The 121896-nt window shown below is 39.7% G+C and overlaps 6 protein-coding genes, 1 non-coding gene and 1 pseudogene across 18 annotated transcripts; 3 read left to right on the forward strand and 5 right to left on the reverse strand.

Annotated features, from left to right (window-relative positions):
* The first annotated feature begins 4425 nt into the window (after nt 1-4425).
* Nucleotides 4426-9514, forward strand: WNT8A (Wnt family member 8A). The gene is made up of 6 exons (XM_061423607.1): nt 4426-4493; nt 4590-4623; nt 4854-4992; nt 6116-6241; nt 7509-7651; nt 8831-9514. The coding sequence occupies exons 1-6, from the start codon at nt 4426-4428 to the stop codon at nt 9374-9376; spliced, it is 1056 nt and encodes a 351-aa protein (XP_061279591.1). The 3' UTR covers nt 9377-9514.
* A 12905-nt stretch (nt 9515-22419) lies between these two features.
* On the forward strand, nt 22420-31091 carry LOC133252137 (high mobility group protein B1-like; annotated as a pseudogene).
* A 441-nt stretch (nt 31092-31532) lies between these two features.
* On the reverse strand, nt 31533-60707 carry NME5 (NME/NM23 family member 5). Of its 3 annotated transcripts, none has more exons than XM_061423623.1 (6): nt 60619-60707; nt 60013-60184; nt 53856-54061; nt 53082-53182; nt 46125-46217; nt 31533-31638 (listed from the first exon to the last, which is right to left on the reverse strand). In XM_061423623.1, the coding sequence occupies exons 2-6, from the start codon at nt 60139-60141 to the stop codon at nt 31625-31627; spliced, it is 543 nt and encodes a 180-aa protein (XP_061279607.1). In that variant the 5' UTR covers nt 60142-60184; nt 60619-60707; the 3' UTR covers nt 31533-31624. The 3 variants fall into 3 exon arrangements, with proteins under 3 accessions (XP_061279607.1, XP_061279605.1, XP_061279606.1); XM_061423621.1 differs by having other exon boundaries at nt 46099-46217; XM_061423622.1 differs by lacking the exon at nt 60619-60707 and adding an exon at nt 60484-60607 and having other exon boundaries at nt 46099-46217.
* Nucleotides 60708-60885: 178 nt separating this feature from the next.
* On the reverse strand, nt 60886-70728 carry LOC133251319 (bromodomain-containing protein 8-like). Its single transcript, XM_061423620.1, has 8 exons — nt 68684-70728; nt 67975-68250; nt 66919-67185; nt 66139-66296; nt 63654-63743; nt 63490-63558; nt 62113-62290; nt 60886-61434 (listed from the first exon to the last, which is right to left on the reverse strand). The coding sequence occupies exons 1-8, from the start codon at nt 68690-68692 to the stop codon at nt 61384-61386; spliced, it is 1098 nt and encodes a 365-aa protein (XP_061279604.1). The 5' UTR covers nt 68693-70728; the 3' UTR covers nt 60886-61383.
* An 88-nt stretch (nt 70729-70816) lies between these two features.
* On the reverse strand, nt 70817-91540 carry BRD8 (bromodomain containing 8). 9 transcript variants are annotated; one of them, XR_009737580.1, is made up of 23 exons: nt 91202-91534; nt 89923-90019; nt 85888-85957; nt 83962-84011; nt 83610-83732; nt 83414-83494; nt 82914-82978; nt 82137-82273; nt 81381-81599; nt 80842-80986; nt 79780-79989; nt 79113-79393; nt 78332-78784; nt 77924-78020; nt 77672-77718; nt 76678-76892; nt 76408-76500; nt 76152-76220; nt 75586-75763; nt 73323-73427; nt 72803-72847; nt 71554-71728; nt 70817-71194 (listed from the first exon to the last, which is right to left on the reverse strand). XR_009737580.1 is itself a non-coding variant. In XM_061423610.1 (22 exons), exons 1-22 carry the CDS (start codon nt 91218-91220, stop codon nt 71135-71137), a joined length of 2859 nt encoding a protein of 952 aa, XP_061279594.1. In that variant the 5' UTR covers nt 91221-91532; the 3' UTR covers nt 70817-71134. The 9 variants fall into 9 exon arrangements, 8 of the variants coding, with proteins under 8 accessions (XP_061279594.1, XP_061279595.1, XP_061279598.1 ...); XM_061423610.1 differs by lacking the exon at nt 71554-71728 and having other exon boundaries at nt 91202-91532; XM_061423611.1 differs by lacking the exons at nt 71554-71728; nt 72803-72847 and having other exon boundaries at nt 91202-91533.
* On the reverse strand, nt 91292-120743 carry CDC23 (cell division cycle 23). Of its 2 annotated transcripts, none has more exons than XM_061423619.1 (16): nt 120548-120743; nt 120390-120462; nt 118488-118625; nt 117064-117106; nt 116434-116539; nt 116206-116338; nt 114256-114433; nt 114075-114172; nt 113854-113935; nt 104932-105085; nt 104558-104677; nt 103893-103968; nt 103514-103575; nt 102037-102115; nt 101840-101959; nt 91292-92421 (listed from the first exon to the last, which is right to left on the reverse strand). In XM_061423619.1, exons 1-16 carry the CDS (start codon nt 120736-120738, stop codon nt 92395-92397), a joined length of 1680 nt encoding a protein of 559 aa, XP_061279603.1. In that variant the 5' UTR covers nt 120739-120743; the 3' UTR covers nt 91292-92394. The 2 variants fall into 2 exon arrangements, with proteins under 2 accessions (XP_061279603.1, XP_061279602.1); XM_061423618.1 differs by lacking the exon at nt 91292-92421 and adding an exon at nt 100652-101638.
* Nucleotides 92275-100125, forward strand: KIF20A (kinesin family member 20A). Its single transcript, XM_061423617.1, has 18 exons — nt 92275-92436; nt 93769-93858; nt 93960-94079; nt 94927-95065; nt 95166-95353; nt 95439-95568; nt 95749-95943; nt 96047-96158; nt 96263-96331; nt 96551-96694; nt 96838-97003; nt 97114-97278; nt 97408-97547; nt 97683-97785; nt 98054-98249; nt 98486-98577; nt 98803-98940; nt 99567-100125. The coding sequence occupies exons 1-18, from the start codon at nt 92275-92277 to the stop codon at nt 99882-99884; spliced, it is 2667 nt and encodes an 888-aa protein (XP_061279601.1). The 3' UTR covers nt 99885-100125.
* On the reverse strand, nt 118088-118214 carry LOC133252232 (small nucleolar RNA ACA64). The gene has a single exon (XR_009737855.1). It is a non-coding gene; the product is annotated as a small nucleolar RNA ACA64 (small nucleolar RNA).
* Nucleotides 120744-121896: the final 1153 nt, after the last annotated feature.

The following is a 121896-nucleotide window of genomic DNA, read 5'->3' on the forward strand; positions in this document are numbered from 1 at the left end:
TACCAGCACACCACTAGTTCAGAGATACCACTATCATGTTTGTCTGGTCATTGTTGTTCAGTCACTAAGTTGTGTCGGACTCTTTGAGACCCCATGGACTGCAGCACACCAGGCTTCCCTGTCCTTCACTATCTTCCAGACTTTGCTCAAACTCATGTCCATTGAGTCAGTGATGCCATCCGATCATCTCATCCTCTGTCACCTCTTCTTCTCTTGCCCTCAATTTTCCCCAGCCTCCGGGTGTTTTCCAATGAGTTGGCTCTTTGCATCAGGTGGCCAAAGTATTAGAGCTTCAGCATCAGTCCTGCTATTGAATGTTCAGGGTTGATTTCCTTTAAGATTGACTGGTTTGATCTTCTTGCTGTCCAAGGGACTCTCAAGGGTCTTCTCCAACACGTCAGTTTAAAAACATCAATTCTTTGGAACCTAGCCTTCTTTATGGTCAAACTCCCACATCTGTACATGACTACTGGAAAAACCACAGCTTTGACTATATGGACCTTTTTTGGCAAAGTGATGTTTCTGCTTTTTAATACACTGTCTAGGTTTGTCAGAGTTTTCCTTCCAAGGAGCAAGTTTCTTTTAATTTCGTAGCTGCTGTCACCATCCACAGTGATTTTGGAGCCCAAGAAAATAAAATCTGTCACTTTTTCCACTTTTTCAGTTCCTGATTTCCATTCCTAAGAGAGAAACCAAGAATTGAATCATCATTTAAAAGCTAATGAGGGTACTTCCCTGGTGGCTCAGGAGGTAAGAATTCACCTGCCAGTGCAAGGGATACAGGTTTGATCCTGGGTCCAGGAAGATTCCACATGCCACAGAGCAACTAAGCTCGTGTGCCACAACTACTGAGCCCAAGAGCTACAACTGCTGAAGCTTGAGTGCCTAGAGCCTGTGCTCCACAACAAGAGAAGCCACTGCAATGGGAAGCCCATGTGCTGCAACAGAGAGTAGCCCCCACTCCCTGCAACTAGAGGAAAGCCCATGCAAAGCAACAAAGACCCAGCGCAGGCAAAAATACATAAATAAAATATTAAAAAAGGGAGAAAAAAAAAAAAAAAACTAATGAGGGACTTCCCTGATGGTCCAGTGGTTAAGACTTTGCCTTTCAATGCACGGGGTATGGGTTTAATCCCTGGTAGGGGAAGTAGAAGCAATGTTGTAACAAGTTCAATAAAGATTTTTTAAATGGTTCACATAAAAAAAAAAAGAAACACCAAAAGCCTAATGAGATAATAAAGCTGAGTTTAAGGAAATGGATGCACAGGTTGGCTGTAAGTAGACTTGGCTGCAAGTAGACTTCAGTGTGGAGTATCTACCTCTGGCTTTCTCTCCTTCCAGGAGACCTTCTACCACAGTGAATGACTATTGCTCAGTCTAGCACAGAGGTCTTATGTAGACAGGGTCCCAAAGGACTCTGAAGAAGACATTGGTTGCCCTCTAGGTATCTATCTTACAGTGTTATCTAGCTGGCCAACTGAAGGATTTAAAGATGTATAAGAGTACCATGTTGACACAGAAGACAAGACTTTCCCATCTCTGGCGTAAAATCACCTCCAAGATTAATAAATCTCGTAAATCTTAAAACTAGGATAATAGCATGGAAGAGAGCTGGTAAAATCCTTAGAGGTCATTCAACATTCAACATCTTCCCAACTGCCCCATTTTACAGACGAAGTAACTAAGTTCACGTGATAGTAAATGGCTTGCCCAAGGTCACATAACAAGTTAGTGGCCAATGTCCAAAGTTCCTAATACCTGAAGGAAAGACCTTTCTTTAACCTTTCTGAAACATTCCATTTAGGAATTCCACTTAGAGAAATCATACGATCTTCAGAAAATGTGAGCAGGGACAAGCACAAAGTTTACACACAAAAGGCTCACCACCACCTTCCTTCCTAGAAAATTAAAGAATATCCTTATAGAGTACCAACGAAATGCCAAGTGCTATGGGGAGCACAGAAGAATAAGATTCAGTTACTCATACGCAGGAAGTGAATGTGGAATCACTCCTAAAACTCTTTCAAGGGGAATGTGGGATTCCTCAGGTCTAATGTGACCCCTGTTCTGACCACATAGACAGTGGCATGGAAACCAACCTCACTGTCTTAAGTGACAGTTACACAATAGATTTTTTTTTTTTTAAGTATCATTGACTTACAATATTATATCAGTGTCAGGTATGAACATTAGATTCTTGATTGGGAAAGGTAAAAAACAGAGAAGAGCCCACTGAGGCAAATTTGGTGAGCTTTTCCCAAGTGACCCAGTGTGGGACATCTCTTTTCCCCAAGGAGAGAATCCTACAAGCAAGCAAAAGAACAGAACATGCTGGGTTAAGAGCCAGAGCTTTAGTGCATTAAGGACATTTTGCATTTGAGATATTCACACTCATCCTCCTAGAGAAATGAAATAGAAAAAAAGACAGAATAGAAGCCCAAATTTCTTATTATTAGATTTCAACATATATAAAATCACTCTGTCGAATTGCTACAAAAATCTCTAAACATTCTCATTTCTGTACTTATCTTGTCAGTTTGCAGGCTGACGCTAATCCCAGTTCATACTTCGAGTACACCGCACTAAAAAGGCTCTGGGACGTCTTGGCCCCCGGAACTCCTTTGATGGGGGATCTTTCTATTTTTGGTGGGTGATTTCTGACCTCCCTTTCTCATCCAAATCCAGTCCAGGGTGCGGTGAAGTGATTTGGATTATGGTCACAGAGTACTGAGTCAGGACAGTAACTTCCTGTTCGTACTTCTCTGCATCCCTTTAGCCTGCCTTCCTCAGCCTCAGGAAAGAGTTTCACCAAGCAAGGAAGATCTCCATCCCTTCACTGCAGTACCCAGCCCTACCTAATAATGCCTCGGGTTCTCCTAGGGGTCACAAGTTCTTTCATTCATTTATTTCTTCACTCATTTATTCATTCATCAAGGCATCTTCTTTAGTACTAAGAATGCAAAGTGAATCTTAAAGACAGATTCCTGCCTAAGGCTGAGCTTATGAAGGCAACAAAGTGGTATCAGAAAGAAAGGCATCTGTCTTTTCAAATATAGCCCTGGGTGGCCCAAAGGTTGATTCTTACATATACAGGCAGTTAACAAACTGGAAGACTCTTGTGCCCTTGGACTGCAAAGAGATCACACCAGTCAATCCTAAAGGAAGTGAAGTGAGTGAGAGTCACTCAGTCGTGCCCGACTCTTTGTGAGCCCATGGACTATACTGGAATTCTCCAGGCCAGAATACTGGAGTGGGTAGCCGTTCCCGTCTAAAGAAATCAACACTGAATATCCATTGGAAGGACTGATGCTAAAGCTGAAAGTGCAATACTTTGGCCACAAGATGGGAAGAGTCAACTCATTAGAAAAGACCCTGATGCTGGGAAAGACTGAAGGCAGGAGGAGAAGGGGACAACAGAGGATGAGATGGTTGGATGGCATCACTGACTCAATGGACATGAGTTTGAGGAAGCTCCAGGAGATGGTGAAGGACAGGGAAGTCTGGTGAACTGCAGTCCATGGGGTCTCAAAGAGTTGGACACAACTTAGTGACTGAACAACAATAACAAACTGGAGTTCTAACAAATACAAAATTGCAGACCTACTGCTGCTGCTAAGTCACTTCAGTCGTGTCTGACTCTGTGTGACCACATAGACGGCAGCCCACCAGGCTCCTCTATCCCTGTGATTCTCCAGGCAAGAACACTGGAGTGGGTAGCAGACCTACTAGGAATGAAGGAAATTTACTTGCACTTATTCTGGTAGAATATGGTAAAAGGGACTGTTGCAGAGGTGTCTGCTCCTGGGTCCCACACCACTTAACAGTCACCAAGGGAGGAGGCAAGAATGGTACACTTGATTACTTGGGTAGAACAAGTGGGAGAGAGCTCCAGATAGAGTTCCTCTATAATTGTTAACACCCTGAGGAGGGAGGCAAGGTAAGGAGTGGGGTCTCATTAATGAGTGAGAACCCCATAACTTTGAGGGAGAGGTGACCTGTCTTCAGAATTAGCAGAGTTAATTCTGCAGAGACAAGGAAACTTGTCTTCTCTGGGCTACAAAATTCCAATTAATGAGCCCTCAAGCAGGAAGAGAAAGAAGTCTGACTTATAGAGGGTAGAAACCTCCTGAGTAGGGAAAGGTTTCAGCTCCTCTGTCAGCCTGGGAGGGAAGAAGAGTTGGCAGGGCGGGGCAGGGCGGGGTTTCCCTTGCAAGCTTTGGGCTGAATCCCTCCTCCCTGGCCCCTCATTGGGTTAGTGGCTCCTGCAGCCCTGCCAGTGAGGGACAAATGAGAAGAGCTGTTGATTTTTCACCCCTTGGCCATGCAGCATTTCCCTACATAAATACTGAGAAAGACCCTGCCCTCTCCTCACTTCTCTGGACTTGGCCCTGGGCTAGACTTGGTCTTCTGGGGGTGGGAAGGGCCATGGGGGACCTACTTATTCTCAGAGTGGCTGTGGGCATATGCTATGTAACCTTCAGTGCCTCTGCTTGGTAAGTCCTTCCCTCCCACTGTTCACTCCTCACCAAGGAAGCTTCTACTATCTCATCCCCATTCACCAACTGCCTCACTTTTTCTCTTTTTGGTAGGTCAGTGAACAATTTCCTGATAACAGGGCCCAAGGTAGGATGGTCTCCTGCTCCTGTTTTTACCCATTCATGTTCCTGAGGGAACTCTTCTGGGGAAAGAAAAGACGGGAGGGGAGACAGTGTCAGAAGTCAGACACACAGAGGAACCTATGACCAATCATTCCCTAATGGAGAGCTAACGCATTTGATTCCTGTCTGTACCTTTTGACCCAGACGACCTGATGAGAGGCAGGGCTGAAGCTCGCACCCTTTTCCCTTTGCCAGGCCTATCTGACCTATACCACCAGTGTGGCCCTGGGCGCCCAGAGTGGCATCGAGGAGTGCAAATTCCAATTTGCTTGGGAACGTTGGAACTGCCCTGAAAATGCTCTCCAGCTCTCCACTCACAACAGGCTAAGAAGTGGTAAGTTTGTGCAACCTGTACAAGGGTGTATACGTCCATGAAGTTGGGCGTGCAGTATGTATGTATGTGTAACATGTATGTGTGCAGTGAAATGAAAAAGTTATCGGTGATCTGCCACTTCCTTGTTGTGGGTTATTTCCCCTTCTCTGAACCTCAGTGTTATCCCTGGGGTCAATAAGGTCAGCTGTTTAGTTCACCAGGAGTGTCGTAAGGGTTGAATGAGGTGAATACAAAAGTATTTATATACAAGTGTAATTACTCTGTTTTCCAATTCATGTTGTATTTGTGTTTGTACACACTTATATTTGCATGAAATAAAAATGAGGGAAAGAGTCAGTGTTCGTAGCCCCTGAGGGAATTTCAGCTGTCATAAAATCCCAACGACAGAGAAGCTGAGAGATCACACTGAGCTATGCCTCATGTGAAGTGTGTGTGTGTGTGTGGAGTGTGTGTGTGTGTGCATGATGTACCTGTGCAGCTGTTTATAACTATGTATAGTAGTTTGCAAGAAAGTCATTTATGTAGAAATGATTAATGAAGAGTTTCCTGAGGAAAGTTGAGAGGAATGGGGTAAAGAAAATGAGGGGGAAAGTATCTTCCTGTGGCGTATACAACAAATAGGGTGAGAAAAACATGGGACAATGTTTATAAGGCCTTAGTCAGATACAAGCCCAGTAAGTGGTAGGTACTATCATTATAATTATTACATGGCTCCAGCTCCACCTCAGAAAGAAGAAAAATGCCCTTCTCTCTTTCATAAGCCAGCCTCATAGCCCTGAATCCTTACTGCCTGAGGACCAGAAGCAATGGCTAATGAACAGAGGCCTAGGCTGGATTATCAGGGGAACTGGGTCCTGGTCCCAATGCCATAACTGGTGAGGACAGTGGCCTCAGTTTCATCACTTTCTCTCTGGGTTTTACTTTCCCCATCTGTAGCATGGGGATGCTCATTCCTGCCTGTATGAAGTAAGGATGCTGGGAAATCATGTACTGTTCTCTCAAGCAGAGTAACATCCTCTTAATAAACCCATAGAGGGAGGGGGATAGGAGAGAGACATGAAATGGCATTGCCTGCTTTGGGTCATCAGGGTCCTAGTTTCTAGTTCCCTCTTTCTTTTCAAAGCTACCAGGGAGACTTCTTTCATTCACGCTATCAGCTCTGCTGGAGTCATGTACACCATTACCAAGAACTGTAGCATGGGTGACTTTGAAAACTGTGGCTGTGATGAGTCAAAAAATGGTAAAACAGGTAAGTTGTGCCCTCTGATGGGTGTGGGAAAAGGTAAGGGGTTTAGAGCTGAGCATAAGCTAAAGTCTTCCAGAGAAAGCCTGAGAGACACAGCTTCTTCAAACCCCTAAACCCCAGCAGAAATTTCCATGGTGGCCACTCCTAGATCAAGACTCTGCTAAGATGATTAGAGGATAAGCAAGTAGCACCAAGCTCTAAAATCAACAAGGCATCTAGGAAGGAGGAAGCCAAAGAGAGTTTAAAGCTAACCCTCGTATTTCAGGCTTAGAATGGCTTGTCCATAATCCATAGATATCAAATTATTTGCAGATAGCCTAAGAGACTTATAGGCCTTCCCTGATGGCTCAGACAGTAAAGAGTCTGCATGCAATGTGGGAGACCTGGGTTTGATCCCTGGGTTGGGAAGATCCTCTAAAGAAGGAAATGGAAACCCACTCCAGGATTCTTGCCTGGAAAATCCTTATTCAGATTTGTCACTAATGAGGGAGGCTGCTGCTAAGTCACTTCAGTCATGTCCGACTCTGTGCGACCCCATAGACGGCAGCCCACCAGGCTCCCCCGTCCCTGGGATTCTCCAGGCAAGAACACTGGAGTGGATTGCCATTTCCTTCTCCAATACATGAAAGTGAAACGTGAAAGTGAAGTCGCTCAGTCGTGTCCGACTCTTAGCGACCCCATGGACTGCAGCCTACCAGGCTCCTCCGTCTATGGAATTTTCCAGGCAAGAGTACTGGAGTGGGGTGCCATTGCCTTCTCCGAATGAGGGAGGAGATAGTCTAATAAGACTACTGTACAGTAATGGTACAGAATTCTAAAATGAACAGCAATGAACCTTTGAGATCATCTGGGCCAGCCCCAGCATCTTAATTTTACTTTGGGTATGGAGTTGAATTGTCTAGAGCTGGGGAGTACCTGGAGGGTGGGCAGTTGACTTTAGAAATAGGACTGCCCCCTACCCCCATTCCCACCCTAAATACCTCCATTTCCCTGTCCTACTTTTTTTTGTCTTTTTTTGACCATACTGCACAGTTTGTGGGATCCTAATTCCCTGACCAGGGATTGAACCCAGGCCATGGCAGTGATAGCACGGAATCCTAATCACTGGACTAGCCAGGGAATTCCCTCCCTGTCTCACTTTTAGCTATAGCTTTACACACTTCTACAACTCTTGGGGATGGTTTGGCTATGTCAGCTAAAATGACCGTGAGTCTTCTTCTAGGACTCAGCTGGAAGCTACACACAGAACTTACTCTTTCCTTATGTGCAGGAGGCCATGGCTGGATCTGGGGAGGTTGTAGTGACAATGTTGAATTTGGGGAAAGAATCTCCAAACTCTTTGTGGACAGCCTGGAGAAAGGGAAGGATGCCAGAGCCCTGATGAATCTTCATAACAACAGAGCAGGCAGGCTGGTACGTATAAGAGTTGACCAGTGAGCCAACAGGCTGAGCATTTACAACAGTCTCACATCTGTACAGACCTTCACAACTTATCAAGAGCTGTCTCAAACATGTTTCATCCCTTACCACCCAGCAGGACTAGGATAGCTAGTCCTGTTCTCTGGATGACAAAACCAGTTAAGGCAGAGCTATCACTTGGCCAAGGCAATACAACCAATTAGCATCAGAACCAGGCAATGAACACAGATCTTCCAGTCTAGTCCTTTTATCACTAAACCTTATATGCTAACTCCTTCTACAGGCAGGTTTCTGAGAACATATAACAATACAGATCCAAGGCCCTGCTTCCATGGCTTAAAATTTTAACCATTTCAGCTGGAAACTAACAAGGGTTTATCATACAACTTATGTCCTAATGTCTTTCTGGGTCTGGAGAGGTTGGGACTGATCTAAGCTTCTCTGGAAGATCAACTGCCCCAAAGACTTCTGGGGTGCATGGAAATCCTTGGAGTGTTCTGAACTCAAATCTGGATTCTAGTTGTATTTGGAGCTAAGAGCATAAAAATTTTGCTTTGAACCTATACCTAGATGCCCTGGCTGCCCAGTGTAGAGAAGAGGTTTTCAAAGCGACAATAATGTAATCACCTTGGGGATAGGGCTTCAGACTTCAGGTTTCCTTCCCTCTGGAAGAGAGCCCAAAAGACAAATCCAAACACACACAAACACTCAAGCCCCCAGCTATAACACTTAGTACCAATTATCATATTTTTCATTTTTAGTTTACAGAGTACTTTCTTCTTCATCTTCTTTTTAACAAAGTACTTTCTTGATCATTCTTAATCTTATGGGCAGAAAGAGAAACAAGCTCACAAGCGATATAGTTGGGCCTTAAGCCTAGGTTTCCTCTCTCCAGTCACCTTCTCAACGCTTGCCTGGCTTTTTCCATAAGAATCACGCAGAAGAGCATTAAAATCACCAATATCAAAGCCTTTAAACCCCTGAACTTCCTAATTGAGAAGATCTGAGGTAGGGCCCAGGAATAAGTATTTTTCACAGGCCTCCCTCATAATTCTGATGTACTCTAAAGTTAAGAAATACAACTCTAAAATATTCCATTAATTGCTAGCCTTTGATCTTCTCTACCCAGAGCCAATCTCCTTTTGTCCTCCCTCTCTCTTTCTTTCTCTGAAGGCAGTGAGAGCCACCATGAAGAGAACTTGCAAATGTCACGGCATCTCAGGCAGCTGTAGCATCCAGACATGCTGGCTACAGCTAGCTAACTTCAGGGAGTTGGGCAACTACCTAAAGGCCAAGTACGAACGGGCACTGAAAATTGAGATGGATAAACAGCAGCTAAGGGCTGGGAACAGTGCCGAGGGCCACTGGATACCCACCGAGGCCTTCCTTCCTAGTGCAGAAGCTGAGCTGATCTTTTTAGAGGAATCACCTGATTACTGTACCCGCAATTCCAGCTTGGGCATCTATGGCACAGAAGGTCGGGAGTGTCTGCAGAACAGCCGCAACACATCCAGATGGGAGCAATGCAGCTGTGGGCGCCTGTGCACAGAATGTGGCCTGCAGGTGGAAGAGAGAAGAACCGAGGCTATCAGCAGCTGTAACTGCAAATTCCAGTGGTGCTGCACTGTCAAGTGTGAGCAGTGTCGGCATGTGGTGAACAAGTACTACTGCACGCGCTCCCCAGGCAGTGCTCAGTCCCGGGGCAAGGGCAGTGCCTGACAGCACCCACCAGGAACTTACTGCTCAGTTGTATGACAGTGGAGGGGGCACAGCTTCTCTCCTGGAGAGAAGAGGTAAGGAAAACAATTGGAAAACCACAGGGTTGATCTGTTGTCCTCTTGATATCTGCTGTACATGGGATAGTGGAGGCCTGAGATGATACAGCAATCTGGGCCTCCTAATTTGGGTAGACCCCATTTCATCTTTTCTGCAAGTTACTTCCTGGTCTTCCTGCCTATAATTCTATAGCTTGCTAAAGGGGAAGCTTGATTTGGGGTCTGTATCCAGAAAGACCTTCAAAATACTTGCCCCTGGAGTTTCAGACCACATCTAACCCAGCTGTATGGCTAAGAATCAGAGGGAATGGAAGCCAAAAATGGAAGAGTTCTGTCCAGACTCCTGAAGGAGTAACCTTCCCCTACTCTAGCTAGCTCCGGAAAGATCAACTATAAGTTCACAGAGATAAGTGAGGCAGAGACTACACACCTGCCTATAGCGATGTATTTTTGGTATTGGGTTTTTTAACTCAATGCACATTTTTGAAAAGTTCTCCCTACCCATTCCTGGGGAAACCAGTCCATATAACCTGACAACTTTTCCAACTCAGAAACCATTTCTGGAGCCATGGAGAAGGGATTGGCACAGTAAGTGGACAGGTGACTACAACTTATCCAGTCAAAGCCTCCCAAGAGGGATTTTTCCCAAAAGAGCTGTAGAACAACTCTCTTTTGTTATTTTCCCAAATTGGGAACTCAACTTCATTTTGCAATAAATCCTTCTAGTATACATATTTGAGACTTTTTGTTTCTCTCCTTGGAAACCTTAGGATCAGAAATGGAATGAGAAACCCCACTTCTATATTCCAATGATGTACAAGTCTAAAAGAGAAACTGGAAATACCAACCCCTTGATATTAGTGTTAGATACCAGATAATAAAATTCAGACGCAAGCACTGGCCTATAGGAAAATAACCCAGATTTCTCTATTTAGAAGGTATTATTTTAATGCAACCTAAGCAACTTGAGGAACAAGCAAGCCCTTTGAACTTGAACCATATTCAAAGTGTGTTTGCTCTCTCAACTTAGGCTTCCTGGGGTGTCTGTACACGGAGGAGCTGGGCTCCAAGGCAAGAGACTGGGAAAGTTGTGGATTCTCCCTTCCTCATTTGCACTTCTACATCTTCCACTGGTAATCTGTGGGGGGAGAGCCCTAGGGGCTCAGCCACTGGTCTCCTAAATCTGAGCATCTCAGCCTTTAGAGTCTTCCCTCTCTGCAAAGGCCAAACACCCCACAGGGAAGAGATATTCAGCTATGTTAAATAAATAAGTAAAGTGGCTGATCACCAAGAGTAGGGAAACATTCTTAATGTTTTAAATTAAAAAAAAAAACAATTTAAATGTTCAACATCGGGGCACACTAATTAACTCATGGCTGCACAATGGAATATTAGCCATTAAAATAATATTCTGGAAAAATATTTGGTAACATGAAAAACATGCATGATACAATTAAGCAAATAAAGTTACAAAACAACATGTTCAGAATGAATTCAATTTTGTTTTAAAAAGAGAAAAATATTAGCTGTCATGTAATACCAAAATAGAGTGGTTTGTTTTCCTTTTTGTGTTTTTCTGTATTTTTATATTTGTCCAAAATAAACAAATTTTTTGTCTTCAAAAAGAATTAATAGAACATTAATTTTTAATGCCAACAGGGAATAACCAATCCATTGTTTTTGTTTAAGTGAAAAAGAAGGTAAAATATTTATTAAGGAAGTTGGCATCTCAAGAAAAACCATAAGCAGGTGCTTTGCAAGTCTACACTTATCTCTATTTTGTTGTTGTTGTTTAGTTGCTAAGTCATGTCCGACTCTTTCTGACTCCATGGACTGTAGCACACCAGTCTTCCCGTCCTTACTGTCTCCCGGAGTTTGCTCAAATTCATGTCCATTGAGTTGGTGATCCTATCCAACCATCTCATCCTCAGTCATCCCCTTCTCCTGCCCTCAATCATTTGTGCACTTAAAACTACCAACTATCACAGATGTCAGACACCAGAGACAAGAAGAAATCCATAAAAGTAGCCTATGTCAAGGAAATGGAAGATTTCCTCTACCTCACTTCAAGGAAGGTAAACACACACACACACACACACACACACACACACACTACAGTTAGCAACAAAGAAGTGTGTGTGTGAGAGAGAGAGAGAGAGGTGGTAGTAGAAGGGGGGATGTAAGAGATATCATCTAAGTACAAAAATTGTGGTGAAGTAATAGGCAACCAAAAGAAAAGATTATTTTCCTGGGGCTCAGAGGGAAAACAGTTATCTGACTTTGAGGTTAAACCCTCAATATAGATGCCAAATTACTCATCATGAAACCTGAGTTATGAAACTGCTAAGGAATTGAACAAACTAGACTTTTCTCTTTATCCATAACTGAATCTCCATCCAAAGACCCCAGGTATCTGATGCTTTGACATTTTCTCCAGGACCTTGTTGACATTCCCAAATGACCTTAGGGGAGATTTTCAGAAATAAAACCATTCCTGATGCCTGGTGAAGTGAAAGTCAGTCATGTCCGACTCTTTGCAACCCCATGGATCATACACTCTGTGGAAATTCTCCAGGCCAGAATACTGGAGTGGATAGCCTTTCTCTTCTCCAGGGGATCTTCCCAACCCAGGGATCAAACCGAGGTCTCCTACGTTGCAGGCGGATTCTTTACCATCTGAGCCACAAGGAAAGCCCAAGAATACTGAAGTGGGTAGCTTATCCCTTCTCCAGCAGATCTTCCCAACCCAACTATCAATCATGGAGAACATGCCTTATGTTTTCTAGGGGTTTATATTTGAGATTTTCACTAATGAAACTGAGAATTCCATGAACAGTTTGCCTACTTCCCCTCAAAGCTCATAGTCCCAATCCTTCCAAGCTTCTTCCAACCTCATTCATTTTACCCTCATGGCAATCAACCAATCTTCCCACATGGACCCTGGGCTACAAACTAAAGGAATTTGGATTTCTCTGCATCCATCACCTTCCTGTCAGGGGGTCATTTCTAGGCATTACAGTGGCATTCAGATTCAATAGTTACAACCCTACACTCCTACCCTTTTGGCTCATCCTTAACAAGCTGGCTATCATTAAGGTGACAGAACAGTAAAAACTCATGTTTGATAGGTTCAGGGCCCAAGACAGGCAGGTTGGCAGTCACAATCTGATAGTGGATCTTGAAAAACTGCTGAAAAAGGAATCAACTCGATGAGGGAAACCTGTCCATGAGCCAAGTCCCATATTTCAGTAAATTCAGGCACTGCTCCACATTGCCTGGAGAATAGAAGCTTCTGTTTTCTCAGTCTAGGCTTGCCAGGCCCTTACAAAGCTTTTTCTCCTCCTCTTCCTCCTTCACCTCTTCTTCCTTCTCCCTCTTCTCCCCATCTTTGCCATGAGCAGAATTAATGACTCCTAAGAACTCAATGGACATGAGCTTGAGCAAACTCTGGGAGATAGTGAAGGACAGAGAAGCCTGACATGCTGCAGTCCACAGGGTAGCAAAGAGTCGGACACGATTTAGCAACTGAACAACAACAAGAAAACCCTAAGGCCTATTCCCAGAGTTTCCCATGGTCTCCTGCCAATCTCCTTAGGGCTTGCTGGTGTGTGGTCGTAAGGGCGGAAAGGAAGTAATTGGGCATCTACTAAGTGTCAGATGCTTAATATGTATCTCCAATCCTCAGAACAATCCAGTTAGAGTTACAATTATTTCCCTTACTACTGAGGAAAGTGTGGCTCAGAGAAGTTAAGCAACCAACCTTAAACATAAGGAGGTAGATTTGAATTCAGACTTCCTACCATATGACTTTATATTCTTCCTTTACACCACTTACACTCTGGGACCCCAGGGATCCCTGGCAACATTCTTAACTGTCATGACAGCTTTGTAGAAGGACTCCATTTATATGCAGTGAAAGGTGTCCTTTTCCTCCCTCTTCTACGAGTAGGAGAGTCACATTTCTCAGCCCTTCTCCAGAGAGAAGAAACCTAACTTTTGACTTGCAAAGGCCTTCCTTGGAATGATAAAGCAGATAGCCTGGCTCCCGCTGACTTGGGAGGGCAGAATCCTGGTTCTCCAGGGGGTACTCAAAGAAAGAGGCTAACCAGTGTGGTCTACAGTAGAGGTCAAAGTTTCAAAGGAAAAGTCAAAAGAGGGGTGTTTACTTTAGAGGCTAGAGGGAAAAAATACAGGCTCCAGAGAAAGACAAATTTCTAGCCCCAGATCACAAAGTACTCATATAACTGATCTCAAAATAGTGATCAAGGGCCTAGATAAAGATGTTTGGGTGGGTGGGAGGGGGATGAAAACAAAGATCAGAGCAAAGACTTCTAGAAGAAGTTAAAGACCTCTGGGTGAGACTAGTGCTCTACATCCTTCTAATTCTACTGCATTCCCTACCACAGGAGATAGGGACTCCCAGGTGACACAGTGGTAAAGAACCTGCCTGCCAAAGTGGAGATGCAAGAAACCCGGGTTCGATCCTTGCGTCAGGAAGATCCCCTGGAGAAGGAAATGGAAACCTGCTCCAGTATTCTTGCCTGCAAAATCCCATGGACAGAGAAGCCTGTCAGGCTGCAGTCTGTGGAGTCACAAAGAGTCGATACAACCGAGCGAGCACACTCACACCACAGGAGGAAAGTTAGGTTTGGAGGAGGAAAGTTCCCCCTGCTTCCCAACCCCCAGTATCACCAAGTGAGATAGCTGAACATTAGATTCCAAGGCCCTGAACACTCTCCATGGCTGGTGTTCTGCCCACCCTGCCAGGCTGCCCTTTTTTATCAAAAAATGAATGTATGATGACCAATGAAAGCATTGAGGAAATTAGGCCAAGGCTCTGGGAAGCCTCAGACTGCATTTGGTCAGGGAGGGAGGAGGTAGGCAGTGGGTAAGTGAGGTGGAATATGGTAGGGGATGGGTGGGATGTGGGTAAGGGAAAGGTGGTACACATTCCCCTCAGATTCCCAGGTACCAGCGTATACCTATGACAGGTCTAGGGGATGGTGAGATGGTCCCTTGACATTTCTTGGCAATCTATAAGAGATCACTTGATTCAGCTATCTGCTTCTTAACAAGAGAGCTCCCAATCAAAGGCCTAGTGAAGAGGAGCACATCTTCTACTCTGTTTTCAAAGACTATCAGGGATAGAGGGAGAAGCTAATACTTCCTTACTAGGATAAAGTGCCTATCAGGACATTTGCCGCATGCCTAACCTGAATCAGCACTGCTGTGTTTTAAGTCTACCAAATCTTCTAGGACCCCTAATCATGGATTCTGGCCTTCAAGCATTCCTTTTATCCAACCTGAATAACTGAATTACTTCAGTTTTTCACTAGTTCTCTCTTACACTATTTTTTCCTTGACCTTATTCAAATGCACCAGCTTTGGGTTTTGGTGAGGAGGTAGGTAGGGTGTAAGCCAGATACACTTCTTAAACCCCAACTGTGTTCACCTTTGCCCTCAAGTATCTGAAGAATCTACCTATTCTTGGCTGTCACAGAACTTTGATTGTCCCATCAGGCCCCACTTGCGTTTCTCCATGGCTCAAGTTCATTTCTAACCCCTCCACTTCAGCCAGAACCTCAATCAACAAGATCCTCCTGTCCTAGGGGCCTGCAGGCAGCGCAGGGACAAGAACATGAAGCTGACAGTCAGGACACGCTTCCTTCTCTGTTCTCACCTGTGAAGCATTTAGCTACTTTAAAATCCCAGTTTTATTTCTGTGCTGATGATTCCAAAATCTCTGTTTCTGTGCAAGCTCCAGGCACCACAGCTCTAATATTCCACAAGCCATTTCTATTTGAGTGACAGAAATGAGTCCTCTACTTCTATCAGTAACCTAATGACACTTTGAGTGACGAAGGCTTAACTAACGCATCATCCTCAACTTCTCCCTCTGCTCAGCTTGTCATATTGCACCTGAATTTTGTGCTAACTCAATAACTGATACTGTGCTCAACTCTCTACCCAACACAATGCTATCATACTTTCTTACTAAGACACTATCTTCATCATAACCTGACTTAAAAAGAAAACCACCAGTGTCCTAGAGCAGAGGTCTCCAGCCTCTAGGCTAATGCTTGATGATCTCAGGTGGGGCTGATGTAATAATAATAAAGTACACAATAAAGGTAATGTACTTGAATCACCCTGAAACCATCCACCACACCTACAATCCATGGAAAAACTCTTCCACAAAACCAGTCCTTGTTGCCAGAAAGGTTGGGGACCACTATCCTAGTGAATATAGTCCCAATTCTCTGGCTTGACATCTCAAGTCTCCTAAATTTGACACAATCTTATTGTAAATATTGAAAAAAAAAATTCCCATGAACATAATCTCATGAAAACCCAAAAAATTTAGAAATACACAGACCAAAAAGTGAGTAATAGTAATACCTACACTCCCTTCTCCTGCCAGCTTACCACCCTTCCCAGAGGTAACGCCTATTTTGCTTTTTCAATTTTATCCCTTGTTTCCTCAGTTTCAGCTAGACTAGGTTATGACAATTCTTGTATACACCATTTCCATGCAACTTCCATATCTCAGTTAAAACCATTTTCTTCTTTAAGGTCTATCTGCTCTTTGAAATTGCCTGCCTTGTATTTGATACAAACTAAATTTTACCACCTATGATATCTAGACATTATGTACTTTTCTATGCCTCAGTGATAGAGCTGTCAAGTCTCCTCTTTGGAAGTAGGGCCTTGTTACCCCTCTTGGTGGCTCTGCCATCCTCTCATGACACTCTGCCTTTGCTGGGTGATTTGTACAGGACATGGAATTTCAGAGACGAAAGAGACCTTAGCAGTCATCTCCTGTAAACCTCTCACTTCACAGAAGAGGCAAGAAATTCGCCCAAGGTCATTTGCCTAGTTAAATGTCAAGCTGAGGATAGACCTCAGGTCTTCTAATTTCAAATGTAATCAATTTCTAGGTCCTCTGCTCTTGGAGTTGGGGTTAGTGGTCCAAACTACTCTCAGGACCAATCAGCGGGGCAGTAACTTTAGACTGGTTAACTGATGGGGGGAGGGCTTGCATATGGTATGTGTGTGCTCAGTCACTCAGTCATGTATGACTCTTGGCAGTTTTATGGAATACCCTGCCAGGCTCCTCTGTACATTATCCAGGCAAGAATACTGGAGTGTGTTGCCTCTACTCCAGAGGATCTTCCCGACCCAGGGATTGAACTTGTGCCTCTTGTATCTCCTGCTTTGGCAGGCAGATTATCATTAGTACCACCTGGGAAGCCCCTGTATATGGTATGTGATATTTAAAAAGAAAATGTTAAGTCTAAAGAGAATGAAAGAGAACATTTGAGGTTCTCAAACATACCGTTATCACTTGAGCCCAAGACAAAGGAAAAGGTCAGCCTATTCTCCCAGCTACATTAAGCTTCATGGTACGTACCCCTTCTCCTCTCCTTCATATTCACCTTAAATTGGCTTCACCTAAATAAAAATGTTGAAGGACACAAAATCAGAGTCACCTTGAATGCTGACATCTCTAGAAATCCAGTGCTCTTTCTATTGTCTCATAGTTTATACATGCTATTCCAAGTATAATTGTAATTGTGCCTCCTTTCATTCCAGAAAGTGTACTGTTTGATGGCAATTATATAGTGCTCTTATTTATAACTCACTTCATGCATTCAATAAACATTTCTTGGTCACATACTCTGTTATAGGCATAGCACTAATGCGAGGGATAAAGAAGTTCATGACACTGACAAAGTCTCTGCCTTCATGGAACTAGCATTTTCATGGATGACACATACAATGAATAAGTTTAAAAAAAATAGGCTATCACAGATTGAGATAAGTGTCATGATGGAAATTGTAGGGCTCTTACAATAAGGCAGCAACATTTTAAGAAAAACTGGTCAGAGCTCTGTGAAGTTGACATTTAAACTCATACCCAAAGGAATTAATTGTAAGAGCTTTAAGAAAACATATTTCAGAGAGAAGCATTAACAAGCAGCAAGGCCCAAAGCAGAAAAGAGCTTGGGAAATTCTGAGAACTGATAAAAAGTTTGATATAACTGGAGAATGCTTTGCATGTGGTGACATGAGATGAACTTAGAAAAGTAAGCAGGGTCCAGATCATCCAAGACCCAGCTGGTCACAGTAAAATGTTTGAATTTTGTTCCAGAGAAATTGAAAGCCATTGAAAGATTTTAAGTTAGGGTGTGATAGGCTCCTATTTACCTTGTAAGAAAACTCATGCTGGCTACTGTATGGAAAATGAACCAGAGATGGTCAAGGGTGGAAGCCTGAAGACAAGGAGGCAGTTGTATTAAGCCAGGCAAGAGCTGATAGTGAAGTAGACTAAGGCAGGGATAAAGTGAACAGAGGCAAGAAGAAACATGGACAGTACAGATAAAAGAGGTAGCACCAATAAAGTTGCTGATGGACTGGATGTGATGGGTGAGAGAAGAAGGATCTAGGATGACCTTCAGTTTCCTAGCTTTAGTAACTGAGTGGCAGGTGGTGCCATTTACAGATACAGGCAAAATGAGGACCAGGTTAGGGATAATGGGAAGATGCAGATCAAGAGTTCCATTTCAAACACATTAACTTTACATTTTTTCTGAGACATTCAAGTGGAAATATTAAGCAGGCAATTGGCTATTAAGTCTGGGGAAAATGGCTAAATAAACTAGAGAAGAACTCTGAGAAGGAGATCCAAATTCTGGAGTCACCAATACTGAAGCCATGGGAGTAAATGAGATTTCCTAAAAGGAGTAGGAAGTGAAGGGAAGAGGGCACAGGCCCAAGTCCAAAGAACCACCACACCTCTCCCATTGTTGTCTACACGTGCCCAGTGAGTAACCTGAGCAACTGAACCTCTTTTTGATTTTGGGAATAGATAGGTACAGGTTTGCTGGCAGGTAGAGAAATAGATGACCTAATCTTTGTGGGGAGCCTCCATCCATCTGTTCATTCAGTGAACGTCTTCTATGGACTGTGCCAGGTGCCTGTCTAGGAGGTACACAAGAAGGGACACAGTTCTTCCTGATCAAAAAGGAAAGCACACCTGTGCCTATAATAATGTGGTGTGATAAACAGGCAAATAAAAGTGTATACTTTTATTTGGGACAGTAGGAACATAGAGATGAAAGCAAGCCATCTCTGCCTGGCCCAGAACTGAAGAGAGCTCATCCTAGTGAGAGGAACTGAACATTATAAAGGTACTCTTAAGCCAGATAGACTTCCCCCCACCCTGGTTGTTGGCTTGTTTCTGTTTTGCCTTAAAACATATCTTGTACTTCCTAGAATCAAGATAAAATCGTGACAGGTTGGTAGGGTTAAGAAAGGATGTTTGGGTTGTCTGTCCTTTGACAACAGAGAGCAGTCCTTTCCAATGAGCCTCAGTCAGGTGTGTTGTTGGGGGCAGGGGTTAGAGGAAAAAGTGGAAGGAGAGAGTGGTTTATGGCTGTTCGCGGGGGAAAAAAAAAAGCAATAAAATACTTAACCCTGAGCTGCATAAGGGTCATAATCGGTATGATAAGCTATCATTTAACATGAGGAGGAAATTGAAGTTTCATTTCCTTGCTTTTGTGGCACCCCTTGAATTGGGCTGATGACACCATTCAGTCAGTCAGCGTGAGGCCTGCCTTACCAATTTTGTTTTGCAAAACAAAGCCAGTCACGGTCAAACTCAGTTGGTCAATTTCATAGATTAAGATGAGAGACCCCAGGAAAGCAAAACAGCTGGATTAGCTCTGGCTGGGAAACCACGGGTTAATCCTAGGCCAGCTTGGCAGGGAGCTCCATATGATCTTTCAGGCCCCTGGCACCCTCCCACCTCTTGCCCCTCAAGAGCTTCCCACATTCACCAGTGTCCTGGGGTTGACTCTAAACAATCTCCAGAATTTGAAGGGTAGGTCTGAGCTGAGGGTATGGATGCATTTCCCCCTTGTGTCATATGCTGACTGTCATCTTCTCATCCTGATTTCTCATATCCAGACTGGGTGGCATGGTGTGAGAGGGGAAAAAAAAAACCAGGCAGGAATCTATAGGAGCATAAACTGGGAAGAATGAAATTTTATTTAAAAATTAACAATAATACAAAATTTCTCTCAAATTCTGGGCTCTGATAGGTATACCTACTCACTCCACAACCTAAAGAAAATAGCAAGGATGAAATTTTTGTTAATGTTCTAATGAATAGCCAGACATTTTTGTTGTCTCTAGGGCTAAGATGTTAGAAAAGAACTATTGATTCTCTTAGAGATGATTCCCATTCTGATTCCTCTCCATGTTCAGAAGTTGCTGAAAAATTGAGGCCACTTTGGAATACATCACATCAGGAAATTTTCAAAGTTCTTGTTTAGCTGAAATAATTCCATTTTCTCTTTTTCTGAATTCTGATATTTCTGGTGAAAAATCAATTCTACCAGTAATACATAAGGACTATCAAAAAGCCAAGAAAATCTGCACTTGCAATGAAGTTGCCTGAATAATAATGGGGTTTGTGTTCCAAAAGAGATTAAGGTAATGTTTAATTTTAGTTGCATGAAGGTTGTCTTACATTTTTCCAAAAGGATTTATTCCTGCAATTTTCTATGACAATCAACACAATTTAATTTTGAGGTAACCAAGAGAGGTAATTCAGTATTGTGAGAAAAGTGATGCTAATTTTGCCACAGATTTTACTGTAAAGCTATGCCACTTTCTCTGTTTCAAAATCTTTACTATAAAAAAGAAGGGAATTTGATTAGATTTTCATGAATTTTTTTTTCAAATTCTAAAATTTTATTTCTAGCCTCTAAATTTCTCTATTCTGACAGTTCTGGTCTTCATAAGATGTCCCATACCAATTGCCATACAGAATAAATTAGAATACCTTCTGGTTTCTAGAAACAGATAGCCTATAAAATAGCAACAGTCAAATGTTCTTCATGTACATAGAGTCTTATGATTAGATTTTACTAATTTGAATTCTGTGCAGACGGAAGCTTCTTTGTACATTATATTTTACAGGGATTTACTATTAAATTACTACCACAAATAAGACAGCAAGTGGAGGTTTTTAACTGCTTATGATGATAATATTTTCAAGTGGTTCTTCTCCAGAGGCTCTTGGTATAATGAATAGCACTCTGGGTATGAGCCAGGAACCTGGATCACCAGCCATTAGCTTCATGTGTCACCTTGGGCAGGTCTCTTAGCTATTCTGAGCCTTGTTTGCTTTGATTATAAATAAAGGGATTGGATTAGGAGGTTTAAAATTAATTAGCAAAGGTTTTTGTTTTAAGCAGATAAACAAGAGCATGCAGTGATTAAGTATAAATAAAGGTACTGGTGCCTTAAGTATTAGAGAGAATGAAAAGGAATTTGGAAGCACTTTCTGAATGAAGGAGGAAGAGAACATATGACTGTTGGCCACAAAAAGCGATAGCATAAATGGAGTAAAACCCCAAGTTCCATTTCATTTATTTATACACAATAAATCCATTAAATGAATGAACTTGGTTTGTACACACACTTGGTTCACCCTATGAGAAAAATAAGAAGTTTCCCTTGTCTATGAAAAAGCACCATTAAATAATAAAAAGGTTTTAGAGGCAAATATAATTAAGTTCAAAACCCTGGCTCTAATAATTCCCAGATATGGCCTATATATCAAATCACTTTAACCTCAAGATTGTTGTAAAAATTAAATAGGATAATATAAGTGAAAAGTGCTTAGCACAATGCTTGGCACATAATAGGTAACAATAGATAGTAATCCTTCCATTAATGATGGGAACATAGTCCATACATAAGTTTAAAAAAAAAAAGACAAGGTAAAAAATAATAGCTAACTTTAACTGAGTGCTTACTCGGCGTCACGAGGCACTGTTAGGTAATTTTACATATATTATCACATTTAATCCTTAAAACAATCCTGGTAAGGTAGGTACTGCATGCAGGAGACCCAGGTTCGATCCCTGGATCAGGAAGATCCTCTGGAGAAGGAAATGGCAACCCCCTCCAGTATTCTTGCCTGGAGAATCCCGTGGACAGAGGAGCCTGGCAGGCTATAGTCCATGTGATCGCAAAGAGTCACACACGACTGAGCAACTAACACTTTCACTTTCAATGTAGGTATTATCATTAGCCCCAGTAGAGAGATGAGGAAGCAGACTCAGAGAGGTTAAGTAATTTTTCCCACAGTCACAGAACTAGGAAGTCATGATGGAGTTATGATATAAAACTGCTTTGCTGTTTATAAAGGCCAAATGCTAAATTATTTCACCATTATGTCCAGCACATTATATCAAAGTATATTATTACATGCCAGATAAGTCAGCAATTAAGCATGAGTAGTTTGTATGCACATGAGATAAGCACGCATTAGAGCAAAATTACAGGAAATTGTCTCCTAGGCTAGGAATCGTACAAGCCTAAAAGAACAGGAGAATCTCCAGTATCGTGATATAGGAGAGCAGAGTAAAGGAAGAGAATGGCTTTAGCAAATGAACAAAGTGAGTAATGAGCAATGTGAGCAAACAGATGACTGTAGCTACAGCAGCAACCATAAGGCAGGTTCTGGGGAGACATGTTTTGAAAGATAAACTCTGACCAGTCTGTGGGAGTCCTGAATGCCAGATTAACAACTATAAAATACTTTTATAGCATATTATATACACACAAGATACTCAGTATTTTCTGTCACAACGCAGTGAAATTTAATTTCAAACAACTACTCATGGAGTAGGAAACCTGTTTTCTATATGGGCAATGTGTACATTCAACTCAGGTTCCCCTGATCAGTTAGAATAGGAAGAAAACATGCTGGCACACTGATTTTAACTCTTACTCTGCAATGTGTTTCAGAATTTCAAAATCTTTTAAAAATTCATATTAAGATATAACTGGCATATCAAAATCTTTATAGCGGCTTATGTAGAAGTCAGGAATACCAAACTCACTGATAAAGGTAAACGATCAAAAGGCTAGTTAAAAAGGAAGAAAAGTATTCTAAGAAGATACAAGGGCATGGAATCCAGCGAAAAGGCCAGCTCAGATGGCATAGGAGATCCCAGAGTCAGGCCTCAGACCCAGGTAACCACTGAAGAGCCAAGGACAGGTTGAGGGCATCCAGACCCACAGGAAGCTAAACAGAGGGTCTGGCTTCCTACATATAATACAGTGTTCAGATTGGGACCTACAATATGCATAACAGAAAGAGGAATATAACAATGTGATTTCATTAATGTGCCTAACGGCATCACATTTTGATTTAATTTAGCATATTATGTTTCTCACCACAAAGACTACAGTGGCTTCAAAGATTCCATTTTCTCAAACCACCCCTGAGAGGCATAAAGGAACTCATAATGGTGTGCTACTTATGTGTAGCACGTAAGTGCTGATCTTGTATCTCTGAAAGGTGCAAACAAGTTATAGACGAGAACTTGGGGGTCCTAGTAGATATAGTATTTTATTTTAATTGAAACTTTGAAAAGAAAGACTAAAGCTTTAAAATCTAAAAATTTTCATCGGGGATGTTTATTCTGTAGCTAGTCATCGGATGGTTAGAAGTTTGGCATGACTAATTCTTCACAGTCCATTTGCTAAATGACACTATAAAAGCAAGTACCACTGAAAAGGATGTGATGTTTCCAAAGCTTCAACCTCATTGTAGACTGACTGTTTTATATGGGTCCGTGGCTAACCATTTTATGGTGCAAGAGGCTCTAATCACATATATATGTTAAAGACACCTTGAAATGTTCTCACATTGTCAAGGACTAGGAAAAACTATATAAAGACCAGTGAGGTTGTCATCCTGGCTCTAACATAAAGGCCACCCAGAAGGATCAGAATTTTATAATCCTGATTAAAATAAGATTTATTAACCCCTGAGATGCTTATTCTTATAAAATAAGCTTTACCCTCTCTCGCCTTGACATGTTCTCACATTGTTAAGGACTAGGAACACTATATAAAGACCAGCAAGGTTGTCATTCTGGCCCTAACATAAAGGCCACCCAGAAGGATCAGAATTTTATAATCCTGATTAAAATAAGATTAATCCCTGAGATGTTCTTATAAAATTTTAAAAATTTTATTCTAATAAAATAGCTTTACCCTCTCTATCCCCAAAATAGAAAACTTGTGGTGAAAAACAACTGGATCTTAGTAGAACAGTTGAGAATGCTTATTAAGTTCAGTAGGGCTTCTTCTAAACTAAAGTTGAACACTGAGAGATCCAAACAATGACAGAAAGTTTAAAGAAGGATCCAGAAATTCTCATTTAGATTGAGACACTGTTGGTAGCTGTGTCTTTTAAGGACTTTATCTAATTTGTCAATCTCATTGGCACCAAGTTGTTTCTACTATTCCCTTATTGTTCTTTTACTACCTGTAAGGTCTGTAGTGATTTGACAACACTAGGCTAACTAAGCAGAATTGTTTGAGAAAGAAAAAAGGGGGGAAATTTGAGGTTGCTTGATAGACCATGTGAAACCATAACTTTCCCAAGGAGCATTCCATCGCCACCTCAGCCAAGAAATGCAGATGAGGCAAGTGGGGGAAAAAAGGAATTTTTTTATGGTTCTAGTGATGGGCTGTTGGTCGGATTAGCTGCCCATTTGTCTGCAAGCTGCTTTCTCCTCCCATTCCGAGCTCCCTGCCATCACAGTGCAGCTGCTGGCCAGGAAGCCTGAGGAAGGGGCTCCCTCTGGAGCTGATGGCAGTGGCACTTTGGAAAGTGCTGGCAGGGGGTGAGCTATAAAAAACAATTTGGTCTGGGAACAAAAGGCATCAATCTCAGCAGTGTCATCAACCCTTGAATGAGGAGAGAGAACTTTCTGGGTCACTTTGGATGCAGGAATGGAACAGACATCATATTACTTAGTCATCTCCCCTTTCCAATGGACTAAAGAATCTAGTTAATAGGAAAGCTATGCAGAACTGCTCTACAATGATTTTTTTTTTCCTTTAGTCACATCCTTCAGTGAGGTGAAAGTTATCTTCCTTACAGTCTTTATCTGAAATTGCCAGAAATCACTGGACTCTACCTTTAGAAGTAAATTTCTCTATTAAAGGCTCTCATAAGTCTGGGGATTTCTAAGATTTAATTAACTTTTATAAAGCAATTATAGATCTTAAATGAAAGGCACAGAGTTAATATCAATTTAGTTGCTCAGTCATGTCCGACTCTTTGTGACCCCATGGGCTACAGCACGCCAGGCTTCCCTGTCCTTCACCAACTCCCAGAGCTTGCTCAAACTCAAGTCCATCAAATCAGTGATGCCATCCAACCATCTCGTCCTCTGTCGTCCCCTTCTCCTGCCTTCAATCTTTCCCATCATCAGGGTCTTTTCCAATGAGTCAGTTCTTCACATCAGGTGGCCAAAGTATTAGAGCTTCAGCTTCAGCATCAGTCCTTCCAAAGGTTAGTATAGTGAATGTTAGCACAATTAGTACAGTGAATGTTATTAGAAAGCGGACTAACAAAAATAAAATGAAGTCACTCAGACGTGTCCAACTCTTTGTGACCCTGTGGACTGTAGCCTACCAGGCTCCTCCGTCCATGGGATTTTCCAGGCAAGAGTACTGGAGTGGGTTGCCATTTCCTTCTCCAGGGGATCTTCCCGACTCAGGGACCAAACCTGGGTCTCCTTCATTGTAGGCAGATGCTTTACCATCTGAGCCACCAGGGAAACTTAACAAAAATAAGGAACTCAAGAAAAAGCACTTGAAGTCAAAGTAGCAGCAAACAAGGAAGAATTGAGCCATCTCTGAATGAAAACTCAAAGCTTAATCTAAACACTTTTATATAGAGTTAACTACAAGAAAGAAGGGGCAGTATTTCTGAGTTGGGAAAGTACTTCTTGAGAGTAACTGTTCACAGTTCACAGACTTCCCTGGTGGTACAGTGGATAAGAATCTCTCTGCCAATGCAGGGAATGTGGGTTTGATCCTTGGTCCCAGAAGATTCCATATGCCTCGCCACAACTACTGAGCCAGCATGCTACAACTACTGAAGCCTGTGCGCCTAGAGCCTGTCCTCCGTAACAAGAGGAACCACCACAAAGAGAAGCCTTTGCACCACAATGAAGAGTAGCCCCCACTGACTGCAGAGAGAAAGCCCAAGCAAAGCAATAAAGACCCAGCACAGCCATAAAGAAAGAAAGAAAATTATATATGAAAAGTGAAAATGTTGCGCCTAACTCTTTGCGACCCCATGGACTGTGTAGCCCACCAGGCTCCTCTGTCCATGCAATTCTCCAGGCAAGAATACCTGAATGGATAGCCAGTCCCTTCTCCAGGGATCTTCCTGACCTAGGGATCAAAACTGGGTCTCCCGCACTGCAAGCAGCTTCCTAACTAGCTGAGCCACCAGGGAAGCCCAAAATTTTATTTATATATATATATATATATATATATATACACACACACACACATACATACACACACACATATATATATACAAGTAACCGTGACACTTTCCAATCAAGTTGAACTGTGTCACCCTTAAGCTACGGCAGATAAACTATTGCCCTGGGTTTTCCAAGCACTAGTTTACTTTTCAAAACCCTTCACATAGAAGCTGAGGTAGGTACACCCAGGTTAGACATGTACCATATTTCTCAGCAAAGTTTAAGAAGACCGTGAAGGGTGTGTATGTGTTGGCAGCAGGGGTTGCGTAGGGTAAGGGGAGGCACTTCTACTGCTATTTAATCTCAAGTCATAAGAGAACTGCATACTTGCTTGCTTGCTTTTATGGTCTTTTTGAGTCCTAGAGAAAGGAACTAAATGAAGTTGTGTACCTTGATTAATAAGAATATCACACTATCATTCAAGATAAATGCATTAAATTACTTAAATTACCATTACTTAGTAACAAATGTGTACACAGGACTTTGGTATTACCTTGCAGGTTATGTCAGAAGGCAGTCTTCTCATTTTTCTTATTCACTCTATGTTACACTTTCTAGTTCTGATCTATGAAATAATGACCTCAAACATGTCCAAAATTTTAAAATCCTATGGCTAACTACATTGTTTTCCATCTATATGTATTTGTTTTTTCCCAAAACATGTCTCAAATTAAGTTTCTCTATTTTTTTCTTCCACTTAAAAAACAAAATAAATGGCAGGTCTGGGGACTGAAGATGGCTTCCAGTATAGAATTTTTCTGCCATATACAATGCAGCCACTTTTTTGCACAAGAGGAGGCTCTTGTGGGGGAAATAACCTCCTGAAGCTGGAATCTCATTGTAACAAATTATTTGCTTTTTCCTATATGCTCTTGGCCATTGTTCAAAATATAGCCATCCACTATTTATCTGTATTTTTAAGATTTTTAGCTTGTCTTTCCAACATGAGTGTTAAAGGTATTTTGAAATACAGTGTACATACCAGTTCCAGGAGGAATACGTCCCAAAACTCATATAAACATCAGGACCGAAACTTGTAAAGCATCTTGGTCATACATATACCTTGAAGATAGTCTATTAATAAGGAAGTGTTGCTAACCCTATTAATGTTGCAACCAGTAAGGCACCTATCTTTCCAAACCTTTTTTAAAAATGACAAAAGCAGTAATATGAACATTGTAGAAAATTTTAAATATAGCTAAACAAAAATAAGAAAAAAAAACACAACATTATATTACCACCATCCAGAGATTATACAGTAACATTTGAATGGGCATCCTTCTACAACTTAATCCACACATATGCACATATATGTATTTCTTTATCAAAGTGAGACTACTCTGTACATATTGCTTTGCAATATGTTTCTTCAGTTAACAATCTTTACCTTTTGAACACATTTTCATCTAATACTTAATCTAGATTCAAATCTTCCAGTTGTCTCAAAAATGTCCTTTGCCCCTTGTCTGCCTAAATGAGGGTTCAATCTAGAAACAAGTGTTGATTCTGATTATGGATCTTACATCTCTGTTAATCTAAAAAAGTCCCATTTGTCCTAACACCAATTTGTTGAAAGACCGGGGCCTCTGTCCTACAGAACATCCCATCTTGTAAATTTTTGCTTCTTTATGGTATTCTTTAGATGACCACATTATTTCCTACTACTGTAAGAAGGTTGGTTGACCTAAAGGCTAGATAATTTTAAGGTACACATGTCTGGCTAGAACATATCATAAATGATTAGTATGTTTCATGTGTGTATCTAATCAAGAGCTATATAGGATCTGAATGTTTCCCTATCAAGAATGTGAAAAACAGACCACTAGATTTTGATGATAATAGATCTTTCCCCCTCAACTTCATTTGTGAATAGTTTTAAAGCACGGAAAAATGAAAATAATACTAGGATGCCCACCAACTATACTGAATAATTGTTAATATTTTGCTAACTTTATCTTTACATGTATAAAAATAACTCTTGCTGAATCATGTGAAAATAAGTTGCAAATATAAAACAATTTACCCCTAAATATTTCAGAATGCATTCACCTAAAGATAATGACATACTCTTTTCATGCTCATATAATTTTGACTCTTTGAAATTTGGCAATTATTTCCTAACATCACCTATCATTTCCAAACCTAAACCTCCTTAATTGTCCCCTAAAGGTCTTTTATTGATTTTTAAAACCAGTATCCAGCCAAGATCTACTCACTGCTTTTGGTTAAGGTATCTCTTTGGTCGCCCTCATTTCCATCTTCAGAAGATGTGATGGAATTCCAGTTGAGCTATTTCAAATCCTGAAAGATGATGCTGTGAAAGTGCTGCACTCAATTTGTCAGCAAATTTGGAAAAGTCAGCAGTGGCCACAGGCCTGGAAAAGGTCAGTTTTCATTCCAATCCCAAAGAAAGGCAATGCCAAAGAATGCCCAAACTACTGCACAACTGCACTCATCTCACACGTTAGTAAAGTAATGCTCAAAATTCTCCAAGCCAGGCTTCAGCAATACATGAACCGTGAACTTCCTGATGTTCAAGCTGGTTTTAGAAAAGGCAGAGGAACCAGAGATCAAATTGCCAACATTCGCTGGATCATCGAAAAAGCAAGAGAGTTCCAGAAAAACATCTATTTCTGCTTTATTGACTATGCCAAAGCCTTTGACTGTGAGGATCACCACAGACTGTGGAAAATTCTTCAAGAGATGGGAATACCAGACCACCTGATCTGCCTCTTGAGAAATCTGTATGCTCGTCAGGAAGCAACAGTTAGAACTGGACATAGAACAACAGACTGGTTCTAAATAGGGAAAGGAGTACGTCAAGGCTGTATATTGTCACCCTGCTTATTTAACTTATCTGCAGAGTACATCATGAGAAACGCTGGGCTGGATGAAGCAAAAGCTGAAATCAAAACTGCTGGGAGAAACATCAATAACCTCAGATATGCAGATGACACCACCCTGATGGCAAATAGTGAAGAAGAACTAAAAGGCCTCTTGATGAAAGTGAAAGAGGAGAGTGAAAAAGTTGGCTTAAAGCTCAACATTCAGAAAACTAAGATCATGGCATTTGGTCCCATCATTTCATGGCAAATAGAGGGAGAAACAGTGGAAACAGTAGGTGACTTTATTTTGGGGGGCTCCAAAGCCACTGCAGATGGTGACTGCAGCCATGAAATTAAAAGACGCTTACTCCTTGGAAGGAAAGTTATGATCAATCTAGACAGCATATTAAAAAGCAGAGACATTACTTTGTCAACAAAGGTCAGTCTAGTCAAGGTTATGTTTTCCAGTAGTCACGTATGGATGTGAGAGTTGGACTATAAAGAAAGCTGAGTGCCGAAAATTGATGCTTTTGAACTGTGGTGTTGGAGAAGACTCTTGAGAGTCCCTTAGACTGCAAGGAGATCAACCAGTCCATCCTAAAGGAGATCAGTCCTGGGTGTTCATTGGAAGGACTGATATTGAAGCTGAAACTTCAATACTTTGGCCACCTGATGCAAAGAGCCGACTCATTTGAAAAGACACTGATACTGGGAAAGACTGAGGGCAGGAGAAAGGGACGACAGAGAATGAGATGGTTGGATGGCATCACTGACTCAATGGACATGGGTTTGGGTAGACTCCAGCAGTTGGTGATGGACAGGGAGGCCTGGTGTGCTGTGGTTCATGGGGTCACAAAGAGTCGGACACAACTGAGTGACTGAACTGAACTGAACTGAGTTCAGCAGTGTGCACACTGAGCAACAAGAGGAGCACCACCAAGTTCCTTCCTAAGGAACTACACTAGCATCCCAGCATCAAGCCAGCATAGCTTTTAACTGTCAGTGAGCATCTGGGCTTTATCTCAGTTTACTTTGTGCTTCAGTTAACAAGATGTGAACAAACTAAGGTAACTGAGTCTTCTATCTACATTCTTTCTGCTTATGAGAGATTTCATAGGAACACTCTACTATTGGATAGTAGAAAGTGAAAGTTGCTCAGTTGTGTCTGACTCTGCAACCCCATGGTCTGTAGAGTCTATGGAATTCTCCAGGCCAGAATACTGGAGTGGGTAGCTTTTCCCTTCTCCAGGGGATCTTCCCAACCCAGGGATCAAACCCAGGTCTCCCGCATTGCAGGCAGATTCTTCACCAGCTGAGCCACCAGGGAGGCCCACGAATACTGGAGTGGGTAGCCTATCCGTTCTCTAGTGGATCTTCCCAACCCAGGAATAAAACTTGGGTCTCCTGCATTGCAGGTGGATTCTTTACCAACTGAGCTATCAGGCACGCCCATAGGATAGCAAAAGAAAACTGTAATTACTTATATACTTAACATTTTTTAAACTAATCTTTCTGAACTATGCATTAATTATGCATGTAAATACAGAATATAGGCTAGGGAAAATATAACTAAAATGCCACATTTTCTCAAAATTAAAAAATAATAAGCAATATCTTACATCAGCCTTCTATTACTTAATACTACGTCACTGTTAAAATCATATCTTAAATTGAAAGCCATTGCAAGAAAATGACCTCCATAAAGACAGCATGAGGGGAAGGGAGAGCCAGACGGGCATTGGATGACTTTGAGACTCAGGGAGGAAAAATTACTAAACATGGGAAAGGATGCCCTAAGAGACCACAAAGCACCATCATAAGCATTCTTTGGGCAAACTTGCCAGAAGGAGCACAAGTACCCAGTCACCTTCTCAGAGTTTTCCAAAAAGTGCTCAGAGAGATGGAAGACCAAGTCAGTTGAAAAAGAAAATTTTGAAGGCATAGTAAAGGTAGACAAGGCCTTTATAAATGAGAACCTACATTCCTCCTAAAGGAGAAACAAAAAAAGAAGCTCAAGGATCCCAATGCATACAAGAGGCTGCCTTCAGTTTTTCTCCTGTTCTTCCAAATCAAAAGAGAATATCCCAGCATACCCATTGGCAATGTCGCAAAGGAACTGGCAGAAACATGGAACAGCATTTCAGCAGATGACAAGAAGCTTTATGAAAAGAAGGCTGCTAAGATAGAGAAAAAACATGGAGCAAAAAAGATAGTCATCAAGGCGGAAAAGAAGGATTAGAAAGAGAAGGAAGTTGAAGATGATAATAATAAGTAAGTTGATTCTAGTTTCCTGCTTGTCTAAAAGCATTTAACCTCCCTGTGCACAACTCACTCTTTCTAAAGAAAAAAGAACTGTAAAGCTGTACAAGACTTGGTTTTAAACTGTATAGTGCCTTTTTCTATATAGTTAACATACTACCAAATGTGTCTTTAGCTAGCCCTGCCCTGGTGGTATTTTCAATAGATACTAATTTTGCCTCATGTATTATGCGAGTTGTATTAATAAATTGGCAAAGAAATGTAAAGTAGGTTCTTGTTGGTGCACAAAAAATACCAATTTTACATAGGGATGGTAGTTTTACCATCTTCAATTGTCTCTGATGCATCCTATATGAATTATTGTTCTCTTAACTGAACACCACTTTGTAACTGCAAAAATAAAAAGTTGCAATTGTTTTATTGACATTCTAAGTGCTTCTCATATTAATACCATTTTCATATTAGAAAAAGATAATACCCCAAACTAATGTTTTATCTGAGATAATGTTACCTGCTGCACAAAATAGATTTTTTTTTTAATTTATTTTTAAGAAATAATTTCACATGTAGTTACATAAACCCTTAGGAGTTACTTTTTTAAGTAGAAGCATGACTTTTATAGTAAGACAGCTCATGATTTGTTCTTTGAGGGTTTTATTTTAATAAGATTATTCTGCAACTGGATGATGACACAGTTTAGGTTTGTTGGGATTATTTTTCAGCAGCCAATCAGCTAGCCAAATCTATGGAAAAGAAAAAAAAATCTTTATGTTAATTAATGTTCACATACTTTCTTCAATATATACTCTATCAATTTAAAACAGTTTCCAAAATCACTTTAGGAATAATAAGAAAATGACCACTAAAAATTGAAACAATAAGTATTACATTAGGCAATACTGTCAAGCATAGATCCAAATTGGAAAGGAAGGTAAAACTATGTTCACAGATAACATGACCCTTGTATATACAGGTATAATATTCCTCCACCAGTTTATTGTACTTTGCAGATACAGCTTTTTTCTTTACAAATTGAAGGTTTTTGAGCCCTCTGCATTGAGCAAGATTAGCAGCACCATTTTTCCAAGAGCAACTGCTCACTTTATGTCTCCATGTCTTTCTGTGTCTGCTAATTCTCATAATATTTCAAACATTTTCATTATTGTTAGATTTGTTATAATGGTCTAGGGCTTCCCAAGTAGAGTGGTGGTAAAGAACACACCTGCCAATGCAGGAGACATAAGAGACGTGGGTTCCATCCCTGGGTCAGGAAGATCCCCCAGAGGAGGAAATGGCAACCCACTCTAGTATTCTTGCCTGGAGAATCCCATGGGCAAGAGGACAAAAGGAGCCTGGTGGGCTACAGTCCATAGAGTCACAAAGAGTCAGACACAACAGAAGTGACTTAACACACATGTAGTGGTCTATGATCAGTGATCTTACTGCAAAATAATCATGACTCACTGAAGGCTAGGATGATGGTTAACATTTTTTTAGATTAAGTTATACACATTGTCTTTTTTAAGATATAATATTATTGCACACTTAATAGACTACAGAATAGTGTAACCCTTTTATATATGCATGGGGAAACCAAAAAACTTGTATGACTTGCTTTACTGCAATACTTGCTTAACTGTCGTGGTCTGGAACCTAACTGGCAACATCTCCATGGTATGCCTGTATAAAAAATTCCAAAGAATCTAAGAAAGCTACTAGAGCCAATAAATGAATATGGCAAAGTTGCAGGTTACAAGATCAATACACAAAATCAGTTGTGTTTCTACATATCAACAATGAATGATTCAAAAAGGAAATTAAGAAATCACTTTCATTTATAATAGCCTTGAAAAAATATCTAGGATAAATTAACCAACCTGTGTCCTGAAAATCATAAAACATTGCTGAAAGAAACTGAAAAGATCTAAATAAATGATAAGACATCTCATGTTCATGGATAGAAAGATTTAATAATGTTAAGATGCTAAGATGTCAATGCTACTCATAGTGATCTACAGATTCAACACAATTCGCATCAAATTTCCAACTGCTGTTTTTGCAGAAATGGAAAAATCAATCCTTAAATTCATATAGAATTTCAAGGAGCTCCAAATAGCTAAAAAAGTCATGAAAGAAATCCAATTGAAGAATTTTCCAATTTTGTTCTTCCCAATTTTAAAATCTTCTATAAAGGTACAGTGATCAAGACAATGAGGTATATAGATATACATATAGATCAATGGAATAGAATTGAGAGTCAGAAATAAACCCATATATATAATCAACAGATTTTTGACAATGGTTCCAAGCCCATTCAATGGAGAAGATACAGTCTCCTCAACATATGGTACTTAGAAACTGGATTTCCATAGGCAAAAAATGAAGTTGACCCCTATCTCACTTAATATAAAAAATTAACTCAAAGTTTAAAGTTTATCAATAACATAAATATAAGAGTTAAACTCATTAAAATCTTAGAAGAAAATAAAGGAATAAATCTTTATGACCTTGAATTTGGCAATAGATTCTTAGATATGACACCATAAGCATAAGCAAAAAAAAAAAGGTAAATTACAGTTTATCAAATATTCACAACTTTCATGTATCAAAGGACATTATCAACAAAGTGAAAGGACATGGGGCTTCCCCTAGTGGCTCAAAGTGAAGAATCAGCCTGCCAGTGCAGGAGACATGGGTTCGATCCCTGATCTGGGATGATGCCACATGCTATGAAACAACTAAGCCTGTGTGCCACAACTATTGAGCCTGTGCTCCAGAGCCTGGGAACTGCAATTACTAAGTCCACGTGCCACGACTACTGAAGCCCGAGCACCCTAGGGCATGGTGCCTAGACAAGATAAGCCACCGCAATGAGAAGCCCTTGTACTGAAACTAGAGAGTAGCCCCCTCTTGCTACTAGAAAAAAGCCCACACAGCAAAGAAGATCCAAAAATAATAAATAAAATTATTATTTTTTAAAGTGAAAGGACAACCTATAGAAAGGGAACATATATTTGCAAATCATATAAATATTTAAAATCTATAACATATAAAGAACTCCTGCAACTCAACCACAAAAACAATTAAAAATGAGCAAAGATTATGAATATGAACAGACATTTCTCTGAAGAAAATATACAAATGGCCAGTAAACACTTGAAAAGAGGGTCAACATCATTTGTCATTAGGGAAATGCAAACCAAAGCCACAATGACAGGCCATTTCACATCTAATAAGATGGTTACAATTATTAAAAAAAAAAAAAAAGGAAAAAAACAAGTGTTGGCCAGGACATGGAGAAACTGGAACACTCATGCATTGCTAGTGGGAATGTAAACGGGTGCAGCTGCTGTGAGAAATAACTTAGTGGTTACTCAATAAGTTAAACTCAGAATGATCATATGACCCAGAAAATTCACTCTTAAGTACATACTTCAAAGAAATGAAAACAGGTACTCAAACAGATACACCAGTGTTCACTGCAACATTATGTACAATAGCCAGAAGGGAGAAACAATCTAAGTATCTATCAACAGATGAATGGATAAATAATATATATATATCATCAAATATTATTCAACTATAAAAGGGATAAAATTCTAGTACATGCTACTACATGAACTTCAAAAGCATTATGACAAGTGACGTAAGTCAGACACACAAAAAAACAAATATAATTCTTATATGTAACTTAGGTAAAATATCTAGAATAGACAAATTCATGGAGACAGAAAGAATAGAGGTTACTAAAGGGTAGCAGAAGGAGATAATGGGGAGCTATCGCTTAATGGTTACAGAGTTTCTGTTTAGGGTGATGAAAAAGTTTTGGAAATAGGTAGTCATGATGGCTATACACAACTGTGATTATAATTAATGCCACTGAACTGTACACTTGAAAATGGTTAAAATGACAAAGTTTATCTTATATTTACCACCAAAAAAACAAAAAAATTGTTAAGTATATATAGAAGTATTGAAAATAATGTTAAAAACAATTGTTTATTGTGGTACTGTTATCAGAACATACAGCTCAACATAATGGAATACATGCTCACAAAGAGAATTTTATGTGTGACAAATGTGGCCTTATAAATCAATGTACAAGAACAACTGATCAGAAAAAAAATCAATTTAGATCTTCATTTTGTGATATATATAAAAGTAAATTCCAGAGACATAGCAAAGTTAAAAATGAAAAAAACTATTAATAGAAGAAAATGAAAGTGAATATTTAGCAAAACCTTCAATGGAATAGAACTTTCTAAACTTAGATGATAAAGTAAAACTCACAATAAGAAAAAAAATTAAGGTTTGACTTACTGAATATTATGTAAAAGTCAAAATTAGAAGTTAAACAAAAAGGGAAATATTTTTGCAGCTAATAGAACAAGCTTGATATAACCAATACATAAAGAATTCTTACACCTATCCTTCTCAAACTATTCCAAAAAACTGAAGAGGAAAAAAATGCTTCCAAGCTCATTCTATGAGGCCAAGATTACCCTGACACCAAAACTAGACAAAACAACACCAGAAAAGAAAATTACAGGTCAGTATCACTGATAAGCATAGCAGCAAAAATCCTCAAAGAAAACTGAATTCTATACATTAAAAGAATCATACACCGTGATCAAGTGGGACTTATTCCAAGGCTGCAAGGATGGTTCAATTTCTGCAAATCAATATAATACATCACATTCTGAAGTATAAAAATCATACAGTCATCTTAACAGATGAAGAAAAAGCTTTTGACAAAATGCAACATCCATTTACAATAAAAATTCTCAGCAAAGTGAGTATAAAGGGACGATACCTCAACATAATAAAGATCATATATGACTAGCCCACAGTAACATCATGTCCACTTTTTCCACTTTTATTCAGCATAGTGTTAAAAGTCCTAGCCACAGCAATCAGAAAAAATTAATTAATTAAAAAAATAAAAGAAATCTGAACAGGAAAGGAAGAAGTAAAACTGTCACAATTTGAAGATGACATGATATACAGAGAAAACCTTAAAGACAGCACCAAAAAACTGTTAGAACTAATAAACTCAGTGAAGTTGCACAGAACAAATTTAATACAGAAATGTGTTGTTTCTATACACTATCAACAAAAAGAGAAATTAAGAAATCAATCACATTTACAATTGCATTAAAAAATACCTAAGAATAAATCTAACTAAGGAGGTAAAAGACCTGTACTAAGAAAACTGTTATTACACTGATGAAACTGAAAAACAAACAAATGGAAAAATATGTTACATTCATGAATTAGAAGAATTACTATTGTTAAAATAACCATACTAACCACAAGATATAATGCAATCCCTATCAAAATAACCATAGCACTTTCCACAGAACTAGAACAAATAATTCCAAAACTTGTATGGAAACACAAAAGATATTCAATAGCCAAAATGATCTTGAGAAACAAGAACAAAGCTAGGGGTATCACACGCCCTGATTTTAAACTATACTACAGAGCTATAGTAACCAAAGCAGTATGCTACTGGCATAAAAACGGACACATAGATCAACAGAATAGAGAACCAGAAATGAAACCACATTTATATGGTCAATTAACTTATGCCAAAGAAGACAGGAAATACAGTGGGGAAAAGACAATCTCTTCAATAAATGGTTTTAGGAAAATTAAATAGCTACATGCAAAAGAATTAAACTGAACTACTCTCTCACACTATATACAAAAACAAGTGAAAGATGGATAAAGACTTAACTGCAGAGAGGAAACCATAAAATTCCTAGAAGAAAACACATGCAGTATGCAATTTTGAAATCAGTCTTAGTAATATATTTTTTAAAATAGTCCTTGAAATATAGTTAACTCACAATATTGTATTATTAGCAATATATTTTTGGATGTATTTTTCCTCAGGCAAGACTTCCCTGGTGGCTCAGACGGTTAAGCATCTGTCTACAATGTGGGAGACCAGGGTTCGATCCCTGGGTCAGGAAGATCCCCTGGAGAAGGAAATGACAATCCACTCCAGTACTATTGCCTGGAAAATCCCATGGACAGAGGAGCCTGTTAGGCTACAGTCCATGGGGTTGCAGAGAGTCAGACACGACTGAGCAACTTAACTAACTAACTAACTTCCTCAGGCAAGGGAAGCAAAAGCAAAAAAATCCAAATGAGATCACATAAAATAAAAAGCTTTTGCACAGCGAAGGAAACTATCAATGAAATGAAAAGGCAGCCTACTGAATGGGAGAAGATATCTGCAAACAATATATCTGATAAGAAATTAATATTCAGTATATACAAAGAACTCATACACCTCAACATCATAAAAACAAAAACTGAATTTAAAAATGGGCAGAGAACCTGAAAAGATATTCTTCCAAAGAAGACAAACAGATGGCCAACAGACACAACATCACTAACCATCAGGGAAATGCAAATTAAAACCACAATGAGTTATCACTTCACATCAATCAGAATGGCTATCATCAAAAAGAACACAAATAGGACTTGCCTGGTGGTCCAGTGGTTAAGAATTCACCTGCTATCAGGGTTTCATACATAGCACCAGCTCCCTCGCTGCTATCTATCGAAAATCAGCCCTTGACACAAGGGTTTGAAAAAAATTAATAAAAAAGATTTTTTAAAAAAATGAGAAAAACAAAACAGAAAAAATAACAGTTAAAAAAAAAAAAAGAAAGAAACAAAACAAACAAAAAAAATGGAGGAAAAAAAGAATTCACCTGCCAATGTAGGGGACACCCATTCAATTCCTGGTCTAGGAAGATTACACATGTCCTGGAGCAACTGAACCCATGAATCACAACTACTGAACCCATTCTCTAGGGCCCACATGCTGCAACTATTGAGGCCCTGAGCTACTGAGCTCCCTAGAGTCCATGCTCTAAAGCAAAAGAAGCCACTGCCACGAGAAGCCTGCGTAGTGCAATGAAGAGTAGCCCTCATTCACTGCAACTAGAGAAAGCCCACGAACAGCAATGAAGACCAAAAAAATTAATTAATTTTAAAAAAAACACAAATAACAAATGTTGGCAAGGATGTGAAAAAAGGTAACCTCATGCACTGCTGGTTGTAATTTAAGTTGATATGGCCAGCAAAGAAAGTAATAGGCTCCTCAAAAAATTAAAATCAGGAGAAGGAAATGGTAACCCACTCCAGTATTCTTGCCTGGAAAAGTCCATGGACAGAGGAGCTTGGCAGGCTGCAGTCCATGGGGTTACATGACTGAGCACATGTGCATGAGGGTGGAGGGTGATGGGTTGTAGCAATAACCTGGTAGAACTGGAAAAAAAAAAAACAATTAAAATCAGAACTACCATATGATCCAGCAAGTCTGCTTCCTGGTCTTTTTCTGAAGAAAACAAATACACTAATTTGAAAAGATATATGCACCCTTATGTTCACTGAGCATTTTTACAATAGCCAAGATATGGAAGCAACCTAAGTCAACAGATGACCAGGTTAAAAAGATGTGACATATACATACACATACACATACATACTGGAATATTACTCAATAGAAAAGAAAATTCTCCATTTGCAACAACATGGATAAATCTAGAAGGTATTGTGCTGTGTGAAATAAGTCAGAGAAAGATAAATACCATATAATTTCACTTATAAGTGGAATATAAATACTAAAACAAATGAATAAACAAAACAGAAACAGAGTCACAGATACAGAAAACAAATAGGCAGTTGCCACAGGGAAGGCAGGTTGGGAATGAGTAAAAGCGGTAAGGGATATTAAGAGGTACAAACTTCCAGGTACAAAATAAACAAGTCACAGGAATTAAATGTACAAGAGAATGGGGAATATAGTAAATAATAATAACAATACAATACATTTTATGGTGACAAATGACAACTAGATTTATCATATTGATCATTTTGCAATATAAAGAAGTATCAAATTACTATGTCATGCACCTGGAACTAACACAGTATTGTAGATTAGTTATAATTCAGTAATGGAAAAAGGAATTCTTACAAAACTCCAACAGATAAGTGGATCTAAAGAAAAATAGATAATTCACAAAGGAGGAAATACAATTAAACATAGGAGAAAATGTTTAACTTTACCAGTATATATATATATATATATATATATATATATATATAAAGTTAAAGCAATTGAATTCTCATCTTTCATTTATTTTGTCTCTTATTAAGTCAGTCCGATCCCCACCCCAGTGTTTTTAACTTACATCTAAGACTTATATGGATGAAGTGAAACGAAAATTATACATTGGTAATCACAGTGTACCTTGGGATTGCCCTTTAAGGAAGCAATATGACAGTATGTATTGTGACTGAAAATATTTGTATTAGAAATAATAATGCAAAAAAATCAATAAAATTCTGAAAAAGAAGAGTAATAGAAAGGTTTAGAACTATCTGATTTTGAAATATATTACAAACCTATAATACTTAAAGCAGTATGGTACTTACAAATGAACAGACATATATAAATGAAATAAACCAACTCACCAAAATAGAAATAAACCCACAAAATGCATACAAGAACTTAGTATATATTAACAGCAGATTCTTAAATCTACAAGAAAAAAAATCTACAATAAAAACAACAAACTATCTTAAATCTACAATAAAAACAAACCATCAATAAATGGTTTGGGTCAACTGAGAAACCAAATGGAAAATTAAATAAAATGTGGCATCTACCTTACTTCCTGTAACAACAACAACAAAAAAATTCCAGACGATCAAAGACATATCCATGGGGGGTGGGAGGAAATATAATATTACAGTGTATTAGAAGGGGACTTTCCTGGCAGTCCCCTGGTTAAGACTTTGCCTTTCAGTGCAAGGGATGTGAGTTCAATCTCTGGTCAGGGAGCTAAGATCCCATATGACACGTGGACAAAAAGAAAACAAACATAAAAAACAGAAGTGGGCTTCCCTGGTGGCTCAGTAGTAAAGAATATGCTCCTGCCAATGCAGGAGACACGGGTTTGATCCCTGGTCCAGGAAGAAGTGTGTCACAACTATTGAACCTGTGCTCTAGAGCCCGGGAACCACAACTACTGAAGGTCATGCGCCCTAGAGCCTGTGCTCTGCAACAAGAGAAGCCACTGCAATAAGAAGCCTATGCACCGCAACTAGAGAGTAGCCCCTGGCCACCACAACTAAAGAAAGCCCTTGTGCATCAATGAAGAACAAGTACAGCCAAAAATAAGTAAATAAATAAAATTATTTTTAAGAAAGCTTTCCCTTAAAGAAGCAACATTATAACAAATTCAATAAAGACTTTAAAAACTGGTCCACATAAAAAAAATTCTTCATGAAAAATGTACTACAAGGCAGCATGAGAGAATGTTATTTATGATCTTGAACAGAAAACCTTCAAATATGACAGAAACCCAAGCCATAAAAGAGCTCAATAAATACAGCTACATAAAAATTAAAATATATCATGAAAATAGTCAAAAAAGACAGTGATAAACTACAGAAATCTATTAAAATCTACTAATCAACAAAAGGTTGATTTTTTTAAACATATAGAGTACCCATACAATAAAGAAAATACTAGACAACTGAGCCCTGGCAAATGGATTAAGGGTATGAGGAATTTCATAGAAAAGGAAATGCAAATGGCTCTAAGCAGCGTATATAAAAGATACTCAAACTCACTCATAACAAAAGAAATATAAATTAAGTTACGAGATACATTTTTCACCTATTACATTGGTAAAAAAAAAACCCACCAAGCTTGAAAAAACATCAGGCACTCTCATTCAATTTTCATCGGAGTATAAAATGGTACAACTATGGTGGCTTAGGCTGTAAAGAATCCACTTACAATGCAGGAGACCTGCGTTTGATCCCCGGGTTGAGAAGATCCCCTGGAGAAGGGAATGGCTACCTACTCCAGTATTCTTGCCTAGAGAATTCCATGGACAAAGGAGATTGACAGGCTACAGCCCATGGGATCGCAAAGAGTCGGACACAACTGAGCCACTAACACTTTCACACTTTGACTGTGCTGTGCTGTGCTAAGCTGCTAAAGATGTGTCCAACTCTGTGTGACCCTATGGACCGTAGCCTACAAGGCACCTATATCCATGGGATTCTCCAGACCAAGAATACTAGAGTGGGTTGCCATGCCCTCCTCCAGGGGATCTGCCCCACCCAGGGATCAATCCCACATCATTTATGTCTCCTGCATCAGCACACGGGTTCTTAACCTCTAATGCTACCTAGGAAGTTCCCATACTTTCACTACAAAAGGCAATTTGCCAATATTTATCCAAAGTAAAAATGCACATATCAAAAACATCAAAATAACATTCTTTTTTACTCAGTATTTCATTTGTAGAAATTTATTCTATAGATATATGGTATGCTGATGAATAAAGATATTCACTGGAGCAGTTTATAATAAGCAAGGAGTGGAAGCAAACTAAACAACCATCTATATGTGACTAATTAATAAATTGTAGAGAATCCCCTGGTAGTCCAGGGGTTAGCACCCTGCCTTTCTACTGCAGGGGGCAAGGGTTCGATTCCTGGTTGGAGAATGAAGATACCACAAGTCACATGCCCCGCCCCGCCCCCCAAAAAATTGTACAAATCCATAATACAGATTGCCATAAACTGTTCTTTCAAAATGGGGCAATTTCGTTTATAATGCTATTTAATAATTTACAATATAAAGTAAATAAGGTAAAAAGTTATCAAAAACTATTTTTAGTAACTAGCATTTGTATCTGTGTTTTTAAGTACATCTAAAATGATATGTTTATATACATATATAGATTTTCACTGAAAGGATATACTAAAGGCTGGTAACAATGATCAACTCCAAGGAACAACTGGGTGGCTGAGGAAGAGGAATGTAAAGGAGAGTATATATTTCACTATATATCCTTTTGGAACTTTTAAACTTTATACCATATTCAGACATTGCTTATTAAAAAATTAAACAGTTTAAAAATGTAAGTTCTTTAAGGGTCAAAAAATTTTTTTTAATTTCATGTTTCAAATTATAATTTAACTTTTTGATCTCTTTCCAAAGAGATCAAATAATGAAATAATCTCAATGTGTGAAAAGCTTTATACTCGAAAGATGTTTACTGTTACAATATTTACAACAGCAAACAAACAGCAGAAGAATGGTAAAGATAACAAAAGAAATATGTAACTATTAAAATAAACTCTATAAAGCATACACTTAAAAAAATTAAAAAAACAAAACAAAAAAACAACAACAAATAAAAACATACACTTAAATACAGCAATATTTATGGGATATGTTTACATATAGTGATATAAAAAAACAAAACCTGAGCAAAGAAAAAAGAGAGAACTGAATTAGTTTCTATAGAAATACAGACTTTTTTTAAAAAGTCCAAAAACAAAACCAGTAATAGCAGCAGCTAACATTTGAGCACCTACATACATGACATGTGAAGAATTTTACATGCACTAATACATTTAATCCTAATAATATCCATGCTAGCTAGGTAGGTACTAATATATTTATATCCTGTTCTTGTTGTTCAGGTGCCAAATCATGTCTGATTCTTTGCGACGCCATGGACTGCAGCACACCAGCTTTCCCTGTCCTTCACCATCTCCTGGAGTTTGCTCAAACTCATGTCCATTGAGTCAGTGATACCATCCAACCATCTCATCCTCTGTCACCTCCTTCTCCTGCTTTAGTCTTTCCCAGCATCAGGGTCTTTTCCAATGAGTCAGCTCTTCCCATCAGGTGGCCAAAGTTTTGGAGCTTCAGCTTCAGCATCAGTCCTTCCAATGAATATTCAGGGTTGATTTCCTTTAGGATTGACTGGTTTGATTTATTTGCTGTCCAAGGGACTCTCAAGAGTCTTCTCCAGCATTACAATTCAGAAGCATCAATTCTTCGGTACTCAGCCTTTTTTACTGTCCAGCTCTCACATCTATTCACGACCACTGGAAAAACCATAGCTTTGACTATACAGACCTTTGTTGGCAAAGTGATGTCTATGCTTTTTAATAGGCTGTCTAGGTTTGTCATATCTGAGGTTAATGATATTTCTCCCAGGAATCTTGATTCCAGCTTGTGCTTCATTCAGCCCAGCATTTTGCATGATGCACTCTGCATATAAGTTAAATAAGCATGGTGACAATATACAGCCTTGACATTCTCCTTTCCCAATTTGGAACCAGTCCGTTGTTCCATGTCTGGTTCTAACTGTTGCTTCTTGACCTGCATACAGGTTTCGCAGGAGGCAGGTAAGGTGGTCTAGTATTCCCATCTCTTTAAGAATTTTCCACAGTCTACACAGTCAAAGGCTTTAGCATAGTGAATGAAGCAGATGTTTTTCTGGAATTCTCTAGCTTTTTCTATGATTTTGGCACTCTGGTTCCTCTGCCTTTTCTAAATCTAGCTTGTACATCTGGAAGTTCTCAGTTCACATACTGTTGAAGCCTAGCTTGAAGGATTTTGAGCATTACTCTGCTAGCATGTGAAATGAGTGCAATTTTGTGGTAGTTTGAACATTCTTTGGCCCTTCTTTGGGATTTGGATGAAAACTGACCTGTTCCAGAAATATCAATAACCTCAGATATGCAGATGATACCCACCCTTATCACAGAAAGCAAAGAAGAATTAAAGAGCCTCTTGATAAAGGTGAAAGAGGTGAATGAAAAAGCTGGCTTAAAACTCAACATTCAAAAAAATGAAGATCATGGCATCTGGTCCCGTCACTTCATGGCAAATAGATGGGGAATCAATGGAAACAGTGACAGGCTTTATTTTGGGGGGCTCCAAAATCACTGCAGATGGTGACTGCAGTCATGAAATTAAAGGCCGCTTGCTCCTTAGAAGAAAAGCAATGACAAACCTAGATAGCATATTAAAAAGCAGAGACATCACTTTGCCAACAAAAGTCCTTATAGTCAAAGCTATGGTTTTTCCCTTGGATACTGTCTTGGATACTGTTTTTCCCTTGGATACTCCTTACTAGGAGATCCAACCAGTCATTCCTAAAGGAAATCAGTCCTGAATATTCATTTGAAGGACTGATGCTGAAGCTGAAGCTCCAATACTTTGGCCACCTGATGTGAAGAGCTGATTCAATGGAAAAGACCCTGATGCTGGGGAAGATTGAAGGCAGGAGGAGAAGGGGACGAGAGAGGATGAGATGGTTGGATGGCATCACTGACATGAGTTCGAGCAAGCTCTGGGAGATAGTGAAGAACACGGAAGCCTGGCATGCTGCAGTTCATTGGACTGCAAACAGACATAACTGAGTGACTGAAAAACAAAAGGATCTGTCATAGCTCTTCTTCCAAGGAGCATCTTTTAATTGCAAGATTGCACTTAAGATCTACAGTGATTTTGGAGCCCAATAAAATAAAAATCCCCTGTTCCCACTTTTTCCCATCTATTTGCCATGAAGTGATGGCACCAGATGCCATGATCTTCATTTTTTGGATGTTGAGTTTTAAGCGAGCTCTTTCACTCTCCTCTTTCATCTATATCTTACTAATGTGAATAAAGAGACTCAGGGAGAGGTTCAGTTCAGTTCAGTCGCTCAGTCCTGTCTAACTCTTTGCGACCCCATGAATCGCAGCACGCCAGGCCTCCCTGTCCATCGCCATCTCCCAGAGTTCACTCAAACTCACGTCCGTCGAGTCGGTGATGCCATCCAGCCATCTCATTCTCTGTCGTCCCCTTTTCCTCCTGCCCCCAATCCCTCCCAGCATCAGAGTCTTTTCCAATGAGTCAACTCTTCCCATGAGGTGGCCAAAGTACTGGAGTTTCAGCTTTAGTATCATTCCTTCCAAAGAACATCCAGGGCTGATCTCCTTCAGAATGGACTGGTTGGATCTCCTTGCAGTCCAAGGGACCCTCAAGAGTCTTCTCCAGCACCACAGTTCAAAAGCATCAATTCTTCGGTGCTCAGCTTTCTTCACAGTCCAACTCTCACATCCATACATGACCACTGGAAAAACCATAGCCTTAACTAGACGGACCTTTGTTGGTAAAGTAATGTCTCTGCTTTTCAATATGCTATCTAGGTTGGTCATAACTTTTCTTCCAAGGAGTAAGCGTCTTTTAATTTAGGTGTCTGGAATCAGAGTTGAGTCCAGGCAAGATGACTTCAAGACCATGTTTAGGAAATGGAACCATGAGTATCTTTTTCTTCCTTCTTTATGTTTTTCAGTAGTTTCAGGTTTCTTACTAAATTTAAAAAAGTACTATTTTCACAATGAAAGAGAATTATTAGAGAAATAACGTGTCAATGTTTTTTTTTTTTGGTAAAAGTGGTAATGTTAACATGTGGGAAAGATTAAATCTTTTGTCTTCCAAAAAGGATTCCTTTTGAGAATTCTAACAAAGGCCAGACATATTATTTTGGTAGGGCTGATATTAAAATAACCTTCCCTGATTATCTCTAAGACTCTTCAGATGGGCGGGAGTATCTATAAGGAAGGATCCAGGCTGACAGTTGGCCCTGGATGATCATCCTACGTCCTCATACTCAACAGTTCTTCCACCTGAATGAGCAATGTTGAGGCATCGAGTATGTGAATAAATACAAATCTTCTATTTAGAAAATTTAGATATCATGAGAAATAAAAATGATTAACAAAATTCAAGTATATATCTAATTTTATCATTTGATTATATAAATTATACACAAAAACAATGCTGAGCAATTAAAGGATGCAATGATTGAAAATGTACTTAGAATGTTTTTTTTAAGAGTCAAAACACAGCAAGAAAATAAGCACAGTTGACCCTGGAGCAACAGAGATTTGAACTGTGGGGGTCCACTTACGTGGAGACTTTTTTCAATAGTAAATATGACAGTATTACACAATCCACAACTGGCTGACCACAGGATGCAGAAATCACAGATACAGAGGAACTGAGGATACGAGGGCCTACTATAAATTATATGCCAGATTTTTTTAAGTATTTATTTATTTTGGCTGCACTGGGTCTTAGTTGTTGCACATGGGAGCTCTTAGTATGCCAGACTTTTGACTGTGCAAAGGGTCAGTGCCCCTAAGTCCTACTCTTACTCAAGGGTCAACTGTAATCAAATGTCATACAAAAGAAAGTATCTAAAATGTATATAAAATAGCTTTTTAAAATGACTTTCTATATATTTCAAAGAATATTTTAATTCTGAAAGCTATAGACAGTATTCTTTAGTATGAATAAAAAGACTTCTTACAAAAGGATCTGCTGGTTTTTGCTTACAAAGTTCTGTGAGTCCTTTAAGCAGAGTTGGCGTTACATACAAATTTAAATAGTCCTTAGCAGCTTGTCCAACTGGAATGGGCTCAACAATCACTGCAAATACAAATGTATTCCCGTTAAAGCTAACATAAATGATGAACTATTATACGGTCATTAAAAAGGACACATTCAAAGAAATTTTAATGACATGAGAAATACTTGGTTTTTCTTTTTTAAAAAAAGTAAACAGAAATAGATACATAGCAAATAGTTCGTTCAAAAACACAATCACACACACACAAAAATAAGACTCATACAAATAGCAAAAAATACATCAATATATTGATAGTGCTCACACATAAGATTCTGATTATGATTTCAATAATCTCTTTTTTTGTATTTCCATTTCCATTTTTTAACAGTAAATATATAATGGACAATGTTATGAAAAGCTAAAAGAATAAATATAATCTAGATTAATTCATCACAAAAATTAACTCCTGTCAACAAAATGGAGGCAGTTTGCACAGTGGAAAATCCCATGGACAGAGGAGCATAGTAGGCTACAGTCCATGGGGTCGCAAAGAGTCAGACACGACTGAGCGACTTCACTTCACTTCACAGATACAAGTGAATAATACATGCTTCTTGCTCTCTTATAAACTATTGAATATACATATAAATTCTATTTCTATGATAGTATATATTAATATTGCCACTTATTTTTCAATTGTAAAATAAATTATCTAAGATTTAAGGAAATTTTAGTCTTTTCAGCTTTGTTTGAACACTATAGGTGACCCAGACTTGCAATACAACAAAAAACATTTTTCTACCAGAAACAAAAAGGATCCCAGTATCTCTACATCCTTGCCATTGATCATAGCTATTCTAGTGGATAAGCAAAGGTATCTCATGGTGCTTTCGATTTGCATTTCCTCACTGATTATGCTGAGCACTTTTTCATGTACTTATTAGCCTGTTATCTTTTGTGAAATGCCTATTCAAATCTTTTGCACAGTTTTTAATTCAGTTGTTTGTATTGAGTTGTAAAAATTCTTTATATTAATATATTCTAGATACAAGTGCTTTATCTGATATATGATTTGCAAGTATATTCTCCCAGTCTATGATTTATCTTTTCATACATTTAATGACGACTTTTAAAGAAGAAAAGCTTTTATTTTGATGTAGTCCAATGTGTCAATATTTTATTTTACAGATTGTATTTGTGATGTCATATATAAGAACTCTTTGTTCAACTCAAGGTAATAATGATTTTCTATATTTTCTTCCAGTTAGAAGAGTTTGTGATATGAGCTCCCTTTTGCTTAGCAGTCAGTCAGGAATGATATACAAAACCCTATATGATGGGTCACTAAAGCAAGTTATAAAGATATTCTAGGACATATTCCTAATCCTTGAAAAAGCTGGTGCTCTTCCTAAAAACCAAAGCTAGTTTTTAGCTCTTTTTTTTTTTTTAGTTTTTAGCTCTTATGTTTAGGTCTATTTGTGTGTGGTATGAAGCAAGGGTCTATACTGGTTTTTGTTTTCGCATGTGGATATCCAGTTGTCTTTGCACCATTTGTTGAAGAGATCACCCTCTCCCCATCAAATTGTCTAGGCACTTTCATGGAAAATCAATTGGCCATAAATGTAAGAATCTACTTCTAGATTCTCAATCCTGCTTCATTGATCTTTATGTCTATACCTACGTCAGGACCATACAGCCTTAATTACTGTGGTTTCATTAACAGGTTGAAATCAGGTTAGTGGAAGTCTTCCAACTTCGTTCTTCGCTTTCAAAATTGCCTTAGCTCTTCTAGATCCTTTACAATTCCATATACATTTTGGAACTGACTTGTTAATTTCTACATAAAAGCATGCATAGACTTTGATAGGGACTGCATTAAATTTATCCATCAATTTGGAGTGAACTGTCATCTTGACAATATTGACTCTTCTGATCCAGGAAAGTGTTAGTTGCTCGGTTGTGTCCCACTCTTTGCAAACACACAGATTGTAGCCCGCCAGGCTCCTGTGTTCATGGAATTCTCCAGGCAAGAAAACTGGAGTGCATTGCTATTTCCTTTTCCAAGAGACCTTCCTCACTCAGGGATCGAACCCAGGTATCCCACATCACAGGCAGATTCTTTACCACCTGAGCCAGCAGGGAAGCCCCTAAAAGGGGATGTCTATTTATTTAGATATTCTTTCATTTCTCTCAGCAACATTTTGTTTTGTACTCTTCAGTGCACAAGAATTGCACTTCTTTTGTTAAATTTATTCTTAAATATCTTATTGTTTTTGATGCTATTGTGAATAAAATTGTTCATCTTCATTTTTGGATTCTCTATTTTTGAAAATCATTTATTATTTGTCTCTGGCTATTTATTATTTGAATTTTGGAGACTTTCCACTAACCTGATTTCAAAACCTTTAATGAGGAACAACTGACACTTGGCTGCTGGGGAAGGGAGGCCAAGCCTGGCTGGTACCCTGAGGCCTGGGAGACTTGGATCTTCAGATAATATCAGAATTCCTCCTGGGAACATTGACTCTATCTATGTTTGGTACCTCTGAGATGAACTGATATTTCTCTGAGATGAACTGATGAATTGGAGCTATGGTACAAAAGAAGAAGTGCTGTCCTTGGTTACTTGACTACTTAATGATTGAAGGGGTCAGGCACACAAGCAGTAATAGTGTGGCCCAGATTCTGGAACTGCTACTTGATGAGTACTGTGTGCAACAGCTAAAGAAGTTTGAGGGCGAGACCTTAGTGTCAGTCATTGAAGAGGGCCCGGAACTTCCAGAAGACGAGGAGAAAAAGAAATAGGAAGAGGGCCTCCCTAGTGGCTCAGTGGTAAAGAATTCATCTGCCAGTGCAGGAGACAAGGGTTTGATCCTTGGTCCAGGAGGATCCCACATGCTGTAGAGCAACTAAGCCCGTGTGCCATACTAAGCCTGTGCTCTGGAGCCTGGGAACTCCAACTACTGAGTTCACATGCAGAAACTACTGAAGCCCATGCACTGCAGAGCCCATACTCTGCAACAAGAGAAACCACTACAATAAGAAGCCCATGCACTGCAACTAGAGAGCAGACCCGCTTGCAGCAAGTAAAGAAAAGCCTACACAATAACAAAGACTCAGCACAGCCAAAAATAAATAAGAAACAGGAAAAGAAAAAGTTTCAAACCCTCTGCAAAAGAGATGGTTGTATCAAACCTACTGGTGACATCCCTGTGCTGCATTGTCACGAGCACGTACAGCTGGATAGCAAACATGGAAAGAATCATGAAGGCTCAAACCCTAAGAGACAACTCAACAACAGGTCATAGTGATAGTAAAGTTGCTCAGTCGTGTCCGACTCTTTGCAACCCCATGGACTGTAGACTTCCAGGCTCCTCTGACCATAGGATTTTCCAGGCAAGAATACTGGAGTGGGTTGCCATTTTCTTCTCCAGGGGGTCTTCCCAATCCAGGGATCAAACCCAGGTCTCCCGCATTGCAGGCAGTCTCTTTACCATCTGAGCCACCAGGGAAGCCCTGGCAGCAAAGAAGCACCTGGAGGTAAACCCCAGACCATTTCCTCATCAAGACCCTGAAGCAAAAGGCTGATAATAATGACAAGTCTTTGAAGGACCAGGTCATCCTACTGTATGAAGTGGCTCTCCTATCTTGACTTTGGTCTGGAGGATCCCCAGACCCATGCTAACAGGGTCTACAGGATGATCAAATTTGGTCTTGGTATCCACGAGAATTACCCCACTACAGACAACAGCAGTGCTGCCATAGCTGAGATGTTGCCCTTGGAAGGAGATGATGACCGTTCTCATATGGAAGAAGTAGACTAAGCTCTGCCTGAGGATTACGTGGTTACGTGTTCAACACTCTATCTCCATTTCTTCTGATAACATGTTTTCACATATTTATTTTTATTAGCATTTAAAAACACGTATGGCACGACAACTGCTTTAGGGGAAAGTTAAGATTTCTATTAAGTGTGATACTTTAGGCACTGAAGTAGAGCTAGCTTTTTTTTCCTAGTTTCATGTTGGCTTATTTTAACAGACAGAAGTAGTGTTTGTTGTACCGTGTATGTAACCTGTGTTAACTTCTCAATCTGAAGTGTTTAGCTATCAAGCAGATTCTTTAGTGGACCAAATCTCATCACTAAAGTGTTCTGAAGTATATACCTTGATGTTTAAAAGAAAAGTACTCATTAAAGCAACTTTCATTTTCTGCGATCTACTTTTTAAACCTTCCAACCCCTGCAGTCATAGTACCGCATGTGCCAGGACCCTAGAAATTAGTATGTTAAACTGAACCAACTTGATGGGAGTCACTATCCATATATAGGGATTGTTTATAAAGAAAAATAATATTTAGAATAGCAAAATTATAAGCTTACCTAGGCATGCTGCAAAGCCATTTGAAAAATAACTCAGAACAAGTTTTGTGAGTGGAAATGTGGTGTTCAAGCCACACACTTAAGAGTTGGAACAAATACAGATATATAAAAAAGAAAAAAATGCTATTATGAAACCACAATATTAAGACTGTATGGTACTGACATAAGAACAGACAATAAAGATCAATGAAGCAGAACTGAGAATCTAAAAGTAGATACTTACATATATGGCCAACTGATTTTTGACAACAGAGTTGGATGAATTAATGAGAAACTAAAACGTGCTTTCACGTTTCTCACATAAATAAATTTTCACTGTACTTTTAAAGGCTTTTTCATGGCAGAAGTTATACATTGCATTGTATATTTATTTTTCTGGCCTTTTAAAATAAAATCATCTTGACAGAGCAGGGATATCTTATTCATTTTTGTATTTCTGGCACAACTCAATAACTCAATAAACTTACTGAATGAATGGAATGTAGTAAAGCTTTGAATCAGCAATCCCTATCAAAAAGGAAGAGCACTAGCTTTTTCAAGAATTTAGGAATATGTCTTAGAATATCTTTGTAACTTGCTTTAGTGACTTATAGTATAGGGTTCTGTACATAGTTCCTCACTGCTAAGCAAGAAGGAGCTCATATCACAAACTCCAAAAACCTTCTCTCAAGGACTTCACATTCTCATAGCAAGAGATCTGCGGTGTAGTAGGTAATCATTTATATCTATCCTACAACTGCTGCTTCTCAAATGTCTAAGAGGATTAATTAATTAATAATATCAAAAGCAATACAAACTAACAGTCTAAGGATATAACCCTATGAGTAAGACGGGCTTCTAAAAAATTTGTTCCACTTAAGATAAATGAGTTTTTAACTCTATTTTAGTTAAAAGCTAAGGAGAAAAAGTATAATTCACTAGTAGGACAAAATCTAAACATCTACCACATCAAAAAGACATCTCATGTTCAAGATGTGCCCCCAAATAATACAGAAGCAGGAGAAATACAAGCAGGAGTGATAGATGAAACAAGACTGGTCTAAACCAACTATACTTCCATTTTTTTTTTAAAAAAGCAGACAGACCAAAATCATTGAAACTGAATGATGGGTTCATTAGTGGCTTATTATACTATGTGATCTTCATTGTTGTTCACTCAGTCATGTTTGACTCTTTGTGACCCCATGGACTGCAGCACGCCAGGCTTCCCTATCCTTCACCATCTCCCCAAGTTTGTTCAAACTCATGTCCATTGAGTTAGTGATGCCATTCAACCATCTCGTCCCCTGTCATCCCCTTCTCCTCCTGCTTTCCCAGCATCGGGGTCTTTTCTAATGAGTCAGCTCTTCCCAACAGGTGGCCAAAGTACTGGAGCTTCAGCTTCAGTCCTTCCAATGAATATTCAGGACTGATTTCCTTTAGGATGGACTGGTTTGATCTCCTTGCAGTCCAAGGAACTCTCAAGAGTCTTCTCCAGCACCACAGTTTAAAAGCATCAGTTTGTCAGCACTCAATCTTCTTTATGGTCCAACTATCACATCCATACATGACTACTGGAAAATCCACAGCTTTGACTAGACGGACCTTTGTTGGCAAAGTAATGTCCCTGCTTTTTAATATGCTGTCTAGATTGGTCATAGCTTTTCTTCCAAAGAGCAAGCGTCTTTTAATTTCATGGCTGCTATGCTATCTCCTTTTGTGTAAATATTCCAAAATAAAAACAGCTCCAAAGAAAAAGATACCTTAAGGGGATAGATACGACAGAAATTTCTGTCACAGTAAGAATTAAGTATGTAGTAAGCAAATTCTTTTGTGTATAGGTATCTTTAAAACAGTTTTTGGTTCAAAAATCTGAACTTTTAAATCTCCAAGACAATTTTCAGTTTTCTTTGAATAAATCTTTAGCAGAAAAATACTGAGGAATAGGTCTAAATTACTGAGAGAAAAAAAAGGCCAAAAAAATTTTCAAAACTGCCCAATGCTTTGGCTTTTTTCTATACAATGAAAATCACCAAATTTCTTTTCTGCTCTAAAAATATTATTGAAAATAAGAATATCAGTGTTGTTCCTCATTATACCCACTTCTAAAAAGCTTGTAACTTCACAGGATAGAAACCAAAAAAAGGGGATGGAGAACTATAAATTTCATAGAAGCATGAGTGTTTGTTAGATAAACAGTAAACTGTTATTAGAGAATATGGCAAATCCATCAAAAGTGCCAAAGAGTCTCTTTTCATTTGTAACAAATTCGACTAATGCATTTAGGGATAACTAAAAGGAATAATAACACAGAAGAAGAAAAACCCTTGATATGCCCAGTCCAAAATAAAGGAAAGAAAGGTAAACTCTTCTCAAAAGATTCCCTAGAGGTCACAATTTCATTCTGAGAAAAACATTAAGTTTTCTATTCTTGGCTTCAAATTGTTAAGTAACTACAACTTGAAAATATGACAGAATATACTGGAGATAAACCCTGTTATCTTCCTTCCCAGCTACATCTCCAAAATTAAGAAAGAAAGCAAACAAGTAAATGCAATTAACTAATTACTCATTTGTAACTCACCTGCAGGAAACATGAATCGAATTTCTCTTTCTGCTGCAGCAAAATCATTACTTCCATGAAGTGCATTTCTTAGCTCATCTGTGCCATAAATCGCCCTCAGACTGAAAGCAAGTTAGAAATGATGACCACCCAATCTGACATTCTTTCCTTACTTTTTACTTGTGTACTCTAATTAGAAATTTTACAGAAGCATCTCCATTTCTCACACATGGAGGTTTTAATCTATTTTGATTTTAAGCATAAATCTATCTACATGAGGGTCAAATATATTTAAATATGCAGGAGAGATATACTGAAAAAATAGTTATCTGGGTGAAAGAGAGGTGTTATCTTGTGACAAGTGAAAAAACGATGGTATTTTCAAAAGTGTCAAGAACTCAATGTCCTCTGGTTTCTAAACATTAAAGATAATGCTGAAAATCTGAGTTTCTAATCTCTATTACCAACATTCTACGAAATACCATCCCAATTATCCCATGAAAATTCCTATACCAGTGGCAGTTTAATTCAAGAATGAGAGGAAAATAAGGCTAGTCAACCATAAATCAAACATTCTCTGAGACCTGTTGTGGTATTTGATATTAAAGTACACATTTAAGTAGTTAAAACACAGAATGAACCTTCCCCACCCAACCCTGCATCACCACCAAAAAAAAAAAAAAAAAAAATCAGGTTATTCAGGAAAACTTTCAAATTAAAGGAAATTCTTATTACAATGAAATCAGATTTTTTCATTTTCATAGTTGGATTCCATTTCTCCTCTAGGAAAGTTACCTGTCTGGGTGTGTCTCCTTAGCTACTAAGCTATTACTTGGTCCCAAGAGTTCTTTCCAGTAAGAGATGGCGTTATATCTAGCTAATATCATGGCAACAAGTGGTCCAGAACTCATGTAAGCTGTTAAATTGGGGAAAAACATTTTCCCATATTGTTCCACATAAAAGTTACTACAGTGCTCAGGGCTGAGATGTAGTTTTCTTCTCTAAAAGAGAAACAAAGTCAACAAAAGCATTATTGACAGTTCAGTAATACCTCATTAAGTCACTAATGGGCTTCCCTTGTAGCTCAGCTGGTAAAGAATCCGTCTGCAATGCAGGAGACCTGGGTTCAATCCCTGGGTTGGGAAGATCCCCTGGAGAAGGGAAAAGCTACCCACTCCAGTATTCTGGCCTGGAGAATTCCATGAGCTGTATGTATAGTCCATGTGATCACAAAGAGTTGGACACGACTGAGCGACTTTCCCAAGTCACTGATAACTTGAAATAGTACCAATCTGACCACAAAAGACACACGTGTACCCCAATGTTCATTGCAGCACGTTTACAATAGCCAGGACATGCAAGCAACCTAGCTGTCCATCAGCAGACAAATGGATAAGAAAGCTGTGGTACATATATACAATGGAATATTATTCAGCTATTTAAAAGAATGCATTTGAATCAGTTCTAATGAGGTGGATGGAGCTTATCATACAGAGTGAAGTCAGAAAGAAAAACACCAATACAGTATATTAACACATATATATGGAATTTAGAAAGATGGTAACAATGTCCCTATATGTGAGACAGCAAAAGAGACACAGATGTAAAGAACAGACTGTTCTGTTCTGGACTATGTGGGAGAAGGCAAGGGTGGGATGATTTGAGAGAATAGCATTGAAACATGTATATTACCATATGTGAAACAGATTGCCAGTCCAGGTTCGATGCATGAGACACGGAACTCAGGGCCAGAACAGGGATGACCCTGAGGGATGGGACGGGGAGGGAGGTAGGAGGGGGGTTCAGGATGGGGAACACATTTACACCCATGGCTGATTCGTGTCAATGTATGGCAAAAACCACTACAATATTGTAAAGTAATTAGCCTCCAATTAAATAATTTTTTTTTAAATGTAGGCTGTAAATAAGAATTATTACTTAAGAAAAACTACTCTTGTTTGGCAGCCTTCTTCAACCTATGGTATGTTAATGGTGGCTCAGCAATAAAGAATCCACTTGCCAACGCAGAAGAAACAGGTTCAACCCCTGGGTCAGGAAGATCTCCTGGAGAAGGAAATGGCAACCCACTCCTGTATTATTGTATGGGAAATCCCATGGACAGAGGAGCCTGGCAGACTACAGGCCTTGGGGTCACAAAAAAGTCAGACATGACTCAGTGACTAAAAAACAACAACATTAATAACAAAATAATCTTACCTCCTTAAAGTAAAAACATGCCAATCTTCAATACCTTGTTAATACATACTTCGTATAAAGTAAAAAATACTTTAGAATATTCCAAATTCATCTTTCCCTACCTACTTGTGAAATTTTCCTACATTATTTTAGAGAACTGGTCTCATTATGGTACTTTGAAGTAGTATGCAACATGACGCAGTAAACAAGTTTTTCACCTGTTTACTTATTCCGGTTCTGCCATAAATATGTTGATTCAGAAAGAGCTTAAGTAGTTAGCATTAAGCTTGTTAATTTGAAAGAAAATGAAATGTTTGAGACAAAGAAACATTAATTTCTTTCACAAATGAGAAGCTATATGAATTATTAAATTTAAAAAAATCATAGAAGCCAAGTCAGTCATTCTTCCAATTTTTCTATTTTAACTCCATTCACAAGTCACTTCCTGCTTACTCAACTGCTGTTCAAAATTGCTGTTTAGAGAAACCAAATCTAATCACAGGCAGAAATGACAAATCTACCATCATTCAGCTATCTAAGATTCACATTTATTGCTCATTAAACACCTGGAATAAAAGAATTTGTATTTCCAAAAAAAAAAAAAAAAAAACCCACAAAACTATCCTATGTCTTCAGGTTCAGAAACTTGATAAAATTGCTTGGTTTGTAGAGAGGGATCTAAACTGCCGCAGTTCAAGAAGCCTAGAAAGATGCTTACTAGGTAGTTCAACACTGCTATGAACAGTCTCTACTGGACAAAAGCTAACATTCTCACAGTCAAGGATCAGTTATGGAAGCCTGCTAAGTCACTTTAGTCATGTCAACTCCTTGCAACCCCATGGGCTGTAGTCCTCCAGGCTCCTCTGTCCACGGGATTCTCCAGGCAAGAATACTAGAGTGGGCTGCCATTTCCTTCTCCAGGGATCATCCTGACCCAGGGATCGAACCCGAGTCTCTTACGTATCCTGCAGGCAGGTTCTTTACCACTAGCTCCACCTGGGAAGATCTAGTACTATTAAAAAAAAAAAAAAGGTGCTGACATCTGTTTTCATATTAAAATTCATATAGTCAAGAAACAGAAGAAATCTGAGAAGTGATAACAGCACTTATTTAGTATAATCGTTGATTCTATTATTTTAAAATTAAGACATGCCTGTATTTGTGATTCTCATGCCTATTGGTTTGAGTAATTTTGTTGTTGCTGGGTTAAAAATCTGTTGCACTGTAAGCACTTAACTGCCACATATCCCTTAACAAGCAAGGGAAGCTATCTTTTGCAGGTATGCCAGCTAATGTAGCATTATTTTAAAAACTGAGACCTCATTTTAAAGTAAAGTTGAAAAAAAATAAAGTTGATACTGAATCAATGATTCCATCAATTGCTTCCAAATTAGATCAGATAAACTTTTTTGTAATTTATGTTAGTATTTTCATGAGATAATTCTCTGGCAGTCCAGTGGTTAGGATGCTGTGCTTTCACTGTAGAGGACATGAATTCAATCCCTGGTCAGGGAACTAAGATCCTGCAAGCCATGGCCAAAAGATAAGTAAATAAAAAACAAAACAAAGCATTTTCACAAAGAGAAGTGAACTTAATATCAGAAAAGGAGGTTGGTCCAGTGGGTAAGACTCTGCACTCCCAATTCAGGGGGCCTTGGTTCAATCCCTGGTCAAGGAACTAGGTCCCACATGCCACAAGAGTTTGCTGTGGCCCCCACCAAAAAAAAAAAAAAGGTCCTGCATGCAGCAACTAAAGATCCTGAGTGCTACAACTAAGACCCAGCATAGCCAAATAAATAAATTAAATATTAAAAAAAAAAAAAAGGAACCAACAGTTTGTTGTAACACAGGAAAGACTGCCACCTACTAAATGAACACATCATTTTTTAGAAGGTTTTTTCCTAGACGGGAAAAGAAAGCCTCAAGTTCAATGAACTCTCAACTACAATAAAGCCTATTTTAAAGCGTATAATACATAGGACAAAAATGATTCCACTGACAAGAGACACCTGGAACAGCAAAGTCATAGAGACAGAAAGTAGAATAGTGTTACCAGGGACTGGGGAGAGGGCTAAGCACAAAGCTAGTGTTTAAAGGGTACAGAGTGTCAGTTTGAGATGATGAAAAAGTTCTAGAGATGGTCAGTGGTGACAGTTGCACAACAATGTGAAGGTACTCTAATGCCTTTGAACTGAAAGTTAAAAAAGTAAATTTTATGTTGTATATATTTTATCACAATTAAACCAAAAAGAAGCATACTACATACCAAGATGTTCTTTGGTTTAAAATTTATTGCTGACTAGAGAAAGTGCAATGGCACCCCACTCCAGTACTCTAGCCTGGAAAATCCCATGGGTGGTAGGATTTTCATGGACTGCATGGTAGGCTGCAGTCCATGGGGTCACGAAGAGTCAGATACGACTGAGCGACTTCACTTTCACCTTTCACTTTCATACATTGGAGAAGGAAATGGCAACCCACTCCAGTGTTCTTGCCTGGAGAATCCCAGGGACAGGGAAGCCTGGTGGGCTGCCATCTCTGGGGTCGCACGGAGTCAGACACGATTGAAGTGACTTAGCAGCAGCAGCAGAGAAAGTGTTAAATATTAACATTTACACGGTTTTTTTCTTTTATAAGAAGGTTTAATTTCTATCACTTGCTGCTTAATTACTTTTTCACTAATTCTTTTCAAACTTTTAAGAATCAAATTGGAAACTTTGTTTTATTTGTATGTTTTGTCTTTCTTCTAAAATTAATGAGTAACATACTTTGGGGGTTAAAAAACTCAAAATAATATAAAAAGGTTCATACTGAGAAAGTTGATTCCCATTCCTGTCCTAATTCAGCCTGTTCTTCCTTACCTTCTATATGCAACCATTTTTTAATGTTTATTTAAAATTCACTTTGTAAATTCTTCTAAATTCATTTTGTAAATACTGGCAAACATGAATATATATTACTTTTTCTCTTTCTATCATAGAAAAAAGCTACATATTGTTCTGCATCTTGGTTTTTTCCCTAGCAGGACACAGAGAGGTTCTTCATTGCTCTTTTTACAATTAGTTGCATAGTATTCAATTTGGCAGATTCATCAGGGTGAATTTAACCAATTTCCTAATGCGGGGTTGTTTTCAATTTTTTGCTTGTAAATAAACAATGCTACAAAAAATTACCTAGATACATGTCACTGAATATTAATACACAAGTTGTAGGCGAGATTCCCAGAAGTAGTACTGCTGGGTCAAACGGAAGATGCATCTGTAAATACTGATAGAAAATTGCCAGATTCCCTTCCATAGGGGTTATGTCATTTACTTTTGTATTCTTGCCAGATGGTAGTTCAGTGTCATTTTAATTTGCTTTTTTCCTGCTTAAAGATTGAGCATCTTTTACCATGTTTTAGAAGCATTTTTATTTCTTTTTCCATGACCATCCACATGTACTGCCCATTTTCAACTGAATTTTTATCCTGTTTGAGGAGCTTTGTATACATTTGGGAGATAGTCTTTATGAGCTACAAATATTTTTTCCAAGTTTGTCACCTGTGTTTTGACTTTGCTTATTATGCTTATTTGGCCATGCTCAAGTTTTTTATGTTTATATTTTTATCAATCTTTTATTTTACAGTACCCAGTAAAAAGGCTGTCCCCTTCCAAGAATAAAAAGAAACTTAGCCATTCTTCTTCTAGAGTTTATATGGTTTAATTTTTTAATATTTAAATGTCAAATCCATTTGGAATTTATCCTGGTATATATAGTATAATATTTGAGTCCAAATTTTTTTTTAAGTGGCTACCCAGTTTTCTAACAACATTTATTTAAAAGCTCATCTTTACCTGAATCTTTTAATTATATTATTTCTTTATACATTCTTGCATTACTACTCCCTTAAACTTTCTTGTAGCATCTCACCCTCAGCCTCCAGGTATCCTTCTAAGTACATTCAAAAACCCATCTTTCTGAAGACTGAAGTTATCTTTTTTATTTTTTAAAAGATTCAACAAGCAATATGACACTGAGTAAATGTAATAAAAAGTGAAATTTCAAATAAGAATGGTACAAAAAAGGAAAATTTTAAATATTCCATTCTATTTGATAGTCTTTATATATTCATTTTCAAACTACTAACTGTAGAACAAGGAAAAGGCTTAAAACATTAAATTAAAAAAATACAACAGTCTAAAAATTCATCAAGAGAAGATCAATAGACTGTGGTTTATTAGGACAGAGGAGTATTTACACAGAAGTTAGATTCAGATGTAATGATCTGGCATGCTATCTGAGGGAGGGTAAAGAGGGTCCAGGGAGGGCGACTGTCCTACTTTATGGGGGAAACATATTTGTAAATGCATACAAAAATTCCGGAAGAAAAGAAAGTGTTAAGTGATTGTCTCTGCAGGTTGAGACTTGAGTTGGGAGAGGAGAGATGGGAAAAAGTTGTTTTACTTCTCATTTTATATATTTTTGGAAAATTATCACATATAACTTTTATATTCAGAAGAGAAAACCTAAATTTCATGCTAAATACTAAGGACTGAACTGGGCTAACAGATATACATAAGCATTTTTAAAAGGTAAAATCAAAGGTATTCTAAAACAAGTTTAGGGATATAACTCTATGAGTAAGAAGAGTTTTCAAACATATCTTTTACTTAAGATAAAGTGAATTTTTAATTCTATTTTAGCTAAAAGCTAAGGCAGAAAAGTCTAATTCAGTAGACAGGAAAAAAACATGATCATACTGCCCGGAAGTTACCTGAACAATGGTGAATCCAGATCTGAGAATAATATCTTGTATCTCCTCCTCTTTGTCAACAATATCTGGTTTGATAACAGCCAGAGTCTTTTCTACGTAGATCTGAGGTGGGGGCATTGATAGCTCCATTCTGGCTTTTCAGCTACAATTTAAGATTCTTCATGCGTATCAACTGCAATGACATGCACCCGCACCCCCAACTTAATGTAATTGTGACTAAACAGCATTACCAGGTGCTTGATTTTTATTAATTTATAAAGCTGGAAACTGTAATAGTTTTTTCCACATGCAGTGTCTCAGTAAAAAGATTTTTACTCTGTCTCCTGCCACGGGTTTTCCTAGGTGCTTTCATTAAATTAGGAGAGCCCAAGGAGCAAGGCAAAGCCGAGGACCCCAGGGGCCCAGGAGGAGACTAGGTCTGCAACTCTCCACACCACTTAGCACCACCCTCCACAGTGCACACACACACACCCTCTCTCCACCCTCTCCTGCCACCAGGACGCTTAGGGTAAGGCCCGGCTGGAAAGCAGAATTCCTGGGTCCCCTGAATCTCTGTGGGCTGCACCCCAGATTCCTTCAGAGTCCGGCCCTCATCTAGGCACTCACCTTAGCCTGGGCTCCTTTAGTGTCACAGACTGTTGCTAGGAGACCAGAAACCCAGCTTAGAGACGGTGGCTGCAGAGGGCCAATTCCAGTAGAGCACTTCACAGTCTTTGGCTAGCTCCTTTTAGCCAAGAAAGGGAACCCGCCACAGGGATTTTTATCCCCTTGCAAATCTTAAAACCAATAGATGTTTTCTAACATTTTCCTCATAATTTATTTTATTTCATCCTCCTAGTCATTCGAAGGACACTTGTATTAATCTCCACTTTACAAATGATGAGATAAATCATTGGTGCTCTCCCTCATCCTACCCCCAAAACTTTCCATTGTATGTAAGAAAATCCATGTCAGATACCTTCCATATTTCACCAGACAATGTTATCCCCTCTACTCCCAGCTTCTATAATCATTAAAAGGTAATTTTTGACTTGTGAAATAACATTTATTTAAAGAGCAGTAAAAGAGGTTTAATCTATTTATCTCTAAATTAACCTTACGGAACAAAGATGTGGGCAACATATTATGGCATAACCCCAAATCTCAGTTTTCTGTGTTTTCTTTATATCATGTCCACAAGCACCTTTAACTCTTTGGTTGTAAGTTAAGGTATAATTCTTATTAGAAAAGACAACAGAAAAATGGTAAACAAGTATTGGGATCTTCAATAAGTCAGAGTCTCAATGAAAGGTCCAAAATCCAGAAAAGTTCAGGAAAGCAGCTCCAAGTTAGCAAAGCAGGTTTTCCATCATCCATAGGGTTGGTTAGTTTTCATTCCAGACTATTTAAGTCTCTTCTTTTGTCTAACCAAATACTCAGCACCTACAGGGTCAAGGCAGATAGCAGCTATGAATCTTTATGGAGGTTTGAATGCAATTTTATTTATTTCTTTGCAGAGATTCAACCATGTTTTTTTCTTCAAAGTATCAATAAGATGCTGCCCAAAAAAGAAACCCTCAAATGTCTTCTGGCTACCATATCTTATCTCCTAAAGATGGGACACTGTGGACATAAAATTAATACCAATATAGCATCAAAAAATGGACAGTGACTCCAGCCTCAGGTATTCATGTTTAGCCCTCTGACTTGAGACTCTGGAAGTAGATGCACCCATTACTTATCTATCCCCAAGTCTCTAAGAGCTCTTTACTGCTGCCTGCCTTCCTAGAGTATTTTACTTCACCATCTATTAAAGCTGGTTCCACAGAGGAGCAGTTACAATGTCAACCCTTTGATGCACCCATTACTTATCTATCCCCAAGTCTCTAAGAGCTCTTTACTGCTGCCTGCCTTCCTAGAGTATTTTACTTCACCATCTATTAAAGCTGGTTCCACAGAGGAGCAGTTACAATGTCAACCCTTCAGGGCCTTGAATTACCTCTAAACATAAACTCTGGGAGTACAAGGTCACTTCAACATCACCCTTATTCTCACAAGACTTTCTAAAATCAGATTCTAGAAACTACACTCCTTTTTCTTGCAGCTCTCTACCTACAGTACCTGAATCTGCTCCAAGACTTCTCGCTGCATCTCCACAGCCATATGGTATACATGATGATCAGAGTCATTGTACATCACAGCATTTTGGAACATCAGCATCAGGTCCCGCTGGAACTGAGCCATGGTGCGAATCCGTCCCTTGGACAGATTCCTTTTCAGGCTAGTTAAGTCCATGGGTCTACAGGTGGCCAAGAGAAACCAGAGGAAATCAAACCTTCATGTGGAACATGTGGTGACCTAACATGCTTTCTTGAAAAACTAACCAGCTCTTAATGAAAACAGTAGTAAAGATAACAATCCCCATTAGATATAAAATAGCAATATCAGCTAACATAACGACTGCTTACAATAAGTCAAGTGCTATGCTAGGTATTTTCTGTGTTAACTCACTTGATCCTCTCAATAAACCTTTATATGGTAAGTACCATGATCACAACTGGCAATGAGAAAATTGAGATCTAAAGACGTTAGGTACTGCCCAAAGTCACACAGCTTAGATTCTAATTCAGAAGTAGCCTGACTCCAGAGCACATAGGACCAGCCATTATATTTTACAGTTGGTGGTATCAAAGTTGTAAAAAGCTACAATTTGTCACATGGGAGTTACTGACGGTTTTAGTCATACACTAGGTATTTATTCAACAGTTTTTACTATATAATCAAAATCTCAGAGTTTTTCTTCTTTCATGAAGACAAAATGAATATTAAGATAAGTATTATATAACGGGACATAATGGAGAGTGGATGTATAAGAGAAGACACAGCAGAGTAGAAAGAGGACTGAACTGGGAGGTAGGTAAGACTCCAGTTTAGTTTTAGCTCTGCTATTCACTTTTGATCACAGACAAGTTATGATCACCTCTGAGTCTTAGTTTTCCCATCTACAGAATTAAGGAGTCTGTCTCCAAAGGTTCTTTTATGATCTTTTATACATTGACACACCAGTTTATGATAGCACTTTAGATGAACTATGATATAAAACTCCAAAATACTGGAATCAACCAGTGTTTGTAAAATCCATTTGGATTACCATCTTTGCCTTGCAAACTTATAACTGCTGAAGGAATACAGTTTTCCTTTCAAAGTTTTCCTCCAAAATAAGTGTCAAAAACTACCAAAGGCTAATGTAAGATTATAACAAATGGATCATATTACTGAAAAGTCAATAATGAAAAAAAGCCTCTTTATCCTGTTGTTCCTTACATTCTCAAATAAGGACTGAGCTTATCATAACTTTATGAACTTATTCAGCTATAAAATATATCTCGAGCTTAAGTAATGTAAATGAAATAAGGAAATAATCTAACAGATGCAAAATAAAGTATGAAAAGACAGATATAAAAGCAACCAACCTTTCTTGACCCCTTTTCCACTGACCTTTTCACCACATCCTTGTATCCTGGGGCCTGCCTTTCTGACACAGGCTTCAGAAACGGACTGCTGAACCTGATAAAGGACAAATCCAGAGAGAATGAAGAAACTCTAGAAAGTCACCCTAAATAAGAGTAGCTGTGAATTTCCAGAGGGGCTTGGAGTCCTACCTGTGACTGGCTATCATCTTCCAGACTGGCAGGAGAGTCTTCTTAAATAGCAATTGATCCTGAATAGGATCACCATGGCATAGATCAGACCTACCGGATAAAACAGGACAGAAAAGAAACAGTAATTTCACATATGGTATTCTGTTCCCCTAGATGAGCAGTGAGTTTTCCCCAACACACAGTGCCCCTAGCTAACATCTGAAGGAAATAACATCACAGGAATGAAAACATATTTAAGGCTTCCATAAAGGACCCTAGACTGTAAGTATTCTCTACTGATCACTATTATCAAATGAAGTTGTAACATTCTTACAAGCAACTGCCTGTGCCTTTTGCAATCTTGCACTTCAGCACCTATGACTCTAAACAACTCGTCTATTAGAGTAGTCTTTGTTTACTGATGTCTCCCAAGTTCCTGCCACATACTAAGTGCTCAAATGAATATCTGATAAATGAATCTGGTCCTCTTTTTATACAGAAATATGCCACATTAATAAGTATTTCTCCCATGTTTCCAGAGGGGGCAGGGGGAAACTTGGTTTCATATCCCAAGGAATTCTCTCAAACTTCACCTGAATGCTATACAATTTAAATATTTTTCTTTTTCATTCTCTTCCGTATAGTAACCTTTAAAATACCAAGACAAATTCATTTCTCCTCATGGTCCTTCCTTCTCTGGGATAAACTGCCTAATTTATTTACTTTTTCTTTAGAAGTACAACTGCTCAACGTTTTATTTCATTTTATAGTTTTCCCAGTTTGCAAGTTTTCTATTTACTCCAAAGTTAAATATTACGTTACACTTCATACTTAATACACTGCCTTATTCTCTCTAAACGGACCCTCTTCACACTAAGGTTTTACACCCTCGTTTTGCTTTATGTACCATATTGTGTGAATCCATTTGAACACAACTCATATTTCATCTTTCTCCAGTTTGAACAACTCCATATAACAACTCATTTTCATGATGCAATATCTCACTTGCATCTAAATTACATACCACAAAAATCAATTTATTCTTAAGTCCAGAACCCTACAAGAACAAGACATTTAAAGCCCAAAGCAAACCTCTTCCTTTGTTTCTGGTCAGTCAGCGAGAATAAACAATAGGTCTCTAGTTCTGATACAATTTTGTTCATATATCCACAAAAGAGATATTAAGTTTCCATTATGTAAAATGTACTGCGATAAGTTTGATAACTTCATAATCAATCACCTTTGCAATACTTTAAGAAACAACCCCTTGCTTACCTTTATTTCCATCTATTTGGGAATGCACGCCAAGCAACTACAAGTAAAATTGAGGGAGTAAAAAGGACCTGCAGACTTAACAGCGGTACTCCAAAAGTTCTACTTTACCCCGAGAGTCAGTACAGACTAAGGAAGAAGCCAGAAGAGAGGGACCAAGGGAATGTCTATCTTCCAAAGTAGTTTTAAGCTTCCATAATGATAACACCGAACTCAAATACCTGTTTTCCCTTAAGCTATCTGGTCAAGCAGACTCAATTACTAATATCTACTGCTTTCCAATAAAGATTTCATGTTTAACCTAAATTCTAAGATATGAGTGTGGAGTCTGCATTTCAAGAGGCTGACATGTCATGAGAAAAAATGTCCCAGATTAAGCCATTTCCTATTTGGGGGATAGTCATCATATGCCATCTGGTCATACTTAAAAAGGCAATTATAGAAAAGCAAAGGAAGTAATTCTTCAACAAGCTAGGTTTTTAGCTGTATTCTATTTGTGTAACACGGAGAAGGCAATAAATTTGAAATCTACTATTTACAAAAATATATATGCATGGTTCAGTGGTAGACCTTAGGCTAAAATAATTATTGGTTTGCCTTACCACAGATAATGTGGATGGATCTAGGATGTAGTGAAGAAAAAAAAACAGTTCGTGCTGTCTTCTCTCAATACATAGACACCAGACTAGGCCCAGAAGAGGAACTATTTGTTATCAAAACTAGAAATACCTTGTTTTTCTGATTTAAAAAGAAATTCACTTTACTGAAAAAAAATTAACATTCTAAAACGTGCTCTGTGGCCTTAGAGTTATTTATGCTAAAAAAAATTATAAACAATTTCCCAAGACCTGTGAAAAAAGTAACAAGGGACATAATATCTTAGAAATAATTTTTAACTTCAAGTTAATAGGAGATGTTTTAGTATTTTTAAAAGTACAGTTTATATATTAGACTTGAGTGACAAACTGACTCATCAATATTTCCTGAATAAACGGAGACAAGCGTTACTTATGAAAGAGATCCTTAATGTTGATGAAAAAGTCCTGTTTTATAAGGTTAAAGCATAGAGGCTACTACTTATATAGTAGAATTGTATCTAATTCTATTTCTAGTGTTTTCCAACTCTATTTTTCAAATTACAAAAGTAATCAAGCTCATGGCAACAAATTCAAATAGGCATAAACACAAGTAAAAGTATGAATCCTAACAATCTTGGATAAAAATCTATACTTACAGCTTTGAGGAGGTAGCACGACTGACAAGGATATCCACCAGAGGAGTCTCCTGGGTGCTGCAGCCATTATCACAGTCGCCTGAAGAACGCTGGTCCTCCATTTCTGACACATACCCTTCACCCTGGTCCTCCTCTTTGGATTCTTGCTGAACTCCCCCCTGGGAATGCCAAGAAATAAAGCAAAGTTTAGAAAGGTGTTTACTATCTTCTAGGTAATTTTTCTTACATGGGGTAAAAGAAGGCTCATCTTAAGGTAAGAAGAGGTCAGTTAAATAAAGTTATAGAATCAGTTAGAAAAAGGTGGTTTAGCTAGACCTAATGCAATGGAGAACTCTTGGAGAACTCTGACTCTATAGCCCCCCAAGAAATGAAAAGGCAATATACTCATCTAGATAGATGCTGTTTTCTTTTAAAACCATCATTACTTGTTGCCCTGGAGCTAACCACTCTAGCTGGTCAGATTATATTAATGATAATGGCATTCTAAATTTTACTGACAGCTTACTACGAGCCAGGTACTGTGCTAAGTACTGCACATGAATTATTCATCGAATTCTCACAGCACACCTGAGACAGAACACTATTACTTCATTTCAGCAGAGAAAACTGAGGTTCTAAAATATTCACTAACATGCCTAAGCCTACACAGCTGATGCTAAAACCACGATTTAATTCTCAAGTAATTGAACTCTGGAGTCAGCCTATGTGCTCTAACCATTCTGCTCTGCCTGTCTGTGCACAGGACCCATCAGACAGCTGGTTTAAGCTATTCACTTATACCTCTTTGCTCTCTATGGATTGTTCCTGAAGTGCCAAAATATCTGAGGGAGGTGGAGTCACCTCTGGCCTTCCATTTTCTCCCAGTGATGACTTCTCAGTGACTGAGGGGTCTTCCTTGGCTGATAGTTCTTCAGGTTCTCTGTAGGGCTCCCCCTCTCCTTCAGTAGCTTCAATTTCCCTTGCCTCTTGTTTGGTACCAGATGAAGGGCAGCAGCCTTCACTTGATTCTTTGCTGCTAATGCACAATGGCTCCATTAAATAAGCTACCTGCAACCATAGTTTACTGTTAGATGTATAAGAACATCAGTGGAAATGCTCATCTACATATTAATAATGCCACATCATTACACTGCCACTGTGACTAAGTCTGAAATGGTAGGGTTAATTGATTCATTCAGTCTTTTTAAATTTATCAAATATCTTATATACATAGGCACTGGGCTAGTTGGTAGGGACTTAACAGTAAACAAGATAGACATGATTCTTGCCTCAAGAAGCTTAAGTTCTAATTTTCCATCTCAAGTGTCAACTCTAATCAACTGGTAATGACTATCTAAAAAACTGCTGAAAACTCTGCCACAAACTGGATTTTTACTGATTTTGACCTAGGTTCTCCTGAATGTGTATAGTTGCCACATAAACTCTCTGTCCAGTTCTGTTTATTTCTGGTCCTCAGCCCTTAACCAGAGAAATAAAAACACTGCAAAATACTGCCCAGAAGTCTTAACATTATAAACTTACAGGGCAGTCTGGGCAAGTGTCACCTCACATAAGTATGAAAGAATGAATTGCAAGGATCCTCCTAAGACAGTCCTACATACAGAAATTCCTATGATTCACTCGTAATGAATGGGCTCTTAAAACATTCAGTCAAAAAGTACGTATCTGGGACATGTTTTGTATCAGCACCAAGTGCAGGAGACACAGCAATCAACTCAATTCCTGCCAACGTAGACCTTATATTTTAGTAAACAATATACAGAGTGGTAGAAATATGTATAGGTAAGCATTCTCTTAGGAAGTTGAGCTTCCTAATGGTAATGAGCTCCCCATTACCTCAGAGAGAAAGAGGAGGTTCTGGCGGCTGACTTGCTCTGCCTCTTCCTGAGATTCCTCACTGCCTCCGTCCCTCACAAGCAGCTCACTAGCTTCTCTCCCTGGGCTGCTTTCCTCTAGTTCCTCAGCCCCTGGCTCCTCAGTTTCCCTCCAGCTGCCCACATCAAGATCAAAACTGGAGTCCCATGAGCTGAAGAGGGACCTGCAGTCATTGCTCAACTCAGAGTCATTGGGATAGTCTTGTTCAGAATCCAACCAACCCCAGTCATGCCCCATCTGTAAATAAATACACAGAAAAAAAAATGCATTACATACACTCAAATCAATACTTCTATGGCATTTCCATCTCCCAACTTTGGTAGAAAGGTAATGGGTCAGAAATTTTTTTCTACTCATCATTAGGAAGAGTAATATCTAACTGAAGGGAGACATCAGGAGAAAAAGTGATCTGTTATTGGGAATAAAGAAAAAGCCCTATGTCAAACAGTACAATAGAAATATTACCCAATAAGTATTTGTTCTTAAGACTTCCTCATACTCTGAAAGAAGAGAAAAAACTGGAGCATAGCTAGCTGAACTCCTCTATCCCAAATCACCCTTAAACTCAATTGCAAGGGAACAAATTAGATGCACATGGATTATTTTCCCCAGCATACAGACATTTTTAACCTATCAAACATTAAATCCTCAAAGCATGTTTTACAATTACCTGCAGCATCCTTCTAGTGATAGTCAGCTTTCACTTCTCAGAAAGAGAACTGCAACATCAAGTTTTTAAAATATCTTTCCTTGCTTTCATTACACTGCACTCCTGGTTTTCTTACCACTTTGTCCTCTCACTTTACAACTTTCTATGTTCTTGTTTGGGCCTCTGCTTCCTTACTGTGTCTTTAAAAAAAAAAAGAAAAAATGTAGCTATTTTGAGGTTTCAACTTTCATCTTTATTAAGATGGCTTCCAAATCTCTCCACTTTTACTTTTTATATGCATTCTTGCCTCATTTCTCCATGTACCCAAAGGCCGATTCCCTTCAGGTGCCCTACCATCTCCTTCAACTCTTCTAAAACACTAAAATCACTTTTATGAACATCTCACAAACCATTTGAAAGTGAGTCATTCAATCGTGTCTGACTCTTTGTGAGCCCATGGACTATACAGTCCATGAATTCTCTGGGCCAGTATACTGGAGTGGGTAGCCTATCTCTTTCTCCAGGGGATCTTCCAGACCCAGGAATCGAACCGGGGTCTCCTATATTGCAGGCAGATTCTCTACCAACTGAGCTATCAAGGAAGCCCCCCCCGCCCAAACCATTTGCTGTCCCTAAATTCCTTATGCCTACTATCACTATTTTCTTAGTCCTGTTTTGAGTCTTTCTTCTCTCACATTCATTAAACAAGTCCACTTCCCAATTTTCTTCCACAGTAATTTTTCTCACTGCCCATCCTTTATTCCTGAATAAATGTAATAGCCTCCTGGTCAGTTTCTCTATTTTTAATCCAACCTGCTCTGGACAAATACAGTCTCCCTATTAATGCTTTACAATAGATACCTCAAATATAAATTTCTCAGTCTGTCAAAGTCCTCTATAAATAAAGCCCAATTTTGTCCCTTTATCCTAGTTCCTGTAATTCACTATTCCTTAATACAATCCTTAATTAGTCTTATTGTTCCCACCGCAGATGCCTCTACCTTAGCTTGCTTAAGCTTATGAATCACATTCTCTACCAACCCAAAATCTGTGTCCTTTAATGGACCCCCTCCTCCACAAACTTCTCCAACTTTTAGGACTCCATTGCTTAGATCACATACACGTTTGTATATCGCTTTGGGAATATACTGTAATTAAAGTTTCCTAACTCCTGGATTAACTGAACTTTCTATCACTCACAAAGATGTATATCTTCTATGTCCTTAGCATTCTAACCAGCTTTATATTTTTATTTAAGCCAAAAAAAGATCTGATTTCCAATCATAAAGTTCCGTATCTTTCTCAATAATGCTCAAAATACTAGATATACCCTATGAATCTCCAACTGTTTTTAATAAAAAGCTCACAAATATTTCATTTCACTGATCTAATTTTTATTTAGCAACAAAAGTTGGAATAAACTCAGGTGATAAATTTGATTACTGAGTTAAATCTTCAAATAGTGTTATGAATTCTATACAAGAACCCTACACATAGAAATATATAGAAAGGAAATAACAATATACTATTCAAGAAATACCACCTACAGGACTTCCCTGGAGGCACAGTGGATAAAAATCCACCTGCCAGTGCAGGGGACACAGATTTGACCCCTGGTCCAGGAAGATCCCACATGCCAAGAAGCAATTGAGCTTGTGCGCCACAACTACTGAACCTGTGCTCTGGAACCCTCAAGCCACAACTACTGAAGCCCACACACCTAGAACAAGGTGAAGCCACCAAAATGAGAAGCCCCCACTCTCTGCAACTAGAGAAAACCCACACAAAGCAACAATGACCCAGTGCAGCTGAAACTAAATAAAAGAAATACCACCTGCAAAGACAGTAATAAATAGAATAAATGCTGAGGATAAAAATGATATCTGTATTCATGCTTTAATCTTCTTTAAACAATGCCATGAACAGAATACTGAAAACCTTAAGTTTTCCCATTCAAGAAAAGCTGAGTAAGACAGTCCTGACTGCATAATGCAATACTTTTAAATATTATAAACTCTGACCTGTAGTAAAACAGTTCATATAAGACTACTTTCCCCCTCTAACAATCTCATTCTATAAATGAGATGCAGAACATGCAGAACAAACCAGAAGTTTCACACACCCACTCACATACTCTAAGAACACACCAAAGGCTAGTTTTCTTATCTTTCAGAGTTTATTGTGTACATACACATTTCACAGGTTTTTGTTTTTAAAGTCTGTACACTTCACATGACAGTACAAACTAGCTACAATCTTCTAGCAACACATCAGGACATTAACACAGACCATGATTTTTGCCCTAAAACAGGCAATTGTGCTACTTCAACTCTCTGAGAGAGATTTTCCCAGTATGTCATGTGGCCCAGGCACCTCCTCTTCTGTAACTTCAACTTCTGAAACTGGGCCACCAGCCCAAGCGTTATCTTTACTTCTGTTTCAGGTTCAGTTCAATGCAGATACTCTGAGGCTTCACTTTTTCATCTTCATATCGGCTTCAATGGCACAGCGGCGCCCCCTGGTTCCCCCATCCTAGATGACAGGCAGATAAAGAAAGGAAGTGTGAATGAGTTACCTATGATGTAAGAGAGAAGGTGCAACAAGAATGCTGGGTATTTGGTTTTAGGGGGAAAGAGTGGGGAGAATCAACAGAAAAATCCAGGGAATGAGGGGCATTTATCTGTCCTTCCACAGAGTGGGCTAAAAAGCACCTTCGAGTAGTGTGTGAGAAGAAATAAAGGACAGAGTACCTTGCTCCTGCCCTGGGGTCCCACAGAATGACTGAGTCATCCCACCCAGGCCCCAAATGATGTGCAAAGGAACAAGAAGAGTAAAAGATGGGTGTGAGAGCCAGAAAGGGCAGTGGATAGTGAGATTCTTGGCTAACATACCTGTCCAGCTGTTGATCCCTATAAGAAAGGCCTTTCCTGCAGACTGACCCTGGCACTAGTTCCCTAGCACCTCCTGAGTTGTTTTCCATGAGATCAGGACAATCAGAAAGCTTCTTTCCATCTGCTGCTCTCTCCCTGCAGCCCAGCTCCTTCCTCTTGTGCAATACTTTGCTGTCTTCAATAGATAAAAGATTCTATTAACCAGCCTTGCAACAACAAGTCAATTGGTTCGGGATACAGAGTCACTGTTGCAGGCCAGTAAGAAAGAATGCAGACTACAGTGTTCTGTCTGTTGTACAGGCTGAGGCCTGCAGGTAAGATGAGCTAGTGAACACTTCAGCTGGGCCAGGCCATTTTTACATTTCTAATATGCAAGGACTACTTAGAGCTCATGAACACAAGCTGCCTCTGAGACAACATTAAGTATAAAAATAACACCCTTGCATTTGTAGAACACTTTAATTTTTTTTTTCAAGCCAGTTTCACACCTATTATTTCATTTTATCCTCACAACATCCCTGTGAGGTAGGCTGGACAGGTACCTCATTATATTATCTCCATCACACAGATGAGGAAAACAAGGCTCCAAGAGAAAATCCAGTGAGTTTTAAAATTATATGGTTTTCTAGGCTGGTATCCTTTCATTATATCATGAATTAGTGCCTCGTAATGAACACAGTCAACGGTTTGTTCAAATCAGAGAGGAAAAGAAAGAAGTCTATAGGTTAGCTTTATTAAGCTTATCTCTAATTCCACCAGCCACTACTAAAGGTAGAGGTTACTGTTACTGAGATCTTTATCTTAAATTTTACTGGATGTTTATGCATCAGGCATCACTCTTGCAACTTATTATTAGAGGAAAAGGAAAAAAAACCCCAAAAATCCCATGCACGGAGTATCTTTTTAAATGCCAGTTAGCAGCTGCTGCTCTGAGCAATCTTCTATTTATAAAAAAAGAACTGCCAAAAGGTGAAGTCAAGAAATGAGGAGCAAGTGCATCCTAGATCCTTACCAAGAATACCTCATTTCAGCTTAGTGAAGTCTTGAAACAGTCCCTACCCAGCCCACACACACACACATGCAGAAAGACAGGAATGCAGGAGAGGCAGTTTCTTATTTGATGACTTGAATAAACAGACGTTTGAGACATTGCCACAGTCTGCACATTGGATTTCCCTCTGCCACCCACCCCCAGCAAGAGCTGAGAATCTTTGTGGCAACACCACCCCTTGCAGCATTCAATACTTACAAAGAGAGAGAGAAGGAAGGCAGGAGAGCCCATGGGGACACTGTCCTGTTAGAGGACAAACAAACACTGATCAGGTTCCACAGAAACTCTCAGCTGCAAGCACCCCAAACCTCAGGACAGAGACACAAGCACCACGCACACAAAGACAAAATTTTAAAACTCAAGAATAAGAGGAAAGAGATCCAAAAGCAATCTGGCCATTATATCTCTGGAATAGGAACTGATGGTCCCCAAATGCTACAAGCTAAGTCATTTCTCCCAACTTGTGAGCACTCTTCCAGAGGAAGTAATAATTCATTCACTCAGCTCACAATTTCTCCCATGTGACTGAGTCTTTCAGTCACAGCAGGTTTCTTCAATGTCTGATGGGAGCAAACAACTACCATTTTAAGATCTTGAGTCTGTATACCACTGGAATGTAGAAGCCTGGCAGTACCAAGTAGTAACATAAGGTTCCTTGGATGCTTCAGACTTCTATCACTGGAACACTGGCACACATGCTCTTCCTTGGTCTCCTCACCTTCTCTGAAGCATCCTGTTTGCGGGTAGAATCTCTGCCTCGAAGACTTTTAGCACTGATCCCAGACTCAGAGGTTTGCATAATCAACTGTGTGGCCAGGAATTGCTGTAGGGAGAAGAAACAGAGTTGGCCCTAGAGACCTGATCCATCAAGGAAGAACGAAGACACTTTAGGCTTTGTAAATAGGACTATGGTATCCTTCTGCAAACACCATTCAAATACATCCACTAATTAGAAGTTTAGCACATTAGGTTTTAATTCTTCTTGGGTATGATAAACAATCAGAAAATGCCAAATGGCTCTAAGTTTTGTTGTTGCTACAATACAGCATCAAAATCTCTATGCTCTATGTAAAACACAGAACCATACTCAGTTACCTTACAATAACCTATAATGGAAAAGAATTTGAAAAAGAACATATATATTAGGTTGGTGCAAACGTAATTGTGGTTTCAGGCCATGAATTTTTAATCATTATTACCAGGATCAAACACATCTTTATTGATCAAAATAGGAACCATTACAACAATCAACACATTTTTGCCAATGAGAAATAAAGTTTATTTCTGTAGCATAAAAACTTGTGCTTTGGAATTCAACAAACTCTTGGAGAGCATTTTCTGCCTCCTACTGGTTGTGGAAGCATTTTCCCTACAAAAAGTTGTTGAAATGCTTGAAGAAGTGGTAGTCAGTTGGTGAGAGGTCAGGAGAATATGGCAGATGAGGCAAAACTTCATAGCCCAATTTGTTCAACTTTTGAAGTGGGGGTTGTGTGATCTGCGGTTGGGTGTTGTCATGGATAAGAACTGGGCCCTTTCTATTGACCAATGCCGGTTGCAGGAGTTACAATTTTTGGTGCATCTCATCGATCTGCTGAGCATACTCCTCAGATGTAATGGTTTCACAGGGATTCAGAAAGCTGTAGAGGATCAGAGTGGTAGCAGACCACCAAACAGTGACCATGACCAATTTCTGGTGCAAGTTCAGCTTTGAGAGGTGCTTTGGAGCTTCTTCTTAGTCTAGTCACTGAGCTGGTTGTCGCCTGCTATTGTATAAAATCCACTTTTTGTCACATGCCACAATCCAATCAAGAAATGGTCTGTTGTTGTTGCGTGGAATAAGAGAAGACAACACTTCAAAACGATTTTTTTGATTTGCAGTCAGCTCAGGAGGCACCCACTTATCAAGCTTTTTCACCTTTCCAATTTGCTTCAAATTCTGAACGACCATAGAATGGTCGACGTTGAGTTCTTTGGCAACTTCTCGCATAGTTGTAAGAGAATCAGCTTCCATGATGGCTCTCAATTGGTCATTGTCAACTTTCATTGGCCAGCCACTAAGCTCCTCATCTTCAAGGCTCTCATCTCCTTTACAAAACTTCTTGAACCACCACTGCACTGTATGTTTGTTAGCAATTCTTGGGGCAAATGCGTTGTTGAGGTTGTAAATTGTCTCTGCTGCCTTACGACCTATTTTGAACTCAAATAAGAAAATCGCTTGAATTTGCTTTTTGTCTAACATCATTTCCATAGTCTAAAATAAATATAAAACACATGGCAAGTAATGTCATTAGCAAAAAACAAAAAGCAAGAAATGCGCATTAAAATGATGTATAACATAACCACATTTATTTAACAAAATTAAGAATGTATTCCAATATCAAATGGCAAAGTTCAATAATGCAAAACTGCAATTACTTTTGCACCAAACTAATATATATGTAACTGAATCAATCTGCTGTCCACTTGAGACTAACACAACACTGTAAACTAACTATACTTCAATTAAAAAAAAAAAGTTCCTTAAAAACAAATCTATATGCTCTAAGAAAGAAAATGAGAGAATAAAACTAGATGAACTGAAGCAACTTAAGTAATCACTAGGCACTAATCACTATCTCTCTGTAGAGACAGACAACATCCCTTTAAGTTCAATACCCAAAGGGTGCCTGGTAATGCAACTACAGGATAGAAGTAGGTTCCCTGCAATGAAAAGGGCTGTCTACCATATACATACTTTATGTCACTTAAAAATATACATTCACCATTTCATAAAAATTTTATTGATATATGCCCAAGAAAAGTAGAATATTTCCTCACAACTCGTTTAGCAAACCAACATGAGAAAACCAACATAAATGCAGCAAGAAGAAAATTGTACTGTGTTCCTGATGGCTATTCCAAGTAAAAATCCCAGCACCCCTTCCTAATATCAACAAATCCTTCTCCTGAATAATTTAAAACACTCAGGATACTCAAAGTACCTGGATCTGCTCCAAAACATCTCGCTGCATTTCTACTGCCATATGGTAGACATCGTGGTCTGAGCTATTATACATCACAGCATTCTGGAACATCAGCATAATGTCACGCTGAAATTCAGCTGTGCTGCGGATCAGTCCATTTTCAATGTTTTTCTTAATAGTTGACAAATCCATGGGCCTAAAAAACAGAGCAGGGGGAAATAGGAGCAGAGAGGGAAAGAGGACTCAACAGGATCTTTGAATATATTATTACCACGTACACTTCCTAATATATACTTTCAGTTCCAGCTGCCAGGACTCAAATATAAAGCCCTAAAACAAGTACTTAACCCCCAAACAAGTACTTAACATAAAAACAAAAAGTCAGTCAAATAAGTATTGAGAAAGGTAATAAAGGGGGTTAATTCTTTTTAGACTCAATGATATAGTCAATAAAATAATTAGTATTCTGTCATCCTTACATCAAATAAAATTTGCTTTACACTTTCTGTCTATAGGAAAGTCCACTAAGACTGGAAAGCTTACAATTCAGGCCAAGTCAGCAGGCTGAATGGGTCATGGCTTACCTCTGTACAATGCTGTGGTAGCCAGGTGCTATGTCATCTGTAACAGGCTGGAGGAAGACATTGGCATACCTGTCCAAAAAGAATTTGGTGCCAATTATTGACTTTTCCTCCAAGAAGCTCAAGTAATGGAACTTGATCTAAAGGACTAAAGGTTTTAAGAGCCAATGCTATCAGTCATATATAAGCCTATTTAGACTTTTCTAGTTACCAAAAGAGCAGGAGGAAACATTCCTATTAACTGGTAAAGCCCACTCACCTATGATTAGCTGCAGCTCTCCATACAAGCATGATGGCTTTCTTCCAGATTTTCTGTGCCTGAATAGCTTCCTGATCCTCACTACAGACAGAGCTGAAATAAAATAGGAGAGTCCCACTTGGTATAAGTCAAAAAAAAAGTTCTAACTATTTATCAAATGTTTGTTCAGGCCAAGAAAGTGAAGATGAAAAAGTAAGACTAAAGAAAAGATCCTCTCCTACTTCTCACCTTCACTGCCTTGACCCCAAAGAAAGAATTGCTAATACTCACAACTGTGAAGAAGCAGGGCTGCTGGGGATGGAGTCTGCCAGTGTGTGGGACTGTAGCGTAGCATTGTGAATGCTAAAGCCATCGTCACTCTCACTCACAGGGGGTTCGTTATCCATTTCTGACAAATAGCCTTCTCCTTGATCTTCTTCCTTAGGCTCCTCTAGGCTTGCCGCTTCACTGACTCCATCTTCCTCCTCATCCTCACCTGGGGCATCCTTAGACATAGTGTGTTCCAGTAAACAAATTGAAAGGAGAGCAAAACTATCTAGCAAAGCATCATTAAACATGATCTGTCTTTTGGGTTAGATCAGTTCTAGGAAATGGCCTCACACTATTTCCTGACTGAGCCCTCTATCACTTATACTAGCATCTACTTACAGATACTGATTGATCAAGTAACTTAGAACCTGGACAAAGAATAAGACCCAGGATCTTTTTAAAAGGAAGAAAAAAAAAAGCTACTTACTTAAGACTAAGCTAAGAGGCGTTCCTTCTTTCCCCTTGCTCTTGAGAGGAACTCTGACCCTGGGTACAAATTATCAAAAATAGTTTTTATTTTGTGTCTCATCTGATGGAGCAAGCTCACATCACATTACTTTAAGTCTGTTTGTTACTACTGCTTTAGTAATTCTAAAAAGAAAACTTTGGATGACTTTCTCTGTATAGTATAATTAATAATCTGATTTCCTACATGCTCTCCCTGGCTCTGGTATCCCTACTCACTCCAAATCTTCTGAATGTATCAAAGCTTCTCTGTGCATTATATGCAAAGAAGGGTCTGTGTGATAGTCATAAACTCTTTCAGATAGGAAGCACATGTTGCCACAGTATTCCCACTATGCCTAACTGTCCACTGCAGCTTTTTCCCATGCAACTCCTTAACCAGTCTCATCTCAGAGAATAAAGATGTGAGTTTACTGAAATTCATTAAAAAGGTAGTGCTATAGGGAAATCTAGTCACACAGCAAGAGGAATAAAGAAAAGTCTGAAATACCTTTATCTGGCTTCCAAAAATAGTCCCTGATTCTTCTTTCAATGAGTCTGCAGAGGAGAGAAAGACTACCTGAAGATTTTTCCACCTTAGCCCTCCCCTTCCTATGGACAATAATCCCCTGCAGCTCTCCTTTCCACGCTGACCTACTCTATCTCCTCTACTTGCCCACAACCCACAATCCCTCAGAAGCCAAAGCAAATGATTTAAAGTTAGTTACAGAGTACATATTTCCTGGCTTTATTATTTATTTACCTGACATTTCAAACTTGTGCTGAGTCTCTGCCTCTAAAGGATCTTCAATGGGATTTGAGACAACATGTGATGGAGACAACATGCTTTCAGGGGATGCCTGAAGACCAAAAAAGAATAAGTACCTTAAGTCCTGGTAAATCACTATAGCTTCTACTTTATTCTTCAATGATAATGAAACTATACAAGAAATTCTAAGTCTTACCTATGAAATATGATTCTAATGGTCACCTTAATACGAACAGGGTTAAGTAAATATATATAGCACTGATCATACCTATGGGCTTTGGACACCAACATGTAAGAACGCAGGAATACAATAGGAAAACCAAAGGCCCAAACTGTCACTTCTTACATAAGGTGTAACTCTACCCTCTCCCAACCCACTGCCAAACCCCTGATCTTAAATACCTCTGTCTTCACTGCTGTAAGCGGAGTCTCATCACCTTTCCTACTGGAAACATCTGCTTCAGTAATTTCTCCAGTTGCTATACTTCTGGGTTCCTCGTCTAAGTCCTGACTCCTGAGTTCTGGTGGCTCCATATTTGTGGCTGGAACAACTCCAGATACCATTTCAGCCCCTGAAATGCCTTGCTCTGGTTCTGCAGGTTCCATTTTGATCTCAACACCAGGCTCCCTGATGTCCACCAGTTCGTGGATTCCTTTGCTTTCTGTGTCTTCAAAGTCCAGCCTCTCTTGCTTGACTGTCATCTCTGGTGCAGGGAGAGGTACTGGCTTATCCCGTTCCTGCTGGATAGAGTGCTCCCAGGGGCCAGGGAGTGACTGGGGATCATCATTCTCTTCACAGAATGACAGTGCTGCTTCCACTGCGGCCACATCCAGCACTTCGGGATGATCATCTACCTGTCCCATAATACATACATTGTTGAAGTCACAAAAAGAAGCCCAAGTCCCTCAATTCATTAGCACCCAATGAGATGGCCTGAATCTGAGCTTCTCTCTCCATCTCCTCCAGGTAGAAGAAGCAACCAATGTACAGGAACATGTCTGGTGCAAACCAGTAGGTTAGGCAGATGACTAGTATGTCAGCAACAAAGGGCTTTGGGACTAGAGACGGAGATGGGAGGAAGCAGGAGAGCTGTTTATGAAATTCTTACTGCAAGGAGAAGCTGAGGAGAGAAGTCTATGTAGGACCCATGAAACATTCCTTGGGGCTTTGCTGAATAGTTACCTTGTCCTCGATGATGGCAATGATGTCCCCAACAGTTTCAAAATCCAGCTCTTCACCTGTGTAAGACACTGCAATATCCATCTTCTCAGCCAGATCTAAATCTTCCTTCCCATCAATGCTGGGGGCCTTTGATCCTCCAGGGGCCTCTGCTACCCCTGATCGGAAACACTCTTCTTTGATAGAATTGATGATCATGGAGATTTCATTGCTATCCATGGAAACAGTCACAGTATGTGGATCCCCCACAGCCTCCATGGGAACACAGGTGTCAGGCTGACTCACTGAATAACAGGAAAAGAAAACCATCTCAGAAGCTTGTTATCAACTGCCCAACTGGAGATCACGGCAAAGCTTAGACAGATGTCAAGTACCCATACACTTAAGCTCAGTAGAAGTTATCTTACATCTGCCTATGTTTTCTTCTCCTCAGTTTTATCTAGAAAGGTGAGAACACATTCTCAAGCCCACTTACATGTGTACACTTAGTCTTTTTCACCAATGAATAAATGCCCACCCACTTCTTCTCATATCCTTGTTTTTCTAAGGATAAAGATAGTACATGTCTACAGAGAACAGAAGCTAATGCTCTTGGTCACCTTTCTCTAAATGAAGCTCAAAATGAAATTCTGGATCTAGTTGCTGCTCAGGGCGTGGGTCAAGGACGCACCTGGAGCTACACTCTCAGGAGTGGAGACAGCCGGAGCAGAGGATGGTGCTGGCAGCGCAGGCATCATGACAATGGTAGCCTGGGATACAGATTCTACAGGGGGTGCCACAAGTTTAACTGGAGGTTCACTGGCAACAGTAGTGAAGGAAGCAAGAGGTGTGGTGAACTGTGTAGGACCAGCTTCTAAAAGCCGGGAAAGAGTGGGAGTACCTAACAGACAAAGAGGCACACAAACGAGGTAAGAAGAAAGCACATGAACAAGAAGCAAATAATAGCCACTTTAAGACTCAACCAAGGAAATTTTTAGTCTCAAAGGATGAAAGCAACTCCTCTGTTAAATGAGCTCATTATCTATATCCTTACTTTTCCAAATCTTACTTAAGATCTTCTGCCAAGTTAGGAATGACTCAAAGCACTAGAATACACAACTCATATGAAAGATGAGGGGCAATTTAAAAACAAACAAACAAACAAAAATGGTATGAATAAATCTGTCACTTCTACTGAAGTTAAGCATGCTATAAACCACTCAAATGTAACATCACTCAAACACCAAAATCTAACATTTGGCATTTTATAAAACTATTTTTTGCTTTACATTTTCTACCTCATTTAATTCTTACTACATCCTTGAAAACTATGTATATTGTAACTAATAGAAAATTGAGATTCAAGAGTTAAAGTTATCTATCCAAAGTCACAAACCCAGGGCATGGCAGGCCTGAAACTTGTTAAGTCTAGCGTTTTAGTTCCAAATCTTGTCTCCCTATACTATAGTCTCAGGTATCCCTAGCACCCTTCTGTGATTTTGCACCTTGACCATTAACTTCACTATTCTTAATACAATCTATACCATGTTCATCTAAGATATTCAGTATTTTGAAGATGAAATGGATTTATAATTTTGAGCTCCATGTGGCTTAAGAGGTAATGCAGCTCCAAGGCTGGGCTTTAAATCTAGGATTCACAGTTGCTTAATAACAAAGGCTAGAAACCAAGGGCAATCAATGCCATGTTCAACATTTCTAATACAAAGTAGATAACGGAAAAGTAGTGACTTACCTGAGGCAGCAGGGGAGGCTGCAACAGTGCTGGGTGTTTGCTGCATCTCCCCACCATGTATCATGGGAAGGACCCCGCCTACCTCCAAGAGGACACCTGTACTGTTCAGGTGGCCAGAAGCCACAGCCATTTCACTCTCATTGACCTACCAGGGAAGAACAGAGGCGAAGGCTACACTCAAGCTTTCCTTTATTACCACTTCCCAAAAAAAGCTCCAGCAGTTGGCCAAACTTCATGAAACTAAAAGTTAATATCCAAAGAAAATAATTGCAGACCCAGGGGAAACTCTAATTTTCAAATCTTATGAACAAGAGTTCTCTGGAGAAGAGAACCAAAATAATTATGGTTTCAGTTACCTCAGGACCCAAGGATACTATCAACTACTTGTTTTGTTTTTAAATTAACATTTAACTAGGAGATCTCTTCCTCTTTTGAACTTTTTTTCCATGTATATTTTAGGTTATATTTTAGGTCCCGGGCACTCCCTTCCAAATTACTAAATCACCACAGCTCTCAAACACCCACAGAAGTCTCCATACCAGTCTGGGGCTAGTAGGCAGGAGGCTGCCCTTCTTCAAGAGCTCTGACAGCAGAGGGGAAGGGGGTGGAGTTGCTTTCTGTCCAAGCATCTTTTTCTGGGGTGAATCATCTGTTACTGGGGTCATGGGGGCTTCTAAGGGTGCAGAGCCTGGAGGAAGGGTGTCAGGAATTCCAGGAAACGAGGTGACTGGGGTACTCGGCAAAGTCCCAGGGGTTACCTAAGAGACAACAGAGAACCTTTATCTGACTTCTCAAACTCAGGAAGGTTCCTTACTAATCTGGATGGGTTAGTGTATCTAACTATTACTTTATTAGTCCTGAGTGGAACTGCCCAGAAACCCTCAACCCCTCTTGCTCTTAATCACATCTTCCTCCCCCGCAAATTTTTCTCTTCCACCCACTCAAACCCAAAATGACTCAATCTTTCCACCCAACTTGCCTTTTATAAACTCCTTACCCACTACCAATACTGTATTTACAGAGAAGTCATCCTATATTTCAGCAAGAATTTCATAAGACCAGTACACTTACAAGTAACTCCTTAACTTAGTCTTTTACCTATTTCTAAAAATGGTTCAAAAGGCTCAATGTTTTTAGGTCCATTCTTATCCTAAAGCACAGAACATGATGAGTCTTCAGCATTCAGACCAAGAGAGGAAACTGTCTCTAAGCCAAAAGTGGTTTCCTCATTACTCAGCTCTCAGCTGGCTTATTGCCCCTTGCTGATCAATTCCTGTGGATGGTAATATACTCACCCCAGAGGCGGCCTCTTCCATAGTGGTTGCAGACAAGTCCCCAAGTGGATAATCACCTCCAGGGGAGGCAGAATCTATAGGAGAGCGGACCATCACAGTAGGTAACCTCCGAGGGGGTGTTTTTACTGCTTGACGGGCTAGAACATAAAAAAGAATGATTTCTGTCTTCAAGAGTAAAAAAATAAAACTAGACTCTACTCTGCTATTATACAACAAAAGACAAATAGAGATGTTGTATTATTAAAGCAATGTTAAGAATCTAGATTAGAAAGCTTTCTTTCCAAGTTTTTAGCCTAATTTTTCCTATGAGCAAATTCGTATACCCCAAAGGTTCCTAGAGTAGGAAAGCAGTTTAAACATCCCTCAGTATCCCCTACAACAACTTGAGATTCTGCTTAAACAAGGAAAGACCTTATTCGTTCACAGCATGCATTCCTAGAGTTATAAATGCTTAAGTTCCTCCCCTTATCCAGTGACTGAGCTATTCTCAAGCTTTTTACAGAATCTGACTTCTAAAACCTTGTTTATGTTCAGTAGGTTATTATCAGGCTTTTGTACTTAAAAGTCAAAAGGTCTAGTGAGTTGTGAATAGAGCTCACTTTCTAAGAGCTTCTTCCTGGACACAAACGGACACTTTTATTCTGATGAAAGAGAAGATGACAGAGGAAAGTGTGCAAGTAAATTGGAATCAGTGGATTCCGTGTTAACAAATATTTTTCGACTGCCATCAACATGCCGTACTGTACAGTCAACTGCTAGTCATTAGGTTCACCTTACCCTGATATGCTGCATCTGTAGCCTTCCTCTTTACTTCAGCCTCCTCTTCTTCCAGTTTCTTTTTCCTAAAGAGAAAATTAAGGGTTAGATCCTAGCTGACTCTAGCTCCTCCACAATTCATAGTGCCCTCACAAGGAAATGTTTTTTTTGCCAGGCTAGCTCTTTTTAGAGGAAAAGCCTAAAGGAAAAAAAAAAAAACCCACAAACTTTATCAGCAAAATAGGGAAGTTTGAGTATACTACCTAACTACCAGTTCTTTACCCGGCAAACTAGAGCCACTTTTAAGTTAGAACTAAGTTATATTCTCACAGTGAAATGTTCTATCACATTACCTTCTAAGACTCACCACCCCCTCCCAGCTTCCAGGCCACTCTGCAGCTGTGCCTTTCCAAAAATCTCCCAAGTCTAAAGGGGTGGCAGATGTAGGAAATAAGCCAGATTACTTAAGGAGTAAAGAGGGCAAAAAAGAGAAGTATAGATGGAAAAATAATATAACCCACATCGCAATGTCATTGCAAAGTTCATCCAGTCTGCTGTCCATGTGCCCAGCTTGAATTAGTTCTGCATCTCTTTTCAGTCGTCTGTAGGATGAGAGGTGGGTAGACTAGGTTTTTTAATCTATTCAAAAATTTCTGACTAGAGTAAGTTAGCCCCATTTGTCTCTCCCAACCATTTTGCATTCTCTCTGATAAGTACCTATATTTTTCCTGGGTTTCTTTTATCACTTTCTTTAGTTCCTCAACTCGCTCAGCAGTCAGTTTCCGAACAATGACATCTTCAACGGTTTCTACCACTTCTCCCTTTTCACCCCGTTTCCGTCTATGGAAAATTAAAAAAAACAAACACACAGACTTGAATAAGAACATTATTTCTACCCCAACTTGCTTTCTTTGAGGCTTCTCCACCACCTAACCAAATATTATTACTACTATATTTTTACAATTTTATCATACCATAATATAAATAATTTCTTTAAAAAAAAGCAGACTTCTATAGTAAATATTCTCCACTAAAGAGATTTGGTTCAAATGCCTGGCTCTGTACTCACTTTGGGGTCTCAGTGGTCTCTAGAAGCTCTGAGTACTGGGAAGCACAGTGCTGTGGAAAAAAGTGAAAAAATGATGACCAAGCCTAAAACCGGACAACCTTTTAAAATTTCAACATGTTACACTAAGGTTTAGACAGGAGAGCTATATTTAAGGCATGAGTAGCTTCTAGGAGGACAAATTACTTTGCAATCAAATCAGTTAAAAATAATCAATACCATAATACAGAATACAAATATGTATTTGTATAATACATAATATAAATTCTGGCATGGAATTTGTGTATTTGGGGAAAAACAAGCCACGAGCCAATATTTGTATCTAATATCTACTGAGTCGTTACTATATACATGGCACACAATGGCAACCCACTCCAGTACTCTTGCCTGGAAAATCCCATGGACGGAGGAGCCTGGTAGGCTGCAGTCCATGGGGTCGCTAAGAGTCGGGTACGACTGAGTGACTTCACTTTTACTTTTCACTTTCATGCATTGGAGAAGGAAATGGCAACCCACTCCAGTGTTCTTGCCTGGAGAATCCCAGGGACAGTGGAGCCTGGTGGGCTCCTGTCTATGAGGTCGCACAGAGTCGGACACGACTGAAGTGACTTAGCAGCAACGGCAGCAGTGCTAAATGTTTTCTAGGTATTATCTCAACAAAATCTTTGAAACAAGCTTGAATCAACTTTTATCTCTATTCTACAAATCAGAAAAACTGAGGATCATGGTTCAAAGTTTTAAGTAAAATCATATTAAACTCAGATCTACCTAATGTACAAGACGGCACTTTTCACTCTATGCTACACTGAAAAGAACAGTTTGTAATAGTGTGAGCGTACATGGATGGATTGGCAAACACTGAGAAAAAGGAAAAGTATTCTCAACTACTCTTCATGGTACAAAAGCCTTGTGATTTAAAAGGGCAGGACCTGGTCACAGTGGTCAGAAAGACCATCACTAAAAACTTTACAAATAATAAATGTTAGAGAGGGCATGGAGAAAAGAGAACCCTTTAACACTATTGTTGGAAATGTAAATATAGAAAACAGTATAGAGGTTCCACAAAATATAAAAAATAGAACTATCATATGATCCAGTAATCCTTCTCTGGGGCATATATCTGGACAAAACTACAATTTGAAAATATATATGCACCTCTATGTTTATAGCGGCACTATTTACAACAGTCAAGACATGAAAACAACCTTAATGTCCATCAACAGATGCATGGATAAAGAAAATGAAGTGTGTGTGTGTATGCACATAATGGAATTATTCCTCAATCATAAAAAAGAATGAAATAATGCCATTTGCAGCAACAAGGATAGAATCAGAGATCATACTAGGCAAAGTAAGTCAGAAAGAGAAAGACAAATACCATATGATATCATTTATATGTAGAATCTAAACTACAATACAAATGAATGTATGTATGAAACAGAAACAGATTTCCAGATACAGAGAACAGACTTGTGGTTATCAGGGGGAGGGTGTGGAGGGGAGAAATTAACACATTGTAAATCAACTATACTTCAATAAAATTTAAAAAAGAAACAAACATAAGAACAAATAAAAAAGCAAGATGTTGTCATTTAGTTACCAGGTTGTGTCAAACTCTTTTGCGACCTGATGAACTATAGCCCGTCCAGGCTCCTCTGTCCATGGGATTTCCCAGGCAAGAATACTGGAGAGGGCTGCCATTTCCTTTTCCAGGGGCTCTTCCCGACTGGGGGCCCAACCCATATCTCCTACATTGGCAGGCGGATTCTTTACCACAGAGCAACCAGGGAAGCCCAAATGAGCAAAATACTTAAAGACAAAAAAAAAGGGGGGGGGGGTAGAAAAGGAGGAGGGGGGAGCAGGACCTGGAAGGGAACCCACTTTACATCTCAAAAAGTGCTCTAAAAGAACATGTACTTGGGAACTTACTTTTTGAGAGAACCAGTCTGGAGGGCGGCCAGGTTCTGCAAAGGGCTTGATTGCTCTGCTAACTGATACCCTACAAAATGAGAAAAGCATCACACACTAAATTGAAAAAAAAGAGAGAGAAGGTATATATCCACAGTTCAAGGTTTAGAGTACAAAATCTGGGGAAAAAACTGCTACTGGGAAACATTCTGGAATACATGACTATGGCAAAGGACACAGCTACTGAAAAGTCATTTTGGAGGGCAAGTATCACTGATAAACAGTTTCCCTACATGATGTATTTCCTGAGTGAAGTGAAGGTATTAGGACCTACACTAAGGTATCATTTCTGTTCATTTGGGAAATTTTTTCTTTGGTTCTTTTAGAAAATATCTGTCTTTTGAGAAGCAATATTCCAGACTCCCAAAAGTTATCTTTTGATCTACTAATACAGTTCTTAAGAACATAATATAAGAAAATAATTTCACAAAAGAAGCACCAGGAAGAAGGCATGGACATCCTCCCCACAATAACCACAAGTGTGCTGATCAGACTGATGAACAGTTAGGTTTTTTCTAAATGACTGTAACAGCACATTTAACTTATGGTACTTCTCAAGAAAATATTACACCCATAAAAATAACTATGAAATATATGTGGTGATACAGAACATATTCATAACAATATTTACTGAAAAAAAAAGACACGATTTTCTGCTATGATGCACTTATATGACCTTTTAAAAAGCTAAGAGATATAAAGAAAAAGGAAGAAAAGGCAAAAATGAAAACAGACTGAAATGGCTTGAAGCAAGAGTGTGAAGGGGCTTCAACTTTGTCTATTTCTTTAAAAAGATCTGAAGGAAACACGACAAAACATTAGGATTTGTTAAATCCAGGTACCAGATACACAGGCACTCTATATTATTCTGCCTACTTCTCTATGAGGTTCAAGTATTTCACAACTTTAAAAAGAAGACTTTTAAATTCTGTGTTGGGATAATGGTTTCACAGAGTTAGTTTATAAAAAAATTCACTTTAACATTGTTATGTAGACAACTATCAGCAAAAAATAAAGTCTGATCCATAACAAACTTTCTTTAAATCAAAAAAAAGCCTCCAAATCAAGATTTAAATATTTTTTAAAATGTACACAAAAGTACTAGGGAAAAAAAAGGACAAGTATTTTATAACCTTGGACTAGGGAAGAACTTTCTAATTAAGTCACAAAATCCAGGAGCTATAAGAGAAAATTTTTAATAAATAAACTGTATTTTTAAGACCCTTAATGTAAAAATACTACATCAAGTAAAGCCAAATAGCACACTAGTTTTTTAAAAATGTACCCCAAGATGTAGATAAATGGCTAATCTCCCTAATATATAAGGAGCCACCTTCACCCTCCCCACCCCACCAGTAAAATTAAAGAGAAAGACTAATAGGTAGAAAAATGGGAATAGTTTACAGAAAAGCAAATACAGGTGTCTTTTTAACAGAAGACATTTAACTTCACTCATCATAGGACAGATGCAAGTGAAAGATATGAGAACTGTTTCAAAGTTTTGATCTTATACTGTCAATGATCAAAAATACGTAACAACACATTCTATGAGCCAAGGCATAGAAAAATAGGTATAACATATCACCAATGGGAGTATAAACTGAAACAAATCTCTGAGTAGGGCAACTGAAATGCTTAACAAATTTTTTTAACTTATATGTTCTTTGAATCCATAATTCCACTTTCAGTTTGTCTAAGATACAAATCCACACATAACTATACAACGCTATATTTCTATTAGCATATGTCCATCAACAGAGTTCTAGTTAAATAAATTATGGTATATCCATAAAACAGTATCATGCAGCTGTTTAAAAAAGAGCTAGATATTCATATGAAGATATACAATGATCTATAAGGTACAATACTAAGTTGAAGGGGAAAAAAAAGGCAGCAGTGCCAAAGTAAAGTAAAATGTGCATAGTATGTAACCAGTTGTGTTTATTTTGAGAAAGATCTTTATTTGCTTTACACAGCAGTAAAAATTACATACTATACATTGCGTGAATGCATGAGTGCTCAGTCATGTCCAACTCCATGGACTGTAGCTCATTAGGCTCCTCCATCCATTTAATTTCCCAGGCAAGAATACTGGAGAGGGTTGCCATTTCCTACTCAGGGCCACTTGTGTTTAAAGAAGAGAGAAAAGGTGGTCCAATGGTTAAGAATCTGTTTGCCAATTCAGGGGACACAGGTTCAGTTCCCACTGTGCAAAGATTCCACATGTCATGGGGCAACGAAGGCCCTGCCTTCAGAGCCCAGACTCTGCAACAAAATAAGTCACCATAATGCACACTGCAAGGAAGAGCAGCCTCCGCTCTCAGCAACTAGAGAAAGCCCATGCACAGCAACTAAGACCCAGCGCAGCCAAAAATACAGGATTTTTTTTTTAAAGGAGAGGAAAAAAGAAAATATTTATTTGTTCAAGTATAAAATTTAATGGCAGAGAAACACACAAGGAACTGCTAATCCTGGGAGATAAGATACAGATGTGTACCATTTTGAATTTTGAACTTTATATCTTAAGAACCTCCTCAAAACATAAATACAATTTTAAATTTCAAACTTTTACTTAAGTGTTCTTATATTTTTTAAAGAAAAATGTAATAAAATACACATATTGAGTTCTATTTCAATCCAGTTTACTTGATATTAATATTTTGTATAAAAATGAGTTCAGTTTATATTTAAGTTATATTTAAGTTCAATCTGAGATTCGTCCAATTACCATGCTTTGTTTTGTCGGGGTTTACCAGCTCAAGAATAGCTGCTACCTAGAGTATTCTGGTTTCCTCTTTGAAAAGTTATTTGAAAAATATATAGAATTGTAGAAGTGTTACATGTGATCAGTAATGGTGCTTTCATAAACTCATTTGAATGGTTAAAGTAGTAGAGATAAACCCTACAAATGCAAATTTATTAAGTAATTTGAACACTTAAGACAATTAAAAGGTATCTTTAGATACTAAGAGAAAAAAAGAGGGGGGGGTGGGGGGAACAAATGTTAAAAATGAGAGTATGTCCTGGTAGAAAAAAAGACTGGAAAACACACACAGTCCTACTTTCTGGTACTTAAAAGACATGATGCTGGGAAAGACTGAAGGCGGGAGGAGAAGGGGACAACAGATGAGATGGTTGGATGGCATCACCAACTCAATGGACATGAGTTTGAGTAAACTCTGGGAACTGGTAATGGACAGGGAAGTCTGGTGTGCTGCAGCCCATGGGGTCACAGAGTCAGACACGACTGAGCAACTGAACTGAACTATGATCCAGCAATTCCACTCTTTCAAGAAAAATGAAAACATGCCTGCACAAAAGCTTGTACACAAATGTTCACAGCAGCATTAATTATAATATTCAGAAAAGTAAAAATAACCCAAATGTTCATCAACAAATGAACAAAATGTAGTAAACCCATTTTGTAAACAAGGAACTACAATTTCCTCAAAACAAAGAATAAAGTACTGATACATACTCCAGCATGAACCCTGAAAGCATTATGCTAAGTGAAAGAAGCCAGCCCCAGAGTACCACAAAGTATATGATTCCATCTATATGAAATGATCAGAATAAGCTATAGAGAGACAGAAAGTAGATGAGTGGTGAGGGAGGAGGAAATATTAGAGAGGTAAAGAGATTTGTAGAGTGATTGCTTAAGGGGTAAGAGGTTTCTTTTCAAGTGTATTTAAAATGTAAAATTAGACTCTAGCGCTGGTCCTATTACAGATATATATTAAATTCTATGAATTTAATAAATAAAATTATATTAATAAGTTTTAATAATTTTAATAAATTAAATTCTGTGAATATACTGGGAATTCTGTGAATATAATTTTATGACATATGAATTGCATCTCAAGAAGGCTGTTAAACAAATGCTGCTTAAAGGTTAACTACTGGAATCCACCTGTATTTACATGAAGGAAAAAAAAACAAAAAACAAAAAACAACGGTTTCTAATACCCAAGGAAGCAGACATCCTAGATACCTTACCAATTTTGATCGCCACTCCTCATGACAGAAGACGCTAAACACAGCTTTTCTCGGATGGACCATGGCTCTGTAGGGCCAGTACTCAGCAGCTTATGTTCTGAAAGGAAAGATTTAGAGACAACCACTGAGGCACTAACTCTAAGCCCCAAAGGGAGGATTAAAAGTTTAATACAAAAATGTCCTAACCTGTAAGGACAAAGTGAGCCACTATCACCAAATCTTGATTTTCACCTCTCTAGTAACACCACCACTAGGATGGTGCCTATTCATTGCATGAGAACTGCACTTGATTATCTAGCAAAACATTTTTCTTTAAATGCCATGGTTACTCTACCATATTTAAAAAAAAAAAAAAAGTCAAGTTAATTTAGGGCAATTCTTCCAAAAAACCCAGTTTTAAGAATACTTTATTCCAGGAACTTCCCCAGTGGTTAAGTCTGTGCCTTTTCACTAGCGGGGACGTGGGTTCCATGATCCTGCCTACCACCAACCTCCCCGCCCTGTTCTGGCAAAAAAAAAAAAAAAAAAAAGAATGCTTTATTCCAATGTGCACCCAGGCCTTATTTCCCAGGATTCCGAGCGGCCAACCCCCGCTACTGCCCCGCCTCCTTCTTAGCATAAACTTGTTTACTTCTCTCTGTTACACCCGTTTCTCTCAAGCTGTTAGGCCTAAGAGACCTTCTCAGTCCCTGAAACAGGGCAAAATGGCTGAGATACACGAAATGCATTTTTTCCCTAGTGGCAGAAAAAGCTCATGATTAACATGCCCCATTTCTCTGTGACTACAGGCCTCACAAATGTTCGCCAGAAAATGACAGTTTGGGACCCCGGGCACTCCATATGGTTCACAGTATCTCTGTCCGCACGCCGGAGCCTCTAAGGCACCTTTTTCCCCTCTCACCCCGCAAAGCTGACAAACATACAAGAATTCTCTTGGGCTGCTTTTCGCAAAGCTCCGTGGCCTTGCACACCACAACTACAGAGGAGCACTCATCGTGGCAACTAGAGAACAGTCCACGGGAAGCGACGAAGACCCAGCGCAGCCAATAAAAATTCTAAAAACAAAAAAACTCTGCAGCCTTACTGAAATACAAGACTTCACGCTTCTGGGCCCTCAACCCCCAACCGCTGGCCTTAACAGCGCCGCTCAAGCCCAAGTCTCTGACGGCTCTGGGCTCTCAGGTAAATCACTGCTTCTACTCCCTGAGAGTGTGACAAATCTGTTGCCTGGCCTTGGTTCTACAAACACCTTCCACGCAAAAGCAAGGCAAATACTTACTGCCCGTTCCCGTCGCCATCTTGGCCCCGACGTCTACAACCCCCGAAGGAAGATTTCTGGCTGAATTGAAGCCCAAGGAATTCTGGGAAATAGAGTTCCAGCGTTTATTCGCGGTGCATCCTGGGAAATGTAGCCCCCTGTCCCCACCCTAAGATGAACTAGCGCCCAAAATCAGGTATTCTTGTGAGTTCCTGGGAAGGAATGTGCGAAAGAACAGAGAATGGTGGCTGAAGCCTTAGGATTTCCTTCAGGCTTTTTAGAAAAGAAATGCCTAGGGTTCAAGAAAAACTGATAAACCGAAGTTCCAGTTGACGCAGCTCCAAAATCCGACAGTTGGTAACCCGTCCCACATTTGAGCAGAGAGGTCAAGCCGAAGAAAACTGTTTCCGGGTTTCTCCCGCCCCCTTGCACTGATTGGTAGGTGCAAGCTTCGCTATCTGATTGGCCGAACGAACGCAGCGCGCAATTTAAAACATTGTATCAGTAACAAAGGTGCGCTTCGTGGGTGGAGTTGTGCTCTCAAGCTGCGAAAGTCCAGTTTCGGCTGTGGGGTGTGAGTGAGCCGGTACCGTAGAAGTGTGGCGTCTTTAGGTGAGTGTGCGGCTGTACTTGAGCCAAGTTGGGGCACCTTTGCTCTGGCGGATTAGGCGTTCAGAAAGCGGAACTGCCGCTATTTCTGTTTTTCTTAATAATTCTGTCCTCACCGTGGGCCTAGGGGCGAGGTTTAGAGAATGAGCCTAGGGCTACTGACACGGCTGAGGGAGGCTCCCTGCTTGGAACTTGGCCTTATGTTTTCGGAGTTAGATATCTGTTCATTCCTGTTTGCGGTCCGAAATGCTGCCTCAGATTGGATTAAATGATTAACTCTTTCTCTCTTTCCCGTTTGCTGGTAGTTGAAAGGAAAAGGGAGTAGGAATTCAGGCAGCGAGACTAGGTTGTCCTGGAGCCAGGGAGTTGTTTCTTACCTAGAAAAGAGGCTGAATTCTTCAGAATTCTTCAGCCCCTTTTATCCCTTAAGGTTCTCCTCCCTACCCACTCTTGTCTCTTTTTAGACCTAAACTGCCCCTGCTGACATGTCGCAAGGGATCCTTTCTCCACCAGCTGGCTTGCTGTCCGATGAGGAGGTCGTAGTCTCCCCCATGTTTGAGTCCACAGCTGCAGATTTGGGATCTGTGATACGCAAGGACCTGCTGTCAGACTGCTCTGTCATCTCCACCTCCCTGGAAGACAAGCAGGTAAAGGAGTTGAAGAGTGGCTTGGAGACTGAAAGTGATATAATCAGCCTACTAGTTGTCCATACAGAGAAGCATGAGGTAAAAAACCCAGGAATTCTAGAGTTTGACAGGTCAATTCAAAATTAAGAGCATGATAAGTAAAAAATGTACAGTTGTGTGTCCATAAGAAAGCTATTAATTGCGTTGCATTAATGAAACTGAACGCTTACTCTCAGTTTATCCTGTGAGGAAAGGCAGTCGTCGTCTCTCCTTCACCATGAGGCCCAGACGTTTTAGTTAATTTGCACAAGTTCATATCACCATTACGTAGGTGAAATGTACATTCAGGTTTTAATATCAACCATAGCTTCCATTTAAGGAAACTTTCTTTCTGCTGAGCTGTTTCTCAGGTGCAGCATTATGGATGTTTGGAGCCATAATTCTTTGTTATAGGGGGCTATCCTGTGCAATTTAAGATGTTAAGCAGCATTCCTGGCTTCTACCCACTAGAATTCAGTAGATCCTTCCCATTTGTGACAACCACGATACCTGTCCTAACATTATTAAATGTCTCTTGAAAGGGAAATGCCCGTAATTGAGAACAGCTCCACTCAGAAGTCTTCTCTTCTGTAGAAGTTTCATGAGAGCAGAAGCCTTGGTAATATTCTTCACTGTGGGCTACCAGAGCCTCTTAGAATTTCTAGGCCAGAGTAGACGTCTATAAATATTTGTTAAATGAACGTGGTGGGTGTGATTATTTAAGATCTAATAGTTACTAAATGATGAAACTGGGACTCAAATTCAGGTATGTCTGCCTCCAAAGTGCTTAACTGGGTCTTCCTAGGGGTACTAATGGTAAAGAACCCACCTGCCAATGCAAGAGACGTAAGAGACATGGGTTCAATCCCTGGGCTGGGAAGATCCCCTGGAGGAGAGCATGGCAACCCACTCCAGTATTCTTGCCTGGAAAATTCCATGGACAGAGGAACCTGGCGGGCTGTGGTTCATAGTGTCAGAGTCGGACACAAGCGGCTTAGCACACATGGAAAGTGCTTCACTACTGTGTTTTGCTATAATATCACACACTGATTTTTGTATCAGTCAGCCACTTCTGATGCAGATAATCTGTGGTAAGCCAAGTTTTCAGGATACTGAAGAGACAAGGAATGGTGATTAAGTACTGAAAAACTCCATGTGGGTTGGAATGATTATGGAACCAGAGTAACGGCACAGAGTCATCTGAAGTTAATTGGGATAGTGTTAGCATGATTCCCAGAAACTATGTTGTGTTTGCCTATCTGCTCAGAAGTAACTGAGATTAATCTGTGATTCTGACTGGGAATTCTACTACAGGTTCCATCTGAAGATGGTACAGAGAAGGTGAAAGTATACCTGAGGGTCAGGCCCTTGTTACCTTCAGAGTTAGAACGACAGGAGGATCAGGTATGTTTCTGAGGAGGGAGGATTTAAAAGAAGGAATGATATGTACAACAGAGGTTCCCAGGATTGTTTCCTTTTGTGACAACTGTTTTCCCCCATCTCAGGGTTGTGTCTGTATTGAGAATATGGAGACCCTTGCCCTTCAGGCACCCAAGGACTCTTTTGCCCAGAAGAGCAACGAGCGAGGAATTGGACAGGCCACCCACAGATTCACCTTTTCCCAGGTATGGAGTTACTGATATGTGAACAAGGGACCAACATGTAGGAGCAGCTATATTCCCTCTTCAGAAGGAAAGCATTTTACTTGACTGAGTTCATTATATATGCATGTCTACGGTTTGGGGGACCCTTATGTGTTGTCAGTCATGTACTTTATATACATTAATTCCCAACAACTCTGTTGTTACTATCATCACTGTCCCTATTTTCCTGGTAAGGATATTGTGACTCATTGAATATAATGTTCCTGAGGCCATGTACTAGTCATTGTTAGAGTTAGGACTTGAATCTAGATTCATCTACCAAGCCCATGCTTGTGACCATTATGTTGCTCCATATTGTGTGCAGCATTGGACTTAGCGGATAGCATTCTGTAAGTATTTATTGATTTGGATGAAAGATGGACTGGCAGAGAGTATTTAGGCAGCAACTGGTAGCACTGCAGGAAGAAGCTGCTTGAGTAGTCTCCAGAGCCAACCACCCAGGAAGGGATGTATTTTCTGGCTTGGCACAGGGAAAAGTGGGAGATGAAGGATGCTGCTGCTGCTGCTAAGTCGCTTCAGTCATGTCCAATTCTGTGCGACCCCATAGATGGCAACCCACCAGGCTCCCCTGTCCCTGGGATTCTCCAGGCAAGAATACTGGAGTGGGTTGCCATTTCCTTCTCCAATGCAAGAAAGTAAAACGTGAAAGTGAAGTTGCTCAGTCATGTCTGACTCTTAGTGACCCCATGGACTGCAGCCTACCAGGCTCCTCCATCCATGGGATTTTCCAGGCAAGAGTACTGGAGTGGGGTGCCATTGCCTTCTCCAGATGAAGGATGGGTCTCTGAGAAATTGGGTCTATCCCTAGATCTTTGGACCAGAAGTGGGACAGGCATCTTTCTTCAACCTGACTGTGAAGGAGATGGTAAAGGATGTACTTAAAGGACAGAACTGGCTCATCTATACATATGGAGTCACCAACTCAGGGAAAACCTACACAATTCAAGGTGAGTATTAGGCCTCACAGAACTGCTGGTTGTCTTTGGCTTTTGATGCTCTGAGTTGAACAGTGCTTGCTGCAACTGTCCATCTTTTGCATGCCTCCAGGTACCATCAAGGATGGTGGGATCCTGCCTAGGTCCCTGGCTCTGATCTTCAATAGCCTCCAAGGCCAGCTTCATCCAACACCTAATCTGAAGCCCTTGTTCTCCAATGAGGTAATGTGGCTAGACAGCAAGCAGATCCGGCAGGAGGAATTAAAGAAACTGGCCCTACTAAATGGAGGCCTCCAAGAGGTAAAGTGTTGGTATTCATAGAGGCAGGGATAGGGGACAAACCTCCAGAAAGTTTTATGCATATCTTATCCCTGGACCCCTCCAGGAGGAGCTGTCCACCTCCTTAAAGAAAAGTGTCTACATTGACAGCCGGATGGGTACCAGCACCAGCTTTGACAGTGGCATCGCAGGGCTCTCCTCCAGTAGCCAGTTTCCCAGCAGTAGCCAGCTGGATGGTATGTACCATGACTGGGCTCTGTGCCAATTAACAGTAGGAACCCATTTTCTGCTCCCCAAAACTCCAAGGGTACAGATTAGAGGTTGCAAACTGAGTTCCACTTTCTGAGGCCCCTGCAGGCTAAAGGAGAGGTGGATTACCCTTGAGTTGATCCTCTGGACATTGGCTTTTTCCCCAGAAATGAGTCACCGATGGGCACAACCAGACACTGTCCCTGTAAGTGTCCCTGCAGATCTTCGCTTCTCCATCTGGATCTCCTTCTTTGAGATCTACAATGAACTGCTTTATGACCTGTTAGAACCGCCTAGCCAGCAGCGCAAGAGGCAGACTCTGCGGCTGTGTGAGGATCAGAATGGCAATCCCTACGTAAAAGGTATGGGAAAACAGTGGCTGGCATGAACCCTGGAGGGGACCTTGGGAAAGACTTGGAAAAGAGTTAGGTGCTCCCATCTTATGTATGCCCATCTTTACATCAGATCTCAATTGGATTCATGTTCAGGATGCTGAGGAGGCCTGGAAACTCCTGAAAGTGGGTCGTAAAAACCAGAGCTTTGCCAGCACCCACCTGAACCAGAACTCTAGCCGCAGGTTAGTAGGTTAATGAGTCAGCCTTTCACTGTGTTTCAGGAAACATTAGTCCTCCACCTGATCATAGAAGATATGCAGTGACTTTTATTTTTTTTAACTTCTAGTCATAGCATCTTCTCAATCCGGATCCTGCACCTTCAGGGGGAAGGAGATATAATCCCCAAGATTAGCGAGTAAGTTTTTCTATTTAGAAATTTGGGCTTTGGGGCCATAAGTGGTGGTTGGGGGGAGGGGACAAGGCAGTCCTCAAAGGAATTATTTCCATTAGATTCATGTTCTCTTTCCTTGGGTACAGAGTTTCTTCACAGGCCCTCCCCTCCCTAGAACTATATGAAGGGGCTAAAAAGCATATAACATGGGGCCCTAATGTCAGATCCTGTCCATCACTCAAGGTTATCACTCTGTGATCTCGCTGGCTCAGAGCGCTGCAAAGATCAAAAGAGTGGTGAGCGGCTGAAGGAAGCAGGAAACATTAACACTTCTCTGCACACCCTGGGCCGCTGTATCGCTGCCCTGCGCCAAAACCAGCAGAACCGGTAAGCTTTTCACTGCAAGCCAGGATGGCCTGGCACTCTGCAGTTTGCTAAAAGACTTCCTGATCATCACAGGGGCTAGTGCTAGTATCTCCTCAGGGGCAGGAGCTCTGCTCACAGCACTATTCTCTTTAATTCCCTGCCAGCTCAAAGCAGAACCTGGTTCCCTTCCGTGACAGCAAGCTGACTCGAGTGTTCCAAGGCTTCTTCACAGGCCGAGGCCGCTCCTGCATGATTGTCAATGTGAATCCCTGTGCGTCTACCTATGATGAGACTCTTCATGTGGCCAAGTTCTCAGCCATTGCTAGCCAGGTGCGAAGCTATAGGTGTGATGATTGTGCTCACTTTGGGCTGGTACCTGTACTTCAGAAAGCAACTAGGAACTAGTAATGGATTCGATTAAGATTTTTTTCCCCTCACAGCTTGTGCATGCTCCACCTGTGCAACTTGGATTTCCATCAATACATTCATTCCTCAAGGAACACAGTCTGCGCGCTTCTCCCAGCTTAGAGACTGGAGCTAAGACTGACCCAGGCCTTGGTGATGACATTGAAAATGAAGTTGACATCTCCACATATGGGAAGGAGGTGAGAATGCAAGAAAACTTTGGTGCAGCGGCTTGATGGCTATACATTTTCCATGCTATGTTCCAAGTGGACCTGTACCTTTTTAGGGCATGGACTTCTGATAACCTCTGACCTGTGTGTCCCTCCTAGGAGCTCCTACAGGTGGTAGAAGCCATGAAAGCACTGCTTTTAAAAGAACGGCAGGAAAAGTTGCGGCTGGAGATGCAGCTCCGTGATGAAATTTGCAATGAGATGGTGGAGCAGATGCAACAACGAGAACAGTGGTGCAGGTACCAGCCGAGTAACCCCTCTTGTTCTAGACCGTAGGGTAGGAAGTAGAGACTAGGATGGAGTAGTGCCTCAAGATCTGCTTTCCAAGCTCACTCCTCAGAATCTGCACTGACTTCTCTTTTCTCCTCTGACAGTGAACATTTGGACACACAAAAGGAACTACTAGAGGAACTGTATGAAGACAAACTAACAATCCTCAAGGAGTCACTGACAAGTTTTTACCAAGAAGAACTTCAGGTGAGTTGCCCTGAACCAGCCCCAAGTAGCTGCTCAGATTCCCATCGCTAGCTTGCCTGAGATAAAGTAGGGGCGGAATGTGTAATTCACCTTTCTCTTGTCTCCTTAGTGCTTTATGTCAATCTGTGTTTGATGAACTGATTTAGAGTTTGGCCAAGAAATGGTGTAAATGCTAATTTACAGGGAAATTTTTGTTCATTCTTCAGTCATCTATACCTGTAGGATTCATCTGACTCTGAACAGAATTGTGTTCTCTGTTTCCCTTTAGGAGCGAGATGAGAAGATTAAAGAGCTAGAAGCTCTCCTGCAGGAAGCCAGACAGCAGCAAGTGGCCCATCAACCCTCAGGGTCTGAACTGTCCCTACGGCGGTCACAAAGATTGACTTCTGTTTCCACCCAGCAGTTCCACGAGATTAAAGCTAAACTGGAACAATGCAAAGCAGAGCTAAACTCCACCACTGAAGGTGAGGAGGGAGAGAGGGCAGGAAGCAGAAGTATTTCAGGGAAAGCTGTTCTTCAAACTTGGGCCTTCTGGGGCCAACTCCAGCATAATTTCCTTGACTGCCAAGCTACATCCCCCTGACGTTTCATTCTGGGATGCACATGGCCTCACTTGTTTTTTGCAAACTACTGTTAATTCAGTTAAAGAGTCCAAGGCTAGAAAGCCTACACATGTGAGGTTATTGTTTCTTTCCTTCAGAGTTGCAGAAGTACCAGAAAATGTTAGAACCCCCACCCTCAGCCAAGCCTTTCATCGTTGATGTGGACAAGAAGTTAGAGGAGGGCCAGAAGGTAATTAGCTTTCTCCGTTACCAAAGCTCTCACCTAAGACAGTTTCCAGCACTGTATCCCTGATTTATGTGAGGACAAGATGCTTTCTGTGCCATCCTGGAGTGGCTACTGCATTCTTACGGCTAGCCTTCTAATTTTACTTCTCTTCAGATGGTTCTCTGACTCCTATAGATCACTTGGCGTGATGTCTTGACCACAATTTGGTTCCTACTCTTCCTTTTTCAGAATATAAGGCTACTGCGGACAGAGCTTCAGAAACTTGGTGAGTCTCTCCAGTCAGCGGAAAGAGCCTGTTGCCACAACACTGGAGCAGGAAAACTTCGCCAAGCCTTGGCCACTTGTGATGACATCTTAATCAAACAGGTTGGGGCAGCCTATATATCACTTTCTCCCATCAGCCCATGTCAGAGTATATATGAGGAAGATAAAAAAGATTTTTAGGCTAATCTTTTAGTGAGGGGAGTTTCTCTTCTTGCAAAGTAACCATTCACTAAGTACAAGGCGTTATGCTAAGTAATTATAGGCTTTTTCTGTTATAACTGTCCTAGGGAGGGAGATACTACCATATTTCATCCAAGATGCTTAAACTGTAGGAAACCATAGTAAAACAAAACACTAACAATTAAGCTATGACACTGTCATCAATAAATGTACCCTGATTCCATCCAGATATATGGAAATGTAAAAAAATACATCCTAATTTGATACCCACCCAGGAACTGAGGCTCTTGGAGGTTAAGTAAAATTATTCAGGCTCATACCACCTGATGTGTTAGAAAAGGTCCTTCTATTCAGTGCTATTTGTTTGGGTCTTAAAAACCAATACGCACCCCCCACACACACACCATTCAATTAAAGCTCTGACCATACAGAGCTAATCTTTGTAAAAAGAAGTTTTATTAACTATAGTGTGTATTACCTTGCCCTCTTGAGTTTCTCTAATAGATCAGACAGAAAATGTTTTCTATAACTCTGTTCATCTTCCTTAGGATCAGACGCTGGCTGAGTTGCAGAATAATATGACACTAGTAAAACTGGACCTTCGGAAGAAGGCAGCATGCATCGCGGAGCAGTATCATACTGTGCTGAAACTCCAAGGCCAGGCTTCTACCAAAAAGCGCCTTGGTGCCAACCAGGAAAACCAGCAACCAAACCAACAGCCCCCAGGGAAGAAACCGTTTCTTCGTAACTTACTTCCCCGAACACCCACCTGCCAAAGTTCAACAGACTGCAGCCCTTATGCCCGAATCCTGCGCTCAAGGCGTTCCCCTTTACTCAAATCTGGGCCTTTCGGCAAAAAATACTAAGGTTGTGAGGAGACAGCACTCCCCACAGGTGGGTCTGCTGCTCAGTTTAAGAAACAGGTTTCTTTAAAGCTTTACCATATATATATACCAGAAACTCTATCTAAAATGCAATATTCAGACACTAGTAGTAGTTTTTCTCCCTTTTGTAATATAATCACCTATGTAATCGTACACTTTTTTACTTATATGGTTTCTGTGCACACACAAGTTATATTAAAATAAAGATATTATTCACGTTTTATATCTGAATTCCAAATCTAGCATTATCATTGAAGTAAATTATAAAAGGCGCAGAAAAACTGAAAATCAAATATCATCCAGGCCCCTGGGAATTTTGCACAGGAATGGCAGTAGAGACCAGCAACTGGTGTACAGCTAACCCAAGAAATCTTAGTAAGAAATGAATTCAAGAGATACTAGATATTCTAAACCTTCCTTAATAAAAAGTGAAGTGTCATATGTTAGGAGATGAATGGGTAACAGACTTGTTCTGGAAAAAGAATCAAGGAAGGCTGGGCCCTGAGCTCAGAATAACCCATAGTATCCACTGTACAAACCAATCACAGCAGACATAATCACAGCATATTACCTCCTACGGAACACACAAGCACAGGCCAGAAACTCTCCAAGAATACAGCAGAAATGATTACTTTTACCTTGTCTAACAGGTGAAGGTTAGAAAAAATCATTCTGCTGGAGATGGGGCGGGGGGGGGGGGGGCGGGGGGGGGCGGGGCGGGGAAGAGACACAAACAATTACGTCAAAAATATTTATTAAAACAGACCGACTCAAAGAGTTTATTCTTATCTGTATAGTCACAAAAGTTACACACCCAAATATCTGTGAAACTCTGTAATCCTGTCTCCTTGCTCTGCTTTAGTAGGGGTATAGCTAACTCTAGACATGTTTCCCCTTAGTAGGGGCCATCAGTTCCACACTCAGTGAGTCCTTTTGCCCCTTTGTTCAACTCTACTTGTTACTTCCAATTTGAAAGTTTCTAGGAGACACCCCAAAATCATGTTTTGGAAGAATGTCTTCCTAGTGAGAACAAAAGTACAGCTAGAATCCATTTAAAACTAATCTCTGATATCAAAGTAGTCATGCTCAGCACATCAAAGAATGATGAGTCATGTCTATCTATCCAGTGCCCTGACCTTCCTAGGGTATCCAGTGCCCTATTGTCAGCAGAGGGTAAAGTGGCAGGCTTTCTTCCTTGCCTTTCTAAAGAAATCTCCCACTCCCAGCAGCATTTAAATTTTGTTTCTGTAGACTTGCCTGTGCTAAAGTGCTGTTAAAGGGATGTTTTGTGGGGGTGCCAAAAGACCTGGGAAAAAGGCCAAGATCTGTAGCCACTCTAAACAGAAGGGAGATAGAAGTGCTTCAAACTGGCAGAAGACAGTATCCGTTCCTGCCAGTCTACTGTTCCTTCTGTCAGTCTACTCTGAAGGTGATTCTGTAAGCTGTCCCCAAGGAGTTGTAAAACAAAAAGAAATAAGGTCCTTGGAAAAATAGACGTGGCTGTTCTTTACATGGAGATAAGGCTTAATATGGGTCTGGCAATGTTCTGGTTTGAAAGCAGCCAACTATGGCGTGACTGAAGACAGGTTGAGTGGAGAAACTCTGCGTGTGGGAGTGTTGTTAGCAGACAGTGAGGCAGGGAGGAAAAAGGGAGCAGGTATCTCAGTGGAGGGAGTCTCGCCTTGGTTCCGAAGCTGTAGGATTTGCCTGAGCAAGGCCTTACCTTCTTCCCGGGTCTGAAACAAGGTCAAGCAAATGTATCAAAATATATCCAAAGTTATTCTCAAAACCAGGTTCTAAAATACTGACTTATAAAGTTCCTCAGAACAAGGTAACCTCTCCACTCACCCTTTTAACCACCTTCTACCCCCAGATCACAGTAAAGTCATGTCCTCAAACTTAAAATCCAAGTCTTTCACTAAAGTACTGATACTTACATCATTGAATGCACAACACTTCTGAGCACAAGCTGAAGCTTCATCCCACAGCTTGCACTTAAAATAGTACTGGGCCAGATAGCGGAAAGCAGTGCTCTCCTCCAAGTGTTCCACTATTTCCTAGATAAGGAAAGCAGGAATGACTGAGGTGATAAGAATAAGATCAGCAACCCAATTCTCATGCTAATGACACATACCCCACATGAATAGATATCTTGGATATACTTGATGTAACACTGGGCTGCCTGTTCTGACTCAGTCAACTGTTCATGAAGCCTACAAAAGAAATCGGTCTTTAGGTACAAATCATATTGCAAAGCAAGCTAGAGATAAAAAAAAAGTAAAAGCACACAAGTAACATCAAAAAATGACAATATATAGACAAGTACAAATTTTGACATAAATGACACAGTGGGACCCAGAATAATATTAGTGCCCAGAAGTGATGGTTACTTCATCAAAGCTCCAAATCATTCTGCTTCTGGTGATGGAGGGAAAGTTAGTAAATACTTAAGCTGGATAACAAACCATTGCAAAAATTGCCTGGTAATACCCTGAGTAAGGTCAAAAAGATACCAAGCAATTCAGATTTTTTGTAAGAATCCAGAAAATAACTGGTAGGAATGAAACTGCATTTAAGAACCTCTTTCCCTATCATTTCTGAGTTATTCTGTATTTTTCTGGGGCTGAAGAGGAGACTGATACCTAAATGAGTTTCTCTAGACTGCTCTCACATAAAATTCCATTTCTTTCAATTAGTTCTTGAATTTTCCAAATGGGAAAACAATTCCCCTTCAAAAAGTACTAGCATTCTCTTGAGTCAAGATGACTAAGTTTCCAGATCAGTATTCATACACTGTACTACATCCCTGAGTTTGGCTTAAAACTCAACATTCAGAAAACTAAGATCATGGCATCTGGTCCCATCACTTCATGGCAAATAGATGGGGAAACAGTGGAAACAGTGACAGATTTTATTTTTGGGGGCTCCAAAATCACTGCAGATGGTGACTGCAGCCATGAAATTAAAAGACACTTGCTCCTTGGAAGAAAAGTTATGACCAACCTAGACAGCATATTAAAAAGCAGAGACATTACTTTGCCAACAAAGTCTAGTCAGAGCTACGGTTTTCCCAGCAGTCATGTATGGATGTGAGAGTTGGACCATAAAGAAAGCTGAGCGCCAAAGAATTAATGCTTTTGAACTGTGGTGTTGGAGAAGACTCTTGAGAGAGTCCCTTGGACAGCAAGGAGATCCAACCAGTCAGTCAATCCTAAAGGAAATCAGTCCTGAATTTTTATTGGAAGAACTGATGCTGAAGCTGAAACTCCAACACTTTGGCCACCTGATGCGAAGAACTGACACATTTGAAAAGACCCTGATGCTGGAAAGATTAAAGGTGGGAGGAGAAGGGGACGACAGAGGATGAGATGGTTGGATGGCATCACTGACTCGATGGACATGAGTTTGAGGAAACTCTGGGAGTTGATGATGGACAGGGAGGCCCAGCGTGCTGCAGTCCATGGGGTCACAAAGATTTGGACACGACTGAGCAACTGAACTGAACATCCCCTCATTCATGTAGATGATGGATAAGAGGCTCTAGAACATGCAGGATCCACCTACCAGAGAAGCCAACAGAAATATAACTAACATTTCACTCTTTCACTCACTTTGCCAGTTTTACCAGAGCCATCTTTTCCACATCTCCCACGGCATAAGCTCTCCAATAGCACTGTCAATAAAGAAAGAAATAAACTAGTCACTTCAACCATTGCCCCATGTGCCATGACTCACGCAGGTCCTGCAATCCTCCCAGAAGTTCAGATTTAGAGAATACAAAGCATTTTTACTAGATCTGAGGCCCAGGCTACATATTAACATTCCCACTATGTCAGCCCTGCTTTGCTTTATACACACTATGAGCCTATAAATATTCAGACTTCCCTATGTAGACAGATACAAATGAAGGAAAATTAAGCACCAATAGCTCAACCCCTCATCAAAACATTAGGTTTCCACATAGATTCTCCAGAACCCAATTTCAGGTACCTTTTTGGCTTCCACTAGTTGATTAAGTTTCTCATAACATTCTCCTAAAGCAACCAGCATACGAGAATCATTGGGCCTGTGAGGAACGAAAAATAGGAAACCTGAGCAAAGACTTTAAAGATAACTGAAGTCCTCCCTTGAGGAACCACCACCACAACTGTTTCAAACCCATGAAAGGAATGGGCTTTAATCCAATACTTCGTATATTATTTTATGTGCACAATTATACTACTTTTTAAATTAATTAATTAATTTGGCTGCCTTGGGTCTTAGTTGCGGCATGGGGGGTCTTTGTTGCATCATGCAGGATCTCTCGTGGCAGTGCAGGGACTCAAGTTGTGATGCACAGGCTCAGTGGTTGTGGCGCTTGGGCTTAGTTGCTCCACAGCATGTGGGATCTTAGTTCTCCAACCACAGATCAAACCCACATCCCCTGCATTACAAGGCGGATTCTTGACTACCAGACCACCAGGGAAGTCCCCACAGTTATGCTATTAACATATTAGTAGAATACATAAAAATGACCAAACAACATATGGCATGTTTAAACTTAGGTCTCCAAAAGTCAAAACCATTCACTGTGATTCTTTAGTAGCTATCAAAGAGAAAGAAAAGTGTCAGCCCTTCCCACAACAAACATATCATCAGGCGGCGGTCAGACTTACCGAAGCTGGTGGGCCCGTCTATAATAATAAAGGCAATAAAACGGCATCTTAAGGATTTCATAGGTCTGCCCAAGGCCATACCAGGCTCTGTAGTCCCGCTTATTGACCTCAATAGCATGCCTAAGAAATGGAAGAGAAAACTGGTAAGGAGGCAGAATCAAAGTTAGTGACTTGCAGACTCAATAAAGTCAAAGTGTCAGTTGCTCAGTTGTGTCCGACTCTCTTTGGACCCCACGGACTGTAGCCTGTCAGGCTCCTCTATCCATGGGCAAGGAAACTAGAGTGGGAAGCCATTTCTTTCTCCAGGTGATCTTCCCAGAGGTTCCTAAAATCACAACAATCTGCTCCACCTCACCCTCCAACTAAAACCTCACCTATAAGCCTGAATAGCAGCAGACGTATTCTTCATTTCCATGTACTCATGTCCCATTAGCGTCCAGGCCCCAAGATACCGAGGATTCAATTTCAAGGCTCTCTGGAAATACAAGGCTGCTTTCTCATGTTGAGAACGCAAACTATAATAATTGCCTGATTGGAAAAAAAAAAATATGTGAACAACTAGAAAGATTAAAATAAGTCACTAAAATAGGCAGCATTTTACAGGGTAGGCAAGAACTCATTCCCCCAAAGTCCTTGCAGAAAAGCCAAATTGTATAGGCAATATCATCATTTCCTTGGAAAATATCACACATTCTGTTTTTTTTTTTAAAAAAGTGTTCCCTAACACCACAAAAGTTTTCTTCATTGTATTTCCTCTGGATATTAGCATTATACATATATTTTCTTAATAAAGGGTAAGATATTCCTAGAGTATGCTTCAGATCGGTAGTTTTCCAGCTATCTTCCAAGGTCCCTAAGGAAGTACCTGAAAGGTTAAAAATGTAGAACTCTGAACTCCTCTCTTCCACAAGAATCAAGGAAGTTCTATTATCACTGGTCTTAAAAAGAGTATATGAAAGATTTTAGGATTCTGTTAAAAATGTATTTGAAGAAAGGGAATAAAGATTATCTGACTTGTCTCAACTAGTAAATGCATAAATGAAATGTGGTATATATCCAGACAATGAAATACTTCTCGGCAGTAAAAAGAAAAGAACTACTGACATATGCTGCAACATGGACAAACCTCAAAAAACAGCTCTGTGAAAAAAGCCACATAATAAGACTAAATATTCCAAGATTCCATTTAAAATTTCTAGAAAGGGCAAAACTGCACACTCAAAAGGCAGATCTCCTGGGGATGGGAGTAGGACTGACTTAAAATAGACTCAAGAGAATTTGGGGTTATGATAGAATTTTCTAAACTGGATTATGATTATGGTTACACAACTTAATAAGTTAGCAAAAAACTCAATGAACTGTAAACTTAAAATGGGTAAATTTTATGGTATACAAATTATCCCTTAATAAAGCTATCTTTAATATATACCAATAAAATGGACAGCCTAGAAGAAATGGACACATTCCTAGAAATATATAATCTCCAAAAATTAAAACAGGAATAGAAAATATAAACAGACCAATTACCAGTAATAAAACTGAATCAGTAATAAAAAAATTCCCAACATACAAAAGTCTGGGACCAGATGGCTTCACAGATGAATTTTATCAAATATTTAGAAAAGAGCTAACAATTATTTTTCTTCAAATTATTCCCAAAAATTAGAGGAAGGAATATTTCCAAACTCATTCACAAAGCCAGCATCACCTTGATACCAAAACCAAAGATATCTCAAAAACAAGAAAATTACAAGCCGATATCACTAATGATCATAGACGAAAAAGTCCTCAAAGTATTTGCAAACTGAATTCAATAATACATTAAAAGGATCATACATCATGATCAAGTGGGATTCATCCCAGGGATACATGGATGGTTCAATACCTGCAAATTAATCAATGTGATATCAATTTTCATTAAAAAAAATGAAAAATAAAAATTATATGATCATCTGTACAGAATCGCTATGTTGTATATCTGAAACCAATATAATATTATAAATCAACTATACCTCAATTATTTTAAAAAGAAGAAAAAAATTAGAGACATACCAAGACTTCTGAATGATTTCTCAGGAGATATTGTTGAATGAGAAAAGTAAAATGCAGAGAAATGGGTACAGTATGATCCTATTTTTGTAAGCAAACAGCCCATTAAACCCTGCATCGTTGTTGTTTAGTCAACAAGTCATGTTCGACTCTTTTATGACCCCAGGGACTGTAGCCCACCAGGCTCCCCTATCCATGGGATTTCCCAGGCAAGAATACTGGAGTGGATTGTCGTTTCCTTCTCCAGGGGATCTTCCTCACACAGGGATTGAACCTGCCTCTCCAGCACTGGCGGGAGGATTCTTTACCACTGAGCCACCAGGGAAGCCCAAACCCCGCATATGTGTATGTATATTTTTTATGTGGTACCGGAACATGCTAACACAAGTATTTTAAAGGATGAAGGTTGCAGTGAGGGGAAAAAAAAAACAAAACACCTCCTTTATGTAAAAACTGTATGTGCATAAACTAAATAAAAGGGTGGATTTAGATATATACATATACTAACTTACAGAGATCATGATAAACTGTCAAATGGAAAAAACAAATTGCGAGAAATTTTATGATTCCACTCTGGTAAAAAAACAAGTAATACTATTTCTATATATGTATTTGTCTTTTTTTTAAAAATTTGTCTAGATACAGCTGTCAGTTTGATTCAGGAGAAATCATTTATAACAACTGTCTGTATTACATAAGATCATTCAAGTTGATATTCATCTGGGAAAAAAGATGGGAGGTCTTTATGTACATAAAGATAGCTTTGCTTCTGTCACTGACTCAGAACCAGATACAGAAAAATAACCAAACTTTAAGCAGACTGTCCAAGGGTTAACTTCTGTAATAGAACAGAAGTGAAGCAGTGGTAGCAGGAGTATCAGCTTTAGCTACTAAAGGAGTCAGGATGACAAAAGAGATGCTAAGTAAGTCAGAATAGGCAAGTTCTGTGCAAAGATTAAGTAGATGAGCTTTTCTGACCAGTTGCAACAGCTACAATGTATTGTATAATTACAATGTGCTGGGCAACTTAACATTGTTATAAGTGCTTTGTATGTATTAATTTACTTAATCCTTAAAACAAACACATAAGAAAAAGTTCTATTGATAAATCCCTTTATGGATGAGGAGAATTTAAATCCACTGTCATACAGCTAGTAAATAGCAAAACCAAGAGTTAAACTTGGGCAGTTTGGTTCCAGAGTCCAAATCTTCACCATGCTACACAGTAATAGATATATATACATATACACTCATTATATATATATATTTGTGTGTGTAAAGCTGCCTTCAGAGAGTAGAACTCCAGAAAAGATGCAAAAGGAAGCATTCCACTCACATCCAGACATAAAATCAGAAGCAAGAAATAAGTGGGGGTTTCTTGCCATCACTCTATTCATCACTCTACTGTTTCATTCTCTTTCAGGTCCTCAAGTTTCTTCTCTCTCCACCCTTTTTACTCCTTTCAATTCCTCTGAATTGGCTATAATATGGAAGCTGAAATATACTTTTTGTCTTATCTAACGTTCCTTATTCTTAAAATAGGTGAGCTGAATTCAACAAACATTTATTGACCATATGTTAGGAACTTTGTTAGGCATTACAGATATACTGGGGGCAAAGGACAGGATGGCTCAGCAGTAAAGCATCTATCTGCAATGCTGGAGATGCCAGTTTGATCCCTGGGTCAGGAAGATTCCCTGGAGGAGGAAATGGCAACCCACTCCAGTATTCTTGCTGAGAGAATGCAATGGACGAAGGGGCCTGGTGGGCCACAGTTCAAGGGTTTGCGAAGAGTCAGACACAACTGAGTGTATACGCATGCATAGACATACTGAAGAGAAAACAAAAACAGTTCATTAAGAAGTTTACCAAAAATAAAAATAAATTTTAAAAGTTTACTAATCAATTATTTTCAAAAACAGATGGGAATTCGCTGGTAGTCCAGTGGTTAGGACTCCTTGCTCTCACTGCCAAAGGCCTGGCTTTAAACCCTGCTAGGGGAACTGCTGCTGCTGCTGCTGCTGCTAAGTCGCTTCAGTCGTGTCCAACTCTGTGCGACCCCAGGGATGGCAGCCCTTCAGGCTCCTCCATCCCCGGGATTCTCCAGGCAAGAACACTGGAGTGGGCTACCATTTCCTTCTCCAATGCATGAAAGTGAAAAGTGAAAGTGAAGTTGCTCAGTCATGTCCGACTCTTAGCGACCCCATGGACTGCAGCCTACCAGGCTCCTCCATCCATGGGATTTTCCAGGCAAGAGCACTGGAGTGGGTCACCAATGCCTTCTCCACTAGGGGGACTAAGATCCCATAAACTGTGTGGCACGGCCAAACAATAAATAAATAAAACCCCAGAAACTCCTAAAGCATTACTCTTCGTATGTATGTCTCCTTTGATTTTAACTGGTTTTAAGTTAGTAGGCTAAAAAAGAACAGTATCTCCCCTACTTATATTTCCTTTCTTCAGGTAAAGGACACTGTTGTAAATCTAGTTACCCATTCATCAATTTCTATTTGTTCTACTTCCTAAACATCTTCTAATTACCTCTCTTCATTCCTCCTGCCAATACCTCAGCTTGGGCTCATCTCTAGACTGGTTTATTGCAAAAGCCTCCTTGTTGGTCTTCCTGCATCTAGTCTTGCCCTTTTGCTAATCTTCCCAGCCCAGTCTCCAGTTATCATTTGAAAATGAAAATCTGAAAAAGTTTATCACTGTCTGGTCTAAAATCCATCAGAAGACTTCTCCTGCCTTAAGAATAAAATCCAAACTTTTGGCAAAGCATAAAAGGCTCTTCAAGATCCGGCCCCTTTTGTACATCCCCTCCTCCCACACAGTGCTTCAGGATCACTGCCTGTTTCACACTTCTCTGCACTGCAATACCCCTCCCAAGTCAATCCATCTTCTCCCTTAGTCAACTCTCCTTCAGATCTCACCTTCTCAAGACGCCTTCCCTAAGATTAGACTGGATTAGCTAGCTATCTGTCCTATGTACTCTCTTTGTATCCTATGCTTACTTCAATCATAACACTCAACCCACTACATCATTGTTTCTTACTGATCTTCCTTAGTAGGTAATGGGGTATGTACTGCAACACATTTCACAGTACCTGGTATTCAGAATATGTTGAAAGAATGTTTTCTGAATAAACTGGAATTCCATCCTCACCTTAATGGACTTTATGCTTCACTCATAATGCTCTGACATTGAAAAGATCATCTGTTCCTCTTACCTATGTTTCCATTGTCGTTTTATTATTAGTTGCTCAGTTGTGTGCAACTCTGCGACCCCACAGACTGTAGCCCACCAGGCTCCTCTATCCATGGGATTCCAGGCAAGAATACTGGAGTGGGTTGCCATTCCCTTCTCCAGAGGAACTTCCCAACCTATGGATCAAACCCAGGTCTAGGATTTTTTTTTTTTTTAATGTTTCTTTCCCATACTGGACTACAACTTCTTCAAGGTCTGGAAATATTTACTGAATGACTGACCTGAAATTCTATCACTTTATTAACAACAATGTCACCAAAGATCCAGGAACAAGGTCTTTCATCTCCAGGAAACTTAGGCTTTCAATCACAAACAACCAAAGTTACTTTTACCCAAGAGTGGCCATTCATCTATTTGTGTCAACTGATTATCACGCTACCCTAGGGTGACCAAATACATGGGACCACAGTTCTTAATGGAGGATGATTCTGACCCCAAAAGGTTATTTGGCTTCACCTGCGAACATTTTTGGTTGTCCCACCTGGCAGAAGGAAGTTACTGACATTGAGTGGTTAGAAGCTGGGTATACTGCTAACATCCTGCAGTGTACAGGACATGCATGTGTGCTCAGTCGTTCAGTCATGTTCGACTCTTTGCGACCCCATGGACTGTAACCTGCCAGGCTCCTCTGTCCATGGAACTATCCTGGCAAGAATACTGGAGTGGGTTGCCATTTCTTTCCCCAAGGGACCTTCCCAACCCAGGAAATGAACCTGTATCTCCCAAGGCTCTTGCATTGGCAGGTGGATTCTTTACCACTGAGCCACTGGGGAAGCCTCAGTGTACAAGACAGCCTCCCGAAAAAGAAATTAAAACCAAAACTGTCAACAGAGCCAAGCTTGAGACACCCTTGTATAGAAAAAAAGAGGTAATCTTATTTTTTTTTCATAGAATTGGAAATTCTTACAAACATTTTAGTAATATTAGTAAGTTTAAAATGCACACCCTTTTGATCCAGCATTTCGCTGCAAGGAACTTATTACACAGAAAGAGTTGCATAAAAGACTTCCGTGGTAGTACGATGGATAAGAATCTGCCTGCCAGTGGAGGGGAAACGGGTTCAAACCCTGATTTAGGAAGATCCCACATGCCGAGGAGCAACTAAGCCCATGTGCCACAACTATTGAGCCTGTGCTCTAGAGCCAGTGAGCCATAAGCGCTGAACTCATGTGCTACAACCACTAAAGCCCGTGCACCTAGAGCCTGTGTTTCACAAGAGAAGCCACCGCAATGAGAAGCCTGTGCACCACAAAGAGCAGCCGCTGCTCGCCACAACTAGACAAAGTCCATGAAGAGCGACAAAGACCCAGTGTAACAAAAGTAAGTAAGTAAAAATTAAAATTGAAAAAGAAATAGTTGCATAAACAAACAAAAATAAATGCGTACATACAAAGATGTTTCCTAAAGTAATTTTTGTATATTAACAAACAGTCAGTTCAGTCGCTCAGTTGTGTCTGAATCTTTGCGACCCCATGGACTGTAGGGTGCCAGACTTCCCTGTCCATCACCAACTCCCAGAGCTCGCTCAAACTCATGTCCATCTAGTTGGTAATGTCATCCAACCATCTCATCCTCTGTCATCCCCTTCTCCTGCCTTCAATCTTTGCCAGCATCAGGGTATTTTTCAGTGAGTCAGTTCTTCACATCAGGTGGCCAAGGTATTGGAGTTCTCGGCTTCAGCATCAGTCCTTCCAATAAATATTCAGGACTGATTTCCTTGACTGGTTTGATCTGCTTGTAGTCCAGTTCAGTTCAGTTTAGTTGCTCAGTCATGTCCGACTCTTTGCAACCCCATGAACTGCAGCACACCAGGCCTCCCTGTCCATCACCAACTCCCAGGGTCCACCCAAACCCATGTCCATTGAGTCAGTGATGCCATCCAACCATCTCATCCTTTGTCGTCCCTTTCTCCTCCTGCCCTCAATCTTTCCCAGCATCAGGGTCTTTTAAAGTGAGTCAGATCTTTGCATCGGGTGGCCAAAGTATTGGAGTTTCAGCTTCAACATCAGTCCTTCCAATGAACACCCAGGACTGATCTCCTTTAGGATGGTATGGTTGGATCTCCTTGCAGTCCAAGGGACTCTCAAGAGTCTTCTCCAACACCACAGTTCAAAAGCATCAATTCTTCTGCGCTCAGTTTTCTTTATAGTCCAACTCTCATATCCATACCCGGCCACTGGAAAAACCATAGCCTTGACTAGACGGACCTTTGTTGGCAAAGTAATGTCTCTGCTTTTTAATATGCTGTCTAGGTTGCTCATAATTTTCCTTCCAAGGAGAAAGCGTCTTTTAATTTCACGGCTGCAATCACCATCTGCAGTGATTCTGGAGCCCAGAAAAATAAAGTCAGCCACTGTTTCCACTGTTTCCCCATCTATTTGCCACAAGTGATGGGACCGGATGCCATGATCTTAGTTTTTGGAATGTTGAGTTTTAAGCCAGCTGTTTCACTCTCCTCTTTCACTTTCAACAAAAGGCTCTTTAGTTCCTCTTTGCTTTCTGCCATAAGGGTGGTGTCATCTGCATATCTGAGGTTATTGATATTTTCCCCAGCAATCTTGACTCCAGCTTGTGCTTCATCCAGTCTGGCATTTCACATGATGTACCCTCCATAAAAGCTGAATAAGCAGGGTGACAATATACAGCCTTGACGTACCCCTTTCCCAATTTGGAACCAGTCTGTCATTCCACGTCTGGTTCTAACTGTTGCTTCTTGACCTCCGTACAGATTTCTCTGGAGGCAGTTAAAGTGGTCTGGTATTCCCATCTCTTGAAGAATTTTCCAGTTTGTTGTGATCCACACAGTCAAAGGCTTTGGCGTAGTCAATAAAGCAGAAGTAGATGCTTTTCTGGAATTCCCTTGTTTTTTCTATGATCCAACAGATGTTGGACATTTGATCTCTGGTTCCTCTGCCTTTTTTAAATCCAGCTTGAACATCTGGAAGTTCCTGGTTCACATACTGTTGACGCCTCACTTGGAGAATTTTCAGCATTACTTTGCTAGCATGTGAGATGAGTGCAACTGTGTGGTAGTTTGAACATATTATGGCACTGCATTTCTTTGGGACTGGAATGAAAACTGACCTTTTAAAGTCCTGTGGCCACTGCTGACTTTTCCAAATTTGCTGGCCTATTGAGTACAATACTTTCACAGCATCATCTTTTAGGATTTGAAATAGCTCAACTGGAATTCCATCACCTCCACTAGTTTTATTCGTAGTGATGCTTCAAGTAAGGCCCACTTGATCTCACATTCCAGGATGTATGGCTCTAGGTGAGTGATCACACCATCGTGATTACTGGGTTGTGAAGATCTCTTTTGTATAGTTCTTCTGTGTATTCTTGCTTCCTCTTCTTAATAGCTTCTGCTTCTGTTAGGTCCATACCGCTTCTGTCTTTTATTGTGCCCATCTTTGCATAAAATGCTCCCTTGGTATCTCTGACTTTCTTGAAGAGAAACACTAGCTACAACTTATACAATAGAAAATCAATTAAATTTTAAAAAGGCACATCTATATAATAAAATACTACATAGCCATCATAAATAATACAACTCTAGATGTAATACCATGAAAAGATGGAAGAAGATATATTTTAGGTTAAAAAAAAAAGGACATTACAAAGCAGTGTATATAATGACACAATTTTTGTAAATAACCATACCTGCATATATACCATTTTTACTATTTACACAGAAAAATATTCTGGAGTTGTATCCACCAAACAGTCTTGGGAGTGGGATTACAGTGATCCTTGACATCCTACTGTATATAATTTTATTACCTTTAACACTCTTATTTTTGGCAGGATCCCAGTTCTTTGACCAGAGGTTGAATCCATGTCCCCTGCAGTGGAATCTCAGAGTCTTAATCATTGGACTGCCAGAGAACTGCCCCCCCTCCTTTTTTTTGACACTTTATATTGTTGTTATTTGGATTACTTACAATAAAGATAAATCTTGAAAGAAAAAAATGACTCTTACCAATTACACAGCATGTTTCTACACGATATTTATCAATCTCACAGAGGTTGTGAGCCAGATAACTCAACTCAGATTTCATGCTCTGAAAAAAAAGAAAGATGATCTAAGCATGAAAAAGAAACCCTTATTTTTCTTGTATCTAATGCCATGAGGTGACAATCCAACCCAGGAGATTCAAAGCACAAGAGCTTAATCAAGTCCAAGCAAAGGAAGCAGCTCACCCTGACATAAAGAAGGTTGGAGAATGTGTCCATATTTTCAATCCTGTAAGGGTCTTGTTTCCTTAGCTCATTAAAAATAGAGAGGGCTTTGTCAATATCTGCAGAAATAAGACAGAGTTCAGAAAACAATACAGTGCTACGTTCAGGATTTGATGGTACTTTGTTATCCTTATTCACTCACCTCTGATATTGTGATAGGCAACTGCAATTTGGGAAACAATATATGAGCTCTTAGAGAAGCCCACATCAATGAGATTCTGATATTTTTGCAGGGCCTCCTCTATCAACTGCAACTCTGTGTATATATGGGCCAGAAAAAACTCTTTCATCCAGGTGTCTGGCAAAGACAGGAACTTCAGCTGGCAGCAGGAGAGAGAGGGAAATACTTAATATACTTTGACCTCTCTCCCAAATGAACATCAAGGAACTATCTTTATTTTCTAAAAGAATTTATCACCTAAATTTTATTAGAGCACCTAATAATGAACAGGTGTGTGTGTGTATTCAGTCACTTCAGTCAAGTTGAAGTCTGCAACCCTATGGTTTGCAGCCTACTAGGCTCCTTTGTCCAGGGGATTCTCCAGGCAAGAAAACTGGAGTGGGCTGCCATTTCCTCCTCCAGGGGATCTTCCCAACCCAGGGATCAAACCTGCATCTCTTATGTCTCCTGCACTGATAGGCAGGTTCCTTAGCACTAGCACCACCTGAGATGCTGTTCAATTAAGTGAATAGGACTCACAAACATAATAGCGGGAATAGAGAAGAATGGTCTAGCTTCAGAAAGATAGGATTTGAGGTGAGTCTTGGAGGATGGGTAAAAACTGAATAGAAAAGGGGAGAGGAAGAGAAAAAAGACAACATTCTAGGTAAGGGTAACAACAGAGGAAAAAGTCATGAGTGTAGGTAAACAGGATGAGACAACTAGTTCAGTTTGAGGGGAGGCTATGTGTTGGGAAGCTGTAGGAAAAAAAAAGACTGAACTAAGAGTGGGTGCTATGCTACAACCAGAAATGGGATGCAATGTGAAAACACTGCAATCTTTGTTAAGAGAATGACATGATGACATGAGTGCCTTAAGAATAAGTTTGGAAACAGTATGTAAGATAGCTTGGAAATGGGAAGTACAAAAATAGGAAAGCTAGATAGAAAGTATTTATTACTTTTAAGTAATCTAGTTTTGCGATGATAACCAAGATGGCAAAGGGAACCAAGAGAAAGAGATGCAGACAAGAAGGAAACTATGGCAATGTTTGGTGACTGACTAGATAAAGGGAGATGAGAAAAAGGGAAGAGACAAAATATGACTTTGAGGTATCAAGACTGAGTACTTTCTGAGAAGGAGTGATGTAACTGAGAGTCCATCAGGTTGAGAGAAAGAAAGAGAACTGAAGAGGCAAGATGAGAAATGTGGTTTTACATATTTTAAGTTCAGAGCTTAATGAAAGTGTGGTAGGCAGTTAGAGATAAGTGAATAGAAGTAAACCAAGATTAAGATTTCAGACTCAAATTAAGTAGCATGTATCATTATTAAGGGAAATCAACCAGCCCTTGGTCCCTTAGAGTCAACAAAAGGAAGTATGTTGTTGCTTCTATTAACTACTGAAGAACAGCAAAATAAACTCTGTAGACAACTCTGTAGACATTGTTCTCTAACAATGACTAATAAAACAACTGCAGTTTAGAAAGCCATTTCATATACATTATTTCATTAATTAACAAATTTCTAAATCTTAACAGTCCTATGACAGTTCAGAAGAGACATTAAACATGCTTTTAATACAATTCTTGATTTAAGAGAAATTATTCCTATAGCATCTTTGGAATTAGGAAACTATAATAGCATTTAGTCTAGAAAACAAGTTACAGTAAAACTTGAATCTGAAAGCATGAATATGAAAAGATAGTCTAACACAACTGGATGCAAATCCAATAGCATGTACCAAACAAGACCTAGACATTAGTCTTTCAAATAAAGACCTAAATCCCAACAGTGAAAGAGACCACAGGAGAGGGAGCAAAGAGGTAGCTATAATGAAAGGTTTAGCAAAATTTTTCTCCCCCTCCCCGTTTATTAAAGAATTACATAAGACTTGAAGCAAAAGGTTTTTCATATAGCTTATCTCAAATTTACCATCTCTTTGTCAGTAATCAAGTTACAGAGTTCTAGCCAGGCTCCCCAGTGCAAAGGCAAAACATGAGTAGCCTCCACAAACACATCGATGGCCTCTTTCACTAAGTCCAGCTTTCGAAGCACCACACCATACCTAGAAAAGAAGGGAACGATCACAGAAGTTAATAACATCTCCCCTCTACTCAGAAGAATCTCTCTCTGAAGTTCCAAATTACTCTTAACACTTACAGATAAAGGCCAAAGCCATCAAGTTCCCGAGCCTGGTGTTTTTTGCTGAGCTCCACTCTCAATTCTCTAAGAGCCTCATTTTTCACTTGACCTTTCTCCAGAGGGCCTAGGAAAGAAACAGAGTTTCTGATCTAAGGGTAGACTGCTGCTTTTTATTTCATAGACTCAGATACTCCCTTTGGTGTCAACCAAAGTTACAACTGGAACTTCCAGCCAACATTCACCAATGGCCGATGACATCTTACACAGTCCATTTACTTTATTACAGAAACTGCAACTGATAATTGGTCTGCAGTTATATTCTGTTAGGTCCACATGGGTTTTTAAAATTTTGAGTTAATTATCAATATTTAAATATCAGAAGCCTCAACTAAAAATCTAAATTTCCGAGGTTCAGGTTGCAGGGAACAGGGTAAGGCCAAGGGAAGAAAGCCCCTGACAAAATCAAGCCCACATTCCCACAAGGGAGCCCTCAGAGGCAGCTGGGTGACCACCAGTCAGTTGTGCTCTCCAGCTTGCAGACCTCTCCTCAGTCCACTTCCCATGTTTATATTACCTGCCTGGCTCCTACAGGAATTAGAATTTGCAACTTCTGCTTTAGTCCAAAAGGTAAGAGAAAGAAATTCATACCTAAGCTATCAACTGTTTCATCATCCTTCTTCTTTTCTCCAGACTGTAAGAGAAAATCAGTAAGTAGGTCTTTTTTCAGTTTATTCGGAAACCTGTTCTAAAACTAGCAGCCTGAATTGACCTAAAGTGTCCAAGTCCAGAATGAAATCTACTATTGGTCACTAATTTTAAACAACTATTTAGGAGCTCCCACTGAGAATCTGGAATAATTTGAGTACCAAAACAATAAAGTACAATAATGAATTATAAACAATTAAAAAAAAAAAAAGGTAACCTTGAGTCCATACTGACACTAGATAAATACATAAATAAATGAAGGGAAAATATGCTTTAAAAAAAAATAAGTATTTTTGTATTTATTTGGCTACAGCAGGTCTTAGTTGCAGCATGCAGGATCTTTTTTTAGCTGCGGCATGTGGGATTTTTAGCTGCAGCATGCAAACCCTTAGTTGTAGCATGAGGGACCTGGTTCCTTGACCAGGGATCGAACCCAGGCCCCCTGCATTGGGAACAGGGAGTCTTAGCCACGGACCACCAGGGAAATCCTAGGGTCTTGCTTAGAGTAGAATTTACTTCTCAAGAGAGTTCTGGAGTAGATCATTTCGCAACATTATAATAAAGAAAACTTCAGGCAAAAATTAACAATGAATTTCTTGACTAATGGTTATTTAGGTTCTTAATTTTTTGGCCTACTACAAAAAATACTTCAATGAACAGTTCTGTACATATATCCCTGTACATATACTGAAGTATCTCTATTGGACAAGTGAAGTTTCTTCAAGAATTATTTGGGCATAGTATTTCAAACTGACATAATCTGCCCAGAGCAGCAGGAGACATGAGTTCAATCCCTGGGTTGGGAAGATTCCCTGGAGGAGGAAATGGCAACCCACTGCAATATTCTTGCCTGGGTAATCCCATGGACAGAGGGGCCTAGCAGGCTACAGTTCATGGGGTCGCAAAGAGTCAGACACGACAGCGTCTGAGCACACAGCATGCACACATGCCCAGAGCAGCAGTCCACACATGTCGGGGTCTGGGTTTCACCTCACCACACAGAGGAGTGGGTGTTGAGCTGAGGCTCCCAGTGGCTCTGGGCAGCAAATTTTACCCATAGCCACAACCAAAGCCACAGGTGATTTTCAACCAATGCCAAAACTATATAAAGTTTTACTCCTGAAATAGATGGTCTACTGCACCCTGCCTTTATCAATAATGAATATTGTCAATATTTTTATATTTTCTTTCATACCATTATTCTTTTTACTTTTCTTATGATGTCTTCTTTATTATTATTATTTATTTATAAAGTATATTCACCAAGTAGACTATTGCTAAATTATTGAAGATTAAATTTTTTCTATTGGGATGCTAAACATGGATGCTTCACTGATAACAGAATGACATCTTAAAACAACCCTCACCAGATATCTAGAATACATGTACAGAAAATAGGCTTTCTTGCTATTGCAGCCATGCAGGAAATGTGCTGCCCGATCATACTCTTTAACATCAAAGTAGGCCTTGGCCAGGGTATAAGCATCCATATCCTGGGCATCTTCCTAAAAAAGAGACAAGCTTATGTTAACGATTAAGAACAGGATAACAAAAGTTCAAATCCAAGAAGCATATTTATTAAATTCAAGATGTAAGAAACAATAATTATTTTCCTCCTCCCCAAAACCCAATACTTATTTATTAGTTTATGAATAAGGTAACAGTACATTCTTTCAAAATAAAAAGTTGGGGAAAGAACTTTAAAAAACTAAACCAGCACTCAGAAATTTGTATTGTTTCTACAAATGTAGTGGGAAGTAGCATATGCTTTAGTGTTAGGCAGCTAGATTTAAATTCTGACTCCTTGACTTCCTGGATTCAAGATGTTAGTAGGGAACTTACTTAGCTTCTCTGAGTATTCACTTCTTCATCTGTAAAATGGAGCCAATAATATACATACGATATAAGGAAAAAGTAAAAAAGTCATGAAAAGTATTTAGTATTAATATCTGACATTCCTTTCCTTCTCCAGACTTTTAAATGTCCACATAAATGCAATATATTGTGAATTAATTGTATTTTTTGGTCTTCAAGTTTTGACATATTAGTACTGTAAAAGCAAAAAACACAGCTATATTTCTTTATGTAAAAAAATTAAATGATACATGCTTGAGGTAAAAACATACAATTCCCTCAAATTCTAGGGATAAGTTGATTAAAACTTTAATAATTTCATTCTCTTCATCCTTCCTGCCCAAATATTGCCAGCACAAAACTGGAACCAAAATTATATTCATGTTTTCTTCATTGGATGAACATGTACTAAATGTGGCCATTAAAGCTTAGGATTCTGGTGGCCCTTTTCACATATACTCATCATCTGCTTATTTCTTCTTCCACTTCTCTCACTTGCATTATACATTTTTTGTGTGATTGTTTTTTTTTATTGGAATATAATTGCTTTATAATTTTGTGTTAGTTTCTGTTGTACAACATCAGTGAATCAGCCATAAGTATACATATATCCCCTCCCTCTGAGTCTCCTTCCCACTCTCCCATACAATCTATCTATCACAGAGTACTGAGTGGAGCTCCCTGTGTTATACAGCATCTTCCTGTTAGCTATATATTTTACACATGGTAGTATATACATGTCATGCATTGTACCTTTTGGATTAATGAATATCTACTGCTTTTAAGTGGGTGTGGGGGTGTGTGTGTGTGTGTGTGTGGTTGGAGGAGGACTGGAATCAAGAAATGGCATCTTCAGGAAAAACAATGGATTATGACAAAAATCTTTCAGACTACACAGACTATGTAAACATATGCACTATAGATCATACATAAAATGTATTCATATCTCATTTAACTCTCTCAGTATCCCCATAAAGTAAATACTATTATATGCATTTTACTGATGAGGAAACTATGGCTCAGGAGGTTAATTTAGTAAACTGTCAAAAGTCACTAGTATGGCTGAGATTTGAACCCTAAACCGTCTGGATCCAAAATAGGTTTCGCACTGTTGTAAAAACCTTCGATGCTTCTCCACGTTATGAATACTGTCGAGGTTGAGCTGTAAAAATCTAAAAGGCTGAAATCTTAAGCAAGCATTATTTACTAATTCCTCCAAAAGCTTAAGTTGGAGTACCAAGTCTTTCTAAGTTTAACAAACACATACAGATAAAATTGCTTAAAATATCCATCTCTGTGAATGGCTTGAACTCCCTCTACAAACATCCCTGCTAAACAGTGTGCTCCCCTCTGGTGACAGGGCACCCAGTATCTGCTCTGATGCTGGGGAGCACTCGCTGTGAACACGTCGTTACCTCTGTAATAGGCGGCGGCGGCTGCAGCTCAGACAGAGGCAATGCCGGGAGGGAGAAGGCCAACTCCGCAGACCTGGAACAGCCACACAAACTGAATCAGCCCAAGCCCCCCAAGGCCGAGGATCCAACCCTGGTCCCCTCGGACCCCGACATCATACCACTTGCTACTGTGCAGTAGGCCTCGCTCCCGGGTGAGGCCCGCGATAAGTAGCAGCTGCTTTTTAATTTCCCGCAAATTTGAGAAATCGCAGCTGGATGGCAGGACCGGCCCCGAGGAAGCCGTCGGGGCCACCGACACTATAGAGGAGCTCGCAGCCATTTTCCTGTCTCGGCCACCCCAACCAATCATCAGCGAAAATACTGCCTGACCCTCTGAACCAAAAAAGTCTGTCTGTTATTGGCGGGCTCTTGCTACAGAAAAACCAACCAGAAACCTTCCTTCTCGTAAAGTCACTAAGAGGTCGGGAGGGAAGAGACAATTACATCTCCGATTGGCGAAGAACTACTGGGGCGGGAAAGTTAGAACTAGAAACAGTGGGCAAAGCCACGATTTCTGGGCGGGGCAGAGAGGAATGAGTGAATGGAAAGGTGGACAGAGACGGTGGACTGGAAACTAGGGATGGGAGGGCAAGAATTTGCAGAAGGGAGAGAGCCCTACCCTGCATCTTAAGGATGATGTGATTGAACCAAAGATAGAGTGTACTTCCTGGGCAGATTCTCTGTCGCTGAATGACAGTGAGGTATGGTGTCTAGCAAGGATGTCTGATATACTCTATAGAATTTTTTTTTTTTTAAGAAGTAAGATGTATGGCCACAGGTGAGTTCTTCCTCTTTCAGTTCAGTTCAGTCCCTCAGTCGTGTCCAACTCTTGCGACCCCATGGACTGCAGCATGCCAGATTTCCCTGTCCACCAACTCCCTGGAGCTTGCTCAAACTCATGACCTTCACGTGGGTGATGCCATCCAACCATCTCATCCTCTGTCCTCCCCTTCTACCCCTGCCTTCAATCTTTCCCAGCATCAGGATCTTTTCCAGTGACTCAGTTCTCCACATCAGGTGGCCAAAGTATTGGAGTTTCAGCTTCAGCATCAGTCCTTCCAATGAATATTCAGGACTGATTTCCTTTGGGATGAACTGGTTTGATCTCCTTGCAGTCCAAGGGACTCTCAAGAGTCTTCTCCAACACCATAGTTGAAAAGCATCAATTCTTCAGTGCTCAGCTTTCTTTATAGTCCAACTCTCTCATCCATAAATGACTACTGGAAAAACCATAGCTTTGACTAGATGGACCTTTGTTGGCAAAGTAATGTCTCTGCTTTTTAATGTGCTGTCTGGGTTAGTCATGGAGAAGGAAATGGCAATCCACTCCAGTATTCTTGCCTAGAGAATCCTGTGGACAGAGGAGCCTGGTGGGCTGCTGTCCATAGGGTTGCATAGAGTTGGACAAGACTGAAGCAACTTAGCATGCATGCATGCGTTGGAGAAGGAAATGGCAACCCACTCCAGT

This window comes from Bos javanicus, chromosome 7 (assembly GCF_032452875.1).
Source record: "Bos javanicus breed banteng chromosome 7, ARS-OSU_banteng_1.0, whole genome shotgun sequence".
NCBI classification, from domain to species: Eukaryota; Metazoa; Chordata; class Mammalia; order Artiodactyla; family Bovidae; genus Bos; species Bos javanicus.

Bases quoted from the DNA above. Each gene is read 5' to 3' on its own strand.
- WNT8A (XM_061423607.1), top strand. From the start codon at position 4,426: ATGGGGGACCTACTTATTCTCAGAGTGGCTGTGGGCATATGCTATGTA. The intron at 4,993-6,115 runs GTAAGTTTGTGC...TTCTTTTCAAAG, and splicing joins TCACAACAGGCTAAGAAGTG to CTACCAGGGAGACTTCTTTC. The intron at 6,242-7,508 runs GTAAGTTGTGCC...CCTTATGTGCAG, and splicing joins GTCAAAAAATGGTAAAACAG to GAGGCCATGGCTGGATCTGG.
- NME5 (XM_061423621.1), bottom strand. From the start codon at position 60,141: ATGGAGCTATCAATGCCCCCACCTCAGATCTACGTAGAAAAGACTCTG. The intron at 53,183-53,855 runs GTAACTTTCCTA...ACTTGCTTTCAG, and splicing joins AAGGAGACACACCCAGACAG to TCTGAGGGCGATTTATGGCA. The intron at 31,639-46,098 runs GTAAGAAGTCTT...TCTTTTCCATAG, and splicing joins AAAAACCAGCAGATCCTTTT to ATTTGGCTAGCTGATTGGCT.
- LOC133251319 (XM_061423620.1), bottom strand. The intron at 63,744-66,138 runs GTAAGTATAGAT...TTTATCCGGTAG, and splicing joins CGTGCTACCTCCTCAAAGCT to GTCTGATCTATGCCATGGTG. The intron at 62,291-63,489 runs GTCAGTGGAAAA...GGCCACCTGTAG, and splicing joins TACAAGGATGTGGTGAAAAG to ACCCATGGACTTAACTAGCC.
- BRD8 (XM_061423608.1), bottom strand. The intron at 78,021-78,331 runs GTATTTAAGATC...TTTGGTCTTCAG, and splicing joins TTACAGCAGTGAAGACAGAG to GCATCCCCTGAAAGCATGTT. The intron at 77,719-77,923 runs GTAAATAAATAA...TCTCCTCTGCAG, and splicing joins GCACAAGTTTGAAATGTCAG to ACTCATTGAAAGAAGAATCA.
- KIF20A (XM_061423617.1), top strand. From the start codon at position 92,275: ATGTCGCAAGGGATCCTTTCTCCACCAGCTGGCTTGCTGTCCGATGAG. The intron at 95,569-95,748 runs GTATGTACCATG...CTTTTTCCCCAG, and splicing joins CAGCAGTAGCCAGCTGGATG to AAATGAGTCACCGATGGGCA. The intron at 95,944-96,046 runs GTATGGGAAAAC...TCTTTACATCAG, and splicing joins TGGCAATCCCTACGTAAAAG to ATCTCAATTGGATTCATGTT.
- CDC23 (XM_061423618.1), bottom strand. From the start codon at position 120,738: ATGATTGGTTGGGGTGGCCGAGACAGGAAAATGGCTGCGAGCTCCTCT. The intron at 118,626-120,389 runs GTAACGACGTGT...TCTCTTTTTTAG, and splicing joins CGCCGCCGCCTATTACAGAG to GAAGATGCCCAGGATATGGA. The intron at 103,969-104,557 runs GTAAGTCTGACC...CGTTCCTCACAG, and splicing joins AGACGGGCCCACCAGCTTCG to GCCCAATGATTCTCGTATGC.